Raw genomic sequence first — 144,179 nt, 5'->3', positions numbered from 1 at the left:
TGGAGGTCTGGAGAAGTCATTCATTCATACATCTAAGTCAGAGTAAAGCATGTCTACCCAGAAGTGGGAAGAGAAGATTTAGCTTTGAGAGGGAAAAGTTTCTTAGCAACCAGAACAGGAATAAAGTTACAGAGAATGGTAGAGTAACTTTGTCACCTATTCAAAGAAGATTCTAAAAGCATTAAATAAAGAGACAGAGGACATTTCATCCCATCTTACAAACAAAATCCCCATGCCTCTCCTTTTTTTCTGCATAAGATCCATGGACCACACAGATATTCTGGATATTGAGGGTCCCACAGTCCACTATTTAAACAAATATATCCAGTGCACATTTTGTGTAACTTTAGATCCCTGCAGGCTTTAAACATTCTCTAAATTCTTCATTCCCTATTTTTCAAAATATTTTCATTGGGTTTTAGAGAAAGAGGAAGAGAGGAGAGAGAGAGAAATATTGATGTGAGAGAGAAACATTAATTGGCATAACTTTATTCAAGGCATTGCATTAGGAGTATAGAAAACTAAGTTTAAATATGACAACATTTATGCTTTAAGGAGTTAAGAGCCTATAAAAAAGTAGATTATGTCATTAGATTCTTATTCAAAATGTATCTGTTAACTCAATCATTTCACCCATGTTTATTGAGAGTCTACTATTTGCCAGACACCATTCTATAGCTATACAAAGAGACTTGGACAAAAGAGACACACTTTCCTGATTTCATTGAGCTTATAATCCTGAAAAGATAGACAAACAGGAATATACTATGCCAGAGGGAAATATATAGTATGGAGAAAAATAAAGCAAGGAAGGGGAGCAGAGTGTCATTCATCTTGGTATGAATGACAATTTAGATTAGATGACCAAGCAAAGCCTCACTGATAAGATAATATTTGTGCACACTCATGAAGAAGATGAGAGAGTGAATCACACAGATAGGAGGGACAATAGTTTTTCATCATGAGGATATAGAAAGAAAATTATAAACCAAAAATAACCCATATTCATATGTAATAAAACAACATGTCATAATGGAATATTCAAAACCAAGATAGTTAATTAAATTGTAGTGTTATTAAAAAGTCTTTTGCCTGGTGGTGTTGCTCAGTGGTTAGGCATCAAACTATGACCCAGAAAATCATAGTTTGGTTCCTGGTCAGGACACATGCCCAAGTGGTGGGCTCCATCCCCAGTGTGGGGCATGCAGGAGGCAGTCAGTCAATGATTCTCTGTCATCATTGATGTCTCTCTTTCTCCCTTCCTCTTGAAATCAATACAAAAAATATATATTTTAAAAGCCCTTCATTCCTTTGTCTGCTCTTGTCTGGCTATTTCAAATGGCATGAAGGCAAAATAATTTTAAATATATTATAGGCAGAAAATACCCTCTAAAAAAATCTACCATCAATAATTAAAAAAGCAAATGTCTGACCTAATGCCTGACCCATGGTAGGACTCCCACATTATATATTGAATAAGTAAATGAATGAGTGAATGAGTTGATAATGAATGGAGGTAAAAATATTTAGACACTGAGAGATACACTAATCATTACAAATCATGATTAATGATGTAATTCACTTGTCTGCAGCTAATATATTTTCTTAATGGCCTCCACCTTTGTAATATATCTATGTATTAATACACTATCACAGTGCACAGCACACTTCTAATTTGTACATTTTTCTTGCTGATCTTATAATCAATTCCTTGTTGACATACAGGCTGGGGTAAAGCTAGGTTTACAGTTGTTCATATGGAAAATTATATGATAATTCCTAAATAATACAAGAATAAACTTTGTGTTTCATGTACTCACAACTGTTCACCTATTTTGCCCACCTTCATTAGAACCTGTTTGAAAGGATATAAATGATACCAGAAGTCAGAGCCAAGCTGAAATCTGGATAGAAAGAGTAGGAATTATTTCTAGGGCAAAAGAAAGCCAGGGAAAATGAACAATATTATATGAAAATAAATTCAAGGTAAATTATTAATTTTGTAGAAGATGGTAGAATGGTGCTTCAATTTGTCTCACAATAGACTTTATTTTTTAGCGAAGTTTAACGGGTATACAATATTCTATTAATTTCAGATGTACATCATAGTGATTTGATAAATACACTACAAAATGGTCACAATAAGCCTAGTTACCATCTATCATCATACAAAGTCATTGCAATATTATTATTTTTTTAAATATATTTTATTGATTTTTTACAGACAGGAAGAGAGAGAGATAGAGAGTTAGAAACATCGATGAGAGAGAAACATCGATCAGCTGCCTCCTGCACATCCCCCACTGGGGAAGTGCCCACAACCCAGGTACATGCCCTTGACCGGAATCGAACCCGGGACCTTTCAGTCTGCAAGCCGATGCTCTAACCACTGAGCCAAACCGGTTTTGGCCATTGCAATATTATTAATTATATTCCCTATAATTATATTCCCATGACATTTATTGTTTAACCAAAATGTCTCTTTTAAAAAATGTATCTTTATTGTTGCAAGTATCACAGATGTCCCCTTTATTTGTGATTTTTTTTCCCCATTGACCTCCCTTCTTCCCCCCTCAGCCCTCCCTCCCCGCCACCCTGATCCTGCATCCACCCCTTCCAGGCCTTCACCACTCTATTGTCTGTTTTCCTGGGTAATGCATATGTGCATTTAAGCTAATCTCTCTCTTCCCACCTCCTACCCGCCCTCCCTTCACTCTGAAACAGCCCAGTCTGTTCCATGCTTCTATGTCTCTGGATCCATTTTATTCATCAGTTTATGTTGTTCATTATATTCCACGTATGAGTGAGATCATGTGGTACTTATCTTTCTCTGACTGGCTTATTTCACTTAGCATAATGCTCTCTAGGTCAATCCATGCTATTGCAAATGGTAAGAGTTCTTTCTTTTTTATACCTGTGTAGTATTCCAATCTGTGAATGTACCACACATTTTTATCCACTCATCTGCTCATGGGTACTTGGACAGTTTCCAAATCTTGTACATTGCACTCGTAGGAACATAAGGATGCATACATCCTTTCTGATTGGTATTTCTGGTTTCTTACGATATATTTCTAGAGGTAGACCACTGAGTCAAATGGGAGTTCCATTTTTAATGTTTTGAGGAAACTCCATACTCTTCTCCACAGTGGCTGCACCAGTCTGCATTCCCAGGAGCAGTGCACAAGGGTTGTCTTTTCTCCACATCCTCGCCAGCACTTGTTCATTGATTTGTTGAGGATAGGCATTCTGACAGGTGTGAGGTGATATCTCATTGTCATTTTAATTTGTATCTCTAGGATGATTAATGACTATGAGCATTTTTTCATGTATTCTTACCTTCTGTATGTTCATTTTGGAGAAGTGTCCATTGAGGTCCTTTGCCCATTTTTAACCGGATTGCTTGTCTTCCTTTGTTAAGTTGTATGAGTCCTTTACATATTATGGAAATTAAATCCTTATGGAACATATCTTTGGCAAATATCTTCTCCCATGCAGTGGGCGCCCTTTTCATTTTGTTGATGGTTTCTTCTGTTGTGCAGAAAACCCTCAATAGCTGCAGCAATCCTGAGAAAGAAGAACAAAGTTGGAGGAATCACAATACCAGACATCAAGCTATATTACAAAGCCACTGTGATCAAAAGAGCCTCATACTGTCACAAAAACAGGCATATAAATCAATGGAACAGAACAGTAAACCAAGAAATTGACCCAAGCCATTATGCTCAATATCTTAGAAAGGAGGCAAAAGCATACAATGGCATAAAGACAGTCTCTCCAATAAATGGTGTTGGGAAAATTGGACAGGTACATGCAAAGTAATGGAACTAGACAACCAACTTACACCATACACACGAATAAACTCAAAATGGATAAAAGACTTAAATGTAAGTCAGGAAACCATAAAAATCTTCAAAGAAACCATAGGCAGCAAAATCTCAGATATCCCTCATAGCAATATGTTTACTGATGGATACCTCTCTTAGGGCAAAAGTAACTAAGGAGAAAATAAACAAATGGGACTACATAAAAAAACAAGTTTTTACGTATCTCTTAATCTCCTTTACCTGTTTTGTCCGTCTCCCAACCACTCCCCCATCTGGTTACCACAAGTTTATTTCTTAAATATATGAGATTGCTTCTCTGTGTTTTTTTGTTTGTCTTTTTTATTATTTTTATTCCACATATAAGTGAAATCATATGGAATTTATCTTTCTCTCTCTGACTTACCTCATTTAGCATAATATCTCCATGGTACATCTAAGTCAGCGGTTCTCAACCTGTAGGTCGCGACCCCTTGGCAGTCGAACGACCCTTTCACAGGGGTCGCCTAAGACCATACTGCATATCAGATATTTACATTACGATTCATAACAGTAGCAACATTACAGTTATGAAGTAGCAACAAAAATAATTTTATGGTTGGGTCACAACATGAGGAACTGTATTTAAAGGGCCGGAAGATTGAGAACCACTGATCTAAGTTGTTTTAAATGTCAAGATTTCATTCTTTATATAGCTGAGTAATACTCCATTATGTATGTGTGTGTGTGTGTGTGTATATATATATATATATATATATATATATATATATATATCAGCTATTAAAAAGGAACGAAATAATCACATAATGAAAATGAGATCCTCTCAGAGAGAGAGAGAGGATCTCATTTTCATTATACATTCATCTGTCAAGGGATAATTAGGTTGCTGCTTCCATAATTTGGTTATTGTGGATACTGCAGCAGTGAGCATAGGGAAACATATAGTTCTTCAATTTAGTGTCTTCATTTTCTTTGGCTAGGCAGAAGTGGAATTGCTGGGTTATATGGTAGTTTTATTTGTAATTTTTTAGGAACCTACACACTGTTTTCTATAGTAGCTGCAACAATTTACAATCCTACCAACAATTTACAATCCTACCAAAGTACAAGGCTTTCCATTTCTCCACATCCTCACCAACAGTTACTTGTTATTTTTTTGTTATTTCAATAATAGCCATTCTGACAGATGTGAAGTAATTCATTGTGATTATTATTTGCAATTTCTTTTTTCTTAAATATATTTTATTGATTTTTTACAGAGAAGAAGGGAGAGGGATAGAGAGTTAGAAACATCGATGAGAGAGAAACATCGATCAGCTGACCCCTGCACACTCCCCACTGGGGATGTGCCCGCAACCAAGGTACATGTCCTTGGCTGGAATCGAACCTGGGACCCTTGAGTAAGCAGGCCGACGCTCTATCCGCTGAGCCAAACCGGTTAGGGCATGATTTGAATTTTCTTGATGATTAGTGATGTTGAGCATTGTGTGTGTGTGTGTGTGTGTGTGTGTGTGTGTGCGCGCGCATGCCTGTTGGTCATCTGTATGTCTTCTTTGGAAAAATCTCTATTCTAATCCTCTGTCCATTTTTTAATTGAGTTGTTTGTTTTAGTGATATTGAGTTTTGTAAGTTCTTTAAACAATTTGGATATTAACCCTTTATTGAATGTGTACTTTACCAATAGCTTCTCTCCTTCAGTAAGTTGCCTGTTTGTTTTACTGATGGCTCCCGTCACTATGCAAAGCCGTTTTGATTTCATGGAATCCCGTTTATTTATTTTTACCTTGTTTTCCTCGCATGGGCAGACTGGTTCAAGAAAGTATTGCAAGGCTGATGTTAAAAGAGCTTACTGCCTAGGCTTTCTTCTAAAAGTTTTATGGTCTCAGGTCTTACGTTCAAGTTTTTAATGTATTTTAAATTTATTTTTGTATATGGTGCAAGATAGTGGTCCAACGTCATTCTTTTGCATGTATCTGTGTAGTTTTCTCAACACCATTTACTGAGGAGACTGTCTCTTACCCATTGTACACTTTTCCTCCTTCGTCACAGATTAATTGAGAATACACGTGTGGGTTTGCTTCTGGGCTCCCAGGCCACTACAATGGTTTGATCACTATAGCTTTATAGTATAGTTTGAAATCAGTTTTGTTCTTATTTCTCAAGATTGCTTTGACTATTTGAGGTCTTTTGTGGTTCTATATAATTTGAGGATTCTTTGTTCTAGTTCTGTGAAATATGGCATTGGTATCTTGATAAGGATTGCACTCAACCTGTACATTGCTGCGGGTAGTAAGGACATTTTAACAATATTATTTCTCCCAATCTATGAGTGCAGTGTATCTCTCTGTTTATTTGTATTGCCTCAGTTTCTTTTTTTACATATATATTCGTTTATTGATTTCAGAGAGGAAGGGAGAGGGGAGAGAAAGATAGAAACATCAATGATGAGAGATAATTATTGATTGGCTGCTTCTTGCATTCTCCCCACTGGGGATCGAACCTGCTGCCCAGGCATGTGCCCTTGACTGGAATCGAATCCAGGACCCTTCAGTACGCAGGCCAATGTTCTATCCACTGAGCTAAACTGGCTAGAGCTGTATTGCCTCAACTTCTTTCATTAATGAGTTATATTTTCAGAGTACAGGTCTTTTGCCTCCTTGGTTAAATTCGTTCCAAGGTATTTTATTGCTTTTCATGCAGTTTTAAATAGGATAGTTTTCTTAATTTCTCTTTCTGATAGCTCATTATTAATGTATAGAAATGTCACAAAGTTGTGTATATTAATTTTTATTCTGCAACTTCACTGAATTCACTTACTAGTTGTGATTGTTTTTTTTTTGTTTTGTTTTGTTTTTGGTGGAGTCTTTAGTGTTTTTCTCATGTAATATCTGACTTATACAAGTAGTGAAAGTTTTACTCCTTCCTTTCCAGTTTGGATGTATTTTCCTTTAAAAGTATCTCAAATAATAAAGAGATTTCATACATGTAGATAAGGTATTTATCCTCAAAGGCAGAGAAGACACCAGATCAATTTTCTCTGCTAGGATTTTATGGTTAAGCATGCAGACATATGAATTTTTATTTTATAGTGTTCTGTGGCAACCAGAGATTAGGCAGTACTTAACACTAGCTCATTTAGTAATAACATAAAGTGACTGATATTAAAGTCAAGGTATTAAGCTTTGATTGTCACTGTAGCTCTGGTTTCTTCAATGTTCCTCCCTATAATTTGACTCTTACCATGCCTAAAAATAGGGAAATGTGCACCATTGATCATAAGAATAGTGGAGAGAAGTTGTAGTTTTACTTCTTCAACTTAAAAAGAAAAACAAAATAGATCCAGTTAAAGTATGAGCTTTATTTCTGGTGATTTATATATACCTTTCTACCAGATCAGATAGAGCATAGTTACTGCAACTAACTTATATTATTTTTTAAAGTCATAAAACTAAGCTACCATTTCAAAATACCTGCCATGAGCATAACTGCTTAACTTTTCCTTACATACCAGGAAAGGGATAGCAGTAAACTCAATGGCTCGGCAAAATCAAAATAGAGTATTGCTTTGCATCTTTTCTAATATTAAACATCCTAAATAAAGTGTCCTATGAATCAAAGTCTACATGCCATATTAATCTCTTTCCCTTCTACTTTTCCATCTGTTACGATTAAGAAATTTCATATATATTTTAGTGGGATTTTTATTATTTGGATTTAGTCTAAATATGTGATAACTTATTTTTACCCATACCCACTCCAAAAGTTGATTTTCAAAATGTACATGATAAGTGATATAAAGAGTGAAAAACACAAAGGAAAAGCAATTCTTTCTCCCATCCCAGGCTTCATTTTCACTGCACACATATTACCAGTATCACCAAAATATTATGCAAAATTTTATGCATTATTTATGAATATTTGTCTATATACATAGGTTTGTGCTATGTGCATGTGTATTTATTCATATTTTTCTAGATAAAAAAGGATATATTACACATTGTTATTTAATTGGCTTTTTTTCCAGTCAAGCGTAACTTGCACTTCTTTTCTAAATACTACTTTCAATTCTGCTTCATTTTCTCATTGAAAAATATTCCATGTTATGGTTGCTGAAATGATTTATGTAACTTCTGCTTTAATGACTAATTCTGATGAACATTTGTGTTGTTTTCTGTTAGATTTCTATTACAAGGCTGAAATAGTATCTTGTGTGTGTTAGTATATGCAGGATACAGTTTTAGTGGCAGAGCTGGTGTGATAAATTATTGTGTTTTTTTTTTTCTTTTTTGTATAGCATGCTGTAGTGAAAAATAAAAGAAACTCATGAGATCTGATATGAAATACTCACTGCTTAAAATAGATTATTAATCTGAGAATTGCGCTAACATTTTCATATCTTATGTGTAATATCCACTCTTACCGGCAGGTTGACTAGCTATTAAAATCAAAAATTGGCTATTTGATCTCTAAATTTTATTTATTTGGAAAAGCCCTTTGAGTAAATGAAGTTTACTCATTTTTAAGTAAAGATATGACCCTACTAAACTCTATTTAATTTTTGTTTCATCTCTTAAGAAATCAAAGCAGAAAATAGATGGTATCTCTCCCTTCTACGCTTGATTACACGTTCTAAGAGGACAAGCATAGTAATAATTGTCTCCTCATTGTTTCTCCGGCATGCAGCACAGTGATTGGTAGGCTCAGTAATCTTTTCCTGAGTTAAAAAAAGCACATTACCTACTCAAATAGACCTTAATTTAAGAGATGGAAAACAGCGTGTTCTATAAGAACAAGGAGCATTCACTGTACATCTTGTTAACTGCTGTGCTTAGCTCAATAACAAGCCAGTATAGAATCAACAAACTGAAAACGATGTATGTAATATGGTTTCTTTTATCAAGATTCAAGAAATAATATTAAATGTAGTTAGCAATGGGACATCTTATTATATCATAAGCTTGCATATTTATCATATTTTCTAAGTTTTTGGAAAGCACAATTAGTAATTAAGTATAAATCAATAGTAAAGAAAAAGAAGGTAGATGTGTTTATGAGAAATTAAAGAATAAATTTAATATTAATCCAGCTAATAATAATAATTGTTTCAAACATTATTTTTAAATGTTATATTTGTAATATATGTCTATGCAAAAAGAAAGGTAGGTATTTCAAAGGTATGTACTAAACAATTAATTGCCTGGGTGAGGCAAACTATACTTCTACTGCTTGTGAAAATTAAAAAAAAAAGATATTAATTTTATTATTTAAAAATGAATAATTTTTTATACAATTTTATCTGGCAATTGGGTTATGGATTCAGTAAAGTCTTTAAGGTATTATGTCTTGTATGCCAATAAAAATAGTTATTGTTACCCATGAATGAAAAAAGGGAAAAATAATATTTGACCATAACAATTAAAAACTAGACACAAAATAATGTCTGAGAAGGTTTCTGTGGTCATCAGCTGTAGCTCATAACAATGAAACAGCTAGTTAGAGACCAAGTCTTTCATAAAGTTCAACATGAAAAGTTTGGAAAAAAGTAAAATAAGACAAAGAAAAACAATTGTTCGAAGATGCTGAGAAGCTCCAAGGCATTCCGAAGTTGAAGGGCCAAGACCAAAAATATAAGGGAGGCCCAAAGAAGGGACTCTAACATTTGGTGTGATTACTCTTGAGAAATTGAAAAGAAAATGGAGGCTTAAGAGCCCAGAACATAAATAGTGTTTTAGATTGTCTCATAGACCTGGAAAAATATTTTGAGCTCAGGGTCCTCTTAGGAAGAGGACTTTAAGCTTTCAGCGGAAACCTCCAGAGTGCTAAAACCTAATCTGTTAAAGGAAATGAAAAATAGATCAACCCCCAATAAAGAAATGCTAGAAAATTCACTGTCAACCTATAAATGTACCCCGAGTGGAAATATCGTTTACAAATGGAGACACAAGAAACATACTCTGAGTGGCCAGATTATTATGATCACCCCATCAGTACTTCTTTGGCCCACATTTTGCCTTCAATACTGCGGCGATTCTTCTTGGCATTGACTCCACGAGATGTTGAAAGGTGATGCGAGGACTCTGACACCATGCCTGATGAATAGCACTGTCCAGTTCTGTGAGATTTGATGGTTGTGGAACCAGCTGCCTGATGGCTCCTTTAACTTTGTCCCACAAATGCTCAATTGGATTGAGATTTGGTGATTGTGGGGGCCACCTAAGCAAGGTAAAGTCTCCCTCATGTTCTTGAAACCACTCCTGCACAATACGAGCACCATGGCATGGCGCATTGTCTTGTTGGAAGAAGCCATCTCCATTGGGATACGCCATCAACATGATAGGATGAACTTGATCAGCAACGATACTTAGGTATGTTGTGCTTTTCAGACCTTGTTCCACACGAATTAAAGGGCCCAAGTCATGCCAGGAAAACATGCCCCAAACCATAACACTGTCCCCACCAGCTTGAAGGGCTGTACTCATGCATGTGGGGTGCATGCTTTCATGCTGTTTCCACCAAATTCTCACTCTGCCATCTGCATGATGCAACTGGAAACGTGATTCATCGGACCACATGACTTTTCCAATGCTCAACTGTCCAATCCTTGTGTTCCTGTGCGAATTGGAGACGTTTTATCTTGGTAACTGCAGACAGCAAAGGTGTTCGAACAGGCCTTCCTTCGGCTGTTTTGCTGCTACTCGCTCCATGGCTCCTAGGGCCAACAATCATCCCATGTTCAAAAGCTGTTAAATCGCATTGTTTACCCATATCTTCAGAAAAAAAATCACTTCTACTGTCGTGGTAAACAACCTGTTTCCCTATTTATAATGGTCTGGCCCTCTAGCAACTTCAGCGCGAAATTATAGCTAATTTGCCTAGAAACATCAGGTGGTCATAATAATCTGGCCACTCAATGTATATATACAATCTAAATATTTTGAAGTATTTGTTGTCATATATTTTTATGAATATTTGATCAGAATTAAGAAGAATAATTATCAGTTATTTATATGTATGTTTCCAAATTCATATTACTTCATATTTTAAAGGTTACATTTGAATCCTTTAAATCTTTGGAATACTTCCAATGATTTTTGAAGGGTTCAGATACCTCTACCAGAATTGAACATGATACATTTTAAGAAACAAAACTATCAGGTTAACACTTAATAAGACACCTAATTACTGCTGGATGTCTTCAGTTCCTAAGCCAAAATATATTCTGCATTCCCATCAGTTTTTAAAGTATTTAAATGTCAGTGGAAATACTTGATATTATGGTGAAAATCAAAGTCCCTGCTACCAGCCACAGAGAAACAGAAAATGCTACTACAAAATGAATGTGCATGTTGCTGAACACTATACTTCAATATAAAAGTAAAAATGAAACTTAGCCTAACATTGAAGGCCAGCTCTTCAATCACATTTACTTTCAAAGCTCACATTTTTTTTCCAAGTTTATTTGGAGATGAATAAATATACCAATACATATTGAATAAATATTGCTATGAATGATTGACATTTTATTGAAATGGAACAAGAGAATCATAATTAACAATGAATACAGCTATCTTTGCCCTGGGGAGACAAGGTGACCATATAAAATAAAAACATCGCATAGTAGAAAATTACAAAATGTGCTTGAAAGAGGGAAGCTTTTCAAAAGGACATTATCTTAGTGAGATGACATCCCTAAAACTCAGAACTCATTATCATGGAGGGAATTTCCACTCTCTCATAGAAAATCCTTTCATATCATTATCAAGATAATTAAAACTGTACTGGTTGATTTTAGAGATGATTGCTGATTAATACTATAGTTATGGATGTCTTGTTATCTAGAAAATTCCCAAGGTCAAAATATATAAAATTGTTTTAACTTTGTTTAGTATAATGGGGACTTTATTCCTTTGGAAATAAACATAAGAAATGAAGTTACAAATTCTGGTCAAGTAAAGATAATAAAATCAAATTGATAAGCAATGTCCTGGAGATTAAAAGTTTATGAGAAAGTACCATGTCAATATTTCTACTCCAGAAATGCATACACACATGCAGACACGAGTACCTTGAATGAATTGTTTATCCTTTCATAATTCATTGAATGAGGTCACTATGGTTTAAGTGAAGGAAAAGAAGAATAAGAAGGAATCCACCAAAAAAAAAAAAAAAAGAAGAAGAAGATGAAGAAGGAATCAGTGATCTTTTGGACAAGGTCAAGCAGTTTGCTAAATTTTTGCCTTTTGAAAAAAAGTCTGGTTCTGCAGAGCCAGAACTTGATACATCTTGAGGCAAATATTTCTTTTATCTTCCTTGTCATCTTGGTCAGTTGGTTCTGGTGAGGTGAGGCAAAAATGCCTTTTATCATGGCCTGTTTGATCTGAATGGAGTGCACCCATCAGGTTATTAATACTTCAGAGACTACTTCCTTTTAGTAAAGCAATGAAAGTGTAAGCTTCAGAAAACCTTTGTAAACCTTTCATTCTACCTTTTACTTTGTTCCCTAATAAAGAAAACTGTAAATTTAATTACATAATTATTATTCTATAATCCATCATTTGTTACTGTGTTTTTACTAATGTAAGGAATTTGATGAAGAGTTTACTATCTTGGGGTATAAAATTATGTAATGGATTTATTTTCTCCAATCATTATTTTCAACTATGTTCTGTCAAATCCCCCTTTTCTATCTCTTAGCAACAGTTTGAGTAGGTGTCATAAATTGTCAATCACTTTTAATTATTAACATTTAGCAAACTTTTAATCTTCAATCTCAAGACAAATTCAATGTCGTTCTTTCCTTCAGTACAGACTAAACATCGGAATTGAGGGCTTGGGAGTTGGTTCTGGAGCATATTCTTCTCTTTACATACACTGATCCGCCTTATCCTCTAGGCTCAGCAAAGTTCCGCTATTGTGGAGGAGAAAAGGGAAAATGTCTCTTAACAAACTGGGTGAAGTAGCAGTGGTTTGTTTTCTGTTTGCCCTGCTCTGTTTCATTTTTCTGTTCTCTAACGCACTGCTCCAAGTCAGGGAAACCACAGCCAGGGAAGCCATACTGTAGGCTTTCAAGTACTGCCTTTCTTGTGTGTGTATATATGGGTTCTCCTAAGCACCTTCAAATACTTCCTCACTGAAAAGTTCTTTGCTATGGAAATTATGTCTTAAGATTAATCTCTTATAGCTTCCCTCTTAAATTATAGCCAATATTCCATTGTGCATGATTTATTGTTGAGGTGCTCTGCAAAATGACTAATTCACTAAAGCCTAGTTACCTTTCATGGTGGACACTCTGTCTACAGAAATTCCACTAATTCTTGACAAACTTAAGCATGAAATATCATGCAATTGCAGTGCTAATCTCCTTCTCATCCCACCTCTCTCCAGTTCTCCTATGTTGGTTCAAGTAACACACCAAAAATATGAGCACATATAATGCTTAATTAGATGCCCAGTCCAGGGTAGAAATGCCAGTCCACTTCTCTTTCAGTCACTTCCTCCAGCTTCTGTGAGTATTTCCTCTCTCTTGGCTTCTGGAAAGAAAAGCTATTCTTTGTTTCCTTGGAGAAACATTCACCACAAAGATGATCTTTCAATTCATCCTTTTCTTCAATGTATACACAGAAGAGATATGTAGGGTAGTTGAGTCAGATATGACATAGTAAATGCTGTTTGTGAAATTCTAAAATCTGGTTGGTTGATTTCTTGAATTTGTGAGGATATATTTCCTCTTTGGGGCCTTAGCCACAATCCCAGGACAACAGGAAAATTTTTGCTCATCCTAATATTGCAATAATATTTTTTCAAATTCTCCACTCAAATGATCCTTGAAATTTGTAGGGTTAGATATTCCTTTAAGCATATTAGATTCCAAAACCATTGGTTCAAAAAATTATTTCTACAGTTGATATTAGAATTCCTATCTAGTAGGTTTTCTAACATTCACAATTACTACATTGCTCCTTGGCATATGGTTGTAAGTTGGCTCATTACTAATGGAAGTGTCAATATTCAAACATAAAATGATTTCCCCCCTATAAAACAATGTTATATGATTCAACCTTACATTTAGGTGAAATAAAAGAGCCAAAAAGAACAAAGACAGAAAAATGGTGTAGTTTATAGTCTATCAATGTAGGTGAAATTATCTGTGTAGGCTACCACAGTGTGCCTTTTGTTCTTCATATGAAACCTTTGCTTATCTTTCTCCTGATTTTATGAAAAATACTCTATATTTCAAGTATGAACAAAAATACAAACAAACCATACTTGACTATTATGTCTCTGCCATTTTTAAATGAAGAACAGACCATGAAATGTAATAAGAAAGAATATTAGAGAGAGGCAGTAAATAAAAGGCTCAAAATGTATGGAGAAAAGGGCCTGCTAGTCTCTCTTGGTTTCATGTAGCATAGCTCATGTAAATATTTATGTCCATCTTGGTCCTACTATCTTTTCTAACATCCTTACCCCCAAACAGTTGGCTACAGCCAGATGTGCAGGGATACCATTACCAAAATAAAATTAACTATCCAAGAATTTTGAGTATATGTATTTTTCAATTTTAGAACTTATAAGACCTATTGTATCTTATCAAAAGACCTTTGATCTTTGGATTAACTTTTCATTGAATCTTAACTGTTCTCAGATTTATACTTTTAGCTTATTAGATTATTTTTTTCTTCTTCTCAAATTCCCTCCTACCAGCATTTGAAGATATCCGGGATGAGTTTTTCCAAAGAGTTATGTGTGTACCATCAGATCACTGGCAATGCATGCAGGTGGCATATAGATGAATATATGGTGATTACTTTTACTGTACTAGGATTTTGCAGATACCATTTCAGGGGGAAAAATGTGAATACAGAGTGGCTAGTTAACCAGAATTATCAACAAACCATGCCAGCGAGCATTGCCAGGATTCCGCTTCTGTTGCTGCAGCGGCCGTGGCACCGACCACAGTGTAGCCACTGCCACCACCGACTCAGACTCAGCTCTTCCCGCGCACAGCTCCAACATCCCTACTTCTACAGCTGCCTGTTGTTATTGCCACTGCCTCGGACAAAATTAAATCACTCTTAGCCAGATTAGAAATCCAATTCGGGTGCCTCAATCAGCAAGATGCTTGACAGCTGGGAAAACAGGCCCAGTTTCTATGGTACAAGATGTACTCAATCTACCACCAAGACTCACACTGAGAGGAATTCCCTCCTATTAGAAAGAAGTTCTACGCAATGGACACGCAAAGTTGCAAAGTGCAAAGCACGCTCATTGTTCATTATGGCACTAAGATAAAAGTTCCTTTGTAGATCAATGTATTTGTGTTAAAAACACATCTCCATTTACAAAGTATAAATATGTAACAGTTACGGAGGTATGCCGATATGGCAGTTATACGGCAGTACTGAAATGCTTGCATTTTGAGTAAAACTGATGAACCCTCTGGCACTTGGTGCTCTTAAGTCTACTACAAGGTCTATCATGATCACAGGGATTTGGTGCTGTGCTTGTTGTGACTGTACCCTGGTTAACTGTTGTTAGTCTAACCCAGGTTAAAATGCTAATTTGAAGAATTCTGAGATCCATGTCCTGTCCTTAAACTAAAAGCATCATACAGGTAGCATAGTTATGTCATTGAAAGCCATGTTGATCATTGCAGAAGGTACAAAGGTAATAGCTGAGAAAAAATGGATGGCATGGCTTTAAAATATATAATGCCAAACACTTTATTTGCTGAACTAATACTTAAGTTTAGTTCATAAATATTCAGTGGGTGAAAGGAACCATAAGAGTGTCAAATACATAAAAATGAACAGAAAAGCTATGTGGTTGCCTTAATTTTCATTGAGAAATGGGAAAGAGTGTTCATATTGAGTGAAATTTAAGGTATAGTGGGAGGTGAAAATAGTTCTACATGTGTATATAACCACAGGCAGTGTTTGTTCATGCTACCAGTTACAGAAGATTTGCAGAAACTCCCAAAATTGTCAAAGAGATGGGCACGGATTATCAGCATTATACTTAAAAGGCCCTTGGATATGTGACTAATACTAGGTTTTAATTTATCACATCCTAACATATCCCAAGCACCAAATTTGGGATGGAGTCTTCCAAAAGACTCTGTCCAATCAATAGCCAGAATTGCTGCATGGCCCTGGTCTTTTCCCAGAAGTGAATCAGCTGTAGATAGGTCTCCAGAGCTGCATCTAGAAATCCACTGGGCACCAAGAGTTCACATTGCATGGAAGCCAGAGAAAAAGGAGAAGAGACCTTTATCTTGTAGGCAGCCTGTCCTATAAAGGGAAACAAATAATTTCAATATGAAGATAGACCTTGATTCCAATACTTTTTATCAGAACAATGTAAGTGCTTCTAATTATGTGCAATGGAAAAGGGGACCAGAAATATAACTCCAATGCTTTTACCTGAACGCAGATAAACTATCTCAGAATTAGGAGAAAAAGAGAATAACTATTATTTTTATTAAATTTATTGGGGTCACATTGGTTAATAAAACTATGCAGGTTTCAACAGTACAATTATATAAAACATCATCTGTTCATTGGATTGTGTGCCATCACCCAAAGTGAAATCTTCTTCCTTCACCTATATTTGACCCCTTTACCCACAGCTCACTATCTTTTCCCTGTGGTAACCACCATACTGTCGTCTGTGTCGATGAGGTTTTTGTTTGTCTTATTTGTTCATTTGTTGCTCTCAGTTCTATATCCCACATAGGAGGGAAATAATCTGTTTCTTGACTATTTCCTCTGATTTATTTTGATTGGCTTGATAGTCTCAAGATCCATTCATGTTGTCACAAATGTCAGTATTTCATCTTTTCTTGCGGCTGAATAGTATTCTATTGTATGTATGCATCACCTCTTCTTTTCCCAATCATCTAGTGAAAGACACTTCAGCTGTTTCTATGTCTCAGACACCATGAATAATGCTGCAATGAACATAGGGACATATATCTTTGAGAATAAATTCTTTTTTTCCCCCAAATTTTAGGTATATACCCAGAAGAAGGAATGTTGGATCATATGGTGGCTCTATTCTTAATTTTGGGGGGAACATCTATACTGTTTTCCATAGTGGTTGTACTAGTTCTCATTTCCACCAGAAGTGAATGAGGGTTCCTTTTACTCCACAACCTCTCCAACACATTACTTTTCTTCTTGATAATAGCTATTTAAACAGGTGTAAAGTGTGATATCTCATTGCATTTGATTTACATTTTCCTAATAGCTAGTAAAGTTGAGCACCTTTTTATATATCTGTTGTCTACTCGTATGTCTTCTTGGGAGAAGTGCCTTTTCAGGGAGGATAGCATTCTTAACACTGCCTGGTTTGGGTTTTCTAAATGCATCGGGCTTAGCAGTTAAGGTTTTTGTTAACCCTGAGGTTGCCCCTGGGAGGAAAAGTGCGGAAATTCAATGCAAGCTTGCTGCTTGCTCTCATTTTTATGAAACCACTCCCAAAAGCCAACCACATTCCTTCATGCATCTTCTAGAAACCATAGTTGTGCAGTACAGCTTCTGCCCTATGGGACTCGTATTAATTAACTTTAGATCAAGCTGCTTTGTGAGCTGGGGCTCCATTTCCTCATAAGTTAATTTCAGACTATGCCCAGCAAAAGTTTCCATAGGAAAAATTAGTACTTTCATATCCTAATACATAGTTTAACACAGACTCGCATTGCATACTATTAAAAAAATGAAATGAAACCAAAGAATTAGAACTTTCTAATGAATGGAGGATAGTAGTGAAAACCTTGGAGGAAAATTAATATTTTCTTGCAGTCAGCCTTACAAGGAATCTGGTCTATTACAATCATCAAAAATCAATGAATTTGCCCAGCTGGTGTGGCTCAGTGGTTGAGTGTCAACCCATGAACCAAGAGATCACAGGTTTGATTCTAGGTCAAGGCACATGCCCGGTTGCTGGCCCCATCCCCCAGCAGCTGATCAATGTTTCTCTCTCATCAATGTTTCTATCCCTTCCCTCCCTCTCTATCTAATACAGTGGTTCTCAATCTTCTTAATGTTGCGGCCCTTTAATACAGTTCCTCATGTTGTGGTGACCCCCAACCATAAAATTATTTTCGTTTGCTACTTCATAACCATAATTTTGCTACTGTTATGAATCATAATGTAAATATCTGATATGCAGGATGTATTTTCATTGTTATAAGTTGAACATAATTAAAGCATAGTGACTAATCACAAAAACAATATGTAATTATATATGTGTTTTCTGATGGTCTTAGGCTACCCTTGTGAAAGGGTCGTTCGACTCCCAAGGAGGTCTCGACCCACAGGTTGAGAACTGCTGCTCTAGTACAATCAATAGAAAACATATTTTTTAAAAAAAATCAATGAATGTAAATACAAGTGTGAGAAATCACCTATCAAATGGTTGATTATGGTACTCTGATTAACATATCTGAAGGAAAATTTAGCTACATTTTCCCCCTTCTTTCATAGAGAGTAATATCTAATGCATTCCTGCCTTCTTGCAAAATTCTAGAAAATTGCAATGATGATCCCCGTTATCAATTGCTTAAGGGTTGAATCTTTCACATGCCACATACTAAATTTATTTATCTTCCACCTGTAAGTTTTTGTTGTATATCCCAATGCTACATGAAATATGGACTTTGTTTTAGGCCATTTCCACTCTCTCTCTCTCTCTCTGATGAGCAGACTTTTTGTTTGTTTGAAAGATTTTTTAGCCCTAGCCAGTTTGGCTAACTGGATAGAGTGTTGGCCTGGGGACTGAAGGGTCCCAGGTTTGATTCCGGTCAAGGGCATGTACCTTGGTTGCAGGCACATCCCCAGTGCGGTGGCGGCGGGGAGGTGGGTGTAGGAGGCAGCTGATTGATGCTTCTCTCTCATCGATGTTTCTAACTCTCTATCCTTCTCCCTTCCTCTCTGTAAAAAATCAATAAAATATATTTAAAAAAATAAAAGTAACTTATTTTTTTAAAAAAGATTTTTTTATTGATACTTGAGACAGAGAGGAAGGGAGAGGGAGAGAGGGAGAGAGGGAGAGAGGGAGAGAGGGAGAGAGGGAGAGAGGGAGAGAGAGAGAGAGAGAGAGAGAGAGAGAGAGAGAGAGAGAGATCCTTGTGAGAGCAGAACATCAACCAGATGCCTCCTGCACGCCCCCTACAGTGGATTGAACCTGCAACCCCTGCATGTGCCTGGCCTTGGATTGAACTGGCAACCTTTATGTACACAGGACTATACCAACCAACTGAGCTATACCATCCAGGGTGAGCAGATTTTTGTCTTGGTGCTTTTGACTTTGGCTTTTGCTATTGCCTGCCTCTTGTTTCTAAATATTATAAAGTTCAAAACCTCTGTGGTATGGTGTTTCCATTGTTCCTTCTAGTGGAGAATTACCCAGCACAGAATCCTGAGCTTAAGCTTCTGTTAGGAAATTTGAAGGTGGTTTCCTCAGGGCTCCAGTGAGAACAAACAGTTCTGCTTTGTGCTTCTCCACCCCCCAAAACACAAACACTTCTCCAAGAACCTCAATTTTCCCAGAATTGAGTAACTCTGCTAACATCAATGATGGTGGAAACATTTTTCTCTCCAAAATGCATAGTCCTCCTCTGGTACATTGCTCTTCTATCCCGACCATGCCCGCTTATAGAAAACTCAGTTGAGACACTTAATTTCATAAACTTCTTAATCCATTCCCTTTTCTACTAAGTGTAGGGCTGGTACTGCTTATTGGGTCAGAGTTCTCGCTTGCTTCTACTTCTCTTTTTCTTTTATTTATAATATAGACATTTTATCCTAGCTTACTTTTTTAGAAGCCAAGAGTGTAGAGTTCACCAAAGTTATCTAGTCTCAAAACACATTAAATTCCCTGTTTTATCTGTCCCCACTGAGGAAATATAACAGATCCCAGATTACACACAGGCCTGGATTTTATGCATTAATATTGTCTCTGAGGCCTCTGTAAGGCATGTCATTATGGCAGTGCCCCCCAGAACATTCTAACTGCATACAGCTCCTACTAGACGTGGTCGCTATGTACCAGCATCACCTCCTGCTGCTTGAAACTCAGTTAATAATACTCTCAATTCTGTCTAAAGTATGTCTCTGTATTTCACAAAGCTTTCAAAAATTTAGAGTAAATTTCCCACCTGCTTATATTAGTGATTTCTTATTTGTATTTTAAAAAAATAAATGTGCCTTTATGTTGCTACCACTCCCCCTTCTTTCGAGTTTTCTCTGGGTGCTTTAAATTCAAAACCACGATTTAAACCTACTTATCACAAACCCATTGAATGTCAGCTGGATACAAGTGGGTGATCAATGACTTTAGGACATACCGCCTCTGCTCCCTCCCTTAGAAAGAAGCCATTCATATTCTCTTGGTCCTAGACAAAGTCTGAAATAAAAAAGGGAACAAAATTTGAAGCTGAATATACCCTGATACCACCCTCAACTGCCTGCCACTATAAATGTATAGCTAAAAATGCCGTATGCTATTACTCTCCATCTCATATGCAAGTCAACTGCCTTCTGTAGTTTAATTCCTGGTCTGAAATCCAAGTGGAAAACCACAACCCAAGATAGAGAACAATTAAGGATTAAAAGACAACTCTTTGCAGACTATTTAAGTCTGTGCTACTCCTAACAGCTAAGGCTCAAAAAGGTACCAAGGCCCAAAACCACATACCAGTTAAAAATAATTACATGATAATGGAGAACAGCAATAGTGAAAGTGGTTTTTCCCCTCAAGGAAAGGCGTGTGTTTATTAATGACCACACTTGGATCTGTATACATTCCTCTATTTGCTTCAGTAACTAAATGTAAGCCTCCCTCCGCTTCTCATAGTTTTCCAAACGGAGTGTAATTTGTGGTGAATAATAACCAGTTATATCCTTTCTTTCTTTTTTTAAATATATTTTATTGTTTTTTTACAGGGAGGAAGGGAGAGGGATAGAGAGTTAGAAACATCGATGAGAGAGAAACATAGATCAGCTGCCTCCTGCACACTCCCTACTGGGGATGTGCCCACAATCAAGGTACATGCCCTTAACCAGAATCGAACCTGGGACCCTTCAGTCTGCAGGTCGACGCTCTATCCACTGAGCCAAACTGGTTAGGGCAGTCATATTCTTTCAGTGACTGATACAGCTAGTATGAATGGAGGAAAATGCACACACGGGCGCGCATGCACAAGCACGCGCACACACGCACACACCAGAATCATAGAGATAAATCAATAAATTAGCTTTATTGATAATAAAATTTAATTGATTAAAAAGTTAAATCTGCTATTATGACTGATTTTCTGAAAAATCAGTGTCTCCATTTTTGATGAGTGTTTTAATACATCACCTGAAGAAGATGATTATGTAGCCATCTAGAATGCTGAGGGAATGATCTAAATAGCACATTAGCACCCTTCCAGTGTGGCTCAGTTGGTTGGACATCGTTCCATGCACCAATAGGTCACCAGGTAGATTCATGGTCAGGGCACATGCCCAGTAGGGCGTGCAGGAGGCAGCTGATTGATATTTCTCTCTCATCAATGTTTATATTTCTCTCTCACTCTCCCTTCCTCTCTCTCTCTCCTTAAAAAAAATCAATAAAAACATATTTTAAATAAATAAATAGCACAATGGCTCATGATCACCAAACTCTGGTAATTAGGAAAACAGACAGATGGGACTCAGTCTCGCCTAGATGAGTTTACCATGCACACTCAGGGAAGGGGGAGGGCAATTTTCTTCATTTTGTGTTGGGCCTGGACCTTTAGAGAGAAAATGGAGCTTAGGGCAGGCAGCGAGTAAACTTTTCATTCATTGCATCCATTGGATAAAGCCTTTCTTTTTGAAAAAATTAAGAGAGATGGGTAAATAGATGGGCCAGGAGCGTTAATTTAATGATGTGAGGACATTTTGTGTATTTGCTTTCTCCTAAGTGTGACGACAAGACAGGAAGGACTGATCATTAACTCCCTTTGGCATTCATTTCTCATTTACTGCATAAAGGAAATCTCAAGAGAGTACCATCTCCAAAAATGGTCGAGTAGGGGACTTCAGGGCTCTATACCACTACAAGAGCAAGAGGTGAGCTGACAAAACCTGAAAGAGTCAACGGAAACGGGAAATTTGGACTGGAAATGGGTGGTATTCCACTGGGTAGGATGGTTCCTGGGTTCTTGTCCGGTGGAGTCAAAGAATGAATCCATGGACGAAAGGTGGTGTAGCAAAGGTAGAAATTTATTGAGAAATAAGCACAGACTCCCATGTGGGGAGGGGGAAGAGTCCCTCAGAGTCCCTTTTTTATGGTTTATAAAGGCTGCAGTTTTTTGTGCCTCAATATCCCCTCTGATTGATCACTATTCCCCTTTGATTTGGTCACTATCACAACTCCTGAGCTCAAAACTCAAGTGAAGTATGTCAGGTTCTCTCCTTCTTCCTTTTTGTTCTCCTATTCCCTCTGGGCTTTTCTTCCTTCCCTTTATTCTGTTAATGTGTACCTTTTGCTACTCTCAGCTCCCTTATCTTATGGAAATGTAACTTCTGCTGCTCCCAGCTCCCTTGTCTTATGGAAATGTACTTTTTGCAGTTCTGTAACCCTGTGGTTTTTCCATGGACCCCTTAATTTCTAAAATTTCCTAAACCTGCCTATTTCATCCCTAAAATTTCCTTTCACAACTTTTACAGATTTCTGAAATCAGCCAAAAACTTACATTAACCAGTGAAAGACTAGGTGAAAAAGGCAGCCACTACTTTGTGTTGTTGTGGATTTTTTTTTTTAATTTTTAAAATTTGTTTTCAATTACAGCTTACATTCAATATTATCTTGTATTTGTTTCAGGTGTACAACATAGCAGTTAGACAATCATATACTTTCAATAGTGTTCCCCTGATATTTACAGTACCCATCTGGCACCATAGATAGTTATTACAATATTATTGGCTATGTTTTATGCTGTACACTACATCCCTGGGACTATTTTGTAACTACCAATCTGTATTACTTAATCCCTTCACCTTTTCACCTGGGCCCCAAGCCCACTTCACTCTTGTAATCCTCAGTCTGTTCTCTGTATCTATGAGCCTGTTTCTGTTTTGTTTGTTAAGTGGCCCATTTGCCAACCACCATCCTGGTTTTGGCAGTGGTCATCAGGATGTCAGCCACACACTCCTGGTGTGCGTAGGTAGCCCCAGAGTTAGCAGCTCACATCTCATTTTCAAGAAAATGTTATTGTTTGCTTTTTAGCTGTCTAATGGCCACCTGAGGGACTGGTGAAAGGGCTTGTCTTTGTTCCAGTGGTTCTCAACCTTCTGGCCCTTTAAATACAGTTCCTCATGTTGTGATCCAACCATACAATTATTTTCGTTGCTACTTCATAACTGTAATGTTGCTACTGTTATGAATCGTAATGTAAATATGCAGGATGGTCTTAGGCGACCCCTGTGAAAGGGTCATTCGACCGCCGAAGGGGTCGCGACCCACAGGTTGAGAACCACCTGTTTAGACCATCGCAGAATATTCTCTGGGCTTGGGTGGCTGAGTGTCAATTGCCAGAAGCATTGAAGACACAACTGTTATGTAATTTGAAGTGTGGTAGGCTCCCAGCGAATGGTGTTTCAATGAGTGGTGAATGGATTCACACAAGGATGGATAGATGGATGGAATGAAAATGGTCTACATCCACTATCTCTTATTTACTATAACTTAATTCTTATTTACCGTTTGTTCATATATCCATAATAGAACCCTAAGTCCCTTTTACTACTTTTAGAACAGCCAATCAAATAGAGCATTTTTAAAATGCTGCTAACTTATTTAATTCAACTATATACATAACTGAATACCTATTATTAAGAAATAGGCTAGCAATTATAAATATGATTTCATTGAATATTTATAATGACCTATGATATATGTATGTATTATTAGGCATGTGCTATAATTGATTAAGCTAAAGTTCATAAAGTATAAGAAAAAGGAAAAAAGAAAAAATGGGTCACACACAAAGCAAGGCACTCTATCAGAATTCAAAAGTATTGGAATTTTAAACCAGGCCTTTCTTTTTTTAAAGTGAGGATATTTTATACACTATCAACATGCAAAAAATAATAATAATAATAATAATCAAGAAACCTAAGAACAAATACAGTATTGGCAATAATGCTTTGGGTTTAAATAAAAATGTTTTCATTTGTATTGTTATAAAGTTTTATTTAAAACTTTATGAAGTTTTAAATATTTAAAAATTAAATGTAAAATATTTAGAAATTAAATGAAAGTTAGAAGAAAAATGTGAAATAAAATTACTAATACACCTAGAAAGTTTAAATTTCTTATGTAACAAAGTAAAACACTCAAATGTGAAAAAATTAAGAGTAAGTAAATGTCATTTATTTTGCAAATGCCACATGCTAAGCTCTTTCAGATGTTTCATTTAATTATTTTATACTAAAACTCTGTACTATCAATATCCAAAGTCATAAATGACAAAATCAAATATAAACTGAGAGGCAGAGATTACAGTCAAACTTCCCTGCCAGAGATGTTTTGTTTGTTTGTTTTTAATTTAATGACAGATCCTGAATCTGCTCCAAATGGTAAGTAACAGGTCTTTTTATAATGCCCTAATGACAAATTTAAAGTAAATTCAATGTTAGTCCTAATTATATAAAAAATAAAATAAAATAAACAGCCCTAACCGGTTTGGCTCAGTGGATAGGACATCAGCCTGAGAACTCAAGGGTTCCAGGTTCAATTCCGGTCAAGGGCATGTACCTTGGTTGCGGGCACATCCCCAGTAGGGAGTGTGCAGGAGGCAGCTGATCGATGTTTCTCTCTCATCGATGTTTCTAACTTTCTATCCCTCTCCCTTCCTCTCTGTAAAAAAATCAATAAAATATATTAAAATAAAATAAAATAAATAAACAAAGGGAAAAGTGTTAAAAGATTATGTTCTATAATCTTAAATTAAGTCCTGTTTTCATATGGAAACCATGATATTTCTTTTGGCTTTGATTATATCATTATCTGCTTGATATTGGAGATTTTTTATGAGTATGCTAACATATTTTATGTGTCATTATTTATTACTAAATTGTGTCATTGTGCTTGCACCTAAATAAAGTATGTGATACAACCAAAGAGGAAAGGACATGTTATGAACATACAATGTGAATGTGTTAGGTCCTACACATATGTTTTCTGATTTCATCCTCATTATAAAACAAGAAGTAGATATTTAACTAAGAAACAGAGAAGATATAGAGTTATTTGTGTACATCATATTTTAAATTTTGTCCAATTACCCACAAAATATATTGTAAAAGCATCACAATGTCCTTGCTATAGCCATTGTCTGCACACCCACATTCCCTAACACCCCCAAGTCTGGAAGAATTTGGGAACTGGGCAGCCTGTGCACTGTTAACATGTCAAGAGTTAGCAAGATGCAGATAAGAATTTATATGGTACCAAGCCCATCCCCTGGGATGAAACCATAGCAAATGTTCCCAGTTACTTTGATATCCATTTTTACTAGCAATCTTTGTGGCGAGAAACAATCCTTTCTGCCCATTTGTATGAATTTATGCAAAAAATAATTATTTGAAAGTAATCTCCGAGTAAATATTGGAAAATGCACTTTTTCAGGCTCTCATCCACCAACTTGTCTTGACAATGATTTCCTCTCTAGGAAAGCTTGAAGTTGTTCTATGTCTGTCATTGGACAGCTTCATGAGGATAATGAAATCTCTCTTCACTGCTACCTGTATTTGACTAGAAAAAAGTAATGGTAATATATATATATATATATATATATATATATATATATATATACTTTTTATTAATCATATAAATCATCACATTGAACTAAATCTACATGTTTGCATGTCTGACACTCCCACTGCTGCTATATTTTAAGTTCCTCGAGAGCAGGAAACATTTCTTAGTTTCTTTGTTCCTTAGCACTTAACCCAATTCTTATTACATAGAATTCAGTCAAATCATTTATTGACCTAAACTACATAGAACTCTTTAGTGAGAAAATAACATTGTCTTTAAAATAATGAACCAATTTTATTTTAAATTATTTTGGTGCTTTAATATTTCCTCAGGAGCCAGATTTACAAATGAGGAATAATTCTGAATACATAGAGGACTAACATTGACACACACCTTGTAATGGAGGTCAACCTTTTGACTCTCCCCAAATAGAACTCAATTTCTTTCTTGCCCAGGGCAGCTATTCCACTTATCATTAGAACCATGGGAAATCCAGGAGGTGGTAATAATTTCACAAAGAAACAAGTTAAAATTTAAACATGCAAGGGAAGTAGCTGGATATTACAATCACTAAGATAATTTCATTGGTTTAGAAAGAGGATGGCAGTGTCTCTGGACAATAGAACCTCTGTATACACTTTCAGAGATTAGAAGTATTTTCTTCTACCAAGGAGATTATCTTATAGATAAGTTGCCTTGCTCAAATGAATGCATTAGTATTTTAAAATAAGTGACTCAATATTGGGCAGGTAGTTAGGATTTAATAAATTAATAAGCGATATGTTGGAAACAAATATCCACATCCAGTCTCAATTCTAAAATAATTTTTTTAAAAAAATTAGTGAAGGCCCTAACCGGTTTGGCACAGTAGATAGAGCGTTGGCCTGTGGCCTGAAGGGTCCCAGGTTCGATTCTGGTCAAGGGCATGTACCTTGGTTGTGGGCACATCCCCAGTAGGGGGTGTGCAGGAGGCAGCTGATTGATGTTTCTAACTCTCTATCCCTCTCCCTTTCTCTCTGTAAAAAAATCAATAAAATATATTTGAAAAAAAAAATTAGTGAAGGATTCAAGTAGTATCATTATTGGTAGTTTCCTATATATTACTAGAGACCTGGTGCATGAAACTTGTGCATGGGGGGGCGGGGGGTGTCCCTCAGCCCAGCCTGAAATAATGAGAGTGTGCCTTGCCCTGGCCTCAGGCCAGAGGCTCCTCCGCTCCCTCCACACAGCCTCTGAGAAGATGCTTGTCCTGGGGCCTCCTCAGGGCCCCAGCCCATGATGCCTGGCAGCTCAGGTACTCAGGGACTTGGGCTCCCAGGTGCTGCTTCCCCACCAGTGCAGTGCACATCAGCTGCGGTGGGACCCGCGCCTCAGGAGCGACCCCTTGAACCGTACTAATTGCGTGCGTGGGGGGGCAGGGCAGCCGCGGTGGCAGCACTTTGATGTCTGCAGTGCACCCGCTAGACACCCCCGCTGCAGTGCCACGCTGGTCGTGTCTGCACTGCCGGCAGGAGGCTTCCAGTCTGCGACTGGGGGTGCCATGCTGTGACTGGGGGCTGTGGGCAGAGGACCTCCACACCCATAGGGCTCTGTCAGCTTCAGGAACTGGGATGATCCATTTTTCTGGGTTTCCCCCCCCTCTGCATGGCCGGGGCCCTTCCTCTCCCTCCGCAGGGCTGAGGCGGGGACGCTGGGCTCGCGTCACTGCAAGCCCAGCGTCCCTTGCCCTGACCTCTGGCCAGAGGCCTCTCTCCTCCCTCAGCAGCTGAGGAGCGGATGCTGGTTTCGTGTTGCCGGGGTGACGCCACCAGCATCCACCCCGGCTGCTATGGGCGCCACCATCTTTGTCGTGAAGTGACAGTTAATCTGCATATTACTCTTTTATTATATAGGATAATGTATGAATAGAATGTCCATTATGATGGGGTAGCCGGGGTTCTTTCTGAGGAAAATAGATTCTATATTTAAATACTATTATTTCATCTTGAACACATAGCTGTTAAGGACTGAAGTTTCTCAATACTGCTTCCTTGCATTTGGTGTCTTCCTGTAGAATTTTTAAAAATGTATGTTTACCTGGCTGGCATGGCTCAATGGTTGAACTTTGACCTGTGAACTAGGAGGTCACAGTTCAATTCCTGGTCAGGGCTCATGCCCGGGCTGGTTGCAGGCTGGATCCACATTGTGGGGCCTGAAGGAGGCAGCTGATCAAGGATTCTCTCTCATCATTGATATTTCTATTCTCTCTCTCCCTCTCCCTTCCTCTTTTAAATATATATATATAAAAAAACATTTTAAAAATGTATGTTCTCTAGAAATGTCACCAATAAAAGAATCAATAAACTCTGCTCTGCATATAGAAATATACATAACCAAGAAAAGCTGAGGTGTTTTTTGTGTGTGTTTTCAAAGGCTTCTGCCTACATGCTTAGTCAATTCACCTTGGATCAGAAAATTGGGCAAATCGGTAGTAAGGATTAATTGAGTCAATAAATATATAGCAAGTAATTACTATGTGTGAAGCTCTGTCCTGGACTCTGGAAATACAGACATGAACAAAACCAAGACCAACTATCATGGAAATTAAGTTGCAGTGGGGGGAAGGCAGATAATTTAGAAATAAGATAAATAAAGAGTTAATATACTTTTCACTGATTATAAAAAACCTATGAAAAAAATTAAAGGTAAGTGAGACAGTGAAGAGCAATGAGGTTTTACACAGGTGATTAGGGAATTACCTAAAGAGGCAACACCTGAAAATACACCTGAAGCATGTGAAACGACCAGGTGACAAGAGATCTGTGAGAACAATTATGACAGTACAAACTAGCAAAGACAGAGAGACAAGAATTAGCTGGCAGGTTTAAGAATAACAAAAAGACCAATTTGGCTAGAGCAAAGTGAGCACAAAGAAGATAATTAAGATATGAGTCTAGCAAGTTAGTCAGGTTTCAGGTAATGGATATTCCTAGTTGAAGCAGGGAAATAAGATTGTCAGATTTCTTCTGATATCTCTCTATGTGTAGTGTCAGTTAAAGACACAATGGGTGTAGAGTGACAGGTTAAAAATTAATCAGGAGAATATGATAGTGTTATAGGAAATTGATTTGAGGTAGGCTTATAGCAGTAATATTATATATATATATATCTACTATATAATAACAGCATAATATACAAATCAACCAAATGGCAGAATAACCAGTTGGTGGGGGGTGAGGCTGGCTAGCAGGCAGTGCCAGGCCAGCCAAGTTGCATGCCAATGGGCAGACAGAGGGAAAGCGATGTGGGGGGGAGGTAGCAGTGACCAGGGTTGGCAGAGGGCCGATGTGGGGGGACGGGGCTACACCAGCCGACGCAGTCCCCTGAACAGCCACCCAGTTGCATCTTGCAGAGGGAGGCCAGACTGTAGCTTAGGCCTGCATGGGGAGCAGGCCTAAGCCATCAGTAGGACATCTCCTGAGAGCTCCCAGACTGTGAGAGGGCACAGGCCAGGTTGAGGGCCCCCACCCCCTGCCAAGTGCATGAATTTGTGTGCACTGGGCCTCTAGCATATATATATTAAAAGCCTAATATGCTAAATGTCTGGTCGTCTGCCTAATGATATACTAAGGCCACTCAACCACTGGTATGACATGCACTGACCACCAGGGGGCAGACCCTCCAACCAGTAGGTTAGCTTGCTGCTGGGTTCCAGTCGATTGGGACTGAGCCAGATGGGCTGAACACACCCTCGGCCACTCCCCAGCTGGCCAACCTCCTGCGTACCTCCCCAGCCCTAATTGTGCACAGATGGTGTCCCTTAGTGTGGCCTGTGCCCTCTCGCAATCTGGGTCCCTTCAGGAGATGTCAGAGATCTAGTTTCAGCCCAATCCCGCAAGCCAGGCTGAGGGATCCCACTGGTGCACAAATTCGTGCACCGGGTCTCTGATATACATATAATTCTATGAGACATCCAAGTACAGCTGTTTAAAAGGCAGTGGAATATATAGATCTCGAGCTCAGTTGAGAAGTAAGAACCCCAAATTTAAAATTTAGTTGTATACCTGTGATATTTAAAACCCCAGACCTTAATGAAATCATCTGACAAGTGATGTTGATAAAGAAAGGAGAGGGCACAGGGATGTTCCCAAAAATGTCTCAAATATTTTGGACAAGAAAGTACAGAAAAAGAGAATTAAAAAGAAACCAGGAGGTAGGATGAAAATATGAAGAGTGTGGGATCCCAAAAGCCAAAAGGTAAGAAACAGATACTGCTAAAAATGAGATGTGACAAAATAAAAATAGATAAATAAATGAGATTTGACTTCTGTAGTTGTCAAGAGTTATCTTTGAAGATCTTGAGAAAATGGTTTTGGTGGTAAAAATTATAGTTTAGATTGAGTTAGAGGGAGAATTGTGAAGTGTGAGAATTAGATGTGCATAGACAGTGCTTTTTGGGGAACCATCTTGTAAAGTTTAAGATAATTGAGCAGAAGGTAGAGGAGAACTTGAAGGCATGATCATTTTAACTTTATGATGGAAGATATAATGAATTTTTATTATGATGATAATTAATTAAAGAGAAAGTATTTACAACACAGGTGAAAAAGAAGTTAATTGCAGAGTTAATGTATGAATAAAACAGAGGGGCTGGAATCAAGGGCACAGATAAAAGCTGTACTGAAACAGGCATAGGAACTTATATTTCATTGTAGAAAGATTCTCAACGTGCATTTACAACACACTGAAATAGAAAATGGGCAGGAAGTGGGATATTTAAAAGTCAAGGATTCAAATGAGGTGTTATTATTTGTGAGGACTGGGTTAAAGGAAAAAGATCTTTGGAGGTGAGGTTGTTAAGGACAATGGATAAGAATAAGGGTAATATATGTGGCTATTAGAGTCTCCAGCAATGACACCAGGGAGAGAAGAGGGGATGACAATATATAATGGGCTAAAATATTTGCAAAAGAGAATAAAGGATAGTGCAAAAGTAGATTCATTTGGAAAATAATACAATGATTAATTAATTATAATCTATACTAATAAAAGGTTAATATGCTAATTAGACCAGACATCTTCCAGACGTTCTTCCAGAAAAAGCCATGGTGGCGGGGGTGGAGGCAGAGGTGGTTAGGGACGATGAGGCCGGCAGGAAGGGCAGTTAGGGGCAATTAGGCCTGCAGTGGGGAGCAGGTAGGGGCATCAGACTGTCAGGCAGAGGCAGTTAGGGGCAATCAGGCAGGCAGGTAGGCGAGCAGTTAGGAGCCAGCAGTCCCGGATTGCAAGAGGGATGTTTGACTGCCAGCCTGATCGCCCCCTAACTGCTCCCCCTGCCAGAAGTTGGACATCCCCTGAGAGGTCCCAGATTGGAGAGGGTACAGGCCAGGCTGAGGGACCTTCTCCCATGCACGATTTCATGCACCTGGGCCTCTAGTATAAAATAAGCACTGTTTTGTGCACTTATAACTGTAAACCTACTTTTGCCACACCCTGTAGGTAACTGTGAGGTCATGAAATATTGCAACATAGATGGCCAGCAAATACAAAAATCTAATGTATACATTTCCAATAGTGTTTTTTGAGATAAAAACTCTGAACTATGAGTTAAAAGCCACAGAATGGAGCAAAGTAAACACCTCCAAATCCCAGAGCATGAAGCTTCTGAGAGCAAAAACATACACTCTTGGAGAAGACTACAATAACATCAATTCCCATGAGGATTCCCTTTTCACACACAAGTAAATAAATTACAAATCGGGATTACTTCATCTTGAACTCTTATGTTCAGAAGTGTTATAATGATATGTGTGTATTAAGCATTTCTTAAATGAATGAGTTAATTTCCTGACCCTCAGCGATATGACAACTAACTTTTTTAGCATATTTGAAAGATTATTGGGTGACAGCAATTCACAAGATGCTGCAAGTTTTATTTTTCAGTTTCATAAGGTTTCCTGTTACTCCCAAATCCGTGGAATATTTGAGGGAACATATTAAGTTAGGCTGTTCATATTATGCAGACATGTGGGAAGAATAGAAATGCATTGTAAATTTCTAAGCTGAGATCAATGTTTAAATACAATTAATGTGGAATTCAAGATTAATTTAATCTGCCCTTTCGAAGAACAAAAGCTGAGCTGGCCTGTGTGGCCCACTTGGATGGAGTGCCATTCTGTACACCAGAAGGTGGTGGGTTCAATTCTCGGTCAGGGCACATACCCAGGTTGTAGGTTCCATCCCCAGGCTGGACACAGGAGGCAACTGATTGATGTTTCTCTCACTTCTATATTTCTTTCTCTCTCTCCCTTGCTCTCTCTTTCAAATTAGGAAATGTGTTATTGGTGAGGATTGGGAAGAAAGGGGAAAAAAATGTTATTCATTAAAAAAAAAAAAAAGCAAAAGCTAATCAGAAAAAGAAAATCCATATAACTTAAAACAAAATGAATCTCAATTCTGTGGGCCTTGAGACAACTATAAATGCACCCCTAAAAGACCTGATATAATCATAAATCAAAAGGAAGATACAGAAAAATGAGTGAAATGTAAATACACATACTTACTTATTTCTCCTTTTTTGTCGACTCTATAATGCTTTCACTTTGGTCAAGCATCCTGACTGCTCTTCCTCACACTGGGAATAAGCTTTGATCTTCTGAAATATTAGATGTCTAGCTCAAGAAAAATCTGAACTACGCCCCGAGGACCAAAAGTAAGCTCAGAGAGCCAGGGAAGTTGAAAGGATTCAAATCAGTTCTAATTAGGCCCCTGCAGGCTGTCTTCTGAACAACACCCCCAAAATGTTGAGTATGTTATAGCTCTTAGAATTAAAACAAGGAATGGTAGTATGATACTTATTTTACTCAAAATTCTCACTGTTGAGTAAGGAATATAGTAAATGGATAAATACAAATGGCTTTCAGGAAGTCAATTTTGCTTGATTCACTATTTCATTTTCTATTTTCTGTGCAGAGTATCCACAAAAAAATCTACTAAATCGTTTCATGATTCTTTCATTTTTCCTACATTAAAATTTGAATATTAGATGCCAGTGAAGCAAGGGGCAAAGAAAAGATACAAGTGCAAAGTGCTCAGCTGGTCCCTACTGAGATTTTAATTTCATTTAAGGATAAACATGATTTTTCATCTGGGTTTCCTATTAAATATTTTATTTTATTCAAAGATATATCACTGAAAGTAGGTTTGTGTCATGAATTTCAACGTACAACTAGAACCTTTGGTGGTTTATAAACCTATTTAATGTAAAGAACTGAAATCATATGAAGTCAAAGAACATGTGGTAATTAAAACATGAGAGGAAGGCCGCATTGGCCCACTTCTGGAGTTCACTTGGCAGGTTCCTCACAGGTAAGCTCAGCACTTTCCAGCTTAAAATGTGACAGAGAAACCGCTGCAGCAGGCAGTGTGCTCAGTAACAAAGCAAGCACCTCGAACTCTATCGCCGCCATTTCTATACCTGCTACTAGAAGAACGTATGAAACGTTTCTCTCTCCAGAACCTAAAGTAATATTCTGCTGACTACATATTTAGAATACTGGGGCTCTTGTTTAATTTACCTACATGCTTATGCTTCTCGTGGGAATTTTTTTGTGTTTCAAAAGTTTTAGTTTCTAGCAGTTTTGAACTTTATGAGCTTATTTTTATTGATTTGGTTAAAAAAAAAATTAAACAGGTCAAAGGTGTAAAGTGAACTGAGTCACTCCCACCTCTAATCCCCACCTAACCTATTCTTATTCCCTGTTCATTAGTAACTATTTTATTCATTTAAAATATTCATAATTTATGTATGCAAAACAAACATGATTTCCATAGTATAAAAACTCCCACCTTGGCTCATAGCATGATATACGTGGAACTGAGAAGAGATGAGCCCTGGTACACGATGATATAGAGAATTTTCACTATACAGAAACAAGGGAATAAAGGTTAATCACTTTGAAGCCAGAGATTATAGTAAAATGTCATGGATTTAAAAATCATGACTCTTCAGTATTTAATTTTGGTTTTGCTACAATTTAATTCTAAGTTTACGTAATTTAATCTTTTTAACAACAGTTTTATAAACCAGCTCACGAAGTTCCTGCAAATTTAACAACTGGCTTGTAGAACCTGACTCCACACACCACTTGGTTATATCCTTAATCCTTAGGATAAGGTAATGAGGTTGCTACAATATAGACCATTTCAAAGTCTGTAAGATGTTGACAGATTAGCTCAAAAATTGTATGCAGTTAAAATTTCCATCATTAAATCTGTTTATCAGTTTCCTCTGTAAACTTAATGTGGTGTTTAAGTTTTCCACTCTTATTAATGATATTTCATTGTTATAATTTTCTATTGTTTTACTAATTCATAAGGCTCATGAAGGTTTAGTAGTAATTTATGTTTCTATTCTGGAAAATATTGGGTTAGAGACTTTTAAATTTGTTCTTAGGGATTGATGTATTTTTACATAAAATGTAGAAGTTATAAATATGTTTTATCTTTCAAATTAATATGTGGTGAATATTTTTGGTAACAATATAAAGTCTGTCAATATATACCTTAAGGTTGCTAGGTTTTATGTCAGATAAAGAGACAACCTTACCCATCCACTAGATTCTACAATCATTCTCTGTTCTGTAATTTCATATTAATTTATGTTTAGTAATCTATTCTGTGGATGTTTATATGTGTATGTTATAAAAACGGATCTAACTTTATTTTCTTCTAAAGTGATAATTTTAGTATGTTCTTTCTTATTTTCTAGATTTAGGCTATGTCCGGATACTACCTTGTGATAAGACAGCGAGTACATTCTAGAGTGATTTTCACCGTAGTTAATGGTACTTGTATTATACAGTGAAAAACACTGAATTATACAATACATTATACCAAGGCTATTGGCAGTGTACTCTAGATAGCGAAAAACATTAGGAATATTTGCAGTGCTTCTTTCTGAGGGTGAAGAGATCAGTGATGAATAAAAGCTATAAGATATGATCACATCAAAGACAATAAAATACTCTAATTGTCTACCAGATAGTTATGAATTGAATGGGGCTAATTTAGGGAAACACCAGACATATAGGTGAGTGAATAAATATAAATGTAGATAACTTAAGAGTTTGATTGAGGGACTTTTTACCCAATTAAAATTGGTAATATAAAACTTATTTTCATTTAAATATTTATTGTACAAGGTATAATATTTAGATGCCCTAATGAAAAATATTTTTGATGATAAAACTATTAGAGGCTCTCCAAGGGTATTGAGGCATTCCATCTGTGCAGAGAGGGCTTAAGAGGGCCTCACTGGCATGTCCGGATCTGGATGATGGCTGTCAGCTAGTCTCTCCACATGGTCTCCCACGGTGAAGTAGAATCACAGGTTTCCTGCAGGGTTACAGACATGATTCAAGTGAGAAAACCCCAATGATCGCGAGCTTATTTAATTTCTGTTTGTATCATGTTTTCTGATGCCCAATTGGGCAAAGCAATGATACATATCAAAGGCCAGAGTCATGTGAGTGAAACCTTCCTAAGTGCTTGGATACTGAAAGCCATGATTCATTTGGGACCATTATAGTGACGATCTATCACAGTGTTCTTCATGGTCCAGGTTATGACAACAATGAATTCAGAGGAAGTAAAAACCATGTAACTATTTTTCTGAGTGATGACTTTTCCGTCTTTGAAACTAATTTCATTGCTAGTTATTAGTAAATGTCATTGATTTATTGTAGAAATAGTCTTCCATTTCCTAGATATAGTTTATCATTTGCCTTACTTGAGGTAAAGTCTATCATCTGAGACTATAGGAAAGGCTGGAACTATTCTCAAGTATTTCATGCCAAGTACGTTTCAGTTAATCATTTCAAGTGCTCAGTAGATATTAAGGTTCAAACCATTATAACAGCAAGTAGTAGTCAAACATATCCTTATGTATCAAAATCAACTCAAGTCCTTAGATCTAAAAGCGAAAAGCTAACAAACTTCACAGATTTTATGATTTAAAACATAACTCAAATACTTTTGCAGTGTTGACAAAGATATCACTAGGAAAAATTGATAGAGGCAAAAAAGAACAAAAATAGCCATGTAGGTTTTCATTTGTGCAGCTGGCTGCATTTGGAATCTGAGAAGGAACCTAGGCCCTATTCACTAGGTTTGTTAAAAAGCTGCTCTACTATTGAAGGGAAGCTAATGATCTATGATGTACAATGGTCCAAATTGAACCATAGTGCCAACACCAGGGTGTTGCTAGGGCTGGTGTGTTCTTGAGGCTCTAGGGGAAAATTCATATCTCATGTCTGCATTACTCCAATCTCTGGTTCAGCAGTCACATTGTCTTCTCTTCTGTAGCCAAATCTTCCTCTTCCTCTCTCTTATAAGGACACGTGATTGCACTTAGGACCTGCCCAGGTAGCCAGTATAATACCCCATCTCAAAATACTTAACTTAGCCCTGACCGGTTTGGCTCAGTGGCTAGAGCATTGGCCTGCAGACTCAAGGGTCCCAGGTTCAATTCCAGTCAAGGGCATGTACCTTGGTTGCGGGCACATACCCAGTAGGGAGTGTGCAGAGGGCAGCTGATCGATGTTTCTCTCTTCATCGATGTTTCTAACTCTCTATTGTTCTCCCTTCCTCTCTGTAAAAAATCAATAAAACATATATTTCTAAAAAGATATTTAACTTAATCACATCTGAAAAGTCCATTTTCATATTGAGTAACATGCACAGGGCCTTGGGATTAGAATGTGGATATACATATTTGAGAACCCTTACTCCATAGAACCCTTACTCCATAGTCACGTCAAAACACAGTCAAAACACAAACATTTCCAAATCACAGAAATGAATGAACATTCCCGGAGTAACTGCTGGTTTTTATCAATTATAGCTTTAGCCTCACACTATGTTCCCTCTTTCTAGATAAGTTTATCAAGATAACCAATCGGAATTACCCCTACTTCTTGACAGAATCCAGTCCATAACAGAACTAACTTCCTGAAACTCTCCCCCAAAATCATCTAGCAAAAGCCCGCATCCTTTGATAAGACTTTTATATCACTCTCTTTCTGACCTGCCATGGTTCCATTAGTGTGGGTTACCCATGGCAGTGAAAAATGGACAAGCAAACTTTCAACTACTGTTGTGTTCCAATGGAGGCCTTTGACAGATGAAAAGCCACAAAATATCAGAATATACTTAAATAATAATGACTGAAAAATATAGAATTAGGACCCTGAAAAAGATATTTAAAAATTGCTACAATGCAATAAAAAAGGAAAAATCACCTAATATAGGCATTGACAAAGGACATGAACTTCATAAATTGAAAAACAACTCTAGTGGTGAACACACTATAAAGAGATATTTTATTTTTTTAATAATTGTATTTTAAATATATATTTTTTATTGATTTCAGAGAGAAAGGGAGAGGGAGATAGAAACATCAATGATGAGAGAGAATCATTAATTGTCTGCCACCTGTATGCTCCCTAGTGGGATTGAAGTCCACAACCTGGGCATGAGCCCTTAACGCAGTGGTTCTCAACCTGTGGGTCGCGACCCCTTTGGGGGTTGAACGACCCTTTCACAGGGGTCGCCTAAGACCATCGGAAAACACATATATAATTACATATTGTTTTGTGATTAATCACTATGTTTTAATTATGTTCAGTTTGTAACAATGAAAATACATTCTGCATATCAGATATTTACATTATGATTCATAACAGTAGCAAAATTACAGTTATGAAGTAGCAACGAAAATAATTTTATGGTTGGGGGTCACCACAACATGAGGAACTGTATTAAAGGGTCGCGGCATTAGGAAGGTTGAGAACCACTGCCTTAACAGGATCAAACCCTGGACCCTTTAGTCTGCAGGCTGATGCTCTATTCACTGAGCCAACCTGACTAGGGCTAAAGAGATATTTTAATTCATTAGCAACTAAGAACATATAAATTGATACCAGCACGAGTTAAACATTTCCTCCCACTTGATTAGAGGAATTAATTCTAACAGCATCAAACTTTGAAATCTTTATAAATTAAAAGCAACTCAGATATTGCTGGTGAGAATGCAATTGGTCAATCACATCACATCACAATGGAAGCAGACTGAACTTATATTGTAAAACTGACCAAAAATGTTCCCCCAAAACTTTTTTTTAAGAAAAAGAAGATCCTCAAATGCCCATTAGAGTAGAATAAAAAAGTTTAAATTGCAGTATTTTTATTCCACAGAGTATTATTGTAGTAAAAATCAATGAACATAGTTACAAAATGGATGGATACAAGTAGAGAAAAAACAATGATCACAGGACTAGATAATACCAGTTTCAAAAAACTCAAAACAGCAAAGTTAGTAGTATAATATTTCTTAATTTCTTATATGTGTGATAAAAATAGGCAGAAAACTATAGAGTATATACCATTTTTATGAACTCCCAATAGTAAAAATAGCATGTGTTAATTTGTTCTTATATGTGGTAAACTTATCAGTGTTATATATTTAATTAAACATAAAATGCATGTGGAGAAGGAACTCGATTTTTTTAATGGCCTTTATCGTATTCTATTTTGTAGTGAGGGTGGCGTTTTCTCACCAGTTATGTTTTATTATATACACACATGTACATGAATGTGTATGACATATATTCAATGATATTGATGAATACTATATGATTTTAAAATACTCTAATTTGGAGCCAGACTTCTCCTTAGCAAGCATTTTAAGTAAAATCAGTGCTGAGAAAAATTTCTTTAACTCCAACTATTTTCTGTTCAAAACGTAAAACCATTGATATTAATTCAGTATTGCCATTTGCTGATGCCAGTATTTCTACTTGCAGAGCTCTCTCCAAACTTCCCCTATGGGCTTAATCCCTTTCAAGGGGCCACATCATTTGTCTGGCTGCTCTTGTATTTGCTTTAGCCTTTCTCTCCTCCTTGACCTACTTGATTGAAGAATCGTGGCCTCAAACACAAGCAATGTTACTATGATAATTTCCCAGATAGTCTAACCCTCAGGCTTGTAAATTATCTTACTCTTATGGGAGAGTGTCATATTTCCTGGCGCACACTTATCTATAGGTATTCTTTCCATTCTTTTTTTTCTACATCACCAAAGTTCCATATGTTTTAGAATGGATATTTTGACACTTTAAAAAATGCATTCTAATTTTTCATCATAGCTTAAGTATGATTCTCTTATCTTGTATTATAGTATTTTGTTCAGATCTGTGTCTTCTACTTAGACATTATCTCCCTGATAAAGCCTGCCCTCCCTATGGTATGACCCTAGGTTATCACTAAGCAATTATCTTTGATGTGTGTAATCAATACACAATAACATATTAATTCAGCAAAAAAAATTAGTTTCAATATTAACATCTTCCTGAATTAAGAAAATTACTGACCTGATTTCAAGGTTACTAAGATTTAAATGAAGTCACTGGATAGAACCAATATAAAGATGACCATAAATGAATATATTAAATATTTTTGTAACATATTTAGAGATTTGTACAGGCTTTCTGTTTTAAAATATGAAACAAACATAGCCCAAGATAAGAGTAAATTTAAAAAATCTAAATAGCGGCATTCATTTAAATTATCCTACTGGCACATAATAGCTGATATATGTGTATTAGGATAATGATTTTCAAAGTTTCTTGATAAAAAGACCTCTTAACCTTATCATTATCTGTTTGATAATTGAATAATTTTGGTGAGGAGAAAATGAATAGACTTAATAAGCTTAATGGGATGTTATATTAATCAGATGTAATTATAACAGTCAATTCAGAAGCTTCAATTTCAAAAGGTCTATGAAGGCATAAAAAGAAAAACAAGCATAGAAAAAACATGAGAGCAAAGAAACTGAGTAAATGGCAAAAATACAGTGCAATTTTTACAGTTTTACCTTTCCCCAAACTGCTGTAAATATTGCCATATTTTGTTCTGACACAGTGCTATTTCAAAATTAAGAGATAAGTCAAAAGAGAGATGAAATGGACCAAGTGTTTAGAAAAATATTAAACAGAAAACTCCTAACAGTTTCCAGATAATCAAAAATCAAGAACAAAACATAGAAATCTAGTATGAACTCCTGTGCACCTACCTGGTAACCAACCACATGATACAATGTTCCATCAGTGACTATTTATTCTTTCTTAGATAATGATCTGACATTTTTGAGAAATGCTGTTCCTTTCTCTCCTATAATTGATTGTAAAATATGGGAGTAGAATAAAGATAGGACATTAAATATCCGCCAGATATAAAAATAAACAATACCAACTGAAATGGTTCTAGGTTTGCATTTATAGACAACAACTTCTCTCTTTAAAATTGATCCATGAGTAATTTTATTCATTCCATATAGGCAATTATATCTGCATATTGATGAATCTCAAATCATTACCAGTCCTCTCTCCTACACTTCAGATCCATGCATCAGAGCTACTATATTTTTCACTTAGACACCACATAGGTACCTCAAATACAAACCTATCTATCCAAAATCAATTTAATCACACTTCTCTACATACCTGATTGGTTCTTGATGATTATCTTAGCATCTGAAAAGACCACTTGCTATCCTGCTGAGTCTGTTAACCAGTTCATAACCACTGATTCCTCTTCATCCTACTCTGCCAACCCTTGCAGAGATCCTTCTGTTCTGAATATTGCAATGCACCGTCACATTAGCTTTTCAGGACTGAAGGCTCTAGACTAGAAGAGCTGCCAGCTGACAGTCATCAGCTGTTCACGCTCTTCAGAGGCTGCCTCCAGCTGAGACTTCCTCACATGCACCTCCTTGCAGGGGCATCCTGCACCCAGGGCAGCTGAGTGCAGGGTATGAAGCCAGGCACTTTCACTCCAGTCCAGGACAACTCTGAATGCTCAGCTCCGTTACAGCTAACTCATTTCTTGATGCTGCATTACAGCCTAACTTTACTCTCTGCTCAGTCCCACAGGTGTTATTTATTCTGAAAAGCAATCTGTAATCACCCACCGGAATGTTCATTGCCATCTCAGAATCAGCTTCCTGAGAAAGTCAATCTGCAGTTCCTTCCAATTTAGTTTCCCAACTAAATTTCAAATGCATCCGGTTAACTACAAATCTACTTCCATCAACCAAGTACATCATTCATCTCTCACCTCAATCTTTGCCTTAACTCCCCACCTCCTCCAATCAGCGATGCTTTCATGAGACAAGAACCTTCAAAAATGTTAATGACCTGAGCGCCATTGCAACTTGTTTTGAGTTTTCCATTGCATTTAAGCCAATGTCCACACTCTCAAACATGGCTTTTCATAATCTGGTCACCGATACCTTTCAAGGCTATTCTGAATCCTCTTCTTATCCCATAAACCCTCACCCCCTCCTTTCAACCCTTTAAATACCCTGTTCCAGGTGTTACAAACTTTTTAAGTTTTTATAGAGTGATATAATATGGAAACGTAATGTAATGTAATGCAAGGTTGAAGGACCTGACTCGGAAGGCTTGCAGATCTGGGGTTCACACCTAACTAAACAACTTCATCTGCATGACTTCCAGCAAGTTATTTGCCTCCCTACACCATTCTATTAGTATTTCTAAAATGACCATAATGAAAGTTACTTCAAAGGATTATTGGTGATTTTATTTAATTAGAAATATTAATTAGAAAGTAGAAAGATTAAATTTAATGCCAGTTAAGTGCTTGGCAAATGGCCCAGCACGAATTCAGAAACAAATTGTCAGCTTTACCATCATCACCTGAAAATGTTGACTTTCCCAGCTCCGAAAGGTCACGCCTTTTGTTGGCTAGGTTCTCACAATCTGCTAAACTCTCATTATGTGACAATTCTCCAAGGAGACTTTATTGGCTCATGTAGGTTAGTTGTAGTTAATATGTGGTCACATTTCATATTTTCTTTATGTTAATGGTTAAAATTGCTCATTAAATAATTTTCATTAGATCATGAACCACATTTGCTTTCACTTTATGTATAAAAGCCTAGCATATACCTGCTGTATAGTTTGCATTTAATAAATATCTTTTTTGGTGTCTAAATGATTGAGACGTTATTCCATACATGTTTTCTTCCCACTGCCTTTTTGAATTAGTATCTAATAATATGTTGAGTATTCTGAAATAAATATAATTTAATGATGTAGTTAATTAGCAGGACACAATAAAATACAATAACATTAATTATATGTTATAAATGATATTCATTTTAAACCACAGTGCTAACCTTTAAATTGAAAATATAACACATATTGAAGAAGAATCACAGGAACAAAGAACACATATTTATTGAGTAAGATAAGCAACAAATGCTTGTAATCCACTAAGACAGTGGTTCTCAACTGGCTGGCAGAGTCGAGTCGAGGGAGTGGAAGTTGCCTACAGAAGACACTCGACAAGGTCTGAACCCTTTTTGGTTGTCATAACTTCGGGAGAAAACAGGTGCTACTGCATGTGGCAGGCAGAGGCCAGGCAAGCTGCTGAACAGCCTGCGAGGAGCAGCACAGCCCCTTACAACAAAGAACTATCCGGCCCAAAACATCAATGATACTAAAGATGAGCAACTCTGCACTGGAGTAAAGAAAGCATTTGAAGAAAGACAGGATAAGAATTCAAAATGTCCAGAGTATGTTGTAAAGTGACAGGCTTTGTCATGAGCTATTTTAAGAGCAGGGATGGTAACCTCTTTCTGAGTTGTTGAAGGAAAGGGCTTGCACCTTGATTAAGGTCATTGCTTACTGACCTTGGGAAAGAAATACTGACATCTAATTTTAAAATTAAATTAAGTGTGAAAGTTAATGTACATGCATTTATTTCAAAGATGAATAAAGGAGATGTGAATAAAATTATTAAAAAATAATTGCTGACAAGGCAAATGAATAAATGCTGTCATAGTACAATATACTCTGCTCACAGAGGCACTCCTATGAATCATCATATGTCTTACCCAGTCTTACCTGGGCGATTGCAGAAAACTATTGCCACCACCTCATTTCAGAGAAAGTACTGCAAAGTAATACAATTGCAGGAGGATTATCTCAATAGAGTAATTACAAAGGAAAATTTAAAATGTAAAAAGGCAGGCTAGTTTTACTTTTTAGAAAGTTCTTTAATAAAACTGGCGATAGCCAGATTGAACAAAGCCTGTGTAGGTGGACAGCTGACAAGAAATCCTGTATTAGGTAGCAGAAGCACTGTTTCAGGAGTGCAATGTTTCCCCACTCATCCTAATGAATAATTCACATAAAGCTCTTTTCCGATCATTGACAGGTAACATGGCTTGGCTAAGTCCAAATGAAACGGAGAGTTAATGAAAAGAGAGAGCCCCATACAAATGGGACTCAGCCAGATTTTCACTATCAAAGCAAAGTGGATAGTTGATGTAATTATGAGAAATTTGCATTTATGTGTCTGTGTCTCTCTCTCTCTATGTGTAATGTGTTTATTACCAAATGATCATACATAGCTTCAGCATTCAAGTTACCCGTCTTTGAATATTTTCTTCTCAACTGTAAAATGTGAATAGTAATATATTTATGATCATTGTTAATTTTGGTTTAAAATGTACAGAATCTTAGTGCTTCCTAATGATGTAGATGACCAATAAAAGCTAAAGCTTGTAGAACCTAGTGGAGCACTGTCAAGTGCTTAAAAATAAGGCTGGCACTTACATTTGCTCTTTGTAGTTATAGAACCATCGTGATTTATAAATTATAAAAAATGTCCCCTGATCAATCAAGAGAAAAATCTAAGTATTTAGTTTAAGAGAACAGGAAATGCAAAATTTTTATGAAGACACATGGAGGTCTGTTTCACACCCTTCAGCAGAACTATCCAAACCAGTTCACGTTTCATTCTTCTTCCTCTTTTCCTTCTTCCTTTTCTTCTTCATCTTCCTCCTCTTTCTCCTGCTCTTCTTCTCCTTTTATGTTTTTACATTTCTGAAATACCTGAGGGCTCTTATTTGTTGTCGATTTGGACTGCTGTAACAAAACACCATAGACTGGGTGGCTTGCAAACAACAGAAATTATTTCTTATAGTTCTGGATTCGGAAAGTCCGAGATTAGAACAACTGCAGATGCCGTGTCTAGTAAGGGCTCACCTGCATAAATAGCGCCTTCTTGCTCTGTCTTCACACGGAGGAAGGAGGCTAGCGATCTCTCTGGATTCTCCCTTGTAAAGGCACTAATCCCATTATTGAGGACTTCACCCTATGCCTTAAGCACCTCTTAACACAATCATCTTTGGCTGTTAGAATTTCAATGTGTGAATTTGATGGGGACACAAACATTCATATCAGAGCATATGCACAAAGTCTAAATAGAATTCTTCTTAATAAAATGATAAAAATAGCAGGTTCATTGTTTTTATTTTAGTTTGGAAGGATTCCATTGAGAAAGGGAATTGGACTTGGGGAGCAGCCAGAATCGATATCATAGAACCTAGACCAGTGATGGCGAACCTATGACACGCGTGTCAGAGGTGACACGCAAACCATTTTTTTGGTTGATTTTTCTTTGTTAAATGGCATTTAAATATATAAAATAAATATCAGAAATATAAGTCTTTGTTTTACTATGGTTGCAAATATCAAAAAATTTCTATATGTGACACGGCACCAGAGTTAAGTTAGGGTTTTTCAAAATGCTGACACGCCGAGCTCAAAAGGTTCGCCATCACTGACCTAGACCTTAGGAACGTTTTCATATGCACATGAAGTCTCATCAAATATACCATAGCATTGTTATTGTTGTTACTGTATGTTGTATGCCTCACCCCCCCCGACCCACACACACAATTTTCAGTTTCAGTTGGACTCTGGTTTTCAGAATGTCCCATACCATCACACTCCTTAGATATCACCTGTTATTTGACTAGGACCCCACAGTTCTTGAAAGACACAAATACTTCTGTTAGGGACCATTACTATTTCCCTTCAACTTAGCTCATCCACTTCAATCTCCCTGTGTGTGCTCAGGAGTGTTTCTTTTGTAAGCAACATCATCTCATCTAGGTCCCTCTGCCAATCATCTTTTCCAGTAACCGCTGCTTGCACTTACATTCTGCCAGTGCCTTCCTTCAAACTTCATAGTTTGGTGGCTCCGCTGTGTGCTATAGTGAAGTCTGAGAAATAGCTCTGTCTTTCCTACCACCGTTTTTATTTTGTCTTACTTTTTATCTGGGAGTAACATAGCCGAACTTCCCTGTACCAAAGCTAATGAAACCACATTTCCCATATGTACAAACAAACCCTCCCAACCCTACAATGGTTACTTCTGAAGGCATAGGCATGGGTTCCTTGGAAGTTTTTTGAGAGGCAAATCAGAGTTAGATGTCAGGGGGGACCTAGTTTACACAGTAATAGGTAGCATGCCTCGGTGGCCAGTCATGACTGTGCTGCCTACACATCAGGGGCTACTTGCCAGGCAGGGGCCATTCTGCTGAGTTGCTTTTCCCTAGGTCTTCAGAAATGAATCACGTGAACATTCTAATTTTTATTTTATTTATTATTTTTTAAATACAACTTTATTGATTTCAAAGAGGAAGGGAGAGGGAGAGAGAAATAGAAACAGCAATGACGAGAGAGAATCATTATCAGCTGCCCCCTGCAGACCCTACACTGAGGATCAACCCCATAACCTGGACATGTGCCCTGACTGGGAATTGAACTGTGACCTCCTAGTTCGTAGTAGGTCAATGCTCAACCACTGAGCCACTCCGGCCCACCTGAACCTTCTAACTTTTGAAAAATGCTGTGCTTCCTTTATTTCAAGCATTGCATAATCTAATATAGACATTTGTAGAATATAAAGAACATTATAAACTGATGAACAAAAATAGATACAGAGACAAGGAAGCATCAAACAGACTGTCAAACTACAGCGGGAAGGCAGGGGAGGGTTGGGGGGAGGGTTAGAGATCAACTGAAGGACTTGTATGCATGCATATAAACATAACCAATGGACACAGACATGGGGGGGGGGGCAGTGAGGGTGTGTGCCGGGGGGTAGGAGAGGCTGGGGGGAGGTCAGTGGGGGAAAAAGAAGACATATGTACTATTATTTGTAATACTTTAAACAATAAAAAAAGAAAAAGACAATAGGATGTTATATTGATTCCATTTTTTTTTACTTTTATAATGAATTTATTGGGTTGACATTGGTTAATAAAATTATATAGGTTTCAGGTATACAATTCTATAACACTTCATTTGTATATTGTATGATGTGTTCAACACCCGAAGTAGTCTCCTTTCATCACCATTTATCCCCATGATGCCCTCTTCTATCTCCCCCCAAAATCCAAAACCTATGCTAAACTTACCTCCTGGGCTAGACCATGTGACTGAGTCCATTTTACTTTCCCCTCCAAAAAGGAAGCAGAACCAGAGACAAGCCAGCCTGGGATTAGGTATCCTGATATTCACCATTCAGTCTCTACTAATATACCGTCAATGGGTAGAATGACACAATTAGACACTGAGGCTTTTGAGATTTAACATATCAGCTTTTAAGGCTCCCAGGATTTAGGCAGAGACTCAAAATTAGGTGGCCTTTATATTTTTATTGCCCTACTAAAAACTCTTATGTTCCTAGGTCTCAGAACAAATTTTACTTTGATTACTGGGTCAGGCTTATTAATGGAATTTTCCTTCAGGATAAAATTTCTCCTTGTTTCTTCAGGATATTTTTATTTCCAAGTCCAATGCCAGTTTCTGAGATCTACTGAACATCTATCATTATAGAAAAATAATTGTTCTAGTGCTAGAACAATACATAATAAATAACAAATAATAAATCAATGATTCAGAGTCTTTCAAATTGACTGGAAGATGGATTCTCAGTATTTCTTATCTCTTCAGCAAACAGCCTTAGAGCGGAAGATCACAGAAGCCCTGAAATGTCAATTCAATTGGGATAGATGCTAGAGAACTGTGATTGAAGAGATTAACCATATTTCCAAATAGAATGACTAAGCTTCAGGATGTTATATACTGTTCTTATTTAAAATTGATAGTTACCTAGAGAATCTTATGCATTTTTAAAATGACTTAGATTGGCTCATTTCACACCAGGAAGTCAATGTTTGTTAAATTATTAAGAAATGACATTGTATAATGATATGGGCCAAGTTCCTTTATAAAATGTCTTTACAATGAAAAGTTCACTGCGATGAGTATATTTTAAAGGCACAAGTTAATAAACTATAAAGCTTTAGAGTCTTAAAATAAAATCAAGAAACTGGTAAGTCAATATGACATATACTTTTTTTTTTAACAGTGCTAAACGTCTCATGATATCTCATTATTATTCCCTCCTTTATTAACCTTTGTTCAAATAGAAAAGTATAGTATAGGAAATAGATCTTAGTGGAATTCTCTTACCTTTCTGAAAAATTAAACTAATCATATCCCTTTTTTTGTCCAATTAAGTACATCAATTTTTCTGATAGTTTTATAATGACATTATTACCTCTTTAAAATCTCAGGAACAAAATTCACAGCTGAAACACTTCTGCCAGACAAAGGGATATCATCCGGAGCCCAAATATATTTATTCCAGTACATCTTTGATACTCTATGAATAAGCTTTCAACAGATTATATATAATTTCAACAGTATATATATATATATATTACTTGATATCCACATGTAATTTTGAAATGACATATATTTCATAGGCACATATGCATTTGAAAGTTTTAATGAAAATAATTTTTAACTCTAATCAAATGATCACAGCAATCAAGTGTCACAACGCTTAAGAATGATGTTCTCGATCATTTCTGGATTGAGGCATGGCAACGTTGACTTTTATCAAACATCAGCTGAGGTATGGACACATAATAAATATTTCTGAATGCTTCAGGTTTATTCAACACCTGGATGATACACCTGCGTAACAGTTATCTCATGATGCCTAGGTATTGTTTGTGATGTCCCAGGCCCACTGCATGAGAGTGAGCGATAGTCATGAGAGGTGGGAATGAATGAACATGGACCAACTCAGTGTAGAAGAGCCATCAGCTCAGAGGTTCCCCAGGAAGTCATGATTAGCTCCCATTCTCTGCTGCAGCGAAATCACAAAAATCCCTTTACTCTTCACTTGATAAATAACATCTATAATAATGTAATGCTGCCTGGCTCAGCACATGGTCTTTAGCCAGATTCCCATTTATCTTAAAGTTCCTATACTCTCTTAAGTTTCTTGAAATAGGACTGCAAGGAGGATTCAACAAGTTATTGGCCCATTAGTCAGGAGAGGAGATGGAAACAGATGTTGAAAGGTTCATGTTGCCTGGTTTGCAACAAACTCCTGCATCATCTTCAGACTAGGTGGTGGAGTGGACACTTCTGCAATCTTAGAGACCTGAGATTTGCCTCATGCATAGGGCTTTTCCCCTAATCTGGGCGTTTTCCTGACCATTGCAGACCTGTCGAGATTGATGTCATGTTTGTTGAAGCTCTTTTACAATTATGGTTAAGTTCCGGACTTCTCTTTTCCTGCTCTCCAGCTGTAAGGATGTTCAGACCTATTTATATGTCCCCAAGAAGGTCCATTGGCTTTCACCCTGAACTTATAATTGATGATTAATCACCTTCCATCTTTTATCATCTGTCTTCAGAATATCAATAACCCCATCAATGGCCATACCTTTTATTTTCTTTACGGTACTACACTGAATAAATGACTAGCTTTGTTTCCTTAATATAATACTACCATTATATTGTATCTATTGAAAGTTTGAACAATCTTGCTAATTGGGCTACTCTCTATTCATGATCAAAACAACCACCAGTGATTGGATTCTCCTTGCCAGCATCTGGCTGGTGATAGAATTCCAAAATTCTAGCATGTCTTCTTTCTGAGACCATACTTATCACTATTAACCACAAGCTGGGTTTTCTAGTATACACACTCTGAAGTAGAGACATGGGAAAGGTTACCTTATTGGGGTTTACTCTTGAGGAGAAATGGGAGCAAGTAAGTTTAAGCAGAGGTAGAAAACGGACTATAATCAAGTCACACAGGACTTCTGTCATTCCCACAAGAAGTTTTGAAGCCAGAATGACCCTTCAGAGCAGTCCTATATTGGGATGTGGGTCCATGTTTTTAGACTCTCACAATAACCAGTCACAGGTTTCAGGCCACCCCTGAGAAGGAGGCAAGATCCCAGGAAAGATCCTCTCTTTTCTGAAGACAATTCAATTCTCAGAGGATAAACAGATGAGGCTGTGCTATAGTCTGAATGTTTGTGTTTCCCCAAATGCATATATATCCTAATCCCTAAACTGATGTTAGGCGGTGGGTACTTCGGGAGGTGATTAGGTCAGGAAGGCAAAGTCCTCATCATTGGGATTAGTGCTCTTATGGAAAGGTACTCCAGAGAGCTAGCTTGTCCATTCCACCCTGTGAGAACACAGCACCATCTATGAACCAGGCAGTGGGTTCTCTTTAGCCACCACACTGAACTGGCTGGTGCCATGATCTTGGACTTCTTAGGCTCCAGAAGTGTGGGAAATAAGGTGTATTGTTTATAAGCCACCCAATTTATAGTAATTTTGTTATAGCCGTCCAAGCATATTGAGATAGGCTGTCAATCTACAGTACTCCCAAAACTGGTGGAATAACCCCTCGGTGCTAAAGGATAAGATGAGCGTGAAACACAGCATGCACTAAAAATTGATGCAATTCAATTGAATAGTTATACATTTATCAATGACAGAAGATTTAATAGTTCTGTTCATTGCTGGCATTGCTGTTTTAATTTTTTATTCCCTAACTAGAGGCCTGCTGCAGGAAGATTCCTGCAAGAATAGGGCTTCTTGCCGAAACCGGTTTGGCTCAGTGGATAGAGCATCGGCCTGCGGACTGAGAGGTCCCGGGTTCGATTCCGGTCAAGGGCATGTACCTGGGTTGCGGGCATATCCCCAGTAGGAGATGTGCAGGAGGCAGCTGATCGATGATTCTCTCTCATCGATGTTTCTAACTCTCTGTCTCTCTCCCTTCCTCTCTGTGAAAAATCAATAAAATATATATTTAAAAAAAAAAAAAGAATAGGGCTTCCTGTGGCTAGAGCGAAGCAGAGAAGGGAGCGAAACCCACTGAGGTGGGCTTCGCTTCCACTCCCAGCCCTCCCGCCTCCCACCTCTGCAGCCTTGGCTCTGTTCCTGTCTCCACCGCCTCTACTTTGCTCCCTTCTGTAGCACTTGGCTTCCACGTTGTCTTCAGTCTTCGCTCCCAGCCAGTATATCCAAATTAACCGCCATCTTGGTTGGGGTAATTTACATATAGCCGCTCTGATTGGCTGGTGGGCATGGCTTAAGGCATAGCAAAGGTGTGGTCAATTTGCATGTTTGTCTTTTATTAGTGTAGATGACAAAAACAACTTAATATAGTTTATATAGTATTTATCATCAATATATATTTGTAAGATGCCTGTGCAGGTCTTTCTCTTTTTTCTTTGTAATTGGGCTGCTTGTTTTCTTAATGTTTAGTTTTAAGATTTATTTGTCATTCATGGACTTTGCTATACTTTTTATACAATCTTAACTTTGAACCCTTTGGGAAGCATTTTTCTACAAATTTTAATTTAAAGCAAAACTAAATTACTGAGACTCTCATCACCATGAAAGAATCTATTTACAGATTTATCTTACCATAAATGTCACAAGAAAGAAGATTAATAAACTCATAAAAATAGAGTTATCTAGACTAACAACTCTGCTATATACGCTATAGAAGTTGGTAAAACAGAAAAGCACAATAATTTAATGACACAAATAGTTCCACTGAATGTATGGAAATGTGACGTTAAAGGTATTAAATATTTCAATTCATGGCATCTCCTCTTCTTCCTTTTTCTCCATATATTTTCCCCCACGCCCCCTTCTCTTTTCACAGAATTAACAAGAATTCTACATAACTGTAAATACAGCATTTTACAAATCCTTCCTCATTCTCTCTGGGTGACTTATGCTTGATTTCATACTGTGTGTTTCATTATTCTTCCACATACACATCGATAGGAATAGCAGTCTTGAAATCTAAAGAGCCCTTCTGATTGCCATAGGTCCCCAGAAGCTTCGTTGGTTTGATTGTATGATTAAGCATTCAAGTGAGAATTACCAACAAAGCTTAGCTGCTGCTGGGAAGAGAGGCCAAGCAAGAGGTCCTGATCACACACAGAAATCTATATATGTTTGAAATATTTGTAATGGCTCTAAATATGATGTTAAGAAATGTGTAAAAAAAAACTGCATGTCTTATATAATTGGATTTCAAGACCAGTAATTCATTCTACAGAATATATTGAACTGCCAAAGACATCATGGTGGACTTAGAAATGACTGAAAGTGCATTCTTGGAACTAAGCTGATAGTAACATAAAATCCACCAATCACGATGCACAGTTTTGCTTAGTCAGATGATGTTCCTCATACAGAAAAGATAATAATCAGCTTATCAAGAAGCTTTGGATATAGTTTAGAAATGTGTCAGTTTATTATGCAGCTAGAAATAAAGAAAAATCTTCATAATGTAAAATAAGTAGTTTCATGCTGATACTGAAATAAATTATTATACTTTAATATCTTTGTTGAGGCTTATGTACAAGCTATGACTTTGAAAATAATTTTCAAAAATTGCTGTATGAGGCATTGGTATAAGGCAGCATGTAGTGCATTTGCTTTACTCTTACAACCAAAGAGCAAGAGAACATTTCTGAACACCTTTTTTCTGACTTAGATATAAACTTTATTTTTTTTCATTTATTTTTATTGTTGAGAGTATTATAGATATTCCCCATTTTCTCCCTCTGTCCCCCTCCACCTGCCTCCCACCCCACCCAGGCCTTTACCTCTTTGGTTAATCTCTTCCAGTCCACCCCTTCCTCTTCCCTCTGAGACATGTCAGTCTTTTCCATGTTTCCATATCTATGGTCCTATTTTTCTTGCAAGTTTATTTTATCATTGGATTCCACATATAAGTGAACTCATGTGATATTTGTCTTTTCTGACTGGCTTATTTCACTTAGCATAATACTCTCCAGGTCCATCTATGCTGTCTCAAAGGGTAAGACATTTTTCTTTTTCACAGCTACAGAGCATTCCATTGTGTAAATGTACCACAGTTTGTTTGTTATCCATTCATCTACTCATGGTCAGCTGGGCTGTTTCCAGATCTTAGCTGTCCTATATAATAAAAGCCTAATATGCTAAGTGCCTTGTTGACCAGTGACCGGTCGACTGTTCAACCGATCAAAGCATAATATGCTAACGATATGCTAAGGCCACTCAACCACTCGCTATGATGTGCACTGACCACCAGGGGGCAGACGCTCAGACCAGTAGGTTAGCTTGTTGCTGGGGTCTGGCCGATAGGAACTGAGCAAGACATGCCCTGAATCTCTCCCTCAGTCCCTCCCCAGTTGGCTAATTTTATGCATACATCTCTGGCCCTGATTGTGCACTGGTGGGGTCCCTTGGCCTGGACTGCACCCTCTTGCAATCTGGGACCCTTAGGGGGATGTCAGAGAGCCAGCTTTGGCCCAATCCCGCAGGCCAGGCTGAGGGGGCCTCACTGGTGCACAAATTCGTGCACCAGGCCTCTAGTTATAAATAATGCTGCTATGATCATGTTATATGTAAACATTTTATTGAATCACAAATTTAGTCAACATTACACATTGCTATGAGATCAAGTATTGATTTTAGTATTTTAAAATACATGATATATTAAGTACTGTACTTGAAGAATGATAACTTATTGAATATATTTTCTTATATTAGATATTGAGAATCAATTTAAAACATATTAATAATATAATACCATTTAATATCATGTACAACAGATTTCTTCTGTGGATATATTTTCTCTTATTCCTTCCCACTAAATACAACTGAAAACCCTTGCTATTAAGAATAGGACAATCATAAGTAGACTCTGAGACATGAGAGAAGAAGGCAGGCTGACTAGGAAACTTGGAACCCAAGGAACAACACCTACATTATCTTCTTTTTTTTAATTTTTACATTTCTTTTTCAATTATAGTTGAAATCTAGGTTTATTTACTTATTTTTTTGCCTCATGTTGCTGGAAAAGGCAATAATCTGGAAATCACCAATGGCACAGTCAAAATTCCCCAACAAATGTTTCCTATCTGTAGCTAAACACCAAAAAGGGCAGCATAGCTTTAGAACAGAAAAGTTTTAACTGGTAACTGCTCTGTTCTAGCCAAACACTAAAAAAAAAAACCCGATGGCCGCAACCCAACCATGTCACCTAAGGCTTCCCAAGATTTCCACAAATGCCAGCTTTTAGCTGGGTACCACAACCTCAGCTTTCTCCACCGAGCTGGTCAGAGAAGGCTGAGGCGGGAGTCAGAACTGAGGTCTCGTCACTTAGTAAAAACCTTTGCCCATTTCTGTTGTAAACAGAGACTGCACAGGGAGCCTGCATTTCCAGACCCCAGCGGCAGTAATGAGTAATGAGGCCATAGATTATACACATCAATCCTACCTAATAATAGACAAACATGGTAATTGACCATACCTTCGCTACTCCTCCCATTGGCTAATAAGCACGATATGCAAATTAGCCACCAACAAAGATGGTGGCTAATTTGCATACTGCATGCAGTGCAGGACAGCATGAGCTACCAGCGTGCTGCCATCCAGTGGGTTCCAGCAAGCAAGGCGGGTGGGACCCAAAAGCCCCAGAGGCCATCGGGTCCCAGCAGGCAAGGTGGGCCGGCCCCAGAAGCCCCAGAAGATGCTTGATTTGGCAATAACTCTATCAGTAAGCACTCTGAAAGTCAGTGGCATAAGTGCACCAATTAAAAGACAGATTATGAGGGTGAATCGAAAACAAAACCCACTTTAAATATAAAGACACATATAGATTAAAAGTAAATGTATTAAGCTGCAGCCTGTTTTGCTCATTGGATAGAGCATTAGCCCATGGACTGAAGAGTCCCAGGTTCAATTCCAGTCAAGGGCATGTACCTCAGTTGCTGGCCTGATCCCCAGTCCCTATCAAAGCATGTGCAGGAGGCAACCAATCACTGTGTCTCTCCCTTTCCCTTCACTCTCTCTAAAATTCAATGGAAAAATATCCTTGGGTGAAGATTAACAAAAAAAAAAAGTAAATGGATTAAGTAACATTAAAGAGATTATAAGAAAAATATATTCTAAATTTTGTTAGTTGTATAATGGTTATGTTTAAATTATTAATACCTAAGAAATTGGGTGAAGGGTACATATAATATGCTGTAGTATTTTATAGGGTTTTTTTTTTAAATGTATAAGATTATTTTAAATTAAAATATTGAAAAATTAAAAATTAATAAAATATTAATTGAAATGTATCTGCATTACATGAAAAATCTCCTATTTGCTTCTAGCATAATTTATTAAATTGTGCTAAAATTTACAAGGGCTCAATTAAAAAATATCTTAATTCTAAATGATATAATAGAAAATATATAATAATGCATTTATAAGCACTTATCTGAAAATAAAAATTTAAAGAAGTGAATTTAAAGAAGGGATTAGCCAAAGAAAATATATGCACAACCCATAGACACAAGACAACAGTATGGTGTTGGCCAGAGAGAAGTGGGGGGAAAGAGCTGGGTAGAGGGGGCAAAAGGGGGGAAATAGGGGAATCCTATATAATAATAATAAAAGGCTTATATGCACATTGACTGAATGGCAGAATGACTGGTTGCTATGATGGCCACCAGGGGGAAGACGCTCAATGCAGGAGCTGCCCCCTGGTGGTCAGTGCACTTCCATATGGGGAGTGCCACTCAGCCAGAAGCTGGCTCATGGCTGTCCAGTGCAGAGGTGGTGGCAGGAGCCTCTCCCATCTCCGTGGCAGCACTAAGAATGTCCAACTAACGGTTTAGACCCGATCCCTTGGGGGCCTAAGCCTTTAGTCGGACATCCCCCGAGGTCTCCCTGGCTGCCAGAAGGATGTCTGACTGCAAGCTTAGGCCTGATCCCCCAGGGAGTGGGGCTAAGTCAGCAGGTGGACATCCCCCAAGGGGTCCTGGACTGTGAATGGGCGCAGGCCAGGCTGAGGGACACCCCCCACCCCCAAGTGCACAAATTTTTGTGCACAGGGCCTCTAGTGTAAAATATAAAAACATTAACTATTTTTTTAAAGCCAGAGGAGAAATTCTTTGGAAATGTCAGACTAGGCAAAGATTTCATAGATTGGACACCAAAAGCACAATTTAGAAAATAAAATATATATTATAAATATATATAAACTGGACCTCATAGAAATGTAAAGCTTTTGTTATGTAAAATGCTCTGTTGGGGATAAAATGCAAGCTAAACAGTGGGAGAAAATTATTTATAAAGTATATGCTGAAAAAGAATTGGTATCTAGAATATCTGAAGAATTTTCCAAATTTGACATCAAAAAAACAAAAATTCTGATTAGAAAATTGGCAAAAGACATTTCACAGATGAGGACATACATGAAGCAAATAACCAGTAGAAGATATTTCCAAAAAGTATTTGTCATTAGGAGAATAAAAATGAAAATGAAGCCCTAGCTCAGTGGTTCTCAACCTTCTGGACCTTTAAATAGAGTTCCTCATGTGACCCAACCCAGTTATTTTCGTTGCTACTTCATAACTGTAATGTTGCTACTGTTATGAATCATCATGTAAATATCTGATATGCAGGATGGTCTTAGGCGACCCCTGTGAAAGAATCATTCGACCGCCAAAGGGGTCGTGACCCACAGGTTGAGAACCACTGGCTGGTTTTGCTCAGTGGCTAGAGCATTGGCCTGTGGACTGAAGGGTCCGGGGTTCGATTCTGGTCAAGGGCACATGCCTGGGTTGTGGCCTTAGTTGTGGGCTCCATCCTCAGTAGGGGGCATGTAGGAGACAGCCAATCAATGGTTCTCTCTCACCATTGATGTTTCTATCTCTCCCTCTCTGTCTTTCTCTCAAATCAAAAAAATATATATTTTAAAAATATATAAAAATGAAAATACAATATAAGTACACATCTATCAGAACGCCTAAAATTTAAAAATAGTGACAAAACCAAATGTTCACATTGATACTAAGAAACTGTATCACCACTCATGTCTTGCTAGTGGGATTATTAAATGGTTCAAACACTCCAGAATGTAAACTTGGGTAATTACCCTAGAAAAATAAAAACATGCTCACACGAAAACTCATACATGAATTTTTATGGCAGCTTTATTTGTAAGTGCCAAACCTGGAAATAATCATTCCCAAAGCAATGGATGAATGGTTAAACAAACCTTGACACATTCATAACATGGAATCCTACTCAATGATAAAATGAACAAACTCCTTATATGCGCAATCACTTGGAAGATACCCTGAGAATTATGCTTAGTGAAAAAATAATCTCAAAAGATCACATACTACAGTGATAGGGGAGAGGCACTTCCTACAAATAGAATCACAGTTGTGTAATAGCTACTCTCTATAAAGAGATTTTCTGACAGACCCTGGGAGACTGAAGCATGTGTTGCAAAAGAAAGAGTGGGCAGGCGGTGGAGATAAGGCAGCCCTGGAGACCAGATGAGCCTGTCATTCAAAAGAAAATACATTTTAAGTGCAGATCAAGGACAGGACTATCTGAAGGGAGACAGCATTCGGGGATAATTTTTGCAAGGACGATGATAGAAGGCCGACCCTGGGAACTCACTAACTAGATTTTTTCCTACCCACTGACCCTGTGAAAGAGCTTGTTTGAAAGGAGATGTCAGAGCACCGGTCTTTTCAGTGTGTCACACCCGCCGCTCTCTCAGATCGCTGGCTATCCGGTTAATGAAGGCACTGCAATAATTCAACTCCATCTCTATTCATTTGACTCTGGTAGCGGTGGGCAGTCCAGACCATTTAGTGTCTGGTATCAATACAATTCAACTTATATAGCATTCTTGAGATAACAAAACTAAAGAAAGGAAGACTTGATTAGTGGTTGGCTGGGTTTAGGAATTTAGGAGGGGAGTTCTAGTTCAAGGTGTTGACATTGAAGGGTCCTGAGCTCACCTCCTGTTGAAGTCATATGAATCTGTAGCTACCTATGGAGCCATCACCTTTGAAAATAATCTATAAAACTGTTTAGCAACTAAGTGTCTGACAAATAAGAGAAGGCCCACAATCAAGCGGGTAGGTGTGGCTGGGACACAAATCTCACCAGAACCCTCAGCCCCACCTCCATGTCACAACTCATAATAGGAAGGAGACACAGAACCTGGAGCTTCTCCTTGAGGAAAAGGAGTTTGAACTGTACATTGGGGATCCCGACTTTTAAGACTTGCACCTGAAAGAGGAGCACCCAACATATCTCGCCTTGGAGGGCTTGTGCCCAGGAGACTCAAAGGCTAATTCAAAGAAAGACACAGTTTTTAAAGGGCCGGCCAGTGGACTCATGTGTCCCAGGGCTCAGCACTGAGGAAGCCAGAGGAGAGGTGCCCAGATTTGATGTAGAGGATGCTCAATTGCAGGTCTAGAAGCAGCGGTCTGAGGGGACCATGTGACTTGGCACACATCTAGAGGCATGCTGGCTGGAGGGCACCATCGACCCGCTCTCCCCCAGCCTCCATCGAGCCAAAGTCACCTCTCAGTCCCCTCAGTGCCAGCGTCTCTCCTAGAGAAGCCCTGGTGTCTGCAGCTCCTGCCAGGGGACACCCTTTGATAGCTGGGTTTGAGCAACCAGCGTGCTGCCCAGTAATCTTTAACCATCCCACAATAGGCTAAATTAATTCAATCTGATTTTGGATCTGGGATCAGGTTATGCAGTATTATTTACTTTTAAGTATCTATTTCTATGATGTTTATTTTTACTTCTGATTGAATTTATTGGGGTGGCATTGGTTAATAAAATTATGTAAGTTTCAGGCGTACAGTTTTGCAATACAGCATCTGTATATTGTACTGCATGTTCACCAACCCAGGTCCAATCTCCTTCTATCACCATTTATCCCGCCTACACTCTCCTTCCACCTCCCCCTAGCCTCCTTTCCCTCTGGTAATCACAATATTATTGTCTGTGTCTATGAGGTTTGGTTTTGTTTTGTTTTGCTTAATCTCTTTTTCACGCAGCCCCACAACCTCCATTGTGATAGTGTTTCTAAACTGCAGAAGGTTAGTGCGCATGAACACACAAATGTATTCCCATTTCCATCCTGCTTTCCTCAACTGATGAAAAGCCTCAGTGTGGAACAAAAAAGAAGCATGCATGACACAAAATGTAATTACCAAAGATGGCTGTATTTTTATTGTACCTGTGGCTGTTTTTATTTATTTATTTATTTTCTTTAATCCCCACCCAAGGATATTTGTGCAATTGATTTTTAGAGAGGGTGAAAGGAAGGGAGGGAGGACAGGAAGGGAGAGAGAGAGATTGATTGGTTGTCTCCCAAAGGTGTCCTGACCAGGTGGAAATCCATCCTGCAACCCGGGTACTTGCCTTTGACCAGGAATTAAACCCAAGACCCTTTGATGAGTGGTCAGACACTCTAACCACTGAGCTCACCAGCCAAGGCAACCTGTGGCTTTATTTAGAAACATATAGCTTGCATCTGAGATTTAATGATTACATTGTTGAATTTTTTCTGTTAATAAACACACAGAGATGTTCATGAAAAGAACATGTCCTCATTATTTTATAGCAACCAGAAGGAAGTAACTATTACAAAGGAGTAGAAGAAGCTATTCCTTGTCAGTCTCAGCACACTGGCTTCGGTTGTTGCCTCTTGTGAGAGCTTAACCAGAACGATGAATCAATAGGAGAGAGTTCATTTTTCTCCCAATTTATCTGAACCAATCTTGTGAGCTGACCATGAAGTAAAAAACATTTGACTGAAATTAACTAGTCCTGTGAGCAGTAGCTTCAGTTTATCTACAGCAGAATCTATAAACTTATAAATTATAAATCAAACAAACAAACAAAAATAATAAACAAAAACAGGCTCAGCAGTACTCTCAGAGACACACATTAAAATAATGGTTTCTTTCTAATTGTGACATAAAATATCAAAGATGAAATGAATTCAAAGTTCTAATGGAGAGTTATGTAGACATCAAAATTTAATTCTATCATTCTTTTGTCTTGTGAGTTTTTAAACCGGAATTGGCTAAATATTGACTTTGGTTATTTTTCTTTTAAGTTGTTCGGAAGATTAAAAATAGAATGCTGAATTTAAAAACGTGCATTTGCAGGGATATCAATAAATTAAAATATAGTCCATATTATTTTTTCTAAAAGAACATTTAAAAACTCTATGCAATTCTACTGTAAAACATATCAGTTTCTCTTTATCTTTTTAATTCCTTCAAATAAGATGTGCTCCGTCTTTGTCACCTCCAATTGGCCATTTAATTAGAATAGTCCACGCCTTATGTTTGTTTTCCCTAAAATTCCATGTACTAAGTCAGTGGTTTCTAAGCCTCTGTCTGCCAACATCACCTGAAAGTTATTTAAAAATGCATGTTCCCAAACATCCACATGCATTTCCTGAATCAACATCTTAGAAACAGAATCAGAATTCTTAAAGAAAATCTCCCAGGCTACACAGGGAATGTGGAAATATAGAACACAGACTAAACTTCCAATAGGAGACAGTTCTGTGTACCGCTGGCCGGCTTGTGGAAAGATGACATGAGAGGGAAGATGCATATAACAGGGCTCAACTCCCAGTTTCCATGGAAACTGGTTTTTATAACCTTTCGTGTGAAATTAGTTGTGTGTGGTAGTAGAGGTTTTCCCTTTCCTGCAAATACTTTATTTTCTGTTGTTTTTCCTTCAAGAATTTCTCTCGAATAAAGGATAATGGACCAAAATAGTCTGTGAACATGCAATGAGAGCCCTGGGCACTTCGGGGGAGTACTCATGCACATTCAGATAGATAGGTAGGTAGGTAGATAGATAGATAGATAGATAGATAGATAGATAGATAGATATAGACAGAGATATAGATATAGACAGAGATGGAGATAGAGATAGAGATGGAGATAGAGATAGAGATGGAGATAGAGAGAGAGAGATACAGATAGATACAGATACAGATATATATTATTAATTTCAGAGAGAAAGGGACAGGGAGAGAGATAGAAATATCAATGATGAGAGATAATCATTGATTGGTTGCTTTCTGCACACTCCACATTGGGGACCAAGCCAGAAACCCGGGCATGTGCCCTGACCAAGAATCAAACCATGACCTTATGGTTCATAGGTGGATGCTCAACCACTGAGCCAAGCTGGCTGGGCTGTTTGGGGATTTAGACTACCTTTAACTTACCTTCACTTACACTATGAAGGCACCAGTAAATAGTAACAAGTTTTATAACCAGGCACACAACCATCACTACTTGAAGACCTGTCTACTCCTGGATACAGTGTTTGAGTAGGTTTCAGATATTGCCATTAATAGAAGTTTTAACTTTTAGTTTACCTGTGTATCTTCAAAGAACCCATCCAACATCCCAATACCCCAATTGTCTTTTTGAAAAAAGGTATACCTATGTGATCCTCAAACACATAAGATCTATGCTCTAGCACCACTTAGGTAATCTAATCTACTCCCTTTGATGGACAAACTTAAAATGCCCAAAGATTTTCTCAGGGTTGTGTCCTGTGTCAAACTTCATCAGCAACAACTTGGCAAATTCTCCTCACTCTTTAAAAAAAAAAATCTATTTTTAGAGAGAAAAGCACAGAGAGGGAGAGAGAGAAACATAGGTGTGAGAGCAAAACATTGATCGGCTGTCTCCTATATGCCCCCTACTGGGGCTCCAGCCTGCAACCTAGGTATAGTGCCCTGACTAGGAATGGAGCCAGCAACCTTTAGGTGCATGGAATAATGCCATATCAACTGAGCACACCAGCTGGGCTCTTCTCACTCTTTTGGAGACCCACCAATTCACACACAGAGGGGCACATGGTTACTTATCACATCATGTGGGACTGGAGAATACGAAGAAGAAAAACTATTAAGTGGAAAAGGGTGTGTATTCCTTTTCCCCTGTAAATCCACTGCAGGGAGTTCACACATACACATGCACACCTGTGCCCATGAATAACTTCTCAATAGTGACTCCTGCACTCCACAATACTAACGCATGCTAGTTGCGGGTCTTGGTACAAAACAAGGACTGAAACTCTAAGGCATGCTTATCCTAGTCCACAGAATTAAAAATATAACATGGCAGAACAACAGCAAGCTGTAAGTAGGCAATTAATGTGGACATCATTCCACATTCTGCCAGCAGGAACTTTGTCCTCAGACTCCCTCAAAGACAAATCACACATTCCTTCTTCATCACCTCTCCACGTTAGTACCCAGTTGCAGCTGCCTCTCTCTTGGCTATTATTTCCTGGTAGGAGGAGAGGGATTATTAATTTCTAACATCCCAGAATATATACATTTAAATGGAGACACTTTAAGGACCTGTGTGGATTTGGAAAAAAGCCAAAGAAGACAACTTCTTAGGCAATACCTTTGGCTCACCCTCTGTTTACAGTAGCTTCTTCTTTGGGCATGAGCGTGCTATCTTGTGTGTGCATCTGACCCCTAACTAGCACCTAATACAACAAGAATCTCTCTGATGCTCATGAAATTGGGAATACATAGGCCTATCAAACTTTGCCATGGTCTGATACATAGGCAAGCCACTGTTAAATCTGGTACTGGCCCTGGTTGTGATCAAACAGATGAAACACCTTGGTTGCATTAAGACTCTGCTTTGTGGAGGAAGGAAAAGCCAACCCACCTTTCCTATGTAAAATTAAATTTATTTACTCAAATAACCGAAGTTTATCTACCTTTTGTTTAGCTTATTCTAATTGATGTAATCAGAAATTAGCTTTTGTTCCATTTTTCATTCCTCTTACCATTTGGTTTATTTCTAGGATTCTATGGATTATTTTTTTGTAGCTAAGGGCTCACATTCTAACAGGTTTATTTTATGCAAAAAGACAATAAGCAACTCTTTTAAGAGACCAAGCTAAAATCGAAGTAGGTCTTACTGTCATTGAGTAGGTCTAATGCTGATGCCTGACCAATCTCCAGCACCAGAGTAAATCATTTCTTTGTTACTTTTATCAAGCCCATGGTCCCTGCCTATTCCTGGAGTTTGGAATGGGAGTCAACTCTACATAAATTCATAAATTAAATAGGGAGGATGAGTAGATGACCACTGAAGAATACACATACTATTTACCAGGCAAAGAGCGTTTGAATGTTGAACATCAAAATTAATAGCATCAATGCTGACTCTAGGCCAGATCCATCCATGGAAAACATTGTTATTAATCTTGGACCCATTTCTATTGCACTCACAGTCTGTCTCATAATTCTCCTCAACCCACTCTCCAGGAAACCACTAGCAGTTCACCAGAGCAAGCTTACCTGACCCGCTTTGTTCTGCTACACATGATAATATCCTTAAAGACTCTGGATAGAACTCCAAATACATGCTAATCCCTACTTGAGTCTACTAATATGTTTTACTTGTTCACCTCTCAGGAAAATTAATTATCTTCATGCCTCTATTTCTAGAGGCATACCAAGTGGCTCATTCTGTTGCCTATTACATCTGCCTTTACATCTTCAATTTAAGATTGAATTTCCAGTTAAATAATAGAAGCATTCAGATGTTAAAGAGCCAAGTGTCAGAAAGATGCAGGCAAAAGTGGAAGCTAAGGTTTGATCTCCAATGATATGTGACTAATCAAAAACTGACAAAGTTGATGTGTGTTTTGCTATATATAGTAAGGAAAAAATTACCTCACATGATAAAAAATGATTTCTGGATAATATTTTAATTGTTGCACACCTCTTAAAACTCATAAGGGCTTATATTATGCTCGTCCATGTAATTTAACTTTTTAACTTTAAGTTAAAATGTCATCCACTGACTTAGAAGAATGTATTTGAAAATTGAAATTTCTGTACTTTGTTCCAACTCCAACACTTGGAAAGATAACAATGCATTTTTACTGACGTTTAAACTATCATTATCTCATTTAACATCACATTTTGCTCTAAAAGTATGTAGGTTGGTTTATTAGAAAACATTTCAAATAAAATTCAAATAAAAGAAATTCTGTTATTATTAGAAAAAAATGTGTAAAGTGATGAACTCCCTTTATAAGTTTCACATTTTTTCAAATATAGAAATATATAAGTTAAGCTATTAAGTTTCTTATGTAGTGGGTGTGTGTGTGTGTGTGTGTGTGTGTGTGTTTGTGTGTGTGTACTTTATATACATACAAAGCACACAGGAGAGAAATTTAATAGATTTCTTATATGTTTCCAAATGACATATGAAGATAGAAATAGTATACATGTGACAAGAATAATTTTATGACAATGTTTGGCATAACAGTGCTACTAGTAATTGCTGTAAATATATTGTGACTCTCTAATAAAATGGTATTTACAAAGAAAATACATGAGTTCTGGAGAACAAAAGAGGGTATATTCCTATGAAATTAAGGCAATTATAAATAGAAATAAAGGACATATCTCATATTTTTATTTTCCACAGAGAAACTGTCGTTTTGTGTCTCTTGATTCTCATGTGAATAACATACTAGAAATTCTGTGAGAGGTTTGCATGAGTCACGTTATTTTTTAACAAATCAGTAATGTAGCAAGTAAGCAGAAAATATTATAGTGAAAATTTTTAAAGTTAGTTAAAATGCATATATATACATACATACATATATATATATATATATATATATATATATATATATATTAACATGGCTATAATTAAACATGATTTATCTACTAGAAAATATGAAGGTAGTAATGGGACTTGTTTAGAAAGACCAACTAGATCTGAGGCATTAGCAGAAATTAAATTTGCATTTTTAAAGTAATGCAGTTCTGAAAGGACTTCATCAAGCCCAGAGCTTGATGCTTTGGGTTGAATACACATGTGGCAATTGGGTTGTTCTGGGTGAAATTCTCAGGTCTGTCATGGTCACAAGTTCGGAGACCTATCACATATTTTACTATGGCTATTTGTCTCCCTCCCTCCCTCCCTCTTCCCCCCCCCCCTCCTTCCCTCCCTCCTTCCCTCCCTCCACACTTTTCTCTCCTTTTTATTGGCACACTGGGTTTATAGAACTAAATCAAACAATCTTTTCTGCATCGTATAACTTCATTATTGGTTAATGAAGGCTCCACGCTCTCTTTTCCCCTTCCTACCTTCCTTCCTTCCCCTACTCTTTCTTCTTGCAATTTAATTATGTAATGTTGAACTGCCTTATCCTTCTCAACCTCATTTTCTTCATTTATTAAAATCAAAATACTAATATATACTTTATGGAACTGGTGAAGCGAACATTCGCTTCCTGGCTTCTTATGAACGGCCTGGTGTGACGGGGATGAGGGTCAGAGCTGGCGGAGTTGGCTACTGTGAGTGAAGTTACAGTCCTCGCTGCCTCCTTTGCAGTGGGTCGCTGGTCGCTCTGATCAAGCTGTAATAGGCAATTTGTGTAAGTCTTTTTAAATCCGATAGCAAAACACTTATCTCTGGAGGGGCAGCTGTGGCCAAAATAAAATCTGGAATAAGAACATATATTTTTTGCCCAAATAGACATCTGTTTCCTATTAGCCAAGTATCTCCATGATATAAAGCAGTTGCTTGATATCATTCTCTCAATGATGACAAAATTCAAATGATCATGGCTTTCAATATTATTACAACTGCATAGATTATCTATGCATATAAAGGGGAAATCAACATAAAGATCCAAAGACTATTATGTATGTTGCCAATGGGGACCTATCATGGACCAAAAAACCGTTGATTATTTCTTTGTTGCTGAAATATATCTAGATACGTTTTCTTCTTCATGTTATTTGATATTTTGTGGAGCCCTTAAAAAATTAACCCCAGAGTCTAGGGGTATACAGATGGCAATCTAATGTGACCAGCAATTTCCCCCTTTGTCCTGGTTGCTGCTCTGCATTCTGGTATGAACATCATTACCAGCTCCCAAAGTGCCATCATCGTGCCTGTTTTCTCCGGCCTGTGCCAGCAGCAGCAAGCTGTGCAAGCAGGAAAGCTGAGACTAGCCACCCTCATCCTCAAGCCACAGAGGTATGAACAGGGAGGGATACCAAGCACACATGCTCTTACACGCCCCCCTATTTAAGCAGATATTAATCTGGTACTTGGACAAGATCAGAAATGGAATGTGAAAACATCTGAGAATGATTTTATTGAATGTATATTCATTTGGAAATGTCCAGTAATAGCAAATCTGTGAGACAGAAATCAGACCTGTGGTTACCTGTGACTGTGGGTGGGGAAAAGAAAGTGTCTGCACGTTTTTTGGGTAGGGGGACTTTCTGGGGTGAGGGACATATTCTAAAACTTGCTGAGGTCATGATTGTACAATGCAATACAGTTACTAAAATAATTAAATCACACACTTAGAATGGGTACATTTAATGGCTTATAAATTATTTCTTTTTTGGATATTTGGATTAAGTTTTATTACTACAGGAAAGTAGTTATATTTCTCTGTGTTTTTTAATTAAATTTATTGGGATGATATTGGTTAATATGATTATACAGGTTTCAAGAGCACAATTCAGACACATTATCTGCATACTGCATTGTGTGATCACCACCCAAAGTCAAACCTTCTTCCTTCACCATATATTTGACCCTCTTTACCCTTTAATACCTCTACCTCCCACTGCCCTTCCCTCTGGTAACCACTACACTCTTGCCTGTGTCTATGAGTTTTTGTTTGTTTTTCTTGTTTGTTCATTTGTTGCTTTCTGTTTTATATGCCACATATACAACCATGAATGAAATTACATGGTTCGTTAATTTTTCTGATTTATTTTACGTAGCATGATATTCTCAAGATCCACCCAAGTTGCTGAAAATGGCAGTATTCACCTTTTCTTGTAGCTGAGTAGATTCCATGGTATACACACACTATATTGTCTTTAAGGACCTCTCACTCACTGCTAATGGGAATGTAAAGTGGTACAACCACATGGAAAACAGTGTGGGGGTTCCTAAAAAACTAAGAATAGAGTTATCATGTGACCCAGCAACCCCTTTTCTGAGTATTTACCAAAAAAAAAAAATTTGAAATCATTTATTTACAAAGATGTATGCACCCCTATGTTCATTGCAGCATTATTCATGCTGGCCAAGACATGCAAACTTACTAAGTGTCCTTAATAGATAACTCGATAAATTATTTCAATAAACTTGATATAAATACCTGAAAGACTCAAGTATAAAAATAGTAACAAATCTTTATTTAAAAAAATAGACCTATACATGTGAATTTAAAAATAGCATCCTGAGTATATATATATATATATATATATATATATATATATATATATATATATATATATCTCCTATCTAATAATAGGCAAACATGGTAATTAACCATACCTCCGACACGCTTCCCATTGGCTAATCAGGGTGATATGCAAATTAACTGCCAACCAAGATGGCGGCCGGCAGCCAGGCTGCTGAAGCGAACAGGAGGCTTTCTTGCTCCAGTGAAGGAAGAAGCCAAGGTTCCCCGCCTGCTGCTGCTGGGCTCTGAGCTTGCACTCTAAGAAACAATGTTGAAATTATAGAAGCTAAACAAACCCCATGCTTTCAGCCAGCTGGCCGAGCTGGAGTTGCAGTAGTGTTTCAATTATAGAAGCCAAACAAACAAGATACCTGCTTTCAATAGCCGAGGTCTCAGAGCTGGAGCCAAGCCTCAGAGCTAAAGCCGGCTCTCAGTTCCAGTGACAGCCATAGAAGGTAAATAAATCCCAGAATAAGAAAAAAAGGAGAAGTTCGGAGCTTCAGTCACCCGCCAGCCTGAAAACGGCCCTCAGCCCCTCACCCAGACTGGCCAGACACCCCAGTGGCGACCCCCACCCTGAAGGGGTTGTGACCAGATGCAAACAGCCATCATCCCCTCATCCAGGCTGGCCAGGCACCCAAGCGGGACCCCCACCCTGATCCAGGACACCCTTCAGGGCAAACCAGCCGGCCCCCACCCATGCACCAGGCCTCTATCCTATATAGTAAAATGGTAATATGCCTCCCAGCACCGGGATCAGCAGAGCTGTGAGGCCTCCTGGCACCGGGATCAGCAGAGCCTCCCAGCACTGGGATCAGTGGAGCAGGGAGGCCTCCCAGCACTGGGATCAGCGGAGCAGCAGGCCTCCCAGCACTGGGATCAGCGGAGCTGTCGGGCCTCCTGGCCCCTGGAGCAGCGTGACAGGGGGCAGCGCCCAAACCCCCTGATTGCCCTGCGGCTCTGTGTGTGACAGTGGACAGGGCCAAAACCTCCCTATCCGCCCTGCTCTGTTTGTGACAGGGGAAGGCGCCCCAACCTCCTAATCGGCCCTGCTCTGTGCCTGATAGGGGGAAGCTCCCCAACCCCCTGATCGGCCCTGCTCTGTGTGTGACAGGGTGTAGCGCCCCAACCTCCCCATGGGCCCTGCTCTGTGTGTGACAGGGTGGAGCCGCAACCTCCCCATTGGCCCTGCCCTGAGTGTGACAGGGTGGAGTGCCCCAACCCTGGATCGGCCCTGCTCTGTGGGTGACAGGGGGTGGTGCCCAAACTCCCCTATCGGCCCTACTCTGTGTGTGACAGTGGGGAGCTCCCCAACCCCCTGATCAGTCCTGCTCTGTGCGTGACAGGGTACGGAGCCTCAACCCCCCTGATGGGCCCTGCTATGTGCGTGACAGGGGGCAGCGCCCCAACCCCCTGATCAGCCCTGCTCTGTGCATGACAGTGGGTGGCGTCGCAACCTCCCCATCGAACCTGCCTTTAGTGTGACAGGGTGAGGCGCCCCAACCCCTCAATCGGCCCTAACCTGAGCGTGACTGGGGGTGGCATCGCAACCTCCCGATCCGCCCTGCTCTGTGCATGACAGGGGGTGGCACCCCAACTCCCCACTCGGCCCTGCTCTGAGCCCGACCAGGGGCTGTGGGGCAGGCACCTAGGGGTTGGGCCTGCCCTCTGCCACCCGGGTGCAGGCCTAAGCCAGCAGGTCATTATCTCCCAAGGGGTCCTAGGCTGTGAGAGAGCACAAGTGGGGCTGAGGGACGTCCCCCTCCCCCGCCAGTGCACCATTTTTTGTGCACTGGGCCTCTAGTATATATATATACAATGGTAAGTATTCTTAATGTATAAAGCCAATAAAACATGTGACAGCCAAACCCTAGCCAGCTTGGCTCAGTGAATAGAACATCAACCGGAGGGTCCTGGGTTTGATTCCAGTCAAGAGCGCGTACCTTGGTTGCAGGTTCCTCCCTGCCCAGGCCCTGGTCAGGGTGTGTGCACGAGGCAAGCAATCCATATGTTTCTCTCACATCAATATTTCTCTCTGTTTTTCCCTCTCTTCTACTCTTTCTAAAAATCAATGGAAAAATATCCTTGGGTGAGGATTAAAACAACAACAACAAAATCAAACATACGTGATAGCCATGATATAAATTATATGTAGACATGATATCAAAACAGTGTTATCTTAGAGATCCAAGGGAATAGAAAATTTTCAAGCATTGGTGTCTTTCACCTTTTCCTCCTCTCTAATTTTCTGCTAAGAAACCAATGTGAGTTGAAGTTAGTCAACAACATTTACCAAATCCCTTATGCATCAGGCCTTATTCTAGATGCTTAGAATAGAAAAAAATAGTAAAATATAAAGATATCATTCTCCAAAATATTTACATTTATGTTTCATGTTTTGTCAATAAACACTAAATTTGTGAATAGAGAAGATAATTTCAACTATTAAGGGATGCTGTGAAATTCAGTAGCATAATGTTATGAAAAATCACCAGATGTGTTGCTTATAATCAGGTGGCTATGAAAGACCTCAGTGGAAATGAATACTAGAATTGAAGGGCAGCCTCAGATGTGGATGGAAGAGACTTCCAAACAAAAGGAAAGTGAATACAAAGTCCCCGAGAAAGAACTGGATTTGATGAATGTCAAGCAGATCTGAGGTAAGTGAATGTGGGGTAGAATGAAGGAGATGATTAGGAGCCACCATGTGAAGGGCTACACGGAAGACATCCGGCCTAATTAGCATATTACCCTTTTATTATCATACTAGAAGCCCGATGCACAAAAATTTGTGCACTCGGGGGGAGTGGGGGTACCTCAGCCCGTCCTGTGCCTCTAGCAGTCTGGGACCCCTCGGGAGATAACGACCTGCTGGCTTAGGCCTGCTTCCGGGTGGCAGAGGGCAGGCCCAATCCCTAGGTGCAGCCCCTGGTCGGGCCCAGAGCAGGGCCGATTGGGGAGTTGGGGCACGGCCCCCTGTCATGCACAGAGCAGGGCCAATCAGGGGGTTGGGGCGCTGCCCCCTGTCACGCACAGAGCAGGGCCCCTCAGGGAGTTGGGGCGCAGCCCCCTGTCATGCACAGAGCAGGGCCCATCAGGGGGATTGGGGCTCCGTACCCTCTCACTCACAGACCAGGGCCCATCAGGGGGTTGGGGAGCTCCCCCCGTCACCCACAGAGCAGGGCCGATCAGGGGGTTGGGGCGCTGCCACTGTCACACTCAGGGCAGGGCCAGTGGGGAGGTTATGGCTCTACCCCGTCACACACAGAGCAGGGCCCGTGGAGGGGGGGTTGGGGCACCGCACCCTGTCACACACAGAGCCGCTGGGCAATCAGGGGCTTGGGGAGCTCCCCCCTATCAGGCACAGACTTTGTATTCACTTTCCTTTTGTTTGGAAGTCTCCTCCATCCACATCTGAGGCTGCCCTTCAATTCTAGTATTCATTTCCACTGAGGTCTTTCATAGCCACCTGATTAAAAGCAACACATCTGGTGATTTTTCATAACATTATGCTACTGAATTTCACAGCAGGGGGTTGGGGCTCCTTCCCCTGTCACGAACAGAGCAGGGCAGATAGGGAGGTTGTGGCCCCGCCCCCTGTCACACACAGAGCCGCAGGGCGATCAGGGGGTTTGGGCCCTGCCCCCTATCACACTGATCCTGGTGCCGGGAGGCCTCTCACCTCCGCTGATCCCGGTGCTGGGAAGCGTATTACCCTTTTACTATATAGGATAGAAGCCTGGTGCATGGGTGGGGGCCGGCTGCTTTGCAGAGAAGGGTGTCCTGGATCAGGGTGGGGGTCCCTACTGGGGTGCCTCGCCAGCCTGGGTGAGGGGATGATGGCTGTTTGCAGCTGGTCACACACCCTTCAGGGTGGGGGTCCCCACTGGGGTGACTGGCCAGCCTGGGTGAGGGGCTGAGGGCTGTTTTTAGGTTGGCGGGTGACTGAAGCTTCCAACTGCTCCTTTTTATCTTTTTTTTTTTTCTTTTTTATTCTGGGCCAGCTTTAGCTCTGGCTCCATCGAGGACTCTGCTGCTGAAAGCAGGTATCTGGTTTGTTTGGGTTCTATAATCGAAACACTGTATCAACTCCAGCTCTGAGATCCTGGCTGGCAGAAAGCAGGTTTCTGGGATTTTGTTTAGCTTCTATATTCGTAACAATGTTTCAAACTGCAAGCTCAGAGGCCGGCAAGGCGGTGGGGAACACTGGAGTCCTCCGTCACTGAAGCAAGCAAGCCTCATGTTAACTTCAAGCTGCCTGGGTGCCAGTCACCATCTTGGCTGGCAGTTAATTTGCATATCGCCCTGATCAGCCAATGGGAAGGGTAGCGGATGTACGGCTAATTACCATGTTTCTCTTTTATTAGATAGGAAGATGTCCTCCCATACTCAAATTCACTACCCCAAGCTAAAGAGAAAAAAGAAACAAAGTTAAATGATAAAAGAAAAACAAAACACACCTGCCGTAATATTTTGTAACTTGAACCTCTAGCTATTATGTTGGGCTTATTTGGAATTCTTCAATAATAACATTATAAAATATCAGTAAAATTTAAATAATAAAAAGAATAGCAATATCATGATCTATTAACTTTATTGCCCATCCATTAAAATTTTCAGTCTAGTAATGGGAAAATCATTATTATATGTTCCCTGAGGTGTATAAAGCCAATACCCCATTTTATTTAATCAATAAAGAGTTCCCTCACTTTTTAAAAATATTTGAAGCAATTTATTTATAGAATATTATCAATGGAATGCATTGTTAAATCCATTTTTTAAAACAATATTTTAATCTTTTAAGCTCAATGTTGCATTAAATGTTAAAATTGATGCCACAATTATTTAAGCAATAGAATTATAAATTTTCCCACAAATATAGACATTATTTTTATATATTGTGTGCCTTTTCATTTTATCTCTTCACGTCCTCTGATTTTTCCATATCTATGAATATTTTAAATGAAAACTACCTGGATTTAGAAAATCAATACTTCACAAAAAGCATCTGTTTTAAAAATCCTTTTTGGGTATGGGCTACACTAATTCCCCCACCCATATTGCCAGACAGAAATAGTCTCGATATATTTGAGATTCAAAACAGATCAAAGGAAAATTTGTTCTTTTTAGGACTTACTTATACATCCTATAATACTACATAACGTATGGATAATCTTTCAATGAAAGGCTGGAAAAACCAGGATTTAAGTGAGGAATAGAAATATATTTTCATGTTCCTAAAATCCCAGTTATTCTTTTTAAAATTCATTGATTAAATTAATGGACATTAATAGTTTCAGAGTGCTATGTTGTAAAAATGCAGAATAATACAACCTGATTTTTTAAAAAGCAGCAATTTGAATAGACATTAGGGAAGCAGCTTTGTCTAATTATTATCCTTTTCCCCTCCATCTCCTGGAAACACATGAGATGTTGTTCCAATGTTCACTTTGCGAATGAGGTTCAGCCCTTGGTGGCAAAATTCACGAAGGTGAGAGACACCCTGGTTGTCACTGGGTTCTCAGTTTTGGACTCTCAGAAGAGGCCACCGTGAGCCGCCAGCAATTCCAGTCCCGGGTCAGACATCCCTTTCCTGGCACTGGTGCCTGCCCAGCTTTCTGCTTGCGGCCTCCCTCCTGGGAGAGCACTTCTCCGTATTAGCCTGTAGGTCTCTCCCTCTCTCTCCAAGTTAGCGGCCAGTCTTTGCACAGTGACTGCGCCTCCCTCATGAATCTGAGAAGTTGTTGATTTTTCAGTTGGTTTAGCTTTTTACTTATTATTAGGGCAGAGTGACAACTTCCAAGATTCTTACATGCCAGACCAGAAACCAGAAGTCCCATTGTCCTGCTTTGAGTTAAAAAAATTCCTAAAAATATTTGAGGGTACCCCATTTACCCATCCTCATCTGTTTTCTGGAGTTTCTCCTGAGATGTTTTAATTCTACAAATTTATGTAGTTAACATTTACCGCTTACCATTCTGTATTATACAAACACACACATGCAAACATCGTCTAAAAATTTGAAAAAAATATATGTGCATTGCCTAACTTTCAGTTAAGTAGTAAAAGTAGAATGAAAATATTTTTCATTAAGTTTTCGAAGAATACACTTCACACATAACTTATTTGAGGATGGTGTTGGAGAAATTGCTCCATCAAAATGACAAAATACATCAAGAAGAAAGGAAAGATTCCAGAAACAATATTGTAACACATAATACAGCCTGATTAAACTTCCACCTTGCCAATTGCATAGCGACTACTAAGAGTCATCATGTTAGTGTAAGTAGCTAGCTATTGACAAAAGAAGGGAGCAAAGGGAATTAGACATTATTACCTGTAATCAACTGGGGAGCATGAGCCTGCTTGCTTCATCAGGAAGTTACAGCTTCACACACTCCCCAGGGAATCACCAAACTGTTCCCCAAAGATCATGGCGGGGGATGGGAGCCAGGGGATAAAGAGGGAGGTAAGTACATGCACAAGAAAAGCCAAAATGGTTGTCAGAGAGGCTTGTCAGTCTAACCTGGGAAAGGGATCAATTGGCCACAGGCCCACAAACGCCTGGGAAGTTGATTGGTTACTTTGAAAAAGCTCCTGGTCCTTCCCAAGCCGAGATAATACAACCCCAGGGAAGTCAGCCTTGCACAGTCTCTCTTCATAGTAAGCCTGTGGCCCTGGCAGCCCTGTGGCCAATGGCTATGTGGACTCCAGACGCAGGTTCCAGGCAGGAGCCTGGATACAGCACAGCCACGGAGCACAGCCTGGAGCAGCACGAAGCTACCTGTACGGAGACTGACACCACTGAGCATGGCCTGGGGCCCATGGCAGACAACGCAGGCTCCAAAGAACTAAGCTTTATTATGGCGCAGAACCTCTGGACATTGTCCATGGAGGATGGGCAGAGATGGGGGGATGTTGGGAACCCAAGGAGGGCACTTCTTTGATTTTGCATCTGATGCTACAAATAAACCGTATCATCAGACATCATTTTCCCTTGTGGGTCTCTGGAATGCTGTGCTTGCAGCACTACAGCAGTCCCACTTCCAATGCAACCATCAGTCCAAAGTGTATCAGAAAAAACAAGGAATCAGTAAATTATCTGGCTCACCTCTCCATGTGGCGAATTATATTGAGAACCATTTAACAAAGTTGTTAGACAAAGAAAGAAGAAAACTATTCAAGAAAATAAGAATATAAAAAATAGGCACTAATGGTATCTAAATAAACTAAAAAATATGAACAAGAGAAAGAATAATCATAATAAACATTTTCCTTTCAGCAGTGATCAATACTTATCAAATATATGTACTTCCTGACTAGCTATACTGCCATATTGGGAGGATGGGGAGGAAAAAGAGAAGTGGAAATGAAATGCAAGGTAAATAGCTTTAAGAGAGTTAAAATTCCCATATACAATAAGACAAATATCTAAAATCTAAAACTGATAAAAAAATTTCAGATATGCATGTTAAAATGGGGGGAAAACTGCTAAAAATAATAGCTGGCATTATTAAAAGTGTTGCCTCTGGGGAGCAGGATAGATTTGACTGTTAGAAGCTTGCTGAATCTGGATTAGCCGTGTAGCAGTAGTACTTGATTTTTTTAAAGTCTACAAGTATATTGATTAAAATAATTATTAAAACTAGCCCCCAGATAGCTCAGTGGGGAATCCCTCACTGTGGCCTAAACAAAATTATCCCAGCGTAGATATTGGCATACCTTTCCTGCTGAAACTGGGTCCCCATCACTTCTCCAACTCAATCACTTTTATTTTTTTACTTTTATCTAGATTTCTAAAACTAGATTTGTTTTAGGCATTACCTCTGCTTTCTGGATTCTGGACAGGTTTTGTGTGCCCGTGTGTGTGTGTGTGTGTGTGTGTGTGTGTGCAAGTAAAAGAAAAATACATGTTTGTACATTTTGCTAGGTGGCTTTGTTCACATAATGGGATAGTATGTAGATGCTTCATATAAGCACATCAGAGTCAATCATGTTTGCAAAGAGTAACTGATATTTGATTGTGAATACATCTTAATTCGCTGTGTATTACTTCACCTGTAGATAGCTTTAGTTTTTCCATGTAAAACCTTTTCAGGATGCTGCAGTTAACTCATTCATCTTGTTATGCATCACAAATATTAATGTTACAATTTCTAGTTGTGGAATTGTTGGTCAAAGGACATGTGAATTTTTAAATTAGGCCATGCTTTCTAAATTTCATATATATATATATGCCTAATATGCAAATTATCCCCTCAGGCAGGAGTTCCACTGACTCAGACAAACTTGGGCTTGAATTCCAGCTGTAGCATTTAATAAGTTAGCAACAAAGGGGAAATGACAAAATCTTAAGACCAGGTTTTCTTATCAGTAAAAAGAGATCTGCAATATATTTATTTTATTTTTTATTGTTTAAATTATTTTTGTAAAGATAGCTTTTATTTATTTTTAAAATTTTATTTCATTGCTTAAAGTATTACAAATAGTAGTACATATGTCTCCTTTTCCCCATTGACCACCACCTGGCCTCCCCTACCCACACAGCACATGCCCTCCACCTCCCAACCAGTGTCTTGCATCCATTGGTTATGCTTAATGCATGCACACAAGTCCTTCGGTTGATCTCTTAACCCCGCCAACCTGCCCCAGCCTTCTCGCTGTAGTTTGATATGTCACTATTATATTTATTTATTTATTTATTTATTTATTTATTTATTTATTATTGATTTTAGAGAGGAAGGGAAAGGGAGAGAGAGAGAGAAACATCAATGAGAGAGAATCACGGATCAGTTGCCTCCTGCACAACTCCCACTAGGGATCAAGCCCTCAACTGAGGTACAAGCTCTGACCAGAATTATACTTGCCACCCTTCAGTTCAAGGCTGACACTCTAACCACCTATACACCAGCTAAGACTGTAATATCGTGCTTGTAAAACAATGTATGTATGTGAAGACAGTGTCAAGTACTGGCTAAGAGCTCGCATCTTGAAGACAAATACCTTGGGCCAAATTCTAGTTTCTGCTCTTGTTACTCTGAGGTTATGTAAGTCACTAGGTCAAAATCTTATCTCTGATGACCTCTAGCTCTGTAATCATGGTAAGGAATGTGTTCTCTACTTTTCTCCTTTATAAATTGGGGATATAATTATAACTACATGAATTAATAACTAAAAAAAGTATTTAAAGGAGGTCACGATGCTATTCAATAAATGTTAACTCTGGAATTATTTGACATTTCTTTGACATTTATGTGGTTGTGTGTTTTTGTTTAATGAGTTTTTTTCTTTTTTTTTAAAGAGAGAAAGGGAGAGGGAGAAAGAGAGAAACATTTATGTGAGAGTAAAACATCGATTAGCTGCCTACTGGACACCCCACCTCCACCAGGAACCAAGCCCCAAACCCAGATATGTGCCTGGGAATGGCCAAGTCTATGTGGGTCTTTCTTAAACCAAAAAAAAAAAAAAAAATCAACAAGTTAACTTCTACCTGGGAAGGAAGGGCTTGGCCCTGCTGTGATCTTTACTTGTGAGCCCACTGTGCAAACACTTCCTGCTCCTGACACCTAGTAGGAAGGTGAATCTGTGATCTACAGGCTATTTGTCCTTGAAGCCTAAGACGATTCCAATGGCCTAGGTTCTAGAAGTTCCCTAGATGTCCTAATAATGTCCTAATGTCCTAATAATAACACATGTAATGATGTACTAATAATAACGCATATAAGGACTTCAAGTGAAACTCATTTGCTACATTACTATTTTATATATTAGAGGATGAAGATGAGCATGACACACATTATACATTCTTCTATTTTTTCCAAATTCATTTTAAAGAGAATCAAATGTGTGTATTGTGTGTGTGTGTGTGTGTGTGTGTGTGTGTAAAACGCCAAAAAATATATTGATTGGCTCCTGCATTTGGCCAGATCACAGAGGCAGTATTCATGAAACAAAGGGATAAATAACAATTTGGATGTTTCAGATTTGTTTTTATGCTGACTTACTCTTAAAACTAATAAGATACACAGAGTTACAAACAGCTTCTAGAGGGTTGGGTCTGGCTACCTTTTCCTCCCTCATGTCTCATGGAGTTGTGCCAAAGTGTGGTGGTCTACTTCACTAAATCCCCAAATCTGTGGACTCATATCAGCAAAGCACTAATCTGTGGATTCAACTCAGCACATAATTACTTCAACAATAATTGAAAATAAACCTTTTACCAGGCCACATATGCTGGACTTAATGCTGGGGGTACAGACCTTGAATTTCTTTCTTTGCCTGGACAAGGTCACTCTTCTCTGCGTTCATGCTATAGTGACTAAATGTTTCTGCGTGATTTTCATGGGGGGTTTCTTGTGGCCAGGCCTGGCCACCGCTCACCACAACCTCATGCTCCACTTCTCTGCCTCAGCACACAGTTAGAAGATGTGTTGCTTCACAGTGAGAATCCAAATTAAATAACTAGAACCAAAGCCTGTGGACCATTAAAAGAAAAGAAAATACTGCTGAATGTGCCTCCCACAGCTTTTCATCATGCTGACCTCAAAACCTGACCCAGGAGAAATGAAATAACCATCACCTTTTCTCTAAATTTTTCAGAACCCTGCGTGACTGAACAGAGCTTCGTGAGAATCGATCTTGCCACCGCACTCACACCTGACTATCACCTGAGATCATTTTGAAATCAAGGGGGGTGGCTTGAATCATTAAGGGAACATTTACTATGGGATTTGGTTAACAGGGTACCTGAATAGCTGAACAAAGGACATATATACATGGTTAAACAAGACTTTTTTTTTACATTTGCTAATGACCTTTCTACTGTCAAAACAATTTCCACATTGCATTTTGAGATTCATTTTAATTATGATTTCAAAATTTTCATATTTTAAAATATATTACTTGGGAATATTACTGAGAGTATCACATCAAAGTCCAAAAGAGAAACTATCATTAGATGGAACAAAATACCCACTCTAAATTTAAAATAAATGATCTCCTACAAGTATCATTATTATGGCAATTTTTTGATCAGCTAAATATATATAAAGGACAAATATTAAGGGCTGCACAACAATGCCATCAACCTATTTGTACAAAGTTATTCAATAATGTGACATAAAGTCCAAAATCTTAGAAAAATGATCCAAAGTCACTCTTGAAATCAAAAATAAAAAAATATGAAAATTTTTATAAGGATGTGAAAATGTTTCATAAGATAAAGGGGGAAAATATAAGCAGTTGGAAATAAGAAATAACTCCAAAGGCTAATAAGAACTTGCCTTCTGTCACCTGACTCCTTCTTTCCCCACATGTCCCCTTCATTCTTCTCTTTCCTCACCTACATTTAAAATATTTTCCAAACCACATGGTTAAAGAGATTATCACTATTTCTAAATTATGCTGGTTACAAAAACAGAAACCAGAAGAAAAAGATAACTGATTTAATTTGGACCAAAGAGTGTTGGAGTATACTACTAAAAAAGGAAAAAAGAAATCAGGGCAGATAATGATTAATAGAAAGACAAAACAATAAATATACACCATTTTATGATTATAGACCTCTTTTTTGCCACCACCCTTATTTGTCATCTCTACTGTATCCTCCAGACAACACCTGACCCCCAACAAAAACCTACCTTCTATATTTTAAAACAAATAATATTTAGGACTGAATCTATCTATTGTGTTTGATTTTATTTTTAGAATTCCAAGTTTCTTCTTTCAGAAGTCTCTCCTTGTTTTAAGGTTCAGTAACCTGAAAGATATTAAAATGTCACTGGCATAGTCACATGATTTGGTGAATTTTATAGTGCAAAGGTCAACATCTTTTAAAGTATTTTTTATTGATTTCAGAGAGGAAGGAGAGGGAGAGAGAGATAGAAACATCATTGAGAGCGAATCATTGAATGGCTGCCTCCTGCACAACCCACATTGGGGATTGAGCTCTCAACTGGAGCTGGGGCATTTGCCATGACCGGGAATGGAACCATGACCTGGTTCATAGGTCAACACTCAACCACTGAACCACGCTTTCTCAGCCAACATCTTTTAAACAAAATGTGGCAGACACTTCCCAGATTCCATGACTTGAGCTCCCAAATAAACTGGAAAGGGAACCAAAACAAAGATTTCCCCCTATACAAACCTGTACGTATATTTGTAGAGTCCCTTCTAGTGGCTGTTAGCACTGCTCTGAATATCTCCTTCATTGAAGATCCAGAATTATCTTTTCTTATGAAAAACTCCTTTATATATTTATATATTTTTAAAACATGAAGGTAATTTCTTTCCAGGATTACAAATTTAATTAATATCTGGAATACATAAGCGATGCTTTGGTGGAGGGACTGGGATGGTGTCAGGAGAGTTGTAGGGAGTTTCTAAAGGGCCGATCAATGGAGAATCAGAAAGCAATCTAATTGAATATGCTGGTGTTTATCAAGAGCAAATCTATTTATGTTTCATTAATCACATTTACACAAATAAAATAAGTATTTCAGAATTTCCCTTAAGACTCCATGAAGAATTAATAGAATGTCAAACCCCTAAAAATGTTAGGGCTATTAAATCAAGTACACCTGCCAAAAAGCCTTTTGGAGTTGACTGATGTTATCAACATATGGAAATTCAGTAAGACGAGTTACAGGTCTGCTCTGGGCATTATTATATGGACAGTACCTGACCTGTACTCAGGTAAATAGTATATATTTAATAAAATATGTCAAACAAAAGACACGAGATGGACAGTTAAAATAAATGTAATGAGGAAGAACAATGACTGAAGAATCCACTCATTAAATGGAAGCTTTATTTATAATTATAGTTCCTAGAGCTAGCCTCTGAAGGGTAGTTTCCTGAGCCTGGATGCAGAACCAGCATGATTTACTTGAAAAACCAGATCTATGTTTTCCTGTGATTCCCTGAGGCACCCAGGTGTGACACAGGGAACACGGTGGACTGGAATATCAGTGACTATCTCTTGGCTCCCCCTAGGGTATGAACTGGAGATGTAAAACTGCCAGTGGTCCTGAATTCTGCGGTGTGTGTGTGGGGGGGGGGGGGGTAGTATATATTGAGGTGTAAAATAAAATATATGAACATAATACAATAGTTGGTAAACCCTGGGTTGCTGTAGTGAGTAAGATAATTCAGTGCTATTATACAAGCAATATGAAGCATGATGGCTTGAGATTCTCCACAAAGGATGATTTTTAAATGTGACTCCATTGGGAAGTTTCTCATCCTCTCTCAACACTATAGTAGCAGATGAAGGTGAGGATTCAAATACAATAAAAACAGCTTTAACCCCTGGCCGGGGTGGCTGAGTTAGTTGAGCATCATCCCCTGCACCAAAGGGTTACCAGTTGGATTCCTTGTCAGGGCACAGTAGGGGGCATGCAGGAAGCAGCCCGTAGATGTTTCTCTTCCTTTCTCTTCCTCTCTCTCTAAAATCAATACAAACATATTTAAAAAACCAACTTTATAAGAATCATAAAAAACAAAGATGAGTAAGAAAGACAGCGAATTCATTAAATGCTACTATCCCTTTTCATTTCAAATTCTAAAAACACATAGTATTTAACAAAAGTAACTGAATTACTCCTACTTATGTATTAGGTTATTTGTTAATTCATTTGTTTTATTATTTAATCTTAGCAACTCTGCTTGACAAGTATTAATATCTACAGCAGCATAATCCAATATGTTTTAACCCACATTGTTTTTGTATTATAACGGTTGAGCGTTCTGAATTCAGATCTTTTATTTCAGAGACAATATTTTCTTCCAAATGTGGTGTTGGGATTTATGGTCAGGACAACTGCCTTTTCACAAGCTGTCCCTGATGGGTCTTTAGGCACTTCCTAAGCTCATTTAGTTGAGGACTTTTGTATTTTGCTTTATTTATGTTACAAATACATTTAATTTTCAGGTCAAAGATCTTTTACAAAAAAAGATGAAGAAAGCAAACTAATTGTCAATTTGATTTTCATGGCCTCTACCTGCAATCTGACTTTTCTTTTTCTTTTTCTTCTTTTTTTAAATTTGGCATGGCAGTTACATATTTTACAAACTGTTCTTACTAGAGCTACTTATTGCCATTTTCCATAGGGAGTTACTTTTTTATTTTATTTATTTTTTTATAGTATATTTTATTGATTTTTTTTTTGCAGAGAGGAAGGCAGAGGGATAGAGAATTAGAAACATCAATGAGAGAGAAACATTGATCAGCTGTCTCCTGCACACCCCCTATTGGGGATGTGCCAGCAACCAAGGTACATGCCCTTGACTGGAATCAAACCTGGGACCCTTCAGTCTGCAGGCCGACGCTCTATCCACTGAGCCAAACCGGTTAGGGCTAGGGAGTTACTTTTTAATATAACTGGTATAAAATACCATGTGGGCTCTTTCTAAGGAAGAGAGTTAAGTATCATTTTAAAATATCTCTGAGATTCAGAATGATTTATAGAGATAGTGCGTATCTGTTGGTTGACTTTTAAGCTTCCAGGTATCCTCACCTTTTCTCAAACTGTAGCTAATTTTCATTGAGACGCATTGAAAACTGACTGTACTCAAGCTCCCAATTCTAGTCCATGTGAATTTAGCTAAGACTGTCAGCAAATTCCTGGCTCAAGTGATTTAGTTAGGGCTGAAGTGTGACTTGCGCCAATTCAATAAGAGTGAATGCCAGGGCTTTGCGTAGGAGTTATAAGATCTACCCAAGGAATCTCTATTTATGTGAACCATCCATTACTTGCAAGCAAGCATCTGAACTGATTGGGAATTTCGTTCAGGGAAATAAAGACTGGCAGTAAATGACCTGACTAAACTAAGAAGGTAGGACAAGGCTGGCTGGGACCCCTCCCCCTCTCCTCTTCCACAACAGAGGCTGCCAGTCTCTATGTGCCGGTACCACAGCTGTCAATCTGTGAGGAACTGTACATGGAGACTCAGATTTCTCATCTACTGAGCCTGCAAAATTAGTCTTCAGGGAGGGAAATGTCATAATGTCTGAATGCGTTGGCTAATTCTGCAGCTTTAGGTAAGATCCTGAATGCTACTAGGCTTTCGGTTTTGGTTTGTCCCTTGAAGTGAGCCCACCTGAAAGTAGAAAATAAAATTACAAAAAAATAAAAATAAAAAAGTAGAGCTTTTTAAAAAGAAGTTCCTTTAGATTGTGGCTGAAATAAAGAATGACCAAAATTCTGAACATCTATAGCTTCACTGGGTTGGAAAAGGCAAATTTTACACATAAAATCAAAGTTAGGGCAATGTTGTGTCAGATAGCTTTCATTGGGTGGAAGAATTAACAGGAAGTAAGATCAGAGCCTAAGGCAGCTGTGGGCAAACTATGGCCCGCGGGCCGGATCCGGCCCATTTGGCTGTTCTATTTGGCTTGGCCCGCGGAGCCTAAAGAGCGGAGGGTTCTCTTGCTCTCCCTTCCGCTCCTTCACCAGCAGCAGTGTTAACATGGCAACGTCGGAAACGCAGCCGCAGCTCCTTCTTCTGAGTCCAGTTTAAGAACCCATTGTGGCCCTGGAGTCAAAAAGTTTGCCCACCCCTGGGAGGGGAACCTGACACCACTTCCTGCCTACAAACCCACACCAGCATTTCTAATTTGTGCCCTGATTATAAAGAGAAAGAAGGGTAAGGGGAGCGAGCGAGGGAGGGATGGAGAGAGAAAGGGAGGGAGGAGGAAAAAGGATAATGACTTTGGGAGACTACTGAAAGCAGGCAGTTTTAGCAGTTCCTCACCCCGCCCAGGTGTTGACTAGGAGGTGCTGAATGGCGGGCTACAGTGCAGGCGTGGGCAGGGCTATGAGACCCAGGCAGCTCCTTGGCTTACCCAGATTCACAGGCCTGAATCCAGGTTCAAATGTTCTCTTTAAATGAAGTCTTTCTACCTATGGTTTCTAGTACATATAATTGTTTCAAATCAGAGAGATGTGAACCTTATTAAAATTTCAAATACATAGTTTTAAAAATAGAGACTCTAATTCTGGCAAATAAATGCCTGTGATTGTTTATCTCCTGAGTGACGCCAGACTTTGTCCTAAGAGGAAGACAGTGACTACGGTCCATTAGTTCCTGATAGATAGGTCTCCATTCAATGCACCTAGATGCCATCATGAAGGATAATGTAGTATAAGGGAGAGTGTCTGAGAACAAACGAAACCTGTAGCAGCAAAGGAACTCCCTCCACAGCAGGTAATACAGACTCGAATCCTAATAAGCAGGACATTAGAAGCTCCATGGATGAGACACAGACTGTATTGTTTCCATTCTCCTGCTTTGCACTGGAAGTTTTTATTGCAGTTAATATTATTATTGTTTTGCAGTTATTTACAACCAGATATGTTCTAATTGTTTCATAAACTTAATAAAGAGTTTAATTCAAAAGGCCTTTGTGAGGTAACCAAATCTTTACACTATTCTTAAGGGAAAGAACTGGGACATATTTTTTGATGGTGATTTCAAATTTCACTGCAAAATACTTTTGATCACTGTCCTAATACCAAGACTGTATAAGCATAAAATCTTCCTTCATGTTCTTACGTTGTGGCAGTTTTTACTCTCTCTGTGTTAAAACCATTATCAAGTAATGTACAAGATTTCTGTTGATTATCTGTACTTCATAAAGTAAAGAAAGGTGAAACCTATGATTCTTTATTTGTAATACATTTATTTCCGGGGAAGTATTACCTAATGTGTATTCTGAAAAACAATAGAAATATAATCCATTCCTTAAAATATGGGAGACCCCTTCACAAGATAAATTTGAGTAACATTGCATACACTTCACTTTTTTTGTGTAGCATCACCATACTAAATAACCTATTAAATCTGTGTAGAAGTCTTACTTTTTAAAAAGTTATCAAATTTCAATATATTTTTCATTATAATTTATTTTTTACTATTGAGTTTCTTTAAAGTACTTTTTTAATTTTTAAAATTATAGACTATAGATTCAGAGATGTAGATGTAGATATGAAATGAAAAGGACATCGTAATTCCATGTACTCATTAAAGATCACTCTTAAAGAACATAGAGATTGAAGAAGACAAGTATAATATACTAGAAGCCCATTGCAGGAGGATTCCTGCAAGAATAGGGCTTCCTCGGGCTGATCCCACCTCCAAGCCCTGCCGCCCAGGGCCGCACACGGGGGTCCCAGCTGGGGGCGGGGCTTAGACAGCACATGGGGCCCGGATGGTGGCTCACGCTGGCCCTCCCTGCCTGCAGTATGCAAATTAGCCGCCATCTTTGTTGGCAGTTAATTTGCATATCATGCTGATTAGCCCATGGGAGGCGTAGCTAAGGTATGGTCAATTACCATGTTTGTCTATTATTAGATAGGATAGCATCTAATTCAAAATAAAAAGTAGTTATACACATTTTAAAAAGTAAAATGTTCCACAAAGTAGAAATAATTATAAAAGTTGAAAATTAGAAATAATATATGCACCCCTATGCTCATAGCACCATTATTTATAATAGCCAAGATCTGGAAACAGCCCAAGTGCCCATTAGTAGATGGGTGACTATAAAAGCTGTGGTACATCTACACAATGGAATACTAAGAGGCTGTAAAAAAAGAAGGATCTATGACCTCTGTGACAGCATGGATAGGCCTGGAGAGTGTTATGCTAAGCAAAATAAGCCAATCAGAGTAAAACAAATACCATACAATCACACTAATGTGTAGAATCTAATGAACAAAACAAACTGACTAACAAAAGAGAACCAGAAGCATGGCTACATGGAACAGACTGACAAATGTCAGAGGGGAGAAGGAGGGGGGACACTGGATAAAAGATGGTGAAGAGATTAGCCAAAGGACATATATTCATAGCCCATGGACACTGACAACAGTGTTATGAAGGCCAGGGAGTGGGGAGGGCTGGGGCTGGGTGGAGGTGGGAAAAGAATGGGAAAATGGGGGACATCTGTAATAAAGTCAACAACAAAACATAAATTTAAAAATTGCAAATATGCATTAATGTTATTTAATATCATTTGTCAATTAGAACTATTTGCTAGTATGAAGTTATTTGAGCTTCATTTAGACTTCTGAAATAAATTTATATAGAATAATTTCCTTACAGTAAAAAGACTAATTTTCTCTCCAAATTTAAATATTGAGACATATTTCTTACCTTTTAATATTTTATAGTAACCTATACTTAAAGTGAAAGCTAATATATAAAACAAGTAGCATTGCTGGGGAAGGCTCCGAGACAATGCTTGACGTGAAATTATTCCTTTTCTATCTAAGCTATTACAGCACAAAGAGAGGCATTTTAAAATAGAAATTTCATAGCAGATATGTACTCTTTGAAAGTATTACCTCTTGTAATCCCCAAATCATGTGTTTGGCATTAGTAAGTAGCAATAGAAAGATCTTTAACCTTAGAAACACTTGTGGTTATCAGTAGAAAGGCTAAACTTTAAAAATACTGGGCTTCAATAGCTACAAGTGACCTATTTCATAACTCATTTTATTTGGCAAACCTACTAATAATGACCAAGGTGATCATTGATTAATATAGAAGTGCAGTTGCCATGGTGGAAAATCAATATTATCTTGAACCTAAATGAGACTAATCATAACCTAAGAGAGGGATTGGTAGTTTATGCCAGACTTTGCTCAAGTTTATATATATAATGAGCTAAATGCTTTATATGTGTTATCAGTTTAACCCCTCTAATTGGTTTCCTATGTAGGTCTAATATTTTATCTGAAAAAGTTGGTATTAAGATTACTTAAAATGTGAGCATGCATTGGAAAATATTCAATTAATAAATTATGTAAGTTTGAGGGTTTAGCATTTCTAATACCAAATAACTCAAAAAGGTAGAAAAAAGAAAACAATAAATGTTCCATACAGAAAAAAGTAAGAGATTTTGGGGTACTTTGTGAAGTAAATGTCAATTATAGGGACAAAGATTATCTTAGTGTGCAAATGTGAAGAACAGGAAACTTGCTGGACAAACAGAAAGGGAAATACAACAGCTCCAAGGCTAGAGAATCCCAGGATACATAATCGAATGCTATTGACTAATTGATGAGTCCGGGAAGTAGCAACAACTCTGCAGGAGAGAAGAGGCTGATGAAAGTCTGAGTTCAGGAAATGGACATAATGTTCTCTGACAAAGCCAATTTGCTGAAACGATTATGGCTAACTTGATTTCCTCATCAGTGTCCAAATCAATGAGATTCAGATTTGTCTCAATATTTCCATCCCTGCTACGTAAAAACGTGTTGTCCCAGATGTAAAAACCACTAAGTTTGGTTTAAGAAATGCTCATTTGACTTCATTTGATGTTTCCTGGATCACATGTACCATAATCCTAATAGGCCCTGGTGATTAGAAGGACCATGCCTCTCTGTAGGACTGAGGAACATAGGTAGTTGGAAGTCTTACATGATATCGCTTCTGACTACTTTACTTCAAGTAATGGTCCTTTGCTTTAGTTATCCAGAACATTATACATATTAATCTTACTTCTACTAAACTACCAAGCACAACCAAACAAGAAAGTCAGAGGAAGTGTTAAGATCTGTCACTCAAAGTAATCTTTGTGACATCTATATAAATTCATGTCACATTGCAGAACGTATCTTATTATTTCATGTTTTATATCAGTCATTCTCAATTCATTTTATATAGCCTAATGTTAAAATAATACATTCTAGTTTTACTGAGAAAAGGAATTTTAATTGAGTCTATTCCACAGACAATTTCGATTTAAAGTTTAATATTACTGTCTTCCTCCTACAACTGCAACAGGCATGCATCTGTTTCAGCTGCTCCATAGAATACCGCTTTCTGCGTCTGTGCTTTCCTGATGCCTCAGAGTGGGGTGCCTGTGGAAACTACCCCTACACTCAGGCAGGCACAGGTAGTGAGTGGTACAAAGGAGATGGGAGGGCTCTTCCTTTCATGAAGAATGGGTGTAGGAATACGTGTTCAGTCCCTCACACATGCCATTTGAAGTGTCTTCTGTAGAGGTCTTTAGAAGATCCTGACAAGATGGGGCACAGTTGTCCACAGAGGTAAACCTTTGAAAAGGCACTGCCCTGCCAGTGTGGCTCAGTGGTTGAGCGCCAACCTATGAACCAGGAGGTCAGGCTTTGATTCCCAGTCAGGGCACATGGGTAAGGGGCGTGCAGGAGGCAGTCAACCAATTATTCTTTCTCATCATTGATCTCTCTCTCTCTCTCTCTCTCTCTCTCTCTCTCTCTCTCTCTTTCTCTCTCTCTCCTCTCTCTCACCTCTCTCTCTCCTCTCTCTCTCTCTCTTCTCTCTCTCTCCCTCTCCTCTCTCTCTCTCCCACTTCCTCTCTGAAATCAATAAAAAATGGCACTGTTATACCAGTGTTTCCTCTTTTCTTGTTTAATTATTCCCAGTCCTTTATTTTTTAGTTCTTGAGATAACTTTCCAAAACAAGTTTACTTGTACATAAACTTGTCTCAGGTTCTGCTTTCTTAAGAGAACTAGGCTAAGACAGTCAGTACCCTGAGAGACAGAGTGGGGCAAATACTGAGCATCTTTGCCTACAAAATGTTGGCTGGACAGGCTTTCTTTTACCTTTTTTGCAAATAGTATATGGTCCTCCCATCAAATTAAAAAAGTATCACAGTGGCTACTGAGATTTGGCTTTTAGTGGTTTAAAACCCATTGCTTAAGGGAGATGAGGGACGGTAGAGGCAGCAATGCAAGATAAATGCAAGGCGAGTTTGTTTAGGCAATGTATTGGACAACTTACTGAATATGTGGTCTCCTCAGAGTTGTATTAGATATATAATACATACGTATACCTATGTAATCTCCTTGGTATTACTTTGCTTTGATTTTTGCATAACACTTTGTGGAAAGACGAAAATAACACTACAGTTATAAAGACATCTGTGGCGAAAGTGTGCACCGTTTCTTCTGACTGAAACAATCAAGCACAGACGTGTTGCTTCATAATGTACCCAGTTTGAAGAAAACTGTGTTTCCCAGAAACCAGACTCCTGTGTTCTCATTGCCCCCGTAATTCATGTGAAAAATATCTGCAAGGCAATTGACAACAAGCTATGGACATCAATTTCACTTTCAGTTTAAGATCTGAAATGGATATGCCAACTTGCCAATGAGCAGTGTAGAGCACTCTCCACTGTTCATTGGTGCAGCTAGAATATTCTGTTGCTCCTCTTGGAGGGTCACTTATGACCTAGAAACAACTCAGTTAGTCCAGAACAAGCCAACACATAAAATTCATTTTAAAAAAGAATAGCATATAATTTATATAACTAGTCTGTGACAAGACTTATTACTTTAACTGCACCCTGATGTCACTGGCCTCCCCTGAGATAAGGCCTCTCGCTCTTGTCTCTGAGTGATGGGGTCCTGCTATCCACTGAGGTGTAATCATCCTTCTGGTCTTGGGGCATGAAGCACTGATTCCCACTGATCTCTGATATGTGTTCTCTGATCTCTCATATGGCCTCAGGGCACACGGCCCAGACACAGCCTCACCATGATCTTCATCTAGTTTGTGTGTTTTTTGTGTTGTTTTTTCTTTCCAGAGCATTTTTTAACACATTCAATTCTTAGCCTTTTTCCCCATAGAATTCTGGGTATGTCATTATCCCAGGCACCTCCATAGCCACTATTAATAATGTATTTCCTGTTTGCCCCTTTTTTTGAAGGAGCACATGCATTTTGAGGACTCTGTTCTGAGAAATATACATAAACATCCTTTATTTCCATTCCAAGCACCCTTATTTTCAAATGAAAAGGACATTGGCTTTCAAAAAACAGTTTCTGTTACTCACTAAAAGTCAAAACTGAATTTTCTTCTAGACGAAGACAAATTTTTCTGTGAGGCAATAAGAGTCATGGCAAAGTTTTCATGTTGGATGTCTTGTAGGAAAATCAAGTATTAAGTAGAAATGGACAATCTTTCAGGCTATCCTGACACAGGTGCTTGAAAATGCATTCATGCTAGAAAGATATTACTGCACAAGATAAGCACAGTTTTGCCCTAACCAGTTTGGCTCAGTGGATAGAAAGTCGGCCTGTGGACTGAAGGGTCCCAGGTTGGATTCCTTTCAAGGGCATGTACCTTGGCTGCGGGCACTACCCCAGTAGGGAGTGTGCAGGAAGCAGGTGAATCAATGTTTCTAACTCTCTATCTCTGTCCCTCTCCCTTCCTCTCTCTAAAAAATCAATAAAATATATTTTAAAAAGATAAGCACTCATAGAGATTTAAATTTATATTGTTTTACTTTTTGTTGTCAAAGGAAGAAAAGCCCCTTCCATTGTACACTGAAAATTAACAGTGGTAATGCATGCTATATAACTGGTGGTATATTAAACATTAGACATATGATTAAAAAGTGAGTTTGTGTTTAATGGGATAATAAAATTAAAATTATCTTTTGTTTTCATAAGTTCTTATCCCTGATTAAAAGTACTTGATAGAAAAATATGTAAAAGGATATATTTATGCATATCTATTTCTTGTAATAGAATGAAAGATTCAAGGTATTGCTTCTTTATCTTTGTGCCCACACTTTTAATATATAGAAAACATTTCAAGGACAGTAGAATAATGAGTAATGTGAATAGCAATGACCTCAATTTTTTTTATAAAAATAATGAATAACAATGACCCTTGTTTGATTATGTGACTCCAAGAATTATGCCAATATTCCTTCGTAATGTTAATAAAAGCCTGAAAGTAAGCACTTTATTTATATTTTTTTATTGCTTAAAGTATTACAAAGAGTATTACATATGTCTCCTTTTTTTTCCCCTTGACATTCCCCCGGACACCCCTACACCCCCAGTGTCTTATGTCGATTGGTTATGCTTATATGCATGCATACAAGTCCTTTAGTTGATCTCTTACCCCGCCTCCAGCCCCACAACCCTCCCCAGCCTTCGTGCTGTAGTTTGAAAGTCTGTTCGATGCTGCTCTGCTTCTGTATCTTTTTTTTTGTTCATCAGTTAATAATGGTCATTATTATCCATAAATGAGTGAGATCGTGTGGTATTTCTCTTTCATTGACAGGCTTATTTCACTTAGCATAATGCTCTCCAGATCCATGCATGCTGTTACAAATGGTAAGAATTCCTTCTTTTTTACAGCAGCATAGTATTCCATCGTGTAGATGTACCACAGTTTTCTAATCCATTCGTCTGCTGATGGGCACTTAGGCTGTTTCCAGATCTTAGCTATGGTGAATTGTGCTGCTATGAACATAGGGATGCATATATCCTATCTGATTGGTGTTTCTGATTTCTTGGGATATATTCCTAGTAGTGGGATCACTGGGTCAAAAGGGAGTTCCATTTTTAACTTTTTGAGGAAACTCCATCTTGTCTTCCATAGTGGCTGCACCATTCTGCATTCCCACCAGCAGTACACGAATGTTCTTTTTTCTCCACATCCTCTCCAGCACTTGTCATTTGATGATCTGTTGATGATAGCCATTCTGACAAGTGTGAGATGGTACCTCATTGTTGCTTTTATTTGAATCTCTCAGATGATTAGTGACTCTGAGCATGTTTTCATATGTCTCTTGGCTTTCTGAATGTCCTCTTTTGAAAAGTGTCTATTTAGGTCCTTTGCCCATTTTTTGATTGGATTGCTTATCGTCCTTGTGTTAAGTATTTTGAGTTACCTAAATGTTGGAGATTAAACCTTTATAAGTGATAACATTGGCAAATATGTTCTCCCATGCAGTGGGCTTTCTTGTTGTTTTGTTGATGGTTTCTTTTGCTGTGCAGAAGCTTTTTATTTTGATGTAGTCCCATTTGTTTATTTTCTCTTTAGTTTCCAATGCCCTAGGAGCAGTATTAGTGAAGAAATTGCTTCGGCATATGTCTGAGATTTGGTTGCCTTTGGATTCCTCTAATATTTTTATGGTTTCCCATCTTACATTTAAGTCCTTTATCCATTTTGAGTTTATTTTTGTGTATGGTGTAAGTTGGTGGCCTAGTTTCATTTTTTTGCATGTATCTGTCCAATTTCCCCAACACCATTTATTGAAGAGACTATCTTGACTCCATTGTATGTTCATGCCTTCTTTGTAAAATATTAATTCAGCATATTGGTTTAGGTTGATTTCTGGGTTCTTTATTCTATTCCATTGATCTATATGTCTGTTCTTGTGCCAGTACCAGGCAGTTTTGAGAACAGTGGCTTTGTAATACAGCTCGATATCTGGTATTAAGATCCCACCTACTTTGTTCTTTCTCAGAATCACTGCAGCTATTAGGGGTCTTTTTTTATTCCAGAAGAATTTTTGAGAGTTCCTTCTAGATCTGTGAAATATGCCGTTGGTATTTTAATGGGGAGTGAGTTGAATTTATAGATTGCTTTGGGTAATATGGACATCTTAATGATTTTCATTCTACCAATCCATGAACATGGTATGTTCTTCCATCTGTTTATGTCTTCCTCTATCTCTTTTTTCAGTGTCCTGTAGTTTTCCACGTTTAGGTCTTTTACCTCCATAGTTAAGTTTATTCCAAGGTATATAAATTTTTTTGGTGCAATGGTAAATGGGATTGCTTTTTTAGTCTCCCTTTCTTTAAGTTCTCTATTGGTTTAGAGACATGCCATAGATTTCTTGGCATTAATTTTGTATCCTGCTACATTGCTAAATTCATTTATTAAGTCTAAGAGATTTTTTGATGGAGTCTTTAGTGTTTTTTATGTACAATATCATGTCATCTGTGAATACGGACAGTTTTACTTCTTCTTTTCCAATTTGGATGCCTTTTATTTCTTCTTCTTGTCTAATCGCAATGACTAATACTACCAGTCCTAAGTTGAACAGGAGTGGGTGAGAGTGGGCATCCCTGTCTTATTCCTGTTCTTTGGGGAAATAGTTTCAGATTTTACCAATTGAATATGATGTTGGCTACGGGTTTGTCATACATGGCTTTTATTAGGTTGAGGTATGATCCTTCTATCCCCACCTTGCTGAGAGTTTTTATCAAAAATGGGTGTTTCGAGCTGTTGAATGGCTGTCCTCCTTGTCCCTTCAGCCCCCCTGGGAGGGCGCCCTCAGACAGGAGACCATGGGAGCTGCAGGAGGAAGGTAAGATGACTTTGGGGACGGAAGTTGGATGACGCAGGCGGCTGCACCTCTCTGTGTGGAGCACACGTTAGGAACCCCTTCTGGAGCAGGTCTGCAAGCTCTGGACGCAAACGATCTGACGGTGAAGGGAAGACAGTGACCGGGGACGGGAATACCAGCCCTCCATGCATGGCTCCAAAGAAACAGCTGCCTTCTGTTCCCAAGAATGCTTTGCCCATCACCAAGCCAGGTCACCTTGCCCCAGCAGCACAGTCAACCAATGGAACCCACACTTCCTATGGCCCTTTCTACCTGGAGTACTCTCTCCTTGCAGAGTTTACCTTGCTGGTGAAGCAGAAGCTGCTGAGTGTCTGCTCTCATTCTCAGTCTCTCTGCTGGAGCCTGAGATGAGTGTTGCCTGCAAAAGGCATTTTGTGTGCTGGCCCTTTAAGAGGACACCTGATTTTTCACTAGACCTCCAGTACCTCCCTGGTGGATGAAAACCCCATTGATTTTTACAGGGAGTTGTTATGCCGCTGCCTCTTCCCAGGTCTGGTGCTCTGGAATGAGGAGCCCAGTGAGGCATGGAGACACCTCATTCCTCAGGAGCTACCTTTGCAGCTGAAATATTCCTGAAGGTTCTCTACTGCCACACAAGGGTGTGGGGCCAGCCCTGTTCAGGTCTCTTTCCTACCACCCTGGGTTTGGCTTTGTCTCTAACCCTTGGTTATAAGGCTTCTGTCCAACTAGTCTTCCTTTGCTTGTTCAGGTTGCTTGTTCTATGATTTAGCTGTCATTCACCTTGGGTCCTGGGAGGAGATGAGTGTACCTTCCACCTACTCCAAGCCATCATGCATCCCCTACCATCTGTGTATCTTCTGTGATGAGGTGACTGTCCTGAATATATGCCTATTATAATTTTTTTTTATTTCCTAATTGTTGAGGATTAAGAGTTTTTTAAAAAAATATATAATTGGATAACACTTCTTTGCCATATCCTGTCTTGAAAACACTTTCCCAGAATCGGTGGCTCATGTGCAAATCGGTGAGAAGACTGATGTTCAAGTAAATGTCCTCCTCTCAACTTTCTACTGTTCCCCCATCATCAGGGACATTAAAATTTTAAAAACTAAATAATATACTTTACTCCATAGATAACTGATACATGGATAACATTGAACATATGACTTATTACTATTAGAACTATCAAAGTCATACATGCATTACACAAAAATATCAACTCAAGGAGAAGATAGGTTTGCAAGTCCCAAACCAGAGATGACCATCATTAGTGGCCTAGTGTGTATCTTTCACTTCTGCCTCTCACATGTCAGCCACAGGCAGACACAAATGCACATATGCATGTCTGCCTGTTGAAATCAGATGTAAGGATTTTAATGGGTGGGATCCTCAATGCAGATGGTTGGTTCATGGGTCTCATGTGAGAGGACCCTTGAAGTCTTCATCTGTTGACACGTAGAGACCCCTGCACTGAACTGAGCACCTGCTAAGCTTCCATTGTCCACGTGGACCAAGATTGGCAATCCTATCCCCTCTCCATGGACTTCAGTGCTTTTTCTAGTTACTTTCTATTTCACAAGTGCTCTGACAGGAAGTCTCAAAAATAAGTCTCTGAACAATTGTGCAACAATTTCTGTGGGAGAACCTCTTAGGGCAGGGGTGGGCAAACTTTTTTCTCGAGGGCCACAATGGGTTATTAAACTGGACCGGAGGGCCAGAACAAAAGCATGGATGGACTCTTTATGTGAACTAATATAAATTCAAAGTAAACATCATTACATAAAAGGGTACGGTCTTTTTTTTTTTTTTTTAGTTTTATTCATTTCAAACAGGCAGGATCCGGCCCGCGGGCCATAATTTGCCATGGCTGTCCTAGGGGGAGCCCTGCAAGTGCAGGTGTGCCCCATGGGGCTTTGGCAGGTCCAGCACACTGTTCTCCCAGAGGAAGGGCTTTCCCCTTCCTCCCCAGGGCATCTGCTGGGGTCTCTGCTGCCTCACATGGTCCCCAGGGCTGGTCCCAATCAGCCCAGAAGCCTGATCGGGGTGGTGGGGCATCTCTGGCATGTAGAGGCCTGTGCACTGCCTCTCATGTTGGAAGTGCATGTGTTTGCCCTTTGTCCCTTTAGAAAACACCAACCTTTGAGAGTTTTCTGCACCACAGGGCTGACACACCTGGGCCTAGCGCTGTGTGGAATGCTTTCCAGCTTGTGGTTTGTCTTCCCAGATTTCCACATTTTTCTAGTTGTTTTGGGTGCAGGAAGAGACAGCCATTGCCTGACTGGCTTCTGGCCCTGGGGTCAAATTTAGCGCAGTGGTCTCTACCCGGAGATTGTACACATGCTTACTGAAAGGGCTTTCTTTCCTCCATCTAATCTCTAATCCATCTATGAATTCCCTTTTAATAGCAAAAATGTTATTTCAGATAAAAACAGATAAACATGTGAACTGACAAAAAAAGCACTTATTGTGAGATTCCTCTTCTAGGGAACAGGAAAGGGGCAGAGACAGGAATCAGATCAGGGGCAGGAGGAGTGGGGAGTGAGTTCTGTTGCTGCAGGGTCTCCTTTTGGGATGATGGGACATCCTGCAACTAGGCAGTGGTGATGCTCACACAGCATCATGACTAACCTTGATGCCCATGTTTTTAAAATATGAACAATAATATTAAAAATATGAACAATTACCATTTAAAATATATTTATTTATTATTACAATGCATTATATGAAGGAATAATGAAAACTAAAGCTAGAAATAAAAAAAACAAAAAAAGCAAGACCTCAAATAAGGAAAACGAATAGACCACCGAAATCACACCATGGTGAACAGGGCGAACACATTGAAAAAACGGCCCTTGAGCTGGGCCCTCCACAGGCAGCTCCGTCTCCAATGCAGGAACCTGCATGGGCTCCAGGGAGGGTTCTTCATCCAGCAGTTTTAGGGCCTCAGTTGCATCTGGGGCCGGCCCTGTCTCCTCAGCTGCATCTGGAGCAGCTGCTGGAGGTGGTGAGAGCTCAGGAGGAGGACACACCTCCAGCTCTGCATCCTGCTCCTCATGTTGTTCATCAGATGTTATAGGAACCACATCCACCTCCTGGGCTGGTGCTGGAGTCAGAGGAGAAAACATCACCCAGGTGCCTGCATTTCCATCTGTCCCCCCAAGTGAGAGCACAGCTAGCGCCTAGGGCCCACCAAAGGATGTGCTCCCCCCTGGCAGTCAAGCAGAGGCGTGGTCTTAGGAGGTCTTTGCTCCTGGCCAGGCTCTCGGGGTGCTCCCTTTTGTCTGGCAACAGCCTCTCCCCATAAGCTCACGTGGACCTCCCCAAACCTTCCGCCCAGACACCTCCCCACTTTCTCACCATCTGGGCCTTGAGCTGAGCCCTCCACTGGCAACTCCTCCTCCAGGGCAGGAACCTCCATGGGCTCCAGGGAGGGCTCTTCATCCCATGGTGGTGGGGCCTCCATTTTGTCTGAGGCGGGCCCTGGCTTGACAGCTGAAGCTGGAGCAGCTGCTCGAGGTGGTGAAAGCTCAGGAGGAGAACACACCTCCAGCTCTGCCTGCTGTTTCTCAGGAGGAGCCACGTTCACCTGCTGGGCCGGTGCTGGATGGGGAGAGGAGAGAAGATCACCACGTGCCTGTATTTCCATCTGTCGCCCAAAGACAGAACACTGGGCACATTTCAGGACCCACCACAGGATGTGCTCCCCACCCGCAGTCCAACAGACATGTGGTCTGAGGCCGGTCTTTGCTACTGGCCAGGATCTGGGGGTGCTCTGGAAGCAATCCCTCTCCAGAAACTCGCCTGCACTCCCCCCACCCATTTCTTCCCTACAACCCCCTCTCCCCCCCACATCCTCACCCTTGGGCTCTGCCTCAATGGTCTCCAGGTCTTCACTCCTGGTTTTGAAAATTGCCATCCTGGTGTTATGAAAGAGTGGCTTTGAGGTTGGAGGTTTGTGCAGCCTGGGCGGCTTCGGTGGAGGAATTCTCCTCGATCCAACCACGGGCCCTGGGCCCCCAGATCCCTTGTTGGCCACACTTTCCTCAGGCCTCTCCTGGCCCTCCATGCTGTGGCCCACCGTCCATTCAAGGGGCCACGGGTCTTCCTCCACCACCAGATGCAGCACATCGACCTGGGTGGAGCTCTGCAATGACAGTGACCAGCAGCTTGTCAGGAGGCCTCAAGCCTGGCCCCAGTCCCTGCTGTTTCTCCTGCCCCCTGGACCTGCTACTCCGGGATCAGGCCCAGACCTGTGTCTGCACAGACCTCCACCCAGGGGAAATGAGAGTCACCTCCAGGGCTCAGGATATACCGCGGGCAGAGGGCGCTGCTCACACTCCATGTGCACCCAGCCAGCCTTGACCTGGGCTGCAAACATGACTGGTCCTGACTCCCCACCCAACCTGTTCTTATTCCAGGCAGAAGCTCCCCACCAACACACACACACACACACACACACACACACACACACACACACAAAGGAGGGGCAGGGCTGCTCAGGTGGGATCAGAGTGGTGGCCCGGGCTGAAAAAAAGTGCCCTAAGCCTCCCTGTCTTACCACCGCATCCCGCCGAGCAAAGGGCCACAGGCGTCGTCTGGGCTGGGCCCTCATCCAGCGGCGGGCACGTCTAAACACACTCTCATCGCTGCCTCTGTTGAGGCCTCGGCCTCGGCACACTGGGAGACAACAGGAAAACATGGTGTCCTGTCCACTGTCTCTGTCCGAGTGAGAGGGGAAGGGGCAGTTATAGAATGTGGTGCGTGGTTACCATTGTTCTGTTGGGCTCCATCGCCAGGAAGTGAGGTCACCTCTGGGTCCCCTACCCCGAGCATCAGCTCAGACATGAGCAGTGACCTCACTTCCTGGCGATGGGGCCCAACAGAACAATGGTAACCACGCACCACATTCTATAACTGCCCCTTCCCGTCTCACTCGGACAGACACAGTGGAGAGGACACCATGTTTTCCTGTTGTCTCCCAGTGTGCCGAGGCCGAGGCCTCAACAGAGGCAGCGATGAGAGTGTGTTTAGACGTGCCCGCCGCTGGATGAGGGCCCAGCCCAGACGACGCCTGTGGCCCTTTGCCCGGCGGGATGCGGTGGTAAGACAGGGAGGCTTAGGGCAGTTTTTTTCAGGCCGGGCCACCACTCTGATCCCACCTGAGCAGCCCTGCCCCTCCGTGTGTGTGTGTGTGTGTGTGTGTGTGTGTGTCTTGTGTTAGTGGGGGCAGTAGAAGGGGGGTTCATGTGGGGAGGGCCTTCCTGAAATAATAACAGTTTTAGTTGGGGTTCAGGACCAGTCATGTTTGCAGCCCAGGTCAAGGCTAGCTGGGTGGACGTGGAGTGTGAGCGGCGTCCTCTGCCGAGGTCTATCCTGAGCCCTGGAGGTGACTCTCATTTCCCCTGGGTGGAGGTCTGTGCAGACACAGGGCTGGGCCTGATGCGGGAGCAGAAGGTCCAGGGGGCAGAAGCAGCAGCAGGGACTGGGGCCAGGCTTGAGGCCTCCTGACCTGCTGCTGGTCACTGTCATTGCAGAGCTCCACCCAGGTCGATGTGCTGCATCTGGTGGTGGAGGAAGACCCCTGGCCCCTTGACTGGATGGTGGGCCACACCACCGAGGGCCAGGGGAGGCCTGAAGAGAGTGGGGCCACCGGGGGGCCTGGGGACCCAGGGCCCGTGGGTGGATCAAGGAGGATTCCTCCACCGAAGCCGCCCAGGCTGCACAAACCTCCAACCTCAAAGCCACTCAGTCAGAACACCAGGATGGCAATACTCAACACCAGGAGTGAAGACCTGGAGACCATTGAGGCAGAGCCCAAGGGTGAGGATGTGGGGGGGGAGAGGGGGGATGTAGGGAAGAAGTAGGTGGGGGGAGTGCAGGCGAGTTTCTGGGGAGGGATTGCTTCCAGAGTAGCCCCAGATCCTGGCCAGTAGCACATATCTGAGCAAGACAGGCCTCAGACCACATGTCTGTTGGACTGCGGGTGGGGAGCACATGCTGTGGTGGGTCCTGAAATGTGCCAGTGTCTGTCTTTGGGAGACAGATGGAAATACAGGCATGTGGGTGATCTTCTCTCCTCTCCCCACTCCAGCACTGGCCCAGAAGGTGGGTGCGGCTCCTCCTGAGAAGCAGCAGGCAGAGCTGGAGGTGTGTCCTCCTCCTGAGCTTTCACCTCCTCCAGCAGTCCCTCCAGCTTCAGCTGTCAAGCCTGGGACAGCCTCAGACAAAATGGAGGCCCCACCACTGATGGATGAAGAACCCTCCCTGGAGCCCATGGAGGTTCCTGCCCTGGAGGAGGAGTTGCCAGTGGAGGGCTCAGCTCAAGGCCCAGAGGGTGAGAAAGTGGGGAGGTGTCGGGGCGGAAGGTTTGGGGAGGTCCATGTGAGCTTATGGGGAGAGGCTGTTGCCAGACAAAAGGGAGCACCCCGAGAGCCTGGCCAGGAGCAAAGACCTCCTAAGACCACGCCTCTGCTTGACTGCCAGTGGGGAGCACATCCTTTGGTGGGCCCTAGGCGCTAGCTGTGCTCTCACTTGGGGGGACAGATGGAAATGCAGGCACCTGGGTGATCTTTTCTCCTCCTCTGACTCCAGCACCAGCCCAGGAGGTGGATGTGGTTCCTATAACATCTGATGAACAACATGAGGAGCAGGATGCAGAGCTGGAGGTGTGTCCTCCTCCTGAGCTCTCACCACCTCCAGCAGCCGCTCCAGATGCAGCTGAGGAGACAGGGCCGGCCCCAGATGCAACTGAGGCCCTAAAACTGCTGGATGAAGAACCCTCCCTGGAGCCCATGCAGGTTCCTGCATTGGAGAAGGAGCAGCCTGAGGAGGGCCCAGTTCAAGGGCCGTTTTTTCAATGTGTTCGCCCTGTTCACCATGGTGTGATTTCGGTGGTCTATTCGTTTTCCTTATTTGAGGTCTTGCTTTTTTTGTTTTTTTTATTTCTAGCTTTAGTTTTCATTATTCCTTCATATAATGCATTGTAATAATAAATAAATATATTTTAAATGGTAATTGTTCATATTTTTAATATTATTGTTCATATTTTAAAAACATGGGCATCAAGGTTAGTCATGATGCTGTGTGAGCATCACCACTGCCTAGTTGCAGGATGTCCCATCATCCCAAAGGGAGACCCTGCAGCAACAGAACTCACTCCCCACTCCTCCTGCCCCTGATCTGATTCCTGTCTCTGCCCCTTTCCTATTCCCTAGAAGAGGAATCTCACAATAAGTGTTTTTTGTGTCAGCTCACGTGTTTATCTGTTCTTATCTGAAATAACATTTTTGCTATTAGAAAGGGAATTCATAGATGGATTAGAGATTAGATGGAGGAAAGAAAGCCCTTTCAGTAAGCATGTGGATAATCCCAGGGTAGAGACCACGGCGCTAAGGTTGACCCCAGGGCCAGAAGCCAGTCAGGCAATGGCTGTCTCTTCCTGTGCCCAAAACAACTAGAAAAATGCAGAAATCTGGGAAGACAAACCACAAGCTGGAAAGCATTCCACACAACGCTAGGCCCAGGTGTGTCAGCCCTGTGGTGCAGAAAACTCTCAAAGGTAGTTGTTTTCCAAATGTACAAAGGGCAAACACATGCACCTCCAACATGAGAGGCAGTGCACAGGCCTCTACATGCCAGAGATGCCCCACCACCCCGATCAGGCTTCTGGGCTGATTGGGACCAGCCCTGGGGACCATGTGAGGCAGCAGAGACCCCAGCAGATGCCCTGGGGAGGAAAGGGAAAGCCCTTCCTCTGGGAGAACAGTGTGCAGGACCTGGCAAAGCCCCACAGGGCACAGCTGCACTGGCAGGGCTCCCCCTGCGAGGTTCCCCCACAGAAATTGTTGCACAATTGTTCAGAGATGTATTTTTGAGACTCCCCGTCAGAGCATTAATGAAATAGGCAGGAATTCAAAAAAGCTCTGAGGTCCATGGAGACGGGATGGGACTGCCAATCTTAGTCCACGTGGACAAGGGAAGCTGAGCAGGTGCTCAATTCAGTGCTGGGGTCTCTACGTGTCAACAGATGAAGACTTCAGGGGTCCTCTCACATGAGACACATGGACCAACCGTCTGCATTGAGGATCCCACCCATTAAACCCCTTACATCTGATTTCCACAGGCAGACATGCATATGTGCATGTTAGTCTGCCGGTGACAGACATGAGAGAGGTAGAAGTGAGAGATACACACTGGGCCACAAGTGATGGTCACGTCACCTCTGGTTTGGCACTTGCAAACCCTTCTTCTCCTTGAGTTGATATTTTTGTGTTATGCATGCATGACTTTGATAGTTATAATATTAATGTCATATGTTCAATGTTATCCATATATCACTCATCTATGGAGTAAAGTACGTTATTTAGTTTTTAAAATTTTAAAGTCCCTAATGATGGGGGAACAGTAGAAAGTTCAGAAGAGGACATTTACTTGAACATCCGTCTTCTCACCGACTTGCACATGAGCCACAGATTCTGGGAAAGTGTTTTCAAGACAGGATATGACAAAAAGTGGTATCCAATTATATTAAAAAAAAAAAAAAAACACAAACTCTTAATCCTCAACAATTAGGAAGTAAAAAAAAAACAATTTATAATAGGCATAAGTTCAGGACAGTCACCTCATCACAGAAGATACACAGATGGTAGGGGATGCATGATGGCTAGGAGTAGGTGGAAGGTATACTCATCTCCTCCCAGGACCAAAGGTGAATGACAGCTAAATGATAGAACAAGCAACCTGAACATTCAAAGGAAGACTAGTTGGACATAAGCCTTATAACCAAGGGTTAGAGACAAAGCCAAACCCAGGGTGGTAGGAAAGAGACCTGAACAGGGCTGGCCCCACACCCTTGTGTGGCAGTAGAGAACCTTCAGGAATATTTCAGCTGCAAAGGGAGCTCCTGAGGAATGAGGTGTCTCCATGCCTCACTGGGCTCCTCATTCCAGAGCACCAGACCTGGGAAGAGGCAGCGGCATAACAACTCCCTGTAAAAATCAATGGGGTTTTCATCCACCAGGGAGGTACTGGAGGTCTAATGAAAAATCAGGTGTCCTCTTAAAGGGCCAGCACACAAAATGCCTTTTGCAGGCAACACTCATCTCAGGCTCCAGCAGAGAGATTGAGAATGAGAGCAGACACCCAGCAGCTTCTGCTTCACCAGCAAGGTAAACTCTGCAAGGAGAGAGTCCTCCAGGTAGAAGGTTTCCTAGGAAGCGTGGGTGCCATCGGTTGACTGTGCTGCTGGATCAGGAGATGTGGGCTTCCTGGTGGGCAAAGCGTTTTTGGGAACAGAAGGCAGTGGTTTCTTTGGAGCCGTGCGTGGAGGGCTAATCTTCCTGCCCCCGGTCACTGTCTTCTCTTCACCGTCAGATCGTTTGCGTCCAGAGCTTGCAGACCTGCTCCAGGAGGGGTTCCTAACGTGTGCTCCACACAGACAGGTGCAGCCGCCTGTGTCATCCAACTTCCGTCCCCAAAGTCATCTTACCTTCCTCCTGCAGCTCCCACTGTCTCCTGGCTGGGAGCGCCCTCACAGGATAAGGAGGACAGCCACTCAACAGCTCCAAACACCCATTTTTGGTAAAATAACTGTCAGCAAGGTGGGAATAGAAGGATCATACCTCAATGTAATAAAAGCCATGTATGACAAACACACAGACAACGTCGTATTCAATTGGTAAAAACTAAAACCATTTCCCCTAAGAACAGGAACAAGAGGGATGCTCACTCTCACCACTCCTGTTTGACATAGTACTGGTAGTATTAGCCATTGCAATTAGACAAGAAGAAGAAATAAAAGGCATCCAAATTGGAAAAGAAGAAGTAAAACTGTCCGTATTCACAGATGACATGATATTGTACATAAAAAGCCCCAAAGGCTCCATCAAAAATCTATTAGACTTAATAAATTAATTTGGCAATGTAGCAGGATACAAAATTAATGACAAGAAATCTACAGCATTTTTATACACCAATAGAGAACTTACAGAAAGAGAGACTAAAAAAGCAATCCCATTTACCACCCCACCAAAAAAATTAAGATACCTAGGAATAAACTTAACTATGGAGGTAAAAGACCTAAATGCAGAAAACTACAGGACACTGAAAAAAGAGATAAAGGAAGACATAAACAGATGGAAGAACATACCATGTTCATGGATTGGTAGAATCAACATCATTAAAATGTCCATACTACCCAAAGCAATCTATGAATGCAATTCACTCCCCATTAAAATACCAACGGCATATTTCACAGATATAGAATGAACTCTCCAAAAATTCATCTGGAATAAAAAAAGACCCCAAATAGCTGCAGCGATCCTGAGAAAGAAGAATAATGTAGGAGGGATCTTAATACCAGATATCAATCTGTATTTCAAAGCCACTGTTCTCAAAACAAAACTGCCTGGTACTGGCACAAGAACAGACATATAGATCAATGAAATAGAATAAAGAACCCAGAAATCAACCCAAACCAATATGATGAATTAATTTTTGACAAATAAGGCAAGAACATACAATGCAGTCAATATAGTCTCTTCAATAAATGGTGTTGGGAAAATTGGACCGACACATGCAAAAAAATGAAACTAGACCACCAACTTACACCATACACAAAAATAAACTCAAAATGGATAAAAGATTTAAATGTAAGATGGGAAACCATAAAAATATTAGAGGAATCCAAAGGCAACAAAATCTCAGACATATGCCGAAGCAATTTCTTCACTGATACTGCTCCTAGGGCATTGGAAACTAAAGAGAAAATAAACAAATGGGACTACATCAAAATAAAAAGCTTCTGCACAGCAAAAGACACTGTCAACAAAACAACAAGAAAGCCCACTGCATGGGAGAACATATTTGCCAATGTTATCACTGAGAAGGGTTTAATCTCCAACATTTATAGGGAACTCATAAAACTTAACAAAGAGAAGATACACAATCCAATAAATAAATGGGCAAAGGACAATTTTCAAAAGAGGGCATTCAGAAAGCCAAGAGACATATGAAAACATGCTCAGAGACACTAATCATCTGAGAGATGCAAATCAAAACAACAATGAGGTATCATCTCACACCTGTCAGAATGGCTATCATCAACAAATCAACAAACCACAAGTGCTGGAGAGGATGTGGAGAAAAGTGAATACTCGTGAACTGCTGGTGGGAATGCAGACTGGTGCAGCCACTATGGAAGACAGGATGAAGTTTCCTCAAAAAGTTAAAAATGGAACTCCCATTTGACCCAGTGATCCCACTTCTAGGAATATATTCCAAGAAATTAAGCACTTTAAATGTTTAGAGATTTCTCTCTATATGTATAATAGTCCCTAATTTATCAGTGAGGTTATTATGTAATCATATAAAACTGGACAGGTTATGAACTGGTTACATAAATTATAGTGTGATATTCAATGTAATATTCAGCTGTTACAAAAATAAATCTGCTTTATAAGTTTAAGTCAGCCAGGGAAAGATATTTAGAGCTAAATGAAGATAGAATTAGTAATGTGAGTGGTGATACGTATGACATGCAGTAAATTTTATATTCATTTATCAGTGGTAAAGGTTTCATTAACATTTACTCTTTCTTATAATGTGATAAATACTAGAACTACTATAGACTCTTATTGTATTTTTAAATTGCCCCCGTTAGAATACCATCTCCTTCTTTAAATGTGTAAATTATTATTAACAGTATTATTATTATCTGAGTGATTTGCTACCTTCGTAAAAAACAAGGCATTATGTGTACCACCATGTTGCTCCACTTCCTACTTTTTAAAAATGGATTTAAAAATAAAATAATTTACAGATGCAGTTTATTTGTAACACTCTTTCTCATCAAGCCTCACCCCAGTGATCTATGGCACTTTCCCAGATGACACATTGAGTGGCCTTGTCTGTTGACACCTGTTGGCAGCCCAGTCCACTTGCTTTCCATTGACACTTCTCCTATACATCGCAAAGCCACTGCTTTTCTGGTAATCAAGTCCACAGAATTTCAGTCCTTTTTTTATTGGGGCAACTTAAAAATAGTACCAAGAAAAAAATACTGCTCTGAGATGGAAGTTGCGGTCTATGACTCAAATTCATTGAATTAACGTTTTCCACAGGTTTACTGAGGATACAGACGGTTTGATAAGGCCCTTATACTGCTGCAGCATAATTTTCAGCAAAATGATCCTACTGTTTCTCTCAAGGGAAATGAGTAAGGAAGAATGACTAGGACACCAGACATCTATGCACACACACGTACAATCGGATATTGTTTCCTGATTAACTCTGAGTTACACTCTCCCAGGAGCTTTTCTCAAGTTATGACTAACTGCAAAGAGAACTCTTCTCTGACATTAACTATTGGAGAGAAGTACATAAAGGAAATGACGTAAGTGTTGTGTGATTTTATTACCACAGAGATGCCCCTGCCCCTTTTGCTATGAGGATGGGTGAGTAATTAAGTAAGATTTAAAACAAAAAAAAATTTTCTTTCACATTTACAACTGTTAAAATAAAATTTCTAAACATAGCTTAATTCTGACTTTTTTTTTTAAAGGAAAAGCGAACCAAATAAATATTGACTCAAAGCCGCATGTAAGATGGTGTTAGAGGCTTGACCTAGATTACATAACTTCAAGCTTTTCTTCTTTCTCTGTTTTACTGAATGTCTAAGTCATAAGTACCAATCTCTTGGTGTGCCTATCCCACGTAATCAAACGTTACCATTCTTACAAATGGAGCAAAGCCAACTGTGGTGCTGGAGATCACATGAGCTTTTATCCACACAGGCCCTCCGAAAATCTCAGCAGGCCCCACTGACCTCCAGTTTATGCCAGATCCCCTGCACATTAATTGGTAAACTACAAAAAAATCTATTTTGACTCCCCAGTCACATGGAGGGCGAATAAACTCTCTATAAAAATAGCTCCCTGCCTCCGTCAGTTTCAGCAAGGGGCATGTAGGGGACAGTGTGACAGTCAAGACTAATTTCTTCACATGAACATTACATACAAACCATCCACTGAGGTAAGTTGGGGTTGCACTATGAGACGTCAAGAGCTGGGTGCAAAAATAATCAAAGCAATAGCATTTAAAATAATGCTCACTTAAATTAAAAGAGTAGCAAGGATATTTTATTAATAAATTCCTTCAAAAAGAGCAAGGTGACCCTGGCTGATGTGGCTCAGTTGGTTGGGGCTCCTCCGGTACAGGGAAAGGTCACAGATTCTATTCCCAGTCAAGAAACATACCAGGTTGCAGGTCTGAACCTCAGTTGAGGCATAAACTATTGTTGTTTCTCACATCAAAGTTTCTCTCTCCCTCTCCCTTCCTCTCTCTTTAAAACCAAAATTACAAAGCAAGGTAGGCCCTCATTTTAATGAGTCAGATTATTAAATTTTCTTTAGTGAATATTGTCATGTTAAGTATAATATATTATTGGTCCATATTATGTACCATAGATGTGCTGAAAAATGAGAACTCCATAGAAGCATGAGTAATAATATCTGGTTCAGTCATAACAACTGTTAGAGAAATTCCATCTTAGCAATGATATATGTGGGGTAATGAAGAAAAAAACGTAATAAAATGACTACCTAGACAGAACTGACCAGATGCTGGAAGCAGATGGAAAACTTATAGTGAAGTATTAAAAGAGCAGGTTTATGATGCCACAGCTGGTGATTAAAATATCTCAGTACCTAATCAAGCAACAGCATCTGGCCCACTGTTATTCAGAGGTTTTCAAATAGTAAGAGCCACAATATAATTTAATAATCAAAATTGAATTTGCAAAGCTAGCCAATGAGTAGAAACTCCAAAGACCCTGCCACAGTATCTCCCAACTTTTCAAAGCAAGAAAAAGAGAAGACTACAACTTGCCTTTTGATCATTAAACTTCCTCTATTGTGGAACTGAAGTTGGATGAAAGTTTCATCAAACTCAGTGGGTACCATTAAAAGGGCAATAAACAAATGATTGCACAAATAAAAATAAACTTGAGCTCCCCTCCAATTATCTAAGGACAAAATAAAGACAAAATGTCACTTGGGTAATTGGCAACAACATAGGGCAGTAAAAAATATTCATATTTAATTTTAAAAAGTTATGGTGGCCACAATTTCTCCTAACTACATTTTCATTTATTTATCTTCTATTAAGTTCAATACAAAATGTGGAGAAATAAGGGAGTTAATGACTCAGTGATATTTAACATGAGGGAAACCAACATGCAAAAACATTTTTATTTTAGAAAATTGAAATTATTTCACTAAGTAATATTATATCTTTTAATATAAGAACATAATATCATATAAACTATATTGCAACTCTCCTTAAATCTTGCTAGATTTCTCACCTGATTCAAAGCTTATATCCAAAGACATTAAGTTTTATATAAAAACCCTTGTTCTGGTTGCACCCTTGCTACTTACCCTTAGCAACCAACACAACCTCTCATGATCACTAAATTTGACATGTGTTACATTAGTTATAATTGTCTCAGAATAGCATCATCTTTCATTTGTTCATACTGCTATTCATAATATCTAAGCTTTTTCCATTCCTACTTGCTTTATAATCTCTACTCTTCAAGATAAAAGCACAAATTTATTTACTGAGAAAATCCCAGAAGGGGTTAATGACCCCTTATTTTGTTTCCATTCCACCACTTATCACAAATCATTGACCTTATTTATTTATTTATTTATTTATTTTTAAATATCTATTTTATTGATTCTTTACAGAGAGGAAGGGAGAGGGACAGAGAGCCAGAAACATTGATGAGAGAGAAACATTGATCAGCTGCCTCCTGCACACTCCGCACTGGGTATGTCCCTGCAACCAAGGCACTTGCCCCTGACCATAATCTAACCTGGGACCCCTGAGTTCACAGGCTGACGCTCTATCCGCTGAGCCAAACTGGTCAGGGCTCATTGACCTTATCTAAATGCATATTATTGCCAGAGATTATTACAACATGAATAGCTTATAATTTTTAATGAAGTATTATATTTCAAAATCCTAGTTCATGGCCTGATATACACTATGCTCACAATGAATAAAAGATTTGAATAAATAATATTATAAGGGGAACTTGCATGTAAAAATATATTAAAGATAATTCTGACCAACTAAACTTCTTTCTTTTCTTGGCATAAAAACAAGTTTTAGACTGATTATATTAAATAAACTTCATTGTGTTTTGGTTCTCTTTATTATTACCTCTGAGCTACCCATTATCTTATAACATAAAAAATTATAGTTTACAATTATCTTTTTTAATTTTATTTTTTAAAATGTATCTTTATTGTTGAAAGTATTATAGATATCCTGCTTCCCCCCACCCCTTAACCCCTTTTACTTCTTTTTAAACATAAGACTAAAACTTGATGTCTCCAGAAATACTTTATTTTTTGTGGGGGGAGGTGAGCTGAATTTCTTAAACATAATGGAATTAAATACAGCCAAAGATATAGTAAATTGTTCACTTTGCCAAAGTGATAATCATCACCTTTACTCCATCAAAAACTCTCCCTTCTCTGATTTGTGATTGACTCACCTAATAGTCAGTTCTACCTCCCTATCACATGAAGAAAAAGAAACACATTACTGACTTACAAACACGACACTGATGAAAGCTGCTAGAATGTCTGACAGTAATTTTCTGATGCTAGCAGTAATTTTCCATCTTCTTCCCACAAGCTTCCAGTCCCTATGTTTAATTAATCTAAGTAATGAGCTGTTTCCAGAGTCCTACTACACAGTGACCATTATGTCATGACCCGTATATGTGTTATTTGGATTTCTGTGCCTCAGAAAATAACAAAGGAAAGACAAGGTCTATAGGTGTTGATGACATAACTAAAAGAGACATTTGAATGGCAAGTTTTAGGCTCTATATGAAAAATCAGGAGAGGTAAATATCAATAGCAATCTATTTATATAAAAACTCTGGGTGTAACGTCACATCCCAAGCTCAACCAACCAGAAGGAAGTCAGTCCTGCAGGGGTCATCTTGGAAATGGCTGCGACCTCCCCCAGCTGTTTCCCAGAGGGTGAGGTTTTAGGCAGGAACCCTCCCTCCAGGCGAGGTTTCAGGCAGGAACCTGCCCTCTGAGCAGAGTGTGGAAGTACTGAGTCCTGGGTTGCCTTGCCAAGGCTGCGCCCTCCCTGAGCTGTTTCCCGGGAGGCCTGAGGGAAGAATCCACCCTCGGAGCACCAGGAGTGCCCAGCAGCAGTCAGTCCTGGGTTGCTGAGGCAGAGACCACAGCGTGGTAAAACTCTGGGTCTGGCCCAACAGGGGGCATGGCCAGCCTTCAAAACAGACAGTAGGGAGGAGGCAACAGAATCTGCTGCTGGATAGCTTGCTGTCAGTGGCCTGCCAGCCAGGAGCCCCATTCACCTGCACCCCAGACCCTGACAGGAAGGAGGAGGGAGCCCCATTCCTCATGGAATTGACAGGTGGCCAGCTTGCTGTCAGAGGCCTTCCAGCTAGAAATCCTATTCACCTGCATATCTGTATAAAGTTTTAATACATTATATTAGAGGTCGTGGTGGTACTGTTTTACCCACAGCGTCTACAGGAATCACTTCAAATTTACCTCTTGGTGGAAACACCTTTCATTACCAATATAAATTACTGACTCTATTAAATGAAACTTCAGTTTCTAGACTCAATATAAACAATGAAGTTGCTAAAACTATTAAAAAGGCCCAACTTCTTATTATTGATGAATGCACCATGGCATCCAGTCATGTATAAACACCATAGACAGATTACTAAGAGTAATTATGATTTGAATGTTGTATTTTGTGGGAAAATTCTCCTTCTTGGAGGGGATTTTTGACAATATCTCAGTATTGTACTGCATACTATGTGATCGGCCATAGTACAAATGAGTTTAAAGTACTGCAATGTTTGGGATGTTTCAGAAAGTTGTCTCTTACAAATATGAGATCAGAGGATTCTGCTTATAGTGGATGGTTAGTAAAACTTGGAGATGGCAAACTTGATAGCAGTTTTCATTTAGGAATGGATATTATTAAAATCCCCTGTTAAATGATTTGTAATGGATCTATTATTGAAGCAACCTTTGGAAATAGTATATCTATAGATAATATTAAAAATATATCTAAATGTGCAATTCTTTGTCCAAAAAATGAGCATGTTCAAAAATTAAATTAAGACATTTTGGATATACTCGATGGAGATTTTCACACATATTTGAGTGATGATTCCATTGATTCCACAGATGATGCTGAAAAGGAAAATTTTCCCATTGAATTTCTTAATAGTATTACTCCTTCAGGAATGCCATGTCATAAATTAAAATTGAAGATGGGTGCAATCATCATGTTATTGAGAAATCTCAATAGTAAATGGAGTCCTTGTAATGGTACCAGATTTATTATCAAAAGATTACAACCTAACATTATCAAAGCTGAAGTATTAACAGGATCTGCAGAGGGAGATGTTCTGATTCCAAGAATTAATTTGTCCCTATTTGACACTGGTCTCTCATTTAAATTGATTCAATGATGGTTTCCCATGATACCAGCATTTGTGATGACTATTAATAAATCACAAGGGCAAACTCTAGACAGAGTAGGCATGTTCCTAGCTGAACCTGTTTTTGCACAAGGTAAGTTATACGTTGCTTTCTCTCAAGTTTGAAGAGCATGTGAAATTAAAGTTCAAGTTCTAAATACTTCATCACGAGGGAAATTACTCAAGCACTTTGAAAGTGTTTTCACTCTTAATGTGATGCACAGGGAGATATTAAAATAAGCTTAATCACTTTATCAGTCATTTTTTGCATCACTGTTGTTTTTATATCATGATTTGTTTTTATATCATGTTTTTGTTGTTTTCATATCATGTTTTTGTCATTTTCATATCATGCCTCTGTTGTTATATTCTTTTGTTACTATTTATTTATTAATAAATTTATATATTATTTTCATATACATTTTACTAATTTCCTTTCATCTCTCACACGTCTATTATAGAGAAAAGGCAGATAGCAATATTAAAATATTTCCTCTAATTAATTTCCTTTTAATGTGCATGAATTTTGTGCACCAGGCTACTAGTCTAAAATAACTCCCACCTGAACAAATAAGATAATCAAAAGGAGGAGAAGCACAGATGTGGGGGTACAAGGCTAAGGTCCCACAGTGGGGAAGGCACAATAAGAGAATATAATACCTCACACAAAGAGCTATCCTATATAATAAAGAGGTGATATGCAAATTGACCCTCATGCCCTTGCATCATCACAAGGTGGCCACCCTCATGTCATCACAAGATGGATGCCTCCACGTTGTCACAAGATGGCCAGCAGGAGAGGACAGTTGGGGGCTACCAAACCTGCAGGGGAGGGCAGTTCGAGGGGATGAGGCCTGCAGGAGAGGGCAGTTGGGGGTGATCAGGCTGGCAGGCAGAAGCTGTTAGGGGCAATCAGGCAGGCAGGCAGGTGAGTGGTTAGGAGCCAGCAGTCCTGGATTGTGAGGATATCTGACTGTTGGTTTAGACTTGATCCCACAGGGATTGGACATCCCCCAAGGGGTCCCAGATTGGAGAAGGTGAAAGCTGGGCTGAGGGAAACCCCCCCGCCAAGTGCATGAATTTCATGCACCTAGCCTCTAGTAGCTTATATAAGCCCAGAGACAAAGAGACTCAGCAGATTACAGATTACAGATTTTGGATATTTTCCCATTAGCGGGTGGAGGTAGAGTGAGAGAGAGAGAGAGAGAGAGAGAGAGAGAGAGATATCAGGTTTTCCCCATTTAAGTGACCTTTTCCCAGGGGGGTCCACTTTGGGGACACACCTGCCCAGATGGAGTTTGTATATGCTTTCAATAAACGTCTACATTTTTATTAAAGAAATCTGTTAGTCCACGAATTTATTCTTCAACTTCATTGGACAAGAACCCATGAGAACAAGTCCACGCCTTGAAACCCAAATCCCACATTTCAACATGGTCTTCCTAGGTAAAAACAAAGAAGTGCAGTGTGAAGAAGTGAACCAAACAGGCCAATGAGTCTCTCTACAGAAAACTTCAAACAGTTCCATTTTAACGGTAGTAGATAAAATATAAGTACAGGGTTTTTTTTTGAGGCCACTGATGAGAACATACAGCCCACAATGATAGAGAATGAGATTAAAATACAGAATTAAGCAGAAATTGAAAAAAAAAAAAAAAAACAGAGACTGCTTGTCATTCAAATATTACTGATGCTCAAGAGAACCTGTGTCCTTACTTGAAGCTGTGTTCATGCCTTTTTAGAGTTTCTCAATAAGCTAATTCTTCTCATAAACTAAATGTCTGAGTGGAATTTTGGTCACATGCAGCAAGGTGTTAACATAAAAACATTCAAACCTGTAAAGAATTTTTGTGAGTTCATTTGAGCCAAACTGTCGATAATTGCAGGGAAGCAGAACCTCAATGGATTGTGATAATGCTCCAGAAAATGGCGGTTTCTCATCTATTTTTATACATTGCAATCAAAGGAAGGGATGTAGATATGTAGGTGATTTACATGAAATCCATTGTGATAGACTAGAGAGGCGGGAGAAAGAAAAGGGGGGGGGGGACCCTGGGATTGGATTAAAAGTAAAAAAATAAAATGATAGACACATACTTAGGTGGGTGCAGGAACAATTAACATGATAATGAAGGAATTTGTGGTATTTGTCCTGGCACCCAGCACACTTGGTTGTACCCCTGGGAGTCCAGAAAAAGGGAAGTTATAAGTTACCCAGTCATTTCAAGGATATCCTATATAATAAAAGCCTAGCTGAAACCAGTTTGGCTCAGTAGCTAGAGTGTTGGCCTGTGGACTGAAAGGTCCCAGGTTCGATTCCGGTCAAGGGCATGTACCTGGGTTGCAGGCACATCCCCGGTAGGAGATGTGCAGGAGGCAGCTGATCGATGTTTCTCTCTCATCAATGTTTCTAACTCTCTTTCCCTCTCCCTTCCTCTCTGTAAGAAATGAATAAATTATTTTTAAAAAATTAAAAGCCTAATATGCTAAGTGTCCAGTCATCCAGTAGGCCATTTAACCAATCAAAGCTTAATATGCTAATGAATATGCTAAGGCCACTGAACCACTCGTACTGACCACCAGGAAGCAGATGCTCCAACCAGTAGGTTAGCTTGCTGTTGGGGTCCAGCCTATCGGGACTGGGCAAGATGGGCCACACACTCCCTGGAGCCCTCCCGTGGTCCCTCCCTGGATGGCCAACTTCCTGAGTCCCTCCCTGGCCCTGATCGTGCACTGGTGAGGTCCCTCAGCCTGGACTGCATCCTCTCGCAATCGGGGCTGAGAAACCCCACCTCCAGTGCACAAATTTTGTGCACCAGGCCTCTAGCATTATCATAGATGCAAAAAGACAGATAGGCTCAGTTAAGGTAAAGGTTGACCTTGTCAGTGAAGATACCGGCCTAGGACATGACTACCCACCATAACTGCTTTTAGTTAAAGCTTAATTTCAGACCATCCTTTGTGGTTACTTTAGGTCTCCGAGTTTGCAAGACTGCCACGCAGGCCTTCCCTGAGCTTGTTAGGTTCCCATGTGGCCCCTTTCATCCACAAAGGCAACACAGAAATAGATTTGTGTCACCAGTAGCAGGTAGTAAGCAGCTAGGAAAATCCCTGGGCAAGTGGAATGGGGAAAATGAGACAAGGAAACTAAACAAGGCCCAACAGTTTGGCAGTTTGCAGCTTGTGAATCACAAAACCTTGTCATCCACACATCAACAGGCTAAAGAAAAGTTACCTCATTACATCCATTGATGCAGAAAAGGCAGTATTTGACAAAGTCCAAAACCCATATATATATATATATATATATATATATATATATATATATATATATAATGGGAATAGAGAAGTCCTTCAATTTGGTAAAGAATATATATAAAACACATTCATATTTAATGTGAGAAACTAGATGTTTCTCAAGGTCAGAAAAAGGCAAGCATGTGTGTTTACACACATAATATTTAGTAATGTACTAGAAACCTTAGGTAATGCAATAAGACAATAAAAAGAAATAAGAGGTATACAGATTGAGAAGAAAAAAATAAAAAGTCCTTTGTTCACAGATGACACTAACATCTATGTTGAAAACCCAAAGAATCAACAAAAATATTCCTTGAATTAATCTTCAATTATAGCAAGTTTGCAAGATATGAGATTCATATACAAAAGTCAATTGCTTTATTACTTACCAGCAACAAAAATAGTATTTGGCAGCAATAATGTTATGTACTGTGTTATAAATCTATAAAAATATGTATATAATCTATATGAGGAAAACTATAAAACTCTTACAGGTATATAAGAGATCAAAGAAGATCTAAATAAATGTAGAAATAATTTAAGTACATGGATAGAAAGACCCATTATTCTTAAGATGTCATTTTTCCCACCTTAACATATAAATTTAACACAATACCAATCAAAACCCCAGAAAGTTATTTTGTGACTATCAGCAAACTGTTTCTAAAGTTTATAAGGAGAAAGACAAGATCCAACAAAGTCAACACAAGATTGAAGAAGAACCAAGTCAGAGCGCTGTCTCTACCTGACTTCAAGACTTCCAATAAAGCCACAGTAATCCAGACAGTGTGCTGTTGGCAAGAAGAGAGACAACAGATCAGTGGAACAGAATATGGAATAGAGAAATAGATGCACAAATGCATGCTGCCGTGGATTATCTACAAGAGTGCAAAGGCAATCTGGTGGAGAATGGCTTATGAGTAAATGGTTCTGAAAAAACTTGGATATCCAAATGACCCCATACCATAAGGAAAAATAACTTCACAAGCTTTATAAACTATATGTAAACCTAAAACTTCTACAAGAAAACAGGATGTAACACTTATGATTTTGCATTAGGCAAAGATTTCTCAGATAAGTATTGAAAGCAATGTATAACAGGAAAAATGTTACATTAGAATTCTTAAAATTAGAAATTCATGCTCATTGTAAGACACTATTAGGAAAATAAAAAGACAAATCCTAGAATGGCAAAATGTATTTGTAAATCATATATCTGACAACACTCTGGTATCAAGAAAGCAAGCAACTCAATAGAAATGGTCAAACTATCTGAACAAATACTGCACCAAAGATGCAAATGAAAAGTAAGCACATAAAATCATAGTGAATAACTATTAGTCATGGAGAAATGCAATTATTCTCTTTACGTATTAATCAAATAAATATTATGGTTCCACTACTGTGTGCCAATAATTATGTTGCATACAGAGGATCAGATGTGAGCAGTAAGATGCTGCTCTACAATTCAATGGAAGCACGGAGACCAATTCAAATCATTCACTAACCAATAGAAAATAGAACTTGCAAAATGATGCACAAAGACAAACCCATGGACAGACAATAAAAACTATTCATGAAGGACATAATGTAATCTGGGTGAGTGTGAAAGGCATGCCAACAAATATCTATATGTTCCAAACTGAAAGATAATAAAGATGTAAACAGGTAAGTTATGCATGATTTGGGGTGGATGAAATAAGATCTAAAATTGTGAGGATAAATTCTCAGAAGAAAGTACAAGATGCTCAAAGACTTTATATTGTATTTTTTTATGTCCTCTCATCTCTGTAGTCTTAAAAAGGCTATCGGTAAATGGGCCTTTTAATTAGTGGCGGGTGGGGGGGACAGAGCATTAGTACACTATATTTAATATGCTCAGGAGAAAATCTTTGCTCATATTAGGAAAATAAATTTTCCTTTGTTCAAATACTATGAATATTTTAAAGTTTCCCAATATTTCTTATTCAGTGATGCCAGAAGTATTAAAGTGTGTATACCCATCTATCCATATCTATTTCTATAACTATGCCTTTATCTCATCTCTCTCCCTCTTAAGTAACAAAAATCTTAATTTCTTAATTGATTTAACTTCAGTTAAATCTTTTTTTTTTTTTTGCACCTGTATGATATACTAGAGGCCCAGTGCACAAAAATTTGTGCACTGGGGGGTGGGGGGAGGAGTCCCTCAGCCAGGCCTGTGGCCTCTCGCAGCCTGGGACCCCTCGGAAGATGACCACTTGCTGGTTTAGGCCTGCTCCCCAGGAGATTGGGCCTACAATGGCAATCAGACATCCCTCTGGCAGCCCGGCAGCCCTCGGGGGATGTCCACTTGCCAGCAGGGAGCAGGCCTAAACTGCAGTCGGACATCCTTAGCTCTGATGAGGAGGCAGGACAGGCTCCCACCACCACCGCTGTACTGGCAGCCATCAGCCTGGCTTGTGGCTGAGCAGAGCTCCCCATGTGAGAGCACCCTGACCACCAGAGGGCAGCTCTTGCATTGAGCATCTGCCCCCTGGTGGTCAGTGTGTATCATAGTGACCAGTCATTCCCAGTCTTTCTGCTGTGAGGGTCAGTTTGCATATTACCCTTTTACTATATAAGATAGAGGCCTGGTGCAGGTGGGAGCCGGCTGGTTTGCCCTGAAGGGTGTCCCGGATCAGGGTGGGGTCCCACTTGGGTGCCTGGCCAGCCTGGATGAGGGGCTGATGGCTGTTTGAAGCTGGTCACACCCCTTTCAGGGTGGGGGTCCCCACTGGGGTGCCTGGCCAGTCTGGGTGAGGGGCTGAGGGCCATTTTCAGGATGGTGGGCGACTGAAGCTCCCAACCTCTCCTTTTTTTCTTTTTATTTTTTATTCTGGGATTTATTTACCTTCCATGGCTGTCATTGGAGCTGAGAGCCGGCTCCAGCTCTGAGGCCTGGCTCCAGCTTGAGGCCTTGGCTGCTGAAAGCAGGTATCTGGGGTTTGTTTAGCTTCTATAAGTGAAATGTAGTTGCTTTCAGAGCTGTTACTTTCGGATCTTAGAGCCGGGCCGCGGCAGGTGGGGAACCTTGGCTTCCTCCATCACTGGAGCAAGCAAGCCTCCTGTTCTCTTCAGCTGCGTGGCTGCCTGCCGCCATCTTGGTTGGCAGTTAATTTGCATATTGCCCTGATTATCCAATGGGAAGCGTATCAGAGGTACTGTTAATTACCCTATTTTTATTTTATTAGCTAGGATTATATATGGTAATTTGTACAAATGAAAAAGTACCCAGTTCACTGCACACAGATAGTTTAAGGCCACTCTAAGATCTGTCCCAAAGATAGGTCCTAGATTTTTCCTACACTTCCTTTTTTTTCTCATTCACTCACAATGTTTTTCCTGTGGATCACTTTATGTTTAAATGAAATACTTTCTATTTTTAAGAGTGCCACATACTCATTAAAGGAAATTTGAACAATAGAGATAAGTTTATAGGAGAAATAATCACATTAATTTTTATTTAGAGATAAACACTATTGTATTTTAGTGTTTTCTCATTCCATTATTTTAAAATATAAGTTTTATTATTTAAAGTCATACTGTATGACTTTAAATATTTTATATTTTCTATTAAAATTAAAATTGTGCACAAAAAAGCTATTTTCCCATTATTATGGCCCTGCTAAATACATACTAAATTTTTACATAACTATGAATTAGATATTTTTGACTTCATATTAGAAAAATTGAATGAGTTTAGTATCTTTTGTAGCACAGTTTGAAAGCCAGGTCTTTCATGATTGTGATTATAATAATTCAGATCACAATCCTACATTCTAAATATTTTTATATTATTACATAAGTTAGTGTCAAGAATTTTGCAGATTCTTGAATTTAATTTTAAAAATATATAAATAGAACCACTATAAATGTTGGAAGATAGTACTAGTATTTGAATCATGCAACAAAATATGACACTGAAAATTCTAAGGTAAGTAGTAAAATATCATGTATTATTATACATTTTTTTCAAATACAACAAATCATGCTTTATAAGCATATATTTTCCTACCCAAATAAATATTACATACATAAAAATGTAATAAATAAAGGAAGTAAAACTTTAAATTGAAAACAATATAGGCTTACATACACAAAGAAAAATATTGCTTCAACACACATATTTTTATCATGTATTTGTCATGATCTCATAAGCAAAATCATAAATAAGTTAATCTGAGTCTCCATAGTGAATTGGCTGATTCTGTCAACAATTATAATTTATTATTTTTTAAATCTTTTGCAATTATTTCAAATTGGGATAATCCACAATGATAAAGAGTATAGAAATAATTTAATAAAACCCTAACTGGTTTGGCTCAGTGGATAGAGCTTTGGCCTGTGGACTGAAAGGTCCCAGGTTTGATTCCGGTCAAGGGCATGTACCTTGGTTGCGGGCACATCTCCCGTAGGAGGTGTGCAGGAGGCAGCTGATCGATGCTTCCCTCTCATCAATGTTTCTAACTCTCTATCCCTCTCCCTTCCTCTCTGTAAAAAATCAATAAAATATATTTAAAAAAAGAAATAATTTAATAAAGAACACAACATGCACTCACATCATAATATTATGCTGATTTTTGCTATAACATATTTTTATTTTATTCTAAATATTGTATCAATATTTTACATTTTATATAAATAATGTTTTCATCTTGTTTTAATAATGTTTTAAAGGAGTAATTGAAATTCTATATATTTGAATATAACAATATGATATATATTCTCTGAAGTTAGTACCATATATTTTCATAAATTCTAATTAATTAAGTTTGACTTAAAAACGCAAATCCTGTTAACAAATAGTTGGTCTTTCAAATCTTTTGTCTGTCTGCATTAAAATATCTAGTAACTGATGAAAAATAGTGAACTATGATGTTATTGGTAGGTTTTGATAATAGTTGGTTCTTAGCCATAAGTATATAAAATCAGATTCTACATATTATGTTGAATTTCATCCTGATGAAATTTTAGACAAGGGTGTATTATCTTCCATTGCTCTTGGTGCTTGAAGAGGATTTAAATCAGTTTTAGTCTAGCTTTGAAAATAATAGCATACAGTTTTTGTACTATATGCTATAGGTTATATTTACATATATTAGAGTTTTATTCTAGTTTGAAATTATATATATAATTTTGGCTAGGTCTGCTTCCTAGCTTCAACTAAAATTTTCTTTCCAATATTGTCATATAGATTTCATGTCTTAGTTGTATCAATATTTCTAATTAAAATGTTTGTAAGTTCACATCAGATGAACCCTAATGCAATGCATAAGGTATATTGACTTAGTTTTATCATAGACTAGAGGCCCAGTGCACAACATTCATGCACTGGAGGGCGGGTCCCTGAGTCTGGCCTGTGCCCTTTCGCAGTTCAGGAGCCCTTGAGGGTTTCCCACTCATGGCTTAGGCCCACTCTCCCCAGGGAGTGGACCTAATCCGGCAGTCGGACATCCTTAGTGCTGCTGCAGAGGTGGGAGAGACTCCCGCCACCGCTGCTGCACCCGCCAGCCGTCAGCCTGGCTTCTGGCTGAGTGGCGCTCCCCCTCTGAGAGCACAATGACCACCAGGGGGCAGCTCCTGCACTGAGCGTCTGTTCCCTGGTGGTCAGTGGCCATCACAGCAACCAGTCATTCCACTGTTCGGTCAATTTGCATATTACCCTTTTATTATATAGGATAGGAATAGTAGAAAGTGAGATTTGGAAATTCCTTATATGATGAATTTTAGAGTAGTCACATGCATGTTGGCACATTTTATATTTTCAAAATGATTCCTGTTTGGAGGTCTTATAATTTGGATATGTTATCTAACAACAACACACACAAAAAGTACTGGAAGAATTTGGTTGTAACTGTGCAGTATTTTTTAGGGATTCAGTGACAATGGGTAAATAACTGCATTTGCTAGTGTGATTGCTTTGCTTATTACATGCTATTTTCAAATGGTGTCCTAGTCAGGGAATGCTAGTGGAGTCATTACTTATTTGAGATCATAAGAAAAGATTTACTGTTTTTCATCTTTATACCAATCATGAAACTGCTAGCTAGTTTGCACTTATGTTGAATTTAAGCCAATGAGGTCAATGTACTATCTATATAAAACCCTAATATGCAAATAGACTGAAGAGTGAACAACCAAACAACCGTCACTATGACGTGCGCTGACCACCAGGGGGCACACATGGAACATGGTGGCCATTAGACACAGCAGGATGGTGGAGCAGGTGAGCAGGGGAGCCAGACCAAGGCGGGAGCCGGTCACTGCCATCAGGGTAAGCCTCTGGTGCTTACTGAAAAGTCTTTGCTCCCACTTGCCACGGTCCTGCCTGGTGCTTGCACCTGCTACCAGCACTGGCCCCACCCATTGCCGATGCCTGGTGCCGGCTCCAATCGGTTGGTGCTGTAAGTGGGTGCAAGCGGTGGCTGCCAGTCCCATTTGCCCCTCAGAGCTTCTCTACCTCCCTCTGCTCCTGAGGGATGATCGGGGCCAGCAGCCGCCTCTCAAACCTGCTACCAGCGATGGCCCTGCTCGCACCCGCTGCTGGCGCCTGGAGCCAGTCCGGATCACTCAGTGCTGTCAGTGGGTGTGAGCAGTGGCTGCTGGCCTAGATTGCCCCTGAGGGCTTCTCCACTTCCCCCTGCTCCTGAGGGGCAATCAGGGCAGCAGCCACTGCTTGCACCCACTGACGGTGCCAGATCCGCTCACACCCACTGCTGGCACTGACCCCAATCACTTCCTGCCATCAGCGGTGCACGTGGGGCCAGCACTGTCAGTGTGTGGGAGCAGAGGCAGCAGATGCCGGGCTCCCAGGCTGCCGGCAGAGAGGGGACCAGGGGTTGTGACGGGAGGGGCCGGGCAGGGTCGTGGAGGATGGGCCAAGACCCACCTCTCTGTCCACCGAAGCTTTGCAGCCCACAGTTCCTTTCAAGGTGCACAAATTCATGCACTGGGCCCCTAGTGTTTTCTATAAAATTAATCACTCCATCTTTCAGTTACGCCTATGTAAAATTGTGTCAGAGGTCTTATTATTGGCAAATGGCTTTTTCTTTTCCCTAAAATGGCTTATAGTATTCCTTTCATAAGATCGCTTTTACCCTGTGTCATAAATGCTGATTTATATAATGAAGTTCTAACTTTTTCTAACCAGCAATATGGTAATAAATAAAATGGCAGTCAAGTGTCTTAACCCTTATTTACTGCTCATCTATTCTTCTGAATCAGTTAACACTTCTCAATTCTCCAGGGTAAGCCTCTTTCAAACCCTACAACAGGGACATAGACGGATATGCCTTTCAAATTAAAGTTCTGGAACATCAAGTAGGAAATATTTTGTAGATGGAGAAGACAAACCTGATGTTGAATTTTTCATGATAGTTAATTATAACAAATTTAAAACACAAATATGAAAATTAATGGTAAAATTATAGCCTTATGTAAATTTTAGAATAATCTTTTCTAAATTTACAAAAATATCGCTGGGTTTGTGCTAGCAATTCTGTCAAAGCTGTTTATTAATTTGGGGCAAATTGACATCTCTGTAGTAAGTCTTTAACACATGAGCAGGTTCTCTCTCCATTTATTTTGCTCCTTATTTTTTTTACCATTTGATGTCATAATATGTAATGTTTGAGGTAGCAATATTTATCATTCTTTGCTTTGGGCAAATAAAAGTCTTAGTGTAAACTAGTTGCTTTATGAAGGTTCTGTGACTTTTTAAATGCTCATTTAGCCCTGGCCCGTGTGGCTCAGTTGGTTAGAGCATATCTCATTCACCGAGAGGTGGAGGGTTCCATTCCAGGTTTGGATGTGTGGGAGGCAGCCTCTGGGATTTATCTCTCTCTCTCTCTCTCTCTCTCTCTCTCTCTCTCTCTCTCTCTCTCCCTTTCTCTCTCTCATCAACTTTTTTAAAGCATATCCTTGAGTGAGGAAAACAATGCTCATTGGCATATGGAATAGGATGCAGAAAAAAATAAAAAGATACATACAGAATGGACTCAAAGAGGACACTTTTCAAGATTTACTAAGATGAGTCCTGCAATCCCAATATCCTACCACCCTGTGAATGTTTCTCCTGCTGGGTTGCCAAGGGGCCAACCGAATACAGAAGTTCTGCACAGCCTGTGGCCTGTGAGCCCCGCACGCTGCTTGACACAGTGCGGCATGAAGCAGATTGACATATAGCATCTCACTGTTACCCACTGAGGTTGCTGAGCTTTAGGTATAAAACTTAGTCAACAATTCCATCTGGAAACACATGTGTAAACTATTTGATTTTCATGTCTTTACATTGTGATTTTAGCTAAAATATGCAGTGAGTGAAAAAAGAACTCCGTAAGCCAGACCCCGAACAAACTTCCCCCCTCCACATATATCCTACAGTTTGCAGCAGTGATAGTTGGCTTTGGGCTCTGAGGTCTCTCCTTTAATCTGCATTGTGAGGTTTTACACATTGAGTCCTGCATATGCTTTGTTAGATTTATAACACATAAGTTTTTTGAGTGGCTGTAAATTGTATATTTTTTAAATTCAGTGTCTGTGTGTGCATCACTATAATACAGAAATAAAATGTATTTTATGTTTATCTTGTATCCTGCAAACTTTATTAAATAATGTATTAGTGTTAAGAGTTGTTTTGAAGGTTTCTTTGGATTTTCTATAAACACAATCATCTCATCTGCAAATAGGGACAGTTTTATTCTTTTTAATTTGCCTTGTTTTTATTTCCTTTTGTTGACTTTTTGTGCTGGCAAAAGCTAAATCCAGCAACGTGTTGAATAAGGACTTGTGGAATAAGAGAACAGTCACCCTTGCTGTGATCCCAATTACAGGAGGAAACATTCAATCTTTCACTATTAAATATTAAAGTTAATTGGATGCCTTTATTTTATTTTATTTTTTGTTCCCAATTGCTCTGCTAGAATTCCTGGTACAATGTCAAACACAAGTAGTGAGAGCTATCATCCTTGTCTAGTTCCTGATCTTAGGGGAAAATACGCAGTCTTTTACCGTAAGTATAGTGTTAACTCTGCATTATTCATAGAGTCTCCTTATTAGATTGAGGAATTTTCCATCCTATTTGTTGAGTCCTTTCTTCATGAAAAGATGTTGGATTTTGTCAAATGCATTTTCTGTATCTAGCTTGCCTTACATCTCTCATTAAAATGTAGTTTCTTTTTTATCTGTTTGATTCCCTAATCACCCTACTTGGTTCTTTCCAAGACATCCAAGATTTTCTATATATATTTGCAAGCTCTTAAGTACTTGCTTTGTCCAAATACTCTTTAAAGTCATTTTCATTGTGAAATGCAGAGTATACCATGCTGTATGTGTAAAATAGTACTTTATATTAACTTACAGAACATACATGCAGTAAGAATTTAATGATATGGCAAAATTCTTATGCCACAAGTATAAATGAAAATGTTAAAATGGCATGTAGAATGACAGAAAATTGATTTAAATTGTTTGGGATTTTTATGTGTGTATATGTATTTGAGGAAAAAATATAATCAACCAAAAATAGACATTATCTCTGAACATATCAATGATATTTATTTTGATCACAACACTGTCTACCATGTGTTGAATGCTAAGTATATAGCTTCATGCTTTTTAATACTATAATTCCTTACTTAAAATATAACATCATTTTTGTTATTTCGAGTAATACTTAATAGTAAATGTGAATTTTTCTTTGAAGTTATCAGGCCAGTGACAATGGCTTTAACCGAGTCTCTTTAGCCCATATAATAATACCAGCCCCCCCCCCCTTTCTAATTTTTGTGTGCATGTGTGAAGATTGTCATTTAATCATCACAACAAATTGTGAAGGAGGAGGCATTTTAAAAGTGTAGTTTACTAGGAATCAGTCTAATTCAGTTGATAAAATTTCAGATGGTAGTGAGATTTTATCCTGTGCCCATGTGACTCTAAAGTCCATGCTTTATACCCCTAATCTCACTGTTCCTTGTTCCTTTTCTTAATAACAATAAAATATTTTTTTCTCTATTTAATATGAATGAAGCATAGGGCTAAGTAGCAGATAATAGAATATTACTTTATGCTTCCCCAATTGATAATATAAAAGTTTTGCTATAAATTGTATTCTATTATTATTATTATTCTTGCCATTCCTACTACATTCAATAGTGTATAGAGAGCTTAATGAGGATAATAAGCAAAACTAATTGGTTACTGGCATGCCATTATCTATGGCCAAAGCTACAAAGTTGACTTCTCTTGCAAAGGCAAATGCTTTTGGAATATGGAATGACAAATGTCAAAAGATTATTGTGACTATTCAAAGCTTAAACTGCAGCCCTTAAAATATTATCAGGATTTTTATGATTGCTCTATTGTTATCATTCCTGTCCCTTTCAGAGTTTTTCATTAGATCAGCCCCAGAGGTGATCCACACTGATTAAAAATTAAGACACTTCATTTTCATAATAGAGGCTCATTTCAATTCTACAACAGTTTGAATGAATAGGAATCTTCTCAGTGAAAAGCATGTCATCAAAGAAGAATGCTTTACAATCCTGTGCTGACAGTCAAACCACAAACAAAAAAATTTGTAAATGGCTCGTGTTCTGACCATAGATTCGTACGCTTTGAAATTTAATTATCTATTATGCAGAAATACTGTTTTCAAATTTCTTCTTGTCCTGAAGACCTTGGCTTATACACTCTTTCATTTACTAATGAGGCAAAATTGTCTCCCATGGACTCTTAAATGGCTGGGAGTTCTCCCTGATGTGTGTGGAAAATAGGAGAATGATAAAAAGTCTGTGCAAATCCCAGTTTTACACAGATTCAGGTCCCAAAGGCTTGAAGCCAGAGTCAGATTCATTGCTGAGCAATAAAAATCAAGTTTGTATGAAATGCAGGGAGTCTACCCTCCTTAAATTCAAACATACAATGTCTTGAACTCTCTAGGCTTTGTAACCAGTGTGTTGAAAGACTGGTGACACTTCCATTCTTAAAAAGTTTTATTGACTTGGAAGGTAAATTTGATGATGTTGTTTATCTTTGGGAGGTTAAGTAGTGTTGTGATAACAAGTAGGTTCCAGTGTCAGACTGCCAGCGGTAACAGTACTGGCGTTACTGTATCACTTTGGAAATTGGCTTATGTTCTGAAAGTATAATTTCTCCATATGTAAAGTTAAAGTAGTTCTAACAGTTAATGGTAGGATTTTTGTGAAGTCCTAAAGAAGTTACTCTATGGTAAGATGCTTAGAAATGTGCCTGATTCATAGTAGGTGCTTAATATAGATTTGGTGGTTTTAAAATATGTACAAAGTCAGACAGAAAAAGTTAAGAACCATGTGATTTCACTCCTATGTGGGATATAAAACTGAAGGCAATAAATGAACAAACAATAACAAACAAACAAACAAAAACCTCACAGACAGACAATAGTATCCTGCTTACCAGATGGAAAGAGGGGTGGGGGATTGTAAAGGGTAAAACGGGTGAGATATATGATGACAGAAGATGATTTGACTTTGGGTTGGGGGGGCACACTTTGCAATATACAGATGATGTATCATGGAATTGTGCACTTGAAACCTATATGATCTTATTAACCAATATCACTCCAATAAATTTAATGAAAAGGAAGGAAAAATGTACTAAAATCATTTGATGGTTCTTAGACAAATGCGAGGAGCCCAATTCCCTACCCTTGAGTGTGGCCAGACTCATGACTTGTTTCTAGTGAACAGGATTGTAGAAATGACAAATTCTGGATTCTTATGTTAGGGCATAGGAGACTTTTTAGTGTTGATTTTTGTCTCTTTTGGATCACTTGATCTCTAGAAAGCCAGCGGCTGTGTTATGTGGACCCTTAGGCAGCCCTATGGAGGGATCCAAATGTCAAGGTGCTGCAGAAGACCACAAAAAAACCAAGCAACGCTTTAGAGAAAATGAGGGACACTGTTTATTTATGCCAGTGGACTCAGGGGATAACTTTCCAAATCTGAGTAAAGTAATATGCAGGGGGCTTTTCTTTTATATCTTCTGGGGTCTTTATCCCACAAGTATGGATTATGCTTCCGGACCTTATTGCAGGCCTTGCAAGAAGGCCCCCAGGTGTTGGGGGTCTCCAGGCCATATCTAATGGTCTGGGCTGGTGCCAGGGTTAATAACCCTCCCTCCAGGGCAGTTCACTGTTCACAGTTTTATGGCCTCTGTAACAGGTTCTGCAAGACCAGTTTCTGGGAAGGAGTAGTGACTTAATTGTAGGTTATCAAGAATGTACACTGAGCTGGCTGGCATGGATTCCAATTGCTAGGCCCCCAGATATCAGGGTTACATTGGAATTAGTCCTTTTTAGCCTTCTCAAAGGAACTAAAAACCTGTCAGCACCCAATAAGAAACTGAGGCATCCTGTCAACAGTTCAATGGGAGTGAGCCCTAGTACACCCAGTCACAATGTTCATGAACTTCTAATTGACAGAAAATGTGAGACAATTAGTTTATGTCTTAAGAAACTAAGTTTTTGGGGTCATGTGCTATGCAGCAATAGATAATTCAATGCCTTAACTATTATTGGTACTATACTCCACTTAACATTTCTCAAGTAGGCTGAGAACACTTTTTTTTTTTTTTGGCAATTATTGCCTATCTCAGTGGTTCTCAACCTTCTGGCCCTTTAAATACAGTTCCTCATGTTGTGACCCAACCATAAAATTATTTTTGTTGCTACTTCATAACTGTAATGTTGCTACTGTTATGAATTGTAATGTAAATATCTGATATGCAGGATGGTCTTAGGCAACCCCTGTGAAAGGGTCATTTGACCGCCAAAGGGGTTGTGACCCACAGGTTGAGAACCGTTGGCCTATCTGCACAAAGAAAACCCAGATGACTAATTGGTAAATTCTACCAAACTTTATAAATAAATCAACATCAATTCTTCAGACTATTCAAAAAAGAAAAACAAAAAAAAAAAGAGGTGAAAATGAAGGTTTGGGATCATTGCTATCCTAATACCAAAGCAAGACATTACAAAAATAAAACAAAATACCTGACCAATATCCTTATGATACGGAATTTTTGGACTGGAACCCGATTCTTTGTCTGCAGCAGTCGAAGAATGAATCCACGGACAGAAGACAGTATAGCAAAGGTGGAAATTTATTTAAGAACAAGTACAGTGCTGGAGAGGATGTGGAGAAAAAGGAACACTCGTGCACTGCTGGTGGGAATGCAGACTGGTGCAGACACTATGGAAGACAGGATGGAGTTTCCTCAAAAAACTAAAAATGGAACTCCCATTTGACCCTGTGATCCCACTTCTAGGAATATATCCCAAGAAACCAGAAACACCAATCAGAAAGGATATATGCACCCTTATGTTCATAGCAGCACAATTCACCATAGCTAAGATCTGGAAACAGCCTAAGTGCCCATCAGTAGATGAACGGATTAGAAAACTGTGGTACATCTACACGATGGAATACTATGCTGCTGTAAAAAAGAAGGAACTCTTACCATTTGCAACAGCATGGATGGAACTGGAGAGCATTATGCTAAGTGAAATAAGCCAGTCAATGAAAGAAAAAATACCACATGATCTCACTCATTTATGGATAATAAAGACCATTATAAACTTATGAACAAAAATAGATACAGAGGCAGAGCTTCCTCGAACAGACTGTCAAACTATAGCAGAAAGACTGGGGAGGGTTGGTGGGGGCAGAAAGGGGGGGAAGAGATCAACCGAAGGACTTGTATGCATGCATATAAGCATAACCAATGGACATAAGACACTGCGGGGTAGGGGAGGCCAGGGGATTGTCAAGGACGGGAAAAAAGGAGCCATATGTAATACTCTTTATAATACTTTAAGCAATTAAAAATAAATAAATAAATAAATAAATAAATAAATAAATAAACAAGTACAGACTCCCACGTGGGGAGGGAGAAAGAGTCCCACAGAACATACTCCCACATAGGGAGGGGGAAAGGGTCCCACTGAGTTCCTTTTCCCTATGGCCTATAAAGGCTGCAGATATTTGTACCTTGATGTTCCCTCTGATTGGTCACTATTCCCTTAGACTGGTTACTATAATAACTCCTGGGCTCAAAGGTCGAACTCCCCTCCCCCCCCCTTCCTTATTGTTTCCCTATTCCCTATGGGCTTTCTTCTTCTCCTTTTGAATGAAGGGCTTCCTTTCTTTTATTTGTAAACATAGACCTTTCGCTGTTCCCAGCTCCCTCATTCTATGGAAATGTACCTGTTGCAGCTTTTCAGCTCCTCTATTCTATGGAAATATGCTGTCTGCTGCTCTGCAGCCCTGTGCCTCTTCCATGGTCCCCTTGATTTCTAAAATTTCCTAAAACCTGTCTTTTTCACCCCTAAAAATTCCTGTTTCACTTATGAATATAGGTTAGAAATATTTCTTAAAAAGTAAAACACCAAAGCCAGCAATTTTTTTAAAGGGGCGGTTAAAAACCTTCCGAATTAGGATTAATCTCAGGAATGAAAGATTGCCTTAATATGTCCAATCAATCAATGTACTATACCACATAAATAGAAGCACAAAAAACACATGGGCATCTCAAGGGATGAATAAAAAGTAATAAAGAAAAATAATATTCAAGACAAAAACACTAAAAAAATTATGAATTGAAAGGACTTCCTCAACATGAATAAGAGCAACTACAAAAATGAGCAAACCGCCAAAACCGGTTTGGCTCAGTGGATAGAGCGTCGGCCTGCGGACTGAAAGGTCCCAGGTTCAATTCCGGTCAAGGGCATGTACCTGGGTTGCGGGCACATCCCCAGTGGGAGATGTGCAGGAGGCAGCTGATCGATGTTTCCGACTCTCTATCTCTCTCCCTTCCTCTCTGTAAAAAATCAATAAAATATATTTAAAAAAAAAAGATGAGCAAACAAAACAACCCACAGCTAACATGATACTTAATAGTGAAATACATTCTTCATAGAATCAGGAAGACTACAAAGATACAGGTATTCTTGCCATTACTATTCAACATTATACTGGAGGTTGTAGCAAAGAAGATTTAAAAAAGGGAAAAATCTAGGTAAAAGGAAAAATTAAAATTTATCTCTTTTCATTGAGTATATTATTTTGCACCAGTATATTGATAATCCAAATGAATCCACTAACATAATATATTGAATCTAATAAATAACTTCTGTAGGTTACAAGATATAAGAGCAATATGCAAAAATCAATTATATTTATACACACTTGCATATAATAACCTGAAAATGAATGTAAAGCAATTTCATCCTTAATAGCACATATATATTGGAAATTATTTTTAAACAAAATATTGCATGATTTTTACTCTGAAAACCACAAAACACTGTTTTTAGATATTAATAGAGAGCTAAATGAGTGATTAACCATTCAATGTTTGTAGATTAGATTTAACATTGTTAAGATAGCAATTCTCCCAAAATTGATCTACAGAATCCATGCAATCCCTACCAAAAACCCAGATTTCATTTTGCACTAATTGATAGCTAATTCTGAAATTCATTTGGAAATGCAAAGGTGCCAGATTAGCCAAAACAATTTTGAATAAGGACAAATTTGGATGACTTTCTCTTTCCTATTTCAAAATTTACTTGCCTAAAAGTTAGTTACTATTTATAATAACTTAGAGTGTATGATCCTAGCATAAAGAGAGACATGTAGATTTGAGAGTTCTAGTTGAACCACTATCTGTATTATCATGTTGTTGTTCACAAGTACGACAAGATAATTCTATGGTGGAAAGAAAAGTATTTTTTAAAATGAGGTTTGATAACTGGATATCAATATTGAAAAGAATGAAATTGCACGAGTTCCTCTTACTACATTCAAAACTTAACTCAAAATGGACCAAATACTTAAATATAAGTGCTAAAACAGTAACATTTTTAGAAGACATGAGTACATTATTACAATCTTTCATTAGGAAATGTCTTAGATATGACACTAAAAGCACAAGTGATCAAAGAAAAGAAATAGATAAATTGAACTTGATCCAAATTAAAAGCTTTTACATCTCAAAAGATACCACTGAGAAAATGCAAAGTCACCATAGGAATGGATAAAATATTTGCAAATCTTTTATTTTGGTGAAGCTTGTATCTAGGATTTTTAAAGAACACTGACAACTCAACAATACAAAACAAACAAAAAAAAAATCAAACTAACAAAAACAATCTAATTTTAAAAATGACTCAAGGGTGTAAGTAGACATTTATCCAAAGAAAGCATAAAAATTCACAATCAATACATGAAAATGTTAACGTAAAAAAAACATTGAAACCTGTAAAGAATTTTTGTGAGTTTATTTGAGCCAAACTGTCGACATATGCCAGGAAGCAGAACCTCAATGAATTGAGATAATGCTCCGGAGAATGGCGGGTTACATCTGTATTTATACATTGCAATCAAATGAGGGGATGTAGGTGGGTTACATGAAATCATTGGTGATAGACTAGAGAGGCGGGAGAAAGCAAAGTGGGGAAACCCCTGGGATTGGATAAAAAGTAAAATGATAGACACATACTTAGGTGGGTGCAGGAACAATTAACATGATAATTAAGGAAGCTGTGGTCTCTTCTCTGGTTGTGCCCCAAGGGGTCCAGAAAAAGGGAAGTTACAAGTTACCCAGACATTTCAAGGCTATGTTATCATAGATGCAAAAAGACAGATAGGCTCAGTTAAGGTAAAGGTTGCCCTTGTCAGTGAAGATAGAGGCCTAGGACATGACTACCCACCGTAACTGCTTTTAAAGTTTAATTTTAGATCATCCTTTGTGGTTACTTTAGGTCTCTGAGTTTGCAAGACCGCCATGCAGGCCTTCCCTGAGCCTGTCAGGTTCCTATATGGCCCCGTTCGTCCACAAAAATATGCTCAATATCATTAGTCATTAAGAGAATTGAATTTTTTTTTCCCTAACCAGTTTGGCTCAGTGGTTAGAGCGTCATTCTGTGGACTCAAGGGTCCCGGGTTTGATTCTGGTCAAGGTCATGTACCTTGGTTGCAGGCACATCCCCAGTAGGGGGTGTGCAGGAGGCAGCTGATTGATGTTTCTCTCTCATCAATGCTTCTAACTCTCTTTCCCTCTCCCTTCCTCTCTGCAAAAAATCAATTCAATAAAATATATTTAACAACAACAAAAAAAGAGAATTCAATTTTAAAAAAATTCACAAAATAAAGTTTTGCTCAGTATAGGGAGCAATTGAAACTTTCATAGTTAATGGGATTGTAAAATGGCACAGCCACTTTGGAAAACAATTTGGACATTTATATGATTTAAAAAGTTAGTTCCCTGGTAAGTCTAGTGCCCACTTGGAACCATATATAGTTAACACAACATTACTGACTATACTCCCTATGCTGTACTTTGCAACCCCATGACTAGTTTGTAACTACCAATTTGTACTTCTTAATCCTTTCTTCTTTTCCACCCTGTTTCTCAACACCCCTCCCATCTGGCAACAATCAGTTTTTTCTCTGTATCTAATTTTCCAGAGAATTAAGAAAATTCAACAAGCATTTGGATGAGAGGGAGTCTCTGCAAACAGATGCTCATTTCTAAGAAAAAGATCCCTTGAAGTATGGTAACTGGTAAAAAAAACAAACAAAAAAAAAAAACACAAACAAGCAATGACAGAATGATAGGACTTAGCATTAAGAATAGAAGAGCTAGCACAGAGACCTCCTGCTTTGAAACCCTCTTTTATGCCTTCTTCCAATAACTTTTGGTTAATGTTGACTTTCCTAAATGTGGATTCTTATCCCTAGCGTCTCCAACTCCAGACAAAAAAGAAGAATAAATAATTTAAATAAATAACTCAAAATACATTTAGTAAGTAATGTTACTATTTAGAGTCTACTAGAATATATCTTAGACATTGCTGGCTGTATGCTTTATATTATACTCCTTTTAAACAAAATATTTCTATATGGAAGAGTTATCAGTTCAATTTCACTAAACAAAAAGTGCTTCTTTTATTAAAATGACATTTGGTTAAACCTCCCTTTCTTTGCCATACATTTCAATAGCAATATATGACATAATTCCCATAGTTAAAGAGGAAAATTTAACCAGAGAATATATATATAATCAATAAAGATGAAAATAAATCGTAACTTCTGAATGTACCTAAAAAGAAATTTATGTCTGGTCCTTAATTGCTCTCCTACTGCAAATTTTGTTCACTCATAATATTCCGATAATGCACTTCAGTTATTTTTATGGTGAAATGATATAATTTACAAAATTAGTAAATTACATGTTTCCTCTAGGAAACAAATAGGGGCAGGTTTAAATTTCTTTAGGAAAATTGTAGTATAAATTTTCAAAATGATTTCGACTGCCTGCTTATTCTACAGCTTGCTTATGATAGAATCCTAATTGCCCCCGAAGGAAATCATTTTAAACAAAAATTACTATATTATCTTTTCATAAATTTATTTTAAAGAAATGTTTCACACCTTTAGTATATATTTTATATGTCAAGTAAGTCTTTCCTTCTCCTTTGGCTTCATCTTTTGTCAGATCACTGCCAGTCAAAGATAAATTTAAATGTAGTGCTACATATAGGAAAGTATATGTGTTGGAAAATATATGATACAATTTTCAAGAAACAAATAATTTTTTAAGTACTATGTAGCACAAAATAGCACATTGAAAATAGTAAAATTAAGATAAATAACCTGCCAGTGTATTACATATACCCAGTAAAAATATTTCCTTTAAACATGGTGAACAAAGATATTCTCAAGGAAACAAAGTGGAGAGGAATTGTTGCCAACATACTGAACTACAAGAATACTAAAAACAGTTCATTAAGTTCAATGCAAGAAGAAAGCAACACCTCAAGAAAGAGAAACTCACTGAATACATATAAAAGACAATAGAATGCATAAAGCAACCAAAATAACAATATTTTGAGAGCTTTCTTAAGACATTAGGTAATAAAATATATAAAAGTTTAGGTAAAAAAAAAAGTGGTAAATGAATTTAAACTGTTACAATCTTCTTGTATTATTTGGGATAATACAAAGAGAGTAGTTTACATAGCTTAGTAATAATTTATCAAATTTTGAAATTATAAGAGAAACCACTAAAGAATGATAGAAAAATATATTACCAAAATGATAAAGTAGATGGTCAAATAGAATACTAAATAAAGACTTAATATAAAGAATACAGAAAATAGGAATCAAGCAATGAAAAACAGTCAATGTGACTCAGTTGGTTTGAGCCTGGTTCCCTACATTGAAAGGTTGCAGGTTTGATTCCTGGTCGGGTACATACCTAGGTTGCAGGTTCCATCCCCAGTCTGGGCATGGACAAGAGGCAACCGATCGGTATTTCTCTCTCACATTGATGTGCCTCTCTTTCTCTTTCTCTCTCTCTCGCTCTCTCTCTCTCCATTTTAGAAATAAAATAGCGCTCAATATTGATAGATTATTAGGAAAAAACAAGTATTAGCTAATAAAACAACTAACTACTAAATTATTCATAGGACAAAGTAAAATTACAATAAATATTAGAAAATATTTTAAATGAAAATAACAAAATCATGGTATAACTGTTATGATAATCTGGTTATTATTGAACAGGAAAGGTTATTATTGAACAAAGGGGAGACTAGATAATATAGGTATGCCATTTATACAGCTTTGCCACTCACTATACATTCTGCAGTATACAGCTGCAGTTAACAGTCTTCAAGTCTGTCCTTGTAGATCACTGGGGGAAGGAACCGAGCAACAGATGCATGCCCAGTGAGGTCTTGATGATGTGGGAAGATGCTGTCCTGTTCTGTCACACCTGGGAGTGAGTCAGAGGCCAGAGCAGGCATGGCCACTGCAAGGGTGTGCAATCTGAAATACTTAGCTCATGAACAAAGAAAGTTCTTTCTCTTGGCTCTTTGGGCCCTCTTGTGCTCATGGCTCTCTTGTTGCAGGGGGCATAGTTGTCTGCATTCGCCCACATAGCTCATGGTCATGTGGGACCCACACAATGAACTGATGGTCCGCATCTAACCTGATGGGGCACTGGACTCACTCCATCATGGAACAGAAGCTCTGGACACTTACCCTGCTTTTAGCTCTATGGAATCCCCAGCTGCATATTTTCCAGGACTGCTTTAAGGGACATGGGACTTTAGAAATGGAGGGATGTAACTCTACACAAATAAACCACTCATTCTCCCCTATGAGTCTTAGAAAATTATTTTTCTCGAGATATAGCAAGTACCCCACTCCCACTAGCAATGGAGAAATTCCACCCACTCAATTCTCTGGCAACAATACATGTTAGAACATGGCTGAATCCCCAAAGTGTCATGTTGGACAAAAGGAGGAAAACAGAAAAGAATGCATGAAGTATTCATATCACTTAAGTATAGATCAACTTTGAAAAGTCTGTTAACATTTATATCTACATTAATAAAAGAGAAACATGCAAACTGGTGTCACTCCACTATGCCCACCAGCCAATCAGGGTGAGTATGCAAATTTACCCAACAAAGATGATAGTTATTTTGCATATGCAGGCGTTGAGCAAAGCCTGTAGGCTCCACCCAGGTGAAGAGACTGAAGACTAAAGAGGCTTGGCTTCTCTGCTGTGGCCAGAGCGAAGGCCTGGGTCCCAGGTGCCAGAGGAAAACCAGTGCCAGCAGCCAGGGGAAGGAAGGCCTAGTGCATGAATCTCTTTATACACTGGGCCTCTAGTATATATATATAAAAGTCTAAGTGACCCAAACATCTATATATATAAAAGGCTGAGTGACCAACCATCCATTCAACAGACTGTCTGACCAACCAACCAGCTGGTACATATGACACACACTGGCAATTTAAAAATAAATGTTGACTCATGCATGTGCCACATATAAAGCTCTCACTGGTGCCAATTGCATGCATGTGTTTTGATCTGTCAAAATTATGAGATAAGAATAAATTTCATTTTATAGCTATACTAGAGGCCCAGTGCACAAAAATTTGTGCACTCGGGGCGTCCCTCAGCCTGGCCTGTGCCCTATTGCAGTCTGGGACCCCTCAGGGAAGACCACCTGCTGGCTTAGGATCGCTCCCCAGGGGATCGGGCCTAAGCTGGAAGTCAGACATCCCTCTAGCAGCCCAGGAGCTCTTGGGGGATGTCCATCTGCCCGCGGGGGGCAGGCCTTAGATGCAGAGGAGGCAGGAGAGGCTCCTGCCATCACCGCTGTGCTGGCAGCCATCAGCCTGGCTTTTGTCTGAGCAGAGCTCCCTCTGCATTGAGCGTCTGCTCCCTGGTGGTCAGTGTGTGTCATAGTGACCAGTCATTGCCAGTCATTCTGCTGTTAGGGTCAATTTGCATATTAACCTTTTATTATATAGGATAGAGGCCTGGTGCACGGGGGGCCAGCTGGTTTGCCCTGGAAAGTGTTCCGGATCAGGGTGGGGATCCTGCTGGGGTGCCTGGCCAGCCTGGGTGAGGGGCTGATGGCTGTTTGCAGGCTGGTCAAGCTCCCCAGTGGAGATCCTCATCCCATGGGGATGTGGCTAGCTTGGGTGAGGGGCTAAGGGCTGTTTTCAGGCTGGTCACACCCCCTTCAGAGTGGGGGTCCCTACTGGGGTTCCTGGCCAACCTGGGTGAGGGGCTGATGGTCGTTTTTAGGCCGGCCATGTCCCCCGGTAACCCAAGCTCTCAGCCTCTCCTTTTTTTCTTTTTTCTTATTTTTTTCAGTAGGTATCTTGTATTTGTTTATCTTCTATAATTGAAACTTTGTAGCCTTGAGCATAGCCCAGGTCTGGCCAGGGCAGGTGGAAAGCTTGGTTTCCACCATCGCCGGAGGCTACCCAAGCCTCCTGCTTGCTCCAGCTCTGTGGCCACCACCATCTTTGTGATGGAGTGATGGAGTGATGGTTAATTTGCTTGTTGCTCTTTTATTAGATTGGATTAAAATATTTCTTCTAATTAATTTCCTTTCAATGCATACAAATCCATGCAACCGGCCACTAGTCTATATAAAAGGCTAAGTGGCTGACCATACATACATCCAACCATCCCACTGACCAACCGGCCGGTACATATGACATGCACTAGCAATTTAAAATTAAACGTTTACTCACGCATGCATGATACATATAAAGCTCTCACTGGTGCCAATCGCAATGCATGTATTTCGATTTATCATTCTTGATCGTGAATTTGGTTGTTTTTGTTGACATTCTGAAGCTGAAAGAAAGCGGCGGCGTCAACAGAATATGTCTGACACTGGCCTCCCATTTAAATTAAGTCAAAGATAGTTTCATGTGATGCCAGCATTTGCAATGACTATTAATAAATCACAAGGACAAACTCTAGACAGAGTAGGAATATTCCTACCTGAACCCATTTTCGGACATGGTCAGTTATATGTTGCTTCCTCTCAAGTTTGAAGAGCATGTGATGTTAAGGTTAAAGTTGTAAATACTTTATCACAAGGGAATTAGTCAAGCACTCTGAAAGTGTTTTACTCTTAATGTGATTTACAGGGAGATATTAGAATAAGTTTAATCAATTTATCAGTCATTGTTTTTATCAATATTGTTTTTATATAATGTTTTTTTTGTTTTTATATCATGTTAAAATATTTCTTCTAATTAATTTCCTTTCAATGTGCATGAATCCATGCACCGGGCCACTAGTTAAAATATAAAAGTAGATCAAATATATGATATGTTAGTGTAAAATTTTAAGTTACACTAGAAAAAATAAAGGTCCCTCTTCTAATAGCAACAACTCTAAGATACTTAGAATAATTTTTTTAATATAATGTTTTTGAATTTCCTGGAAAAAGTTGCAAAGCAATATTAAAAAACATAAAACAAAAACAAAGAAAGCTAATGAATAAATAGATGTTATATGTTCATTGATGGGAGGATACAGTATCTAAAAGATAAACATTCTTTCAAAAATTAATATAGATTTTCAATGCAATTTTAATTAATGTCCACAGGGTTTTTTATGAAACCCAACACGGATGGGGAGAATTCTTATTAGTTATCAATTTTATAATAAAACTTTAGAAATAAACACTGTTCAATATTTCACTTACATAGATTAATAGACAAATGAACATAAAACAAAAACAGCCCAGCTGATGTTGCTCAATGGTTGGTGTTGACTCATGAACCGGGAGGTCACAGTTTGATTCCCGATCAGGACACATGCCCAGGTCTCAGGTTTAATTCCCGGTAGGGGCCATGCAGGAGCCAGCTGATCAATGTTTCTCTTTCATCATTGACATTTATATCCCTCTTTGCCTCTCCATTTTCTCTGAAATCAATAAAAACATATATTTTTAAAAATTATATGACAATTTCTCTTATGACAAAAATTTATATCAATAAAGAGATGGTAAATAGACTACTGAATACCAAAGTGAAAAAAAAACAAACATAAGTTGTAAGAGACACCACAAAAAATAATCTAAGATATTAAAATTACTAGCCTGTCTTCTTAAAACATAATCTAGACACAAACATAAATAAAAAATAATGCCACAATGCAAATAACAGATATCCAGAATACAGAGTTTAAAAAGAAAATCCCTACTAAGTATTGAGGAATCAGCACAATAAATGAATGGTCAATTTCAAGAGAAAGCCTAAGTGGTCAATAAATAGATGAAAATGTGTTCATTTTCAGAAGTCATATGTTAAAGCAAGGTAAGAGAGCATTGAAATAATATTCCACACATCAGATCGGCTAATGTTAAGTATTCTTAGAATATGCTATGTAGGTGAAGATGTGCAAGATAAACAGTGGGCAACAATGCTGCTAATTAACAGTTGGAAATAAACTGTTTCAAGTGGAAGAGGCCATGGTAACCTCTCCGTAGGTTGTGCCACCTGTTATGTCAGACATTGAAGAGTTAGGGGATAACAGGAGATAAAAAGCCAGAGAAATGTTACAGGAATAATTGCTCCTCCACCAGCTATCCTGAGTGTGGATCCCTTGGACTATGCAGAGATTCTCAGGTGGAGAAAAACCTATTTTAAAATTATTTTTATAATCTTGGTCCTGTGACTTCCCCTCATTACAAAACAGAGGTAAACAATGGTATCTGTGGTCCTTCCTAGAGACAGCTTTTTCTGTAGACCACTGTTGCTAGGGTTTTACTAGTGGGCAGGGAGAGTAGAGAATTATGTATTAACAAACTGGCACATTCAGATTGGAGGAGAATGGCTGGAAGGGCCTTCTATCTGCACATATATGAGCATCGTGGTCCTGAGAAAATGACTTCAGCCTTCACTGCAGGCATCCAGGACAGAGGTGGTACATAATCCAAACCTCATGACCCTCCATGGGCTTTGACCCAAGATTTGTGGCATCTATCTTTCTTTGCATATTACCTTTCAATGTTCTACTTTATTTTAATATAGGGCTGCGATGCAAACAGACAACTTTGATAACCACCTGTTCATATTTATATAATGCCAAAAAGATGACACTTTGGCTCAAGGTGTCTGAGCCAGGCAATTGAATGGCTGGAATTAGAGAGATGGTCACCTGACTGTCAGCCCTATGTTCATTAACAGGAAAAATGTGCGGGGGAAAAAAAAACACACACAGTAAGCTCTAGTGAGTGGAATGAGACAGCATACCTTATTTGTGCATCTCTGCTCCATATGTGTTTGATCCTGAAAACATAGATGTACAAAATAAATGAACAAAATAGATCCAGAGGCATAGAAGCATGGAACAGACTCTACAAAATCTCAGAGAGAATGTGGGGGAGGATAGGTGGGTGATAAGAGATCAACCAACGAGCTTGTATGAATATATGCATAACCCTTAGATACAGTCAATAGGATCATGAAGGCCTGGATGCAGGGTGGGATAGAAAGGGTCTATGGCGGGGGCAGGGGGGGGGGGGAAGGGGACATATGTAATACTTTCAACAATAAAGATTAAAAAAGAAGAAAATGTAGATGTAGGTGGAAGGTGCTGCAGAGGAAACACATGTGGACACACAGACCTGGTTAAGACTTGCATTTTCAAGTCTCCTATTAGGCAGAGAGTTAAGGAAAATTCCCAGCTCCATATGGTATTTTGTGTGAATGTAGCAATTTTTTATTAATGAATACATAAAAAAGAGGAGTTAAAAATAGCATGGATGATGAAATGGGTGATCGATAATAAAGATTGCTACTTATGTAGTAAGAAAATATTGACTTAAGTTTAAAATATAATGTAAGATCAGTTTTAGTGTTATAAGAGTGATCAAGTAATGGGTACTTAAAACACACATGCATAGCAGACAAAATTTATTATATGAAGTAATCATTCAGTATATAAGCATGCAAGGAAATTACATATATATGTGAATTCATGTATTAATAAATTATGAAGACCAATTGAAGCAAAATATGTGAATACTAGAGGCCTGGTGCACGAAATTCATGCATGGGTAGGGTCGCTAGGCCTGGCCAGTGATCAGGGTCAATCATGGCCTTCGGGGTGCCAGTTGGGGCCTTCCTTCGTTTCACATCACCCCCTAGTGGTCAGCGCACAGGATAGAGAGCGATCAAACTCCTGATCTCCCAGTCAAATTCCCGACGGGCACTTTGCATATTTGCCTTTTATATATATAGATGGGCTCAGAAATTAGGCTCCCCAGCTCAAATCAATCACTAACCATATTGTTCTTATCAAAGGATGGTATGCAAGTAACAAGAAAAATGTCAGTGTAAATCAAGAAAAGATTACATGAACAGATTTTTCTTATTGTAATTAATAGTAACCGGTGGCATGCCTATACTAGCATCTTAGACAGTCTCCCTACATTCAGTATTTCTCTGCTCCAGACTCTTGTGGACATTTCAACTGAATTAAACATATTTGGCTGAGAGCAGTTATAGAATAACTTCAACACATTGAGAGACATTTTTTCTTTCCCCTAAAATAAGTGTACAGTAAATATGTTCTCATTTAATATTCACAATAAATTTTTGGAGACTGTGACTTTAATTGACACATAGTATAAGGAAACTAATTTTATCACAGGCTAATAAGAGTTAAGTTCCTATAGCATATTTCTGGTCACAAAAGCATCACCAAACTTCTAAAATAAAGACACAAAACACTTCCAACACCAAGCATTTAAGGAAGGTTAATTAAAATAAGATAATGATTTTTCCAAAACCTGTTTATTCCCATTCAGGGTCTTAGGTGACCCGAGCTAGTCCCATCAGCTCAGGGTACAAGGCGAAACCCCACGATGGACAGAACATCCTTCCAACATGGCGGGTCACACATAAACCCTCACTCACTTAACTGGGGACAATTTAGACACACCAAGTTACCTCACGTGCACATTTGGGAATGTGGGAGGAAACCAAGTACCTGGAGGAAACCCAAGCAATGTTTTGAGAACATTCACACTCCACACAGACAGTGGCCCCAGCCAGGAACTGATCTTCTTACCAACCTTATAATGAAATGATGTTGAAGAAAATTACATTATTTGAGGATCGACTGTATCTATCTTGGACCATTATTTCCAAAGATGAATTATTGAAATGACATTACTGTCTAAGCACATTTTGTCTTGAGCCCTTCTGTAAGCTAGACAAATTTAATTCTCATCTTAGATTCAATCACATTTCTCTCCCAACACCGTGAGAAAGCCCTCCTGTGTGTATTTATTCATCGTCCTGTATAGTAAACTCTACAAAAGTTACGGATTGCTCTAAAGCCATGTTTGATAGGATGACCAGGTCACCACCTCACATTCAGACCTATTATGGGTCATTGATCACAAAGGCAATAGAATTTACGTGGATGCTTTGCTTGGCTCCCCATGGAGAATGGTTGTGCGCTAGCAACTGAACAGAAGAAGTACATCTAGCTGGTCATGCACTGCTGCTCATATTTTGTCATGGAAATCAGTAAGTTTGTCTGGGGTCTTGGATTTGAGTTTGCCTTTAATTAGGTAGTAATTGTTTGGGTAGTAAATTATGCAGAAGTAAACCGTTTTCTTAATCAACACTCAGATTGCTAGTGTAGTTGTTTATTGATTTTTGAGTCATTTCTCCCTATTGTAAGAGAAAAAATATGAAAAGATACTCATTATTATGACAATGCCCCCAGGATACATTGACTCTTGTGTCAATGATTTACAGAAATCACGTATGTTTGAGAGACCTAATTGCCCTTTGCTCCGTTTATGATTTTTCATGTTTCCTATGTACCAATCTAAGTATATCATATGTATTTCAAAATGACACTTGATTTTATACCCTTGTATAAAACACACACAATTAGGATCATACATATGGAAGCCTAACTATTATTGTGCTTTCATATTTCAGCATATAAAGTAAAAGCGAAGATGACTTGCAGATCGTACATCGCCTCTAAAATTCTGATACTAACCAGGTGAATAGTGTGAACAGTAGAAATCTAAAAATGTTAAATGTTTAATTTCCCAAAGTTATACAGGAACTTTGCAAGTCACAGCAATGCATGGAAAATGAGTATAATCACAGGAATAAAAGCAGACATTTATGTATATGCTTTTAAAATAACTATCTCTAAACTTATCTAACCCATGTCTCAAGGTGAGCTTGGTATACCTTGAGCATAATGCAAATGAGTCCCTCTAAAGCAGTGGTTCTCAACCTTTTTAATGCCGCTACACTTTAATACAGTTCCTCATGTTGTGGTGATCCCCAACCATAAAATTATTTTTGTTGCTACTTCCTAACTATAATTTTGCTACTGTTTTGAATCGTGATGTAAATATCTGATATGCAGGATGCATTTTCATTGTTCATGACCCACAGGTTGAGAACCGCTGCGTCTAAAGAGAGCAGAGACGCATGTCAAGGAAACAGTTGTTGTCCAAGCAGATGCTATTTTTCTAGGGCCAAAGAGTTTTTAAAGATGGTAAATCATTTTACTGTGCAATGTCTATGACAATTTAATATGTTAATGGATAAGGGAGTAACTTAACATCAATAGTCATAAAAGCAAATTTTTCTAAGCTTATTTTATTTATGTACCATCTTCCAGGATCGATTCACTGAACTAGGGTTCTTTATAGCACATTTTGGGATAATTAGTTAATGGCATAAGTAGTTCTATGACCAAGTCTAGTTAGACATGTGCAAGGTATTAAAGCAAGTTTCATAACTTACAACGAAAATCATACCTTGTATAGCTAGTTGAGTGTAGATCTATTTAGGCCTTTGTATACAGAGACAAAGACAGAAAAGGATGAGAGTGAATAGAATGAGAAAAGGCAAGGGAGTTAAAGACATAAGCTTGACAGAAAATAAAGTGGAACCAAAGGAAACTGGTGTGATTCAAAATGAATGCTAAAAGTGTGACGAGCAGCACAGTGAGAGCAGACGCACATAGGCTAGTGCACAGGCTTTCTAACAGGATTCCTTTCACAAGTGAAAGAAACTCTCTGACCTCCATATCCTGGTAGATAGAATGGGATTATATCACGGAGATTAAATGAAATCATATGAGCCATAGCTTGGCAATGCAGTTGGCCAATAAAATGTTTCTCTTTTCGGTTTGTGTAAGGTGCAGTATTAACACGCAATGATTGTTTTCTAACTTAAGGAGATGTGTTATTTTTAACTCATCTTTCTAAGAGCATGTCTTCTAAACAACTGAAACTACACCCGCAGAGAAGAACAAAAGGAGGTAGTTAGAGGAGCAGCTCCTGAGTTCTGTGAACAGGGCTTTTCCCCCTGAACATTGACGTCGTTGTGTATTTAATAGAAAGAGAACAGAGCGACAAAGCACAGATATAGTTAAATGTGGTTTTGTTAGAGGCCTAAGTTGTTTCAGTTTTGTCGGCTCTCACAACATTTCCTAATAACAAAGCTTTCAGTGCTTTAAATTTTAAGTAGATAAAGCAACTTTGTATGATTGCAATAACTAACACAGAAACGCAAAAGAGAAAAGTAGTATGAATGATGCCATCACATGAACGCACCATAAGGCTCCCCAAAACGTCTATTTGATCTGATAACTAATACCTCAGAGCTGTTGCTTCTGAGAGCCCCTGCTAGCCTCTCCTGTTCTTTGTTCTTTTTTAACATATTTTATTCATTTTTTACAGAGAGGAAGGGAGAGGAATAGAGAGTCAGAAACATCGATCAGCTGCCTCGTGCACACTCCCCACTGGGGGCATGCCTGTAACCAAGGTACATGCCCTTGACCGGAATCGAACCCGAGGCCCTTCAGTCCGCAGGCCAATACTCTACTGAGCCAAACCGGTGAGGCAACCTCTCCTATTCTTTTAATGTTTCTTTTCTGTGGTGATTTTGCACCTCCAATTTTACCTTTCCCTTATTATTCCTTATAGAGGTTTGAAAATAATAGCGTTGACAAATTTAGAAATACAAACTTATTTTAAAGAATTGAAACTATTAACGTACAGATTATTCCTTTTGCTTAAAGCATCATTTTCCTTTGCAAACTTCTTGAGCTTCAAAGGAGACTTTTACCCTTAGTTTTTATTGTTTTTTTAATGTATAAAAATGTCATTAAACCCTGGTCAGAAAGTCAACACACTGCTGAAACCCCTGCATCATTCCCCTCAGATCAAAATGAGATTCTTCCCACGGCCAGAAAGTGTGTTTTGAACCGGCCTCTAACACGTCGTCTTCTTGGGTTGCCCTGCTCCCTGCGCTTTGGCTACAGTACCCATCATTGCGCAGGTGCTTTTCCCTAGAAATAATTCTCCGGAAGCCAATAGCACAGCTGTTCCCATGATGCTTTCCATACCACCCTGTATTTAGCCTTCATACTATGGGTCACAGTGCATAATTATTTTTTAGATCATTTGAATGATTGCTGTATTTCACTAAAATGTGAGTCTTGTAACAGTAGACAAGGACAATTAGTAGTCAAAGATCACATTGTAATCATCTCACAATAGATTGGCCAAATCTGTTATACCTTCAAAGATTATAGAAATTTTATAATGTTGAAAATAGATAATTAAAAAAGGTACTTAACTTGCCATTTTCAATAATCTATAATTTGAACTTAATGATCTGCAGTTTCATATTCCTTGGCCTTTTTGCCGTATTTCTTTGATGTCCTAATTTCATTAAAATGAGAAATTCCAGATTCATGCAGTTCACTTCACACCGCACAATGAAGAGAGATGATTGAGGAGGGCTTCTTAAAAGTTCTAAGGATATGACCTTTGGTTATATAAAAAAAGTTTCATTTTTATCTCAAGGTCTCCAAGGCTTGACAGAAATATTCTCTGCCTGTCACTTCTCTCTTTCTCTCTCAGGTAAATTAAGTTACCTAACTACTGTCATCTCTTCTTCTTCATAAGTATGTATTGGATCAAGATTTTTTAAAACTGATTTTGCTTGACCTTCCAGATAGATGATATATCTGAAAAAGTCCTTGAGTCAAGAGGCACAGAATTCTGAGTGCTACTGGGTTCACAGGAGATATTCACATTGGCTCTCTTGCTTTATGTTAAAATATACTTTACCTATTTTAAAGTTTCTTTTACAAAATATTTTAAAGAGTGTAAAGATAGATATATTTGCATATTTTAACATCAAAACTTTATTATCTTTTATTTTATAATTCATACTTGTGAAGCTTTCATTCAACATTGAAAAGTACTTCTTTTTAAAAAACTTATTTTTTTGTTGATTTCAGAGAGAAAGGGAGAGATAGAAACATCAATGATGAGAATCATTGATTGGCTACCCCCTGCACACCCTCTGCTAGGGATCGAGCTCACAACTTGGGCATGTGCCCTTGACCAGAATTGAACCTGGGACCCTTCAGGCCAATGCTTTATCTACTGAGCCAAACTGGCCGCTTTGAGCCTACGTATGCAAATTAACCGCCATCTTTTTTGGTGGTTAATTTGCATATCACTTTGATTAGCCAATGGTGGGCATAGCAAAGGTACGGTCAATTTGAATATTTATCTATTATTAGATAGGATATGCAATACACTATGCCAAGTAGTTCAGAAATATATTTTACAGCAATTACTTGTTCCTACCATTATTCTCATCTACACTAATAAAAGGCAAAGATGCTAATTGATCATACCTTCGCTACGTATTTCTGTGAATAAAACAAGCTCTAGCTGGAAAATTAACTTATTTAAATTTTAATATTTTTATTTAAAATAATAAGCATTGGTTAATAAAAATTATATAGGTTTCAGGAAAAAGTAAAGACTAATTTTTTTTCATTTTCTTGCTTCAACCACATACACATACATATAACAAGTGAATTGTATATATTTTACATATACAGAGCTTTGCATTTGTTTACATTAATGCATATATGACAAAATATAATGCTTATACAAAGTATATATCTATACATACATATATAATCCTCAGTGATCTAATATATATATATATATATATATACAGTATATACACAGTATATGTATATGTATATATATACATGTATATTATACACTATCAATGTTTTGCTCTAAGCATTTATCTGAGAATAGGTTATAGTGAAAAGGACAAAAAAAATGACGGGAGCATACAGCTGAATAGGAAAGAAGCCACCAAATGACAAAGAAGGTAATTAAAAATATTTGTCCATGTTTTTGGTATTATTTTTGGATTCCAGTCACTTGAGTATTCCCTGGTATTACATTTGATTTTAATTTTAATTTCTTTAATAACAAAGACTCTTTTTCAACTTATTGTATAGTCAGTCTTGCACAATAGAATGTAAGCTCTCTGAGAGCAGAAACCATGACTGCTATTCCAGCAGGGTGGCTGTAAATAAAAGACACCAAATGATCATTCAGTGATTAAATGCATCTGTATAGTATGTAGGAATTCAAGTGACTCATATGCGGAATGGTAAGTTGCCTTAATATTTTCTATGTTACATTCAGAAAACTAAAAGAGGGTCAGAAAAGATGTACAGGGTGATTTTATTTATAATTTGTAAAACATATATCTAAATTAAAATGTTAATATCTGGATCATATGCTTTTGTTAGTTGGTCCTATATATAATTTGAGTAAAGGGATTAAAAATGAATTTCTAACATTTATTCAGTTCAGGAATGTCCTCATTAGGCTATCCAGCCTGTGTGTGAACATTTATTGCTGGGGAGCTCATAGTTTACTAATTACCCACATCACACACTGTTATTATGTCTATCCTTCCATAAGACAGGATTCTACATATATACAGAGACTTTC

The sequence above is a fragment of the Myotis nattereri genome (assembly GCF_964212035.1).
Source record: "Myotis nattereri genome assembly, chromosome: 12".
NCBI lineage: Eukaryota > Metazoa > Chordata > Mammalia > Chiroptera > Vespertilionidae > Myotis > Myotis nattereri.
Note: the sequence above shows the minus strand (reverse complement) of the source record.